Source organism: Symsagittifera roscoffensis, chromosome 10 (genome assembly GCF_963678635.1).
Source record: "Symsagittifera roscoffensis chromosome 10, txSymRosc1.1, whole genome shotgun sequence".
Taxonomy (NCBI): Eukaryota; Metazoa; Xenacoelomorpha; order Acoela; family Convolutidae; genus Symsagittifera; species Symsagittifera roscoffensis.
The window spans coordinates 34,759,673-34,903,851 of record NC_087071.1 but is presented as its reverse complement, the minus strand read 5'-3'; the positions used below and the strand labels follow the sequence as shown (position 1 = coordinate 34,903,851).

General features: G+C 36.3%; 5 protein-coding genes across 5 annotated transcripts; all 5 read right to left on the bottom strand.

Annotated features, from left to right (window-relative positions):
• Positions 1 to 34,710: 34,710 nt before the first annotated feature.
• LOC134855390 (AB hydrolase superfamily protein YfhM-like) lies at positions 34,711 to 35,861 on the bottom strand. The gene has a single exon (XM_063871894.1). The coding sequence runs from the start codon at positions 35,858 to 35,860 to the stop codon at positions 34,778 to 34,780; it is 1,083 nt and encodes a 360-aa protein (XP_063727964.1). The 5' UTR covers position 35,861; the 3' UTR covers positions 34,711 to 34,777.
• Positions 35,862 to 37,519: 1,658 nt separating this feature from the next.
• LOC134855641 (WD repeat-containing protein 35-like) lies at positions 37,520 to 86,951 on the bottom strand. Its single transcript, XM_063872202.1, has 29 exons — positions 86,794 to 86,951; positions 86,097 to 86,165; positions 85,567 to 85,659; positions 84,350 to 84,528; positions 83,737 to 83,817; positions 83,165 to 83,321; positions 79,975 to 80,153; positions 77,467 to 77,592; positions 76,674 to 76,818; positions 72,645 to 72,797; positions 72,063 to 72,204; positions 71,008 to 71,146; positions 69,781 to 69,905; positions 68,204 to 68,252; positions 58,394 to 58,555; positions 57,959 to 58,086; positions 56,056 to 56,145; positions 55,590 to 55,793; positions 54,713 to 54,859; positions 51,486 to 51,681; positions 50,941 to 51,053; positions 49,348 to 49,447; positions 47,826 to 47,957; positions 47,380 to 47,503; positions 45,297 to 45,399; positions 44,791 to 44,901; positions 44,436 to 44,510; positions 39,303 to 39,414; positions 37,520 to 38,243 (listed from the first exon to the last, which is right to left on the bottom strand). Exons 1-29 carry the CDS (start codon positions 86,933 to 86,935, stop codon positions 38,130 to 38,132), a joined length of 3,690 nt encoding a protein of 1,229 aa, XP_063728272.1. The 5' UTR covers positions 86,936 to 86,951; the 3' UTR covers positions 37,520 to 38,129.
• On the bottom strand, positions 64,743 to 68,020 carry LOC134855642 (uncharacterized). The gene is made up of 2 exons (XM_063872204.1): positions 67,539 to 68,020; positions 64,743 to 67,385 (listed from the first exon to the last, which is right to left on the bottom strand). Exons 1-2 carry the CDS (start codon positions 67,896 to 67,898, stop codon positions 64,821 to 64,823), a joined length of 2,925 nt encoding a protein of 974 aa, XP_063728274.1. The 5' UTR covers positions 67,899 to 68,020; the 3' UTR covers positions 64,743 to 64,820.
• Positions 86,952 to 110,685: 23,734 nt separating the features above from the next.
• Positions 110,686 to 113,413, bottom strand: LOC134855439 (PR domain zinc finger protein 5-like). Its single transcript, XM_063871967.1, has 3 exons — positions 113,204 to 113,413; positions 111,678 to 112,535; positions 110,686 to 111,301 (listed from the first exon to the last, which is right to left on the bottom strand). The coding sequence occupies exons 1-3, from the start codon at positions 113,406 to 113,408 to the stop codon at positions 110,775 to 110,777; spliced, it is 1,590 nt and encodes a 529-aa protein (XP_063728037.1). The 5' UTR covers positions 113,409 to 113,413; the 3' UTR covers positions 110,686 to 110,774.
• Positions 113,414 to 116,551: 3,138 nt separating this feature from the next.
• LOC134855239 (lambda-crystallin-like) lies at positions 116,552 to 118,377 on the bottom strand. The gene has a single exon (XM_063871700.1). The coding sequence runs from the start codon at positions 117,854 to 117,856 to the stop codon at positions 116,927 to 116,929; it is 930 nt and encodes a 309-aa protein (XP_063727770.1). The 5' UTR covers positions 117,857 to 118,377; the 3' UTR covers positions 116,552 to 116,926.
• Positions 118,378 to 144,179: the final 25,802 nt, after the last annotated feature.

The window sequence follows — 144,179 nt, the reverse complement described above, 5'->3', positions numbered from 1 at the left end:
TAAGCTAGATCATTCACCACTCAGACTTCGCAGTAAATAAAATAATTTATAAAAATCGTCATTTTAATTCTTCGAAGATACAAAAAAAGGAGGAAATATAAAAAAAACGAGGAAGGTAAACAAAAAAATGGAATTGGGATTTTAGTGGAGTCGGAAGCCGCATGATCTAAGAAGTCTCGAGATAAAATGAAATTAATTGAAAACAGACTCACAGGAGAAGAATGACAACAGCTGAAAAGGAGAAAATTAGAAACGGAAAGGCTATAGAGAGGCAAAAAACATTATAAAAAAAATTCCCAAAAATTTGATGGTTACACCAGAAAAGACCTTTTGCGTTAAGAAAATCTGAATCTGGCCAGAGAATTTGTTGACTGCAGTTAAATTAATCAAAAATTAAGGTTTCGACATTGTTTGAAAAAAAGAGAGTAAATTTTTTCGACAGAAAAGAGTAAATAATGAAACCCTTGCAACCAGAACGGACATAGCAATGGCGAGACTGTTCGTCAAAATTGAAGGAATCGAATTCATTTATGTGACAACACAGATAATGGTGGCGGACTGCCTGACAAAATCGGTGAGCGGCAAAGACGTGTTTACAGTTCTGGCGATGGACTTTTGAGAAAAGTGACCTGACAAGGTAAAAAGCGATACGAGCAGTCAGCATTTAAGATCCAATTGTATAGAGGGAAAGAGATCACCGGACCAATCACCGAACAAACAGGAACGTTGGTCGTTTGCCCTGTCGGACCCCAAAGAGAAAAGAGAGGAAAGACAGAATTGGTGAGAAGGAAAAAATCAAACCAACGAATTTTTGAAAAGATTATTCGAATTTGAAATAGATACGAAAAAAATAGTTATTTGATTTCAAGTTGTGAAGGTTGCCCTAAGTTATTTGGCGCTAAAGTCATGGGCAAGTGAAATCAAAATCCCTGAAAAATATGGCGCTCAATGGGTTTAAAAAGAAAATGATGCATTGTTAAAGTCGAATGTTTGGAATATGAAAAGATTGTAAATAAGTTGTATTTTTAGTCCAACTGTTAGGCATCAAATCGAAATCTTACTGCACTGTTTTATTTCAGATCGGAACAGACGTTAGAGATTACAAGGTCAAAGGAGCAGGTCTCTAGACAGAAAGAAAACAATTGATGGCATTTACATAAACTTAAAACTGGTCCCTATCTCATGCGGGCAACCACAAATAAGTTTTAACTTGTATAAAATTTATCAACTTGTAATGTTATCCTTGCAAATTCAAGTTACAGATCATTGTCAGTTTTACTTGAGTTTTCGGCAAACAGTTTAATTTGAGTTTTCAGCAAACTAGCCAAACCTCTCGTTTAGGTTTTTTCTTTTTCTCTTTTTGATCTGCGTTATCTACTTGTTTTGTATGCGATGGATCATGACACCCCCCATCTTATCAACACCACGTCGCTGCCGCGTTGATTTTCTTGTCCCCTCTGCGTTTTTCTTCCGACCTCCTTCAATGGGCTTTGGCGTTCGCGTGACCACTGTATCCGACGGTTCAATTACGTCCTTACTCGCCGCAGTTTTTTCCGCCTCGTTCTCCTCGACTGTCCAATCGCTCATGTCATTCTCCTCACTTTCGTCCTCGCTATATTCTACAATCCTCGGTTTTGCTGCCTTTTTCGCCTGTCCCATTGCGAATTTTTCCTTTTCCGCTTTCCGTTTGAATTTCGTCGGTACACTTGGACCCGGGATGCTTATTGTGGGCTCACTTGGACCCGGGGTGCTCTTTCCGATTTCACTTGGACCCGGGGTGTTCTTCCGGTACTTGCTCGGACCCGGGGTGCACGCTTCGTAGAAATCCTTGATTTGGCTTTCCTCAGCCGCTGTTCTAAAAGAAACACCACTTCGTCTTAATAACGCCCCTTTTTCCATTTTCACAGTATGCTCAGTTAATTTATCGATTTTCAAAGGTAAACGTTTATACCTCCGTGGATCCTTGGGGTCTGTTTTCCCCGTTTTCTGGTAGACTGTCGTTGGGCTAGCCTTGGGCCGTTTTAGCCCCCCTGGTTGTTTTGCAACTTTATCTGCCATCTCAGTGGCCTTGGGATCCCTGTCAGTTATCTCACTATTGTCCAAAATCCTTGGGTTTTTTCGTTGCTCAGGAGCGTATACTAGGTCGCTTCTCTTTTCCCAATCCAGGGTCAGCTCCACCTCAGGGAGATTACTTGCCTTGTCTAAACAAGATAGCTTCTGATTAACAACATTATTCCAATTTAGATTTTTCAATGATGGTATCTTTGTTAAATTTCGAAACGCCGTATTTGCTTCTCTTCCATGATATGCTTCAAAGGGTGTTAGTTTAGTCTTAGAATGTGGCACAAAACGTAAAGCGCTGAGCGCTCGAGATATCATTTCCCCAAATTTGTAATTCTTATTTTCCTGATGATAAGTGAGCACGTAATTTTTTATCGACCCAATTGTTCTTTCGACCATCCCCGTGGCGCGATGATCCTTAACTGGAGATTTTATTAGTTCGATACCTTCATAGTTACAGAAACTTTGAATGTCATTCGAGAAAAACCCCGTTGCCTGATCCATATGCAGCTTCCTTGGGTGTCCGTGAGTATTTATGTACTTCCTTAGGAACTTTAAGACATTTTTAGATTTATTACTTGAGCATATATATGCTGACGGCCAGTGCGAAAACGTATCTACTGCTACGAGTACATATTTCTTTCTACCCCTTACATAATTGACTGGGCCCCAGAAATCTAACTGGACCAAATCGTTTGGTTCTTTAGGTACATAAGTTTCCCCAAGATCACGTTTTGGGATATCTGGTTTGAGGTTTTTACCTGCTTCTACGCAGCTTTTGCAGTACTTTGCAGTACAGGCGGTTGAGGACAGCTGAAGACATGTCCTTAGGTATAGCTAATCGGCCGTCCATCCACAAACAGTTGTCCCGTACTGCGAAGTCATTATAGTGTTGGGCGTAATATGGTCCTAGTTTAGTGATGATTTCTCGGGCTCTTGGGTTTCTATCTCTGATCGCGTCACGTATGGTCTTCATGATGGGGTCCTTCTCCAGATTAGCCTCGACTAACTTTAGACTTAGAATTTCCGGGTGTTCCAATTTTTTGACAACTTTACTGTCCGACGGTATTATAGAGTACACCCATTTATCGCTCTGTACTAATGGGTAGGATAACCCTGGGAACTGATGAGGGAATGAGATGATAGTGTTGGATTTCTTCGAATTTGTTTGTTTTCGATCGATAATTTCGGGCGGTATTAACTCAATATCCGAGTCCGAACTAACGGAACTGAGGCTGGGGGGTTGATTTAAACGATTAAGTACAAGGTTAAGGTTAACGTCTCCAGAATTTGTTGATGTATTTACAATAGCAGAGGTAATTTGATCGTGTTTTTCAGGTGAATTTACTGAGTTTTTACTATTCATGTTATTCATTTCTTGTATTTTGCGACTTGAAATTGCGTAGCGAGAACGATGTCTGAATTTTCTTCTTTGATATTTGCATATTTCCGCCGGTATGCAAATCTCTTGAATTTGATTGGTCAACCGTCGGTTGCATGCAAACACGCCCTCTAGTGAGCGTTTGCTCTCACTGTGAGTATTTGCATATTCAATTATTCTTGTATTCTCATTGGATGCTACAAAAGTCGTTATGTCAAGGCATGACTGATCGCCCTCTACCGCCGGTATTGGCTTTAGATATTTCACATTTTGACCCCTAGGCTTCATTTTGGCCTTAGGATTTAGAGCTTCATTTATCATTTTTATTTTCGCTACTATAAAACTTTCATCGTAACGACTGGTCTCGGGTGCCGCTGCAGATGGGAACCGGGACAAATAATCTGCCATTCCCATTTTAGACCCCTGTCTGTGCTCAACTTTAAAATCGTACGGCACTAAACGATCGTACCAACGCGTTAGTCGGCTGAAAAACGTTTTATTTCCTTTCGGAGATGAATTTAATAACGTTAGCAGTGCCTTATGGTCCGAAATGACTGTGAAGTAACGGCCATATATGTAATTTCGAAAATGTTCTGTAGCCCACACTACCGCAAGTAATTCTAATTCGTTCGTGGAGTATTTTTTCTCAGTCGGGTTAAGATAACGCGATGCAAACGAAATTGGATGCCACCCTGATGCCCCATACTGTTCTAACACGGCCCCCAAACCATCGTGGCTAGCATCACAGATAATTCTAGTCTCCCGGTGGATGTCGAAATGTCGTAACTCGACAATATTTTTCACTAGCGATTTCAAATGTTGGAACGCATTTTCGCAAGCATTAGTCCAAACAAAATCGTTGTTTTGACTTAGTAATGGCCTTAGCGGTGCGCTTAATTCTGCGAGTTTGGGTAAAAATTTGTGTAAGCTGTGGAGTGAACCCATCAGTGATTTCAATTGCTTCCGCGATTTAGGGGTTTTCAGATGAGGTACACCGTCTGTTCGTCACGCTATCTTATTTTCGGCCGGATAGATTCGTGCAACTTCTTGTAGTTTCAGCACCAGAACAATTTGAATAAAACTTAGAATGAAGTTGTTCTCCTTCTGGATAAACTCCAAGAACTAACTCGTAAAAACCAGTATACACTAGATCTATTGAGACTAAGAGATATAAGAGTAGGATTAGGACTGATATTAGACTAAGAAGTTGCACGAATCTATCCGGCCGAAAATAAGATAGCGTGACGAACAGACGGTGTACCTCATCTGAAATTACTCTATGAGAAAGCTACCTGCTTTGGCTTAAACTCAATTTTTACGGTAAATCCTCATTTTAATTAGTATATACATGTGGCCTCATCTGAAATTACTCTATGAGAAAGCTACCTGCTTTGGCTTAAACTCAATTTTTACGGTAAATCCTCATTTTTAATTAGTATATACATGTGGCAACTGTTATACCGATAGATATGATGTAAAATCTAGACCAGAATAGAGAGACCTTGAGTTAACATCATATCTGAAAGAACGAATAGAATCATTCCATGAAGCAAACTTTAAGTGAAGACTTCTTTTTAGCTCAAGCATAGTAGCAGGGGGTTAACAACAACTAAATATGAGTTTAAATTAAAAATTGCTCACTGGAATTAAGTGGAGGAGAGGAATTGAATAAAATATAAGAACGGGAAGTAAGATTAATAAGGGATTGATGATAGCTAAAAGAACAATGGGAACCTCAGAGCGAGAATGGTGAGAAACTAAGAACGAAAGAAAAATACAAGGAAGAAACAAAATCTGAAGTATAGTCAGATATCAAAAATTGAAATAAAAAGGCGGCGAACTTAAAGCAAGAGAAAGAAAGTCAAGGATGAGAAAATAAACTACAAAAAAGATGAAAAATGTGCATTTTCCTATTTTAAAATGGGGGGCAATGATGAGTGTAGAAGATGGAAAAAGAACCAAAATTGGAGAAAGTGAACACAAATTTCAACAAGTTGCAAGCTGCACACATGATCATGATCATGACTGGGATCAACAATCCGGAATTGAACGATTTTATAATACGGATTGACAGAACTCAGGCACATTCGCAAAATGGGTTTAAAAAATTCTAGAAATTCTAGGAGAGTGTACATACCAAACTTTCAAGTAACATTAGGGATCAAGTTAACATCCTCCCCCCTCCCCCAAATAGACCAAGTTAAGATCCTCCACCCCAGCGTTTAATTTAAACTAAATTTGCTAAGCGCTGCATGTAAAATGCTCGATTCTGATTGGCTGAAAATTCGAATTTCAGAACCAAGTTAATATCCTCCACCCTAAACGGATATGGGGGGGGGGGGGGGGGGGGGAGGGGGGGGAATATGTTAACTTGGTCCAACATTAGTTTAAATTTACTGTTAATAGAGAAGATTAAGGACAGGACGAGGACATCATAAGACAGAAGATATTTAGAAGAAAATAGAAGAAGGGAGAGATGACCTTGAATTGAGTATTATGTATAGCTTCACTAGAGGGCCCAGAGCTTGATGAGTCAACAAAAAGTAACAAAAAAATGTCGCGACTCATAAGAAAAACCAGGAAGGAAGGCAATACCATCCGTGTCAGAGCAGAAGTTGAGACGATTTACAGTGCACAAAAATAAAAACACCAGCATGCTGTTCACTAACGAAAGTAATAGGTAATAATGAAAAGTAATAATGAAAAGTAATAGCAAATAAATTATTGAGTCAATGTGGTAGATGCAGTATCATTTATGGCAAAAGATCATCGCGTAGAAGAGGGGGATATCAAAACCAAGCTACAGGCGGGGGATATTTCTGATGAACATCATTAGACCATTGCTTAAAAGAATGCAGAATGGCAATTCATGGTAAAAGGGAAGGAGAAAGGAGGGGATAATACAACAATCAGGGACTATCAAGATATGTGTAAAAGTTTAATCTAAATAAGCAAACTCTACCTGGACAGAAAAAGAAGCCCAAGAGACCGTTGTAAGCTAGATCATTCACCACTCAAACTTCGCAGTAAATAAAGAAAATTAGAAAAATCGACATTTAGTTCTTCGAAGATACAAAAAAGAAGGAATTATAGAAAAACGAGGAAGGTGAACAAAAAAATGGAATTGGGATTTTAGTGGAGTCGGAAGCCGCATGATCTAAGAAGTCTCGAGATAAAATGAAATTAATTGAAAACAGACTCACAGGATAAGAATGACAACAGCTGAGCAGGAGAAAATTAGAAACGGAAAGGCTATAGAGAGGCAAAAAACATTATAAAAAAAATTCCCAAAAATTTGATGGTTACACCAGAAAAGACCTTTTGCGTTAAGAAAATCTGAATCTGGCCAGAGAATTTGTTGACTGCAGTTAAATTAATCAAAAATTAAGGTTTCGACATTGTTTGAAAAAAAGAGAGTAAATTTTTTCGACAGAAAAGAGTAAATAATGAAACCCTTGCAACCAGAACGGACATAGCAATGGCGAGACTGTTCGTCAAAATTGAAGGAATCGAATTCATTTATGTGACAACACAGATAATGGTGGCGGACTGCCTGACAAAATCGGTGAGCGGCAAAGACGTGTTTACAGTTCTGGCGATGGACTTTTGAGAAAAGTGACCTGACAAGGTAAAAAGCGATACGAGCAGTCAGCATTTAAGATCCAATTGTATAGAGGGAAAGAGATCACCGGACCAATCACCGAACAAACAGGAACGTTGGTCGTTTGCCCTGTCGGACCCCAAAGAGAAAAGAGAGGAAAGACAGAATTGGTGAGAAGGAAAAAATCAAACCAACGAATTTTTGAAAAGATTATTCGAATTTGAAATAGATACGAAAAAAATAGTTATTTGATTTCAAGTTGTGAAGGTTGCCCTAAGTTATTTGGCGCTAAAGTCATGGGCAAGTGAAATCAAAATCCCTGAAAAATATGGCGCTCAATGGGTTTAAAAAGAAAATGATGCATTGTTAAAGTCGAATGTTTGGAATATGAAAAGATTGTAAATAAGTTGTATTTTTAGTCCAACTGTTAGGCATCAAATCGAAATCTTACTGCACTGTTTTATTTCAGATCGGAACAGACGTTAGAGATTACAAGGTCAAAGGAGCAGGTCTCTAGACAGAAAGAAAACAATTGATGGCATTTACATAAACTTAAAACTGGTCCCTATCTCATGCGGGCAACCACAAATAAGTTTTAACTTGTATAAAATTTATCAACTTGTAATGTTATCCTTGCAAATTCAAGTTACAGATCATTGTCAGTTTTACTTGAGTTTTCGGCAAACAGTTTAATTTGAGTTTTCAGCAAACTAGCCAAACCTCTCGTTTAGGTTTTTTCTTTTTCTCTTTTTGATCTGCGTTATCTACTTGTTTTGTATGCGATGGATCATGACACCCCCCATCTTATCAACACCACGTCGCTGCCGCGTTGATTTTCTTGTCCCCTCTGCGTTTTTCTTCCGACCTCCTTCAATGGGCTTTGGCGTTCGCGTGACCACTGTATCCGACGGTTCAATTACGTCCTTACTCGCCGCAGTTTTTTCCGCCTCGTTCTCCTCGACTGTCCAATCGCTCATGTCATTCTCCTCACTTTCGTCCTCGCTATATTCTACAATCCTCGGTTTTGCTGCCTTTTTCGCCTGTCCCATTGCGAATTTTTCCTTTTCCGCTTTCCGTTTGATTTTCGTCGGTACACTTGGACCCGGGATGCTTATTGTGGGCTCACTTGGACCCGGGGTGCTCTTTCCGATTTCACTTGGACCCGGGGTGTTCTTCCGGTACTTGCTCGGACCCGGGGTGCACGCTTCGTAGAAATCCTTGATTTGGCTTTCCTCAGCCGCTGTTCTAAAAGAAACACCACTTCGTCTTAATAACGCCCCTTTTTCCATTTTCACAGTATGCTCAGTTAATTTATCGATTTTCAAAGGTAAACGTTTATACCTCCGTGGATCCTTGGGGTCTGTTTTCCCCGTTTTCTGGTAGACTGTCGTTGGGCTAGCCTTGGGCCGTTTTAGCCCCCCTGGTTGTTTTGCAACTTTATCTGCCATCTCAGTGGCCTTGGGATCCCTGTCAGTTATCTCACTATTGTCCAAAATCCTTGGGTTTTTTCGTTGCTCAGGAGCGTATACTAGGTCGCTTCTCTTTTCCCAATCCAGGGTCAGCTCCACCTCAGGGAGATTACTTGCCTTGTCTAAACAAGATAGCTTCTGATTAACAACATTATTCCAATTTAGATTTTTCAATGATGGTATCTTTGTTAAATTTCGAAACGCCGTATTTGCTTCTCTTCCATGATATGCTTCAAAGGGTGTTAGTTTAGTCTTAGAATGTGGCACAAAACGTAAAGCGCTGAGCGCTCGAGATATCATTTCCCCAAATTTGTAATTCTTATTTTCCTGATGATAAGTGAGCACGTAATTTTTTATCGACCCAATTGTTCTTTCGACCATCCCCGTGGCGCGATGATCCTTAACTGGAGATTTTATTAGTTCGATACCTTCATAGTTACAGAAACTTTGAATGTCATTCGAGAAAAACCCCGTTGCCTGATCCATATGCAGCTTCCTTGGGTGTCCGTGAGTATTTATGTACTTCCTTAGGAACTTTAAGACATTTTTAGATTTATTACTTGAGCATATATATGCTGACGGCCAGTGCGAAAACGTATCTACTGCTACGAGTACATATTTCTTTCTACCCCTTACATAATTGACTGGGCCCCAGAAATCTAACTGGACCAAATCGTTTGGTTCTTTAGGTACATAAGTTTCCCCAAGATCACGTTTTGGGATATCTGGTTTGAGGTTTTTACCTGCTTCTACGCAGCTTTTGCAGTACTTTGCAGTACAGGCGGTTGAGGACAGCTGAAGACATGTCCTTAGGTATAGCTAATCGGCCGTCCATCCACAAACAGTTGTCCCGTACTGCGAAGTCATTATAGTGTTGGGCGTAATATGGTCCTAGTTTAGTGATGATTTCTCGGGCTCTTGGGTTTCTATCTCTGATCGCGTCACGTATGGTCTTCATGATGGGGTCCTTCTCCAGATTAGCCTCGACTAACTTTAGACTTAGAATTTCCGGGTGTTCCAATTTTTTGACAACTTTACTGTCCGACGGTATTATAGAGTACACCCATTTATCGCTCTGTACTAATGGGTAGGATAACCCTGGGAACTGATGAGGGAATGAGATGATAGTGTTGGATTTCTTCGAATTTGTTTGTTTTCGATCGATAATTTCGGGCGGTATTAACTCAATATCCGAGTCCGAACTAACGGAACTGAGGCTGGGGGGTTGATTTAAACGATTAAGTACAAGGTTAAGGTTAACGTCTCCAGAATTTGTTGATGTATTTACAATAGCAGAGGTAATTTGATCGTGTTTTTCAGGTGAATTTACTGAGTTTTTACTATTCATGTTATTCATTTCTTGTATTTTGCGACTTGAAATTGCGTAGCGAGAACGATGTCTGAATTTTCTTCTTTGATATTTGCATATTTCCGCCGGTATGCAAATCTCTTGAATTTGATTGGTCAACCGTCGGTTGCATGCAAACACGCCCTCTAGTGAGCGTTTGCTCTCACTGTGAGTATTTGCATATTCAATTATTCTTGTATTCTCATTGGATGCTACAAAAGTCGTTATGTCAAGGCATGACTGATCGCCCTCTACCGCCGGTATTGGCTTTAGATATTTCACATTTTGACCCCTAGGCTTCATTTTGGCCTTAGGATTTAGAGCTTCATTTGTCATTTTTATTTTCGCTACTATAAAACTTTCATCGTAACGACTGGTCTCGGGTGCCGCTGCAGATGGGAACCGGGACAAATAATCTGCCATTCCCATTTTAGACCCCTGTCTGTGCTCAACTTTAAAATCGTACGGCACTAAACGATCGTACCAACGCGTTAGTCGGCTGAAAAACGTTTTATTTCCTTTCGGAGATGAATTTAATAACGTTAGCAGTGCCTTATGGTCCGAAATGACTGTGAAGTAACGGCCATATATGTAATTTCGAAAATGTTCTGTAGCCCACACTACCGCAAGTAATTCTAATTCGTTCGTGGAGTATTTTTTCTCAGCCGGGTTAAGATAACGCGATGCAAACGAAATTGGATGCCACCCTGATGCCCCATACTGTTCTAACACGGCCCCCAAACCATCGTGGCTAGCATCACAGATAATTCTAGTCTCCCGGTGGATGTCGAAATGTCGTAACTCGACAATATTTTTCACTAGCGATTTCAAATGTTGGAACGCATTTTCGCAAGCATTAGTCCAAACAAAATCGTTGTTTTGACTTAGTAATGGCCTTAGCGGTGCGCTTAATTCTGCGAGTTTGGGTAAAAATTTGTGTAAGCTGTGGAGTGAACCCATCAGTGATTTCAATTGCTTCCGCGATTTAGGGGTTTTCAGATGAGGTACACCGTCTGTTCGTCACGCTATCTTATTTTCGGCCGGATAGATTCGTGCAACTTCTTGTAGTTTCAGCACCAGAACAATTTGAATAAAACTTAGAATGAAGTTGTTCTCCTTCTGGATAAACTCCAAGAACTAACTCGTAAAAACCAGTATACACTAGATCTATTGAGACTAAGAGATATAAGAGTAGGATTAGGACTGATATTAGACTAAGAAGTTGCACGAATCTATCCGGCCGAAAATAAGATAGCGTGACGAACAGACGGTGTACCTCATCTGAAATTACTCTATGAGAAAGCTACCTGCTTTGGCTTAAACTCAATTTTTACGGTAAATCCTCATTTTAATTAGTATATACATGTGGCCTCATCTGAAATTACTCTATGAGAAAGCTACCTGCTTTGGCTTAAACTCAATTTTTACGGTAAATCCTCATTTTTAATTAGTATATACATGTGGCAACTGTTATACCGATAGATATGATGTAAAATCTAGACCAGAATAGAGAGACCTTGAGTTAACATCATATCTGAAAGAACGAATAGAATCATTCCATGAAGCAAACTTTAAGTGAAGACTTCTTTTTAGCTCAAGCATAGTAGCAGGGGGTTAACAACAACTAAATATGAGTTTAAATTAAAAATTGCTCACTGGAATTAAGTGGAGGAGAGGAATTGAATAAAATATAAGAACGGGAAGTAAGATTAATAAGGGATTGATGATAGCTAAAAGAACAATGGGAACCTCAGAGCGAGAATGGTGAGAAACTAAGAACGAAAGAAAAATACAAGGAAGAAACAAAATCTGAAGTATAGTCAGATATCAAAAATTGAAATAAAAAGGCGGCGAACTTAAAGCAAGAGAAAGAAAGTCAAGGATGAGAAAATAAACTACAAAAAAGATGAAAAATGTGCATTTTCCTATTTTAAAATGGGGGGCAATGATGAGTGTAGAAGATGGAAAAAGAACCAAAATTGGAGAAAGTGAACACAAATTTCAACAAGTTGCAAGCTGCACACATGATCATGATCATGACTGGGATCAACAATCCGGAATTGAACGATTTTATAATACGGATTGACAGAACTCAGGCACATTCGCAAAATGGGTTTAAAAAATTCTAGAAATTCTAGGAGAGTGTACATACCAAACTTTCAAGTAACATTAGGGATCAAGTTAACATCCTCCCCCCTCCCCCAAATAGACCAAGTTAAGATCCTCCACCCCAGCGTTTAATTTAAACTAAATTTGCTAAAACACAAATTGGAATTCCGCCGGCATTGACGTCAACCCGTAAAATCCGTTTTTAAAACGATAAGTTCCTGTGGATTTCCCACCAATAAGCGAGAAATTGCATTGCTCACTCGTTTTTTGTTCTAACGCGACTTGTCCGTACGCATATGTGAAATCCAACGTTGTAAAATACACATTCCCCGCTTTTTTCTCCGCAATGATCTGGCTTACTCCGTCTATTAATTCGTCAATATTTGGCATTTGGTGCTTATTTTTATGTACCTGCTTGTTTAACTCTCTCGATTCCAGTGCTATTTTTATACTTCCATCTTTTTTGACTGTAATTACGATGGGAGAGACGAAATACTTATCTGAGCATTCTTGTAGTTTTACGATATGCCCTTCATTTATTAGCCGATGGATTTCTTTATCCACCTTATCTTGCAGACTAATCGGCACCCTGCGTCCTTTTTGCTGTATGGGCCTCAAATTGTCAAAAAATTCGGCTCTTACTTTTGCATTCCGGATTTTCCCTATCCTAGTAAACAAATTTAGGTACAACTTACAGAAGTATGTTTGCAATTCGTCATATTTCTCCTCCTCTTGGCTGATTCCTTCCCCTGTGATTCCCATCACTTTCTTCCGTTGGACCAACTCGAGGCCCAGGGTGCCCATAAGATCCCGCCCCAGGATGGACTGATGATTCCCGGATATAACCGACACTTGTGCTGGTGCTGCCCAGCCGTTTAATGACATCATCACTGTTATCTTCCCCAGTATGTTTATACGATTGTTGTTATAATCCAGAAATTCGTCTTTCGAAGGTTTTAGTTGAATATTGGCCTTTCCTAACGTTGCTTTTAGGTCGTTAATGCTAAAAATGGTGACTGGGGATCCACTATCGATCCACAACCACATTTTCTTCCCTGCTACTTCAACTTGCACGCGGGCCCCAGGGAGCTTTAGTTCGGATTCATTCCTCTTCCTGTGTATTGACATTACCATGTAATCGTCCGATCCCGACGTCATGGATTCGTTTTCCCCGCACCCCTGCTGATTGACCCACGACACTGGATCTTCGTTCAAGTCAGTTACGTTTTGTGTACTTTGATGATGCTCACTTTCTTCCCTAACCAGTCCGACTCGTCCTCGTCCCCTCCACTGGTTAGTACCCCTTCTAACTCCTCGACATGTTCGTTCAAAATGACCCAATTTTCGGCATGAGTTACATGTTACTCCTCTTGCAGGACAGCTCGCAATGTGGTCCAGGGAAAAATTCGATGCGTCGCAATTGTAACATCTACGATTGTTTCCGCTTCCTCCGCTACTACTTGGTCCTTGGGTGTATCCTCCACGTCCCCCACGTCCGCGACTTCGAAAAAATCCTTGTCCCCTCCTTATGTTACTCACTGGTTCTTGTTTTATCGAAATAGCCGGAGCTGTCGAAGCTGGTTTTCCCGTATATGATTTGTATGCGCGCTCCCCGCGTTCGTATGACAATGCGATTCTGTAGACTTCTTCCGGTAATTTTGTTGATCGTGATAACTCTCGCTGGCAATCCGACTCCCGCATATTCATAATGAAAATGTCACGAACATTTTCGGCCGGATTTGCAAAATCACATCTGCCTGCTAGGGCGCTTAGTTCCGCATGGAACTTTTCGAACGTTTCGTTCTCACGCTGCTTTCTCCCGTAGAAAAGACCCCGTTCATGTGTTACATTCCTCTCTCTTTGGAACACGTTTTGCATCTCATCTAGAACCCGTGGGTATCGTTCAGTTTTTATGTTAACCGTCGGCTTCCGTGCTTTGAATATCCGCTGCGCCTCGTCTCCGATACATAGATATAGATTAGACTTTAACTTCTTTTCCGAATCAAAACGGTTTTTCCCATTTACTTCTTCAGGCAGCGCCCCGACAGCCGCCGCATTTAGAGTATTCGCAAAATAGAAATCATCGGGATCAATATCGTACTTTGCGATCATCCCCCAGTGAAACTTGATTATCCACTCTTCCCAATAGACTGGAGGTTCCGGTGTTCGTACTTCCCAAAATGCTACAATGTTTAATGGATTTTTCCCCCCTCCTTTTTTCTCTGCTGGCTGCGCCATGTTAAAGTCGAATGTTTGGAATATGAAAAGATTGTAAATAAGTTGTATTTTTATTCCAACTGTTAGGCATCAAATCGAAATCTTACTGCACTGTTTTATTTCAGATCGGAACAGACGTTAGAGATTACAAGGTCAAAGGAGCAGGTCTCTAGACAGAAAGAAAACAATTGATGGCATTTACATAAACTTAAAACTGGTCCCTATCTCAGCATACAGCCAGGACTACGAAATATGCAACTAAGTTGTTAAATCATTATTGCACGAAATTTTAACAGAAAAAGGTGCAATAGTTTAATTCATATATATATGTCGTAAAGTCTAGATCTGAAAAAAATGATTTTGGAAACTACATCATCATATCTGAAAAATTAGTGTGTTACAATCATTCTGTGAAATAAACTCTTAGTGAAGACCCAAACTGCTCACTTTTTAACAGGTCGATAGTTGGGTGACCCATGAAAGCAGATGAAGCAAATTTGCAACTCCGCCTGTTAACTCTCTTGAGAAGGCAGCCGGTCCCAAGCCCGGATAAAGGAGGAGGGTTGGGGCGTGGCGAGCCCTGTTAAACCAGCCAAGAACCCACATTATGAAAGTCCCAAAATGTATTCCGAATACTGCTACGCCCCCCGCGGGAACTGGGGCCACCATGAGTGCCGTCATGGTGGAAAATGCTAATCCGGCACAAAAACCGCTCCAACATACCAAACACCATATCAACATCTGCACCTGGAATGTTCTGACGCTCCTACAGCCAGGATCTCTCGAGCTCCTGGATAAATCCCTTGAAAACCATGGAGTTCACATTGCCTGCCTTCAGGAAACTAGAATTTCCGGAGACAACACGCATAACACCAAAAACTACAAAGTATACACCAGTGGGTATGACGACAACCGAGGCATCCACGGAGTTGGTATCGCAATCGACAAGAAACTCAGCAGCTCCGTGCAATCATGGAAAGCAACCAGCCCCAGAGTTTGCTCCGCCCGCATCTTTGCTAAACCCTACCCATTATCCATTATATGTGGATATGCGCCGACTGAGGACGCAGAAGCTCTCGACAAAGATGAGTTTTACCGAACACTACAAAAGACTCTTGAAGAATGCCCCAACGGTGATGTAATTATCTTAGCGGGAGATCTAAATGCCAGCCTAGGACAGGCATACCCCGCGGAACAACAACACATAGGTCGTTTCATAAAAACATCGAAACGAAACGACAATGGAGAACGCCTCGCTATGTTTGCAGCTACGAACGACCTGGCAATTGCAAACACGATGTACCAGAAGAAGAACCACCAGCTATATACCTGGATATCACGCGACAGACGAACCCGGAACCAGATAGACTTCATCCTGATCAAGAGGAGATGGCGCACAGCGATCAACGATATCAGAGCAAGAAGTGACAAGATTTGGATCGACAGCGACCATAGAATGGTGAAATGCAATCTGAAGACGAAACTTCGTACATATGTCAAAACCCATAGAACAGTTAGACTCAACCTCGATGCGCTCCAACATACAGGTACTTCCAGGAAATACTGTACGGCCCTTTGTTCAGTAACCGAATCTACCAGCAACGTGAACCAGAAATGGGAAATCCTAAGAGACAGTATGATATCATCGGCGAAAAAGAATCTGGGAATCTCGTGCACCGTAAGGAAACCTTGGATATCTGATGAAACCCTCAAAGCCATCAGAACACGTGAAAACCTCAAGGCTAAGGGCGCTGAACTCTCGAAAATAGCTGCGCAACGAAAGCTGGTGAAAAAACTCATCCGAAAAGACAAGAACTGCTACCTCGACATGAAATCGGATCAAATTGAGGACGCCAATGAAAGAGGACACACTAGAGAGATGTACCGCCTCATTCGGACTTTGAGTGGTGCCAAATCGAGTAGTTCACAAACAGTCAAAGGTCTCGATGGCCAACAAATCAGCGATAGCAAGGAAGTCATGCAACGATGGGCAACTCACTTCTGCCAACTTCTGAATGCTGACAACAGCCCGGCCCAACTGCCCAAGGTCGTCTCGAGTACTGGAGTCTTTACGGATATAGATCAGAGAGAGCCGCTAAGAAGTGAGATTGAGGTTGCACTAGCAAGCCTCCATAACCACAGAGCTGGCGGGTGCGACCACATCCCACCAGAACTGTTCAAAAAAGGAGGTGAGAGAATAGTACTTCTTCTGAAAGACCTCTTCAAAAATATATGGAGAGAAGAGGCAGTCCCAGATGAATGGCGAACGTCAATACTCCTGCCGTTTCATAAAAAAGGTGACAAACTAGTGTGCAGCAACTATAGAGGAATATCTCTGCTCTGCATTGGTTTAAAAATCCTGGAAGCTATACTACTCGCACGTTTTGACGACCTCTACGACTCATACGCGAGAGATAATCAAGCCGGCTTTAAGAAGGGAAGAGGTTGTAGAGATCAAGTTTTCGCCCTACGACAGATAATCGAGCAGCGAAGTGAGTACAATAGACCCACAGTGATGGTCTTCATAGATTTCAAAGCTGCCTTTGACAGCGTCAAGAGAGATGCCATATGGAAGATCCTGGAAGATCACGGAATGCCAGACAAGCTGCTTAGGATTCTCAGGAACATGTATTCACAGTCCAACAGCATCGTGCGAAGAAACGACAACCTATCAGAGGCGTTCCACGTGGAAACAGGAGTCCGCCAGGGTGGCGTCCTGTCACCCTTCCTGTTCAACATCCTCATTGATCGGATCCTGAACGTCGCCACAGATAACACGAATCTAGGTATCCGGCTAGAAACCAGTATTACTGACCTGGACTATGCAGATGACATTTGCCTGCTAGAGGACAATCCAGATGACGCCCAGAACCTACTGAATCGAGTAGTTGACGCCGCAAAATTGGTAGGACTCCAACTGAACGAGTCCAAGACTAAGTGCATGTTCTCCTGTTGCGAGCCAACGGTGCTATTTTGTAATGGTGTTAAGCTAGAAAACATCACTGAGTTCGACTACCTAGGAAGCCGCATCACCTGTAACGGAGACATTACCCCAGAAGTTCAGCACAGAATAGCCAGCGCGACTAGAAATGCTGCGCAGCTGAAGAAATTCTGGAGTAACAGAAACATAACCACCAGGACCAAAAGCAAAGTGTACAAAGCATGCGTAAGAAGTGCTCTCCTATACGGCGCAGAAACATGGCCGGTTAAGAAAGGGGACCTGGCCAGGTTGTCCTCATTCGAAACTAGGTGTGCACGGCGATTTGTCTACAATGGATTCGAAATAGCTACCCAGGAACTGCTTCGCAAAGCACAACTTGACTCACCTATGGACTATGTGCTGAGGCGTATGCGACTGAAGTGGTGTGGACATGTGTTCAGAATGCCGGATGAGAGAGTGACGAAGGAGGCACTGTTCTTCGAGAAGGCGCCCACTTGAAAAAGACCAAGAGGTGGGGTCAGAAGAACATGGAGATCAACAGTCGCTGCTGACCTCGAACGTGTTCTGAAACCACCGAACATGAGGGCTGACAAGTGGAGATTGTGCTGGAAAGATGCCTGCATGGAGGCAGCCCTGGACAGAAAGCGATGGCGTGCGATAGTTCGGGACTCAATATGTGGCTGACAATGGGCAGTAGTGCCTTAGTCATGATGATGATGATGATGATGATGAAGCAAATTTGCAGTTACATACAAAATATGATTTAAACTATCGCAAACCTTACCTTAAATATTTCTGCAAGAGGAACTTCTGATGAACGCAACTAGACTTCCGCTGGCAATAACTAAAAATAAATAAACCAGCTAAAGTGGTAAAATTGAAGCTGATGAAAAGTTACTTATAATATAAAACTCAATAGTCTGAAAAATCAAAGATTTGTTTTTTGATCAAGCAAAAAGCATAGCAAAGGTATGTCTCACAGATCTGAACTTTTCTCACATGGCTAACTTTATGAAATGGTAAATTAGTTAATTATATAAATAGCAATGTCATAAAAAACAATCTACCAGAGAAAAAAAACAACAGCTACTTTTGGTGTTTATATGCGCCAGTTTCATTTGCATGCATCTGAATGTTATAAAACAATCAACAAACATACACAAACGCTCAAAAAATACCAAAAAAACTAAAATCCGTGAAGTTAACGCGAAGGAAAGTTTAACTTCTCTGACCAAAATATGGCAGCAGCAAACTAATCAACATGCTTCCAGTTTCAAGCATTTTATAATCGATTAATTTGTGTTTTAAGTGCCATTTTGGATAAATACCTATGATCAACAATTTTAAGTGCCATTTTGGATAAATACCTATGATCAACAATTAAAAAATCCATTAACAAATAGTTACCATTTTTCTTTTTCACATTAAGTTATAATCATTTATAAAACATTTCGTTGAATTTAATTGATAACTAAATCATCTAATTTTCAAAATCACGATCAGTGAAAAAATATATCGGACAAATGCATTATCACACTGAAGCTTTTTTTATGAGACAAAAAGGTGAAAAAGAATTTAAAAAACTCTGATAAAAAACCAGGAAAAAAAGCTCTATATTTGAATTGATCTAAAAACTGCCGAATGGCTCTCCATTTGTTCACATTGGCGAACGTCTTTGAAAAATCATTTAAGAGCACTGAAGTTTCATGGATAATAACCGATTATATTGGATTTTCATTGGCTCTATAATATAACAAAAAAATCTATTATATTCGATTGAAAATGGATTGTAATGATGATATTTTTTTATGCAATAAAATCCCCATAAAATTGATTATAATCGATTATAATCGATTATTTTCAAAAATTTTAATGAAAAAGAAAAATAACCCATTTTAATCGATTATAATGGATTATAATCTTTTTATTTAAATCTTTTTGTGTGTTGTTTTCTTTTTTCATAATTTTGTTAAACTTAAGTTAGTTATTTTGTTCTCTCGCTTAGTTTCTTTTTTTTTCCTTTTTTCAATCGAATTTATGAAAAATTACAAAAAGTTACCTATAGATCCCACACCAACTCTCCACCCTCTGCTTACCGGTTCTACTGTTAGATGTCCCCAAACTAAAGAGGGGGTACGTCGTGGGGGGAGTAAGTGGGGGGATGGGGTTACGTCGTGGGTTGTTGGTACATTGGGGGGGTATGTTGAGGGGACGTGAGGAACTGGTCAAAAATGATTTTTTGGGCATTTTTTGGAAAATTAATACATATTTACCGCCCCTGGATGAACGTGTTCGTTCGAGTTTTGCAGAAAGTTGCAAAAATAAGAGTCAATTTTCTCAAAAAGTAATCAGTTTTCAAAGATTTTATGTACAAAAAAAATCCATTATATTGAAAAGAAAAATGGATTACAATTGATTATAATGGATTATAATGGATTTAAATTTTTTTTAAAATTATCGATTATAATGGATTAAAAATTGATTACGTGGTCTAAATATGCCATGATAATTGATTATATAGAGAAGATTTTAGTCAATAAAAATCCATTACAATCGATTATTACCCATAAAACTTCAGTGCGGGTAGAAGATGCAAGCTCAAACGACAACTTTGATGCAACTTCGACATTGCATCTAAGTTGATTATAAATAATGCTGCTCAAAATGTTTCGGCTTCTTTGACAATTTGGAAAACCATTGCAGCAGTTTTCAATTCATTTTGAATATATAAATTTAATTCCAATTTTTTTGAATAAAAATTTTATGATATTTACGAAGCCAAACTATGCATTTTGTGAATTGTAAGCGTAATAATTTTCTACATGTATTTCAAGTGAACTCAGGAGTACCCGCAAGTTTCAATTCTGCTACAGAAAAAACTTGTTAACTTTTTACAAACTTTGTCGGAAGAAGACTTAAAAATTTTTTTGTACCCCAAAAATTTTCAAAAAAAAAACGCCAGCTTATCTGTACCATATTGACAAGCTTGGGAAAAAAGGGAAAAAAAGTTAGGGTTTGAATTACAAGATAGGGACTCAATTGAAACTTAAAATGCTTAGGGAGGGAGCACAATGAGATTTAACACTGTGTTTTTTAAAAAGTTTTCAGGTCGAATGTAGTTTTTCTATGTTAACTAGGTCAAAATTTTCCAAAAAGTGCCCAAAAACGGGGTCAAAACAGGGTCTTTTTACTGTTTTGGGAGAGCTCGGAATCAATCTGATCGACCCCTAAAAAAAGCTCGTCAAAATTTTCGAAAATTTTTTGAAAATCCGCCCCCCCTCGAGAAAATCCTAGATCCGCCCCTGCAGATAAACTGAATTGATAAACTGAATTGATTGAGGAGTTACCAATAAAATAATACTTTCAACTTTGATAAGTTGCAGCACAAAATATTTTTAAAAGATGGTACGGCCGACCAACTTGAGAGAAGTAATTTATATCAGTAACAATTTTTTTGCACTTATTTTGGCCTCCTTAGGAAACAACAAAAATTCAAACAACTACTGGCGAAACTCAAACAACTAAAATGTCAATACTCAGGAAAAAAAGCTCACGGTATAAAAGCTCCAGGACAACATCTCTCGGAGGAAGGCTTTGGATGAAATCTTCATTCATTTAATTCATTTAACACATTTCCAAGTATTTTCATGGTGCAGCAAAGCAACTTGATAATTGATAATTGCCAAAGAATCAACCTTAAAAAGAATTTGGGCTGAAGATTGAACATTAAAAAACAAGTTGGCACAGCTGGCCGCTGAGCAGACAGTCGTTCAAAATTACAAAAATCCATCTTTTTTGAGTGCATTGCTTTTAGAAAAACAGAAATTGCAATGGTTCCTGCTTTAATAAATTTAAATACCTAATTTTGAAGCCTGCATTGTGCGATGAAGATTAAATTGTGCGATGAAATTTTTAAGATCATTGTTGGTCCTTAGTAATTCATCATGCATTAGGTGTTCTATATTTCGACGATGAAATCTATGTTTGTCTTTGGGTAAATCCGTTATTTTTTTGAGCAACAAATGTTTTCAAACTGTTAGACATAACAAGATATAAACAGAGTCCAGATTTAGCTTTCATGAGTTTTCTTCACCCTGCGATGGCCGAGAAACCAGAGAAACCAACTGATTTCCTTGTCCAATCGATTCAGTGCAGCCTTTCCTACCTCAAGCGTAGATAAAGTAGAAATTAATAGTAATTGTGGGATCTGCGATTCGCAGAGGATATTTGAAAGGCTATCAGGCCTGCTAAACATTTTTCGTTCCATTTTGGTCATCAAATTCAAGACTGAGTTATTTTGTTGCGAGAAGTTTTTTCCAGGTTGTTTTGCACGTCGATTCTAATCACGTGGTATAACTATTTCAGCCGAAATTGGTCAGGCTGTAAAATTAAAAAGCACATTCTATTCCTGTCTTCAGAAAAAAAATTTTGGCAAAAAAAAATTAATGAAGCGGACCGTTTAGCAATAGATCATTATTGAATTAGGGGCAAGTTTTAATTTTTTGATATTTGACTACATTTTATCACATATTTCTTTTTTTGTCGGCTGGAAAATTGCAGATCCAAGAGAAAATTATGTTTTCCACTTATAAACATTTGGTTACTTTTGGGTTTCATTGCTCGAACAGCCCAACATCAGTTCAAGTTATGGACTGTATGATAGTTGCGTAACTTTATAATTAATGTCTACCACTTCCTGGAAATACCGCAAAATCCAAGCAAACAAATGTTTAAAAATTTGACATTGGTTTAACTGGCAGTTCAAAATGACATTCAAGCCATTGAAATGAACAAATGTCAAGTTCTTTGAATATAATCTATGTTTCAGGATGAATTATCAAATGAACCATTGAGTACGAAATGAATCAGTGATTGTTACCAGAATATTGTGAGTGGAGCAGTCTATGATGACAATGCCTACCATTGAAGACATATTATTCTTTCTAAAAAAAAAATTCGTCGTATGTGCGCAGATTTCTTGATGAACCTGCCCTTCGAAAACATTAAGGAGCTTTTACACTGTTGAATTGATCGCTGCAGTTTGCATTCCTGTTCGATCTTATTAACGAATTCTTGTTTCCTTAATAAGCTCAGTTATTGTTGAATACTTTCTGTGCTCTTTGTTGCTAAACAAGAAACAATATGTTACATGAATTTTGAGCCCTGATTAAAACTTTGCATCGAGAAGAAAACGTGGGGTCAAGTGATGATTGAACCAAGTAAATGAGGATTAACAAAAAACTTTTTTGAGAACTTAGCATATCCCTGTTACAAAGATTCTGTGACTCTAAAACTCTAAAGTTTTGACGATCAGAATAGAATTGTTTTGAAGGGATCGCAAGACAACCGACTACTGTTTATGGCAAAAAAAGTTCTTCTTTTTGGAGTTCTGACTAATACCGAATGGTTGTTTTTTTCCTTCGTTTCATATGCGACTGCGCAATATTTCGGGTTAATTTGGCTGAGCAAGGTAATATTAACGTTGAGAAAATCTTGGGAACACAAATTTTGAAAAAGAAAACAATATTTTGCAAAAAAAACTTAACAAATCAAGTAGTGAAACAAGTAGACTAAAAACAACTGGTATGGATCACAAATAAGTTTTATGTTAATCATCTGGAATTTTAGAGATCTTCTCCGCGAAAAGCTTAGTTGATGGGTACTGTAATCGGAAGGATTACATGCGATCCTATTATGTTGTGATATATAGATATCCTGAGCGGATGTAGTTATGAACCTGATTCAAAAAGAAAACTTTTTTGTCGAAAAACAATTCACTAATTCAAAGATTATTCAAAACTATACAATGTCAAGGAATGTGATATTAGTAAGCACGGGTGTGCAATAATTCCCCACGCGTGCCTCTTTTGAAAAACTAGTTCAATAAATGAAACAGTATAGCAAAATTTGCAACAAAAGTGCTGTATCTTTCCTAGAACAAACAAAAACAAGTTGAAAATAAAAAATCCAGTGCTAGTGTACTTTTTTTCAAGTATGTGTTTTTTTGAATTTTTAGATGCGTTCCATACCAGATAAACAACAGCTTAAAATGCATTTCAAAATTTGTTTGCATCTCGACACTGCGTGTTTGATTTTTTTCTTAAAATTACTCGATGCAAATAATTAACAGCTGTTGCATATCTGCTAATTAAAAAATCTTCGTGTAATTTTTTTGTTGAGACATTGAATTCACCCCAAAAAAAATGAAACATTTCTAATTTTATGGTGTTTTAGAATGAAAAACTTAGTTTCATTGTCAGGTGGCTTAATACTCAACTTTACAATTTTTTTTTGATTCATGAGAATGATTTTCAATTTTCAATTTAATTTTAATTTTTAATTTCTTATTTTCTAATGATTTACAACTAAAGTTTTTCAAGTAAACTTTTATAGATTTTTTGACCAAGAGGTTCTTTTATTCATAGATATTACCATCGGGTAATACAGGCAGAGGGATTATATTCAATGATATTTTATACAAAAATATGAGACCAAAAATTACTCTTCGCACAAATTTTTGATGTTAAATTTGTTTCACATGTGACTGAAAAGTATCACTTTATATATGTGCTTTAGACAATAAAAATAAAGTTATTGTCAGGTGACTGATATCTCAAACTTGCAAACTCATTTTTGACTCAAGGGAAAGATGAATACTTTGTCACACGGTTATGGGGAGATGATACTCTCTTGAAACAAAATGAGCTTTGAAGTACGATCGTAATGAAGGTCCGAGTTGATTAACTTGGCTCAGGGTTAAGAAGAAATGGAAGCGGAGGCTGCTGATGAGCACTTCAATTTTGATCGAGCCGTCTTCCGAAACGAACCCATTTGAAGGATCCTGTACAAACTTCCAGAGGACAAACTTACCAGTTCCCATCCCACTGGCTTTTGACTTATGAAAACTGAGTTCACGTTTCACATTTTTTTTCGGGATCGGAACTCAGAAGAACCACTTCGAATTTGCTTTCAGATACCCAGTCAGCAGGTAAATTTTCAATGCTCCACCAAACCGTAACATCCAACCATTCTGGCTCTCTTAATTGGACTGACACATGCAATGTGTACCCATTGTGGTAATAATTCATTGATTGCAAACTTCCTTTTTCGACATCTTTGACATTGGCGATAGTTGCTATAAATGTAAATGATTTTATCGTGTCCAGAAGGTCACAATTTTCAATCCATTCTGAATCGAGGAATTCCTTTGTATCAGACGTCAACGATTTTTGTCCATTCGCAATTTCTACAATAGTGTTTTTGCGTTTTTTTGTGAGTTGTTCGATTTTTCGCCTTTTCAGAGTCAACGTTTCAATTTCGCGATCGATGTTAGATGACATAGAATCAAGATTTTCCAGAACTGGAATTAGCTTTTTTGCGGTTTCCTTATAAGTGGTATCATCTCTTGCTTCACTTGTGGTTTGCGCTTCAATTGATGTCTGCAAAAATTATTGACTCTGAAAAAAGATTATTTTATTATATTTGAGCTCTAATTTCAAAGACTTTTTAGAAAAAAAAACCTAGCAAATTTAACCTATCTTTCTTCACATCCATTGAAAATATGCTTAAACAGTTTCGATCATTAATTTTAGGCCTCCCTTTGGTTTCTGGCTCTTTCTCATATTAATACACCAAAACTGGTTAAGCAATTTTTAACTTTTTAATTTAATTTTTCCTGCTAGCAAAATATATTTTCAACCTACGCGCAGAATTAGAAAAAAAACATGAATATGTTCCGCTTTTTCTTTGAAAAGGGGACAGAAAAAAAAGCATTTTGCGAAAACACTAGGAGGGTTTTTTGGGAGGAATAACAAAAGCGCTGTTTTTGGGTATCATTTAAAAAAAACTCAATGACACATTTTTTTAAAAACTAATTTTCATCAATAGTTAACATTCTTTTGAACAAAAGATCTTCACTGTAAAACACATTTGAGAACAGAAAACAACACATTTTAATTAAATGTTACAAGCTTTAAAATTTACATTAAGTTCAGAATTACCACTAACAATTTTCTAAGCTCACAACTACCAAATTTAAGTAAAAAATCCGTCCTTTTGGGTGTATTGACAAAACTGGGTGTTTTGTCACTACAAAACTTGGTGTCTTGTCACTACAAAACTGGGTGTTTTTGCACTACAAAACTGGGACAAAAAACTGGGTGTTTTGACAAAACTGGGTGTTTTTGGGTGCCTTTTTGGGTGTTTTTGACACCCAAAAATTGCCCTTTTGGGTGTCTTAACAAAACTCAATTAGTCTTTATGCACAGTTTTTAGTTCACCGATGAAACGGCTTCAGGATTCTCTTCCTGGCCATTTTCAGTGTTTTTTTTCTTGATTAAGTTTGAAAGGTTATATAGTCCAAACTTCAGTTGGCAAAAATTACCAGTTGATATTGCACTTTAACTACGCTGCTGCAGGTCATGTGTTGTCAGTTGGTTTGAATTTAACTTCCTCCAATTTTAACCAGCTGGAGTTTGCGCGTTCATTTTTGGGCAGCCTTTCACTTATTCTGCAGCCTTTCAATCCTAAAAAAAACTGGCGGAGAAGTTTTCTTGGATACCACAATTCTTTCAAATTGTAGATATTTCATCTCTGTTTTTACCTAAAAAAGTTTCATTCTCATGAACTTGGCGACAATTCATAGCTCCAAAAACTCCAACAAGCAAGATTTTTTTGAAGCAAAACCAAGTATGATGTCCCAAATAGGCATGCAAACGGGTAACAAGTTGGTTCCTTTTCATGCTGCGTAAAATTATCTGCATGCAAACTCCGTCATGGAACTTTTAAACTAAAGGGTCACCAAAGCTTTCAAAGAAGTTAGTCTTAAGTCATCGGCAAGCACTCGATTGCAATCGATAGCACGCAATCTTCCACGCTGCTGCATTTGGTTATCATTGCAATTCAATCGTGTTCAATTCAGCTATGGAGCATATCTGAATGGAACATAGCTGAATGGAGAATTTGTATCAAGTAAAATCAAGACTTTCCATATTATGGCTTTATGTTCTTTCAACGTTCCCCTAACAGCTATTAAAATGTCACACATATAGGAGCTGGTAAAAAAGATCTCTTTTAAAAATGAATCCTTCACTCATTGATATTCATTGGGCATGTCACCTATTCCGTGGAAACAGCTAAAAAACGGTTTTACCATCACAAAAATGAAATTGCCTTTTTTGCTTTTATTCTTGCAAAAATTTAAATGGTTATACGCTTTTTTCACATCAACACTGCTACACTAGACGTCACCGGACTTTTTGTTTGACAATTTTAGGGGAAAGTTATCAATTGAAATCTACTTTTGATTTTTCTTTTTGAATATCTGGTCGATCAGCTGTTTTGAGTCTGAGGCTACTTTCATCGAATCAACTTTTTTTCGTAATCATTTTTGGGTTTATAAAACAATAATTGTCAAATTTGTCTAATTTTATAATATCACCTTCATTTTCCATCCTTTTCAATTCAGTGTCTACCTTGTCCAGCAAGTGCTATGTAACTCTTCTACCTTTGGTTTGAATTGGTTTGAACGAGGTGCTGAATTGCAATCTGAAGGTTTTGATTTCAGTTCTGTTAAAAAGTCTTCAGTCTTAAAAAGTACATGCTGAATTAGAAGGGCGTATGTATGTACAATTGAAACACAGGATGATAAAAATATCACTTTATTGATTGTTTGAAGGCTGCGACTCTGTGAGAATTCATTTCCCAATTTCTGTAAATTTTTCTGTGTTCAAGCTCTATTCTTATTTCACGTGGTTAAAAATTTTGGACTTTTTCGCATTGTTTTTTGATTGTGGCATATTAGTGAGTTTCAGATGGTTCTATAACCTTTTTTGTCGTTGATTGCCTGATTTAAAGCGTCCATTCGAGTAAGATTTTGAGATGAAAGTCTCCGTAGGAGGTCGCATCATAATAAAAACGAAACTGTGTCAATTTTGCCAAACCTGAAAGTGATCTCTAAACTATTCGTACGGATCTGAATCTTTTTGTATTCGGCTTAGTAATTTATACAGCTCGAAGGTAATGTTTGACAGTTACAAATGTAACAAAATACTTATTATATATATAATATTGCATTTTTGGTATGCAAACCACAAAAGAAAAACGATAATCTTGACTTTTGTGCTGAGCTTATTTTTGTAAATCAATCTGATGTAGATCAAAGAAAACACCAGCTTCTGGGATATCGAAAAAAAAACGTTTTTTTTTAAAATTTCACATAAGACTGTTGTTTGCGCGTTACAATTTTCGAAGAGTTTTTTTTTGAAGAATTGAACAGGTCTGCAGTTATTCAACTGCCAACGAACGCACTCCTCTGCACGCTGCAAATATACACGCACACATACACACACAAAAAAATTAAACACGACACTGTGGAATACTTTTTCAACTTCAGTCACTTAGTTAAACTATCTTTTCTAATTTTTCGTCAACGTTTTTCATTCGGCTTAAGTGGTTTCGAGCATATGTCCAGCTCTTAAGTGTTGAATTTTTTCCATTTTATAGTTGCTATTTCGCTTGCCCTGAGGTACAATCGATGATTTATCGACTGAAACTGGTTTTTTTCCAACCATTAGTAAAGGATGAGTGACCAATCAAACTCGAGCTGACAATTATTGATTAATCCATACAATCAACGCATTTTCTCAAATTAAATTAATTAATGCTTTCGTGCCAAGATTTGAACAAAAATTGTATCAAGAAGAAACTGTCCGTCGGTGAGTTGCAATCATTACAATGATATTGATTTACTCAATTTCTAGGAGCAGGTTACTTAAGATTTTGATTTTTTTGGAAAAGAGCAGTGAAACGTTGTTAGCCTCTGAACAATTTTAAAAAATAGTTTGTTAACCCATAGTTTTGAAGCTTTTTTAATCCATGCAGTATTTGGAAATTTTTTAGGGAAAGCAAGTTTCATTGATTTCTAAGGTTTCATTCAAAGGGAAAAAGGAAGAAAATATTAAAATTCAGCTGATTCATCTCTGAACAAATCATTGTTGATTTATTGATGTCATTGATGAGCTATCGATGATTCATTTCTGAGACGTTTTCGACGAATCATCAATAACTTGTCAATGAATCCTTGCTAGTTTTTGTTCGCTTAGCTGAACTAACGAGGGCCATTTATAAATCAGAATTTCTGTAAAAAATGACCCTGAATCAGCAATGGTTATCTATATGGAAGTTCCACTAATGTAATCCGCGCAGCCATTAAGTCTGGATTTCGTCTAGGTTGAGGGTTATAAAAATGAGACTTGGTCTCAAGGAAAACTTTCAAGTTGCTACTTTCACGTGGTAATGAACAAAACTTCAAATAGCAGAAACAAAATATTGAATATGATTTGACGTAATACATTAGCACATATGTTGATTTGTTCATTTTTTTTGTTATTAAAATCAAGCTGTTACATTCACGCGGTAACAACAAAGCTTAACAAAAGAGAAACAAAAAAATACATTATTTATGTTTTTGTTGTAATTTTTTCTAAAAAACCGCATCTTGTGAGAAAAATTGTTTAAAAAATGTAGGTTTTCTTTCATTTAACAGTAATGAAGATTTGATAAGCAATTTTTCTTTAGGAAATGATACGCGCAGATTTTCTCCTGAACTTTGGATAAATTATTCGTTTTACTTCGTTAACCAAGCATCGATATTTTGTTATAGCAGTCATTAGTCCTCAATTGAAATCAATTCTTTTCCACAAGTCACCCTTGCTTTACTGCTCAAAATGAGAAAAATGTGTGCTTTATTGACATTGTACGGTAATCTTCCACGCTTCTGCAATTGGTTATCATTGCAATTCGATCGTGTTCAATTCAGCTATGGAGCATATCTGAAAGGAACATAGTTGAATGGAGCATTTGTATCAAGTAAAATCAAGACTTTCCATATTATGGCTTTATGTTCTTTCAACGTTCCCCTAACAGCTATTAAAATGTCACACATATAGCAGCTGGTAAAAAGGATCTCTTTTAAAAGTGAATCCTTCACCCATTGATATTCATTGGGCATGTCACCTATTCCGTGGAAACAGCTAAAAAACTGTTTTACCATCACAAAACTGAAATGGCCTTTTTTGCTTTTATTCTTGCAAAAATTAAGTTGGTTATACGCTTTTTTCACATCAACACTGCTACACTAGACGTCACCGGACTTTTTGTTTGACAGTTTTAAGGGAAAGTTATCAGTTGAAATCTACTTTTGATTTTTGTTTTCGAATATCTGGTCGATCAGCTGTTTTGAGTCTGAGGCTATTTTCATCGAATCAACTTTTTTTCGTAATCATTTTTGGGTTTATAAAACAAAAATTGTCAAATTTGTCTAATTTTATAATATAACCTTCATTTTCCATCCTTTTCAATTCAGTGTCTACCTTGTCCAGCAAGTGCTATTTAACTCTTCTACCTTTGGTTTGAATTGGTTTGAACGAGGTGCTGAATTGCAATCTGAAGGTTTTGATTTCAGTTCTGTTAAAAAGTCTTCAGTCTTAAAAAGTACATGCAGAACTAACAAGGGCCATTTATAAATCAGAATTTCTGTAAAAAATGACCCTGAATCAGCAATGGTTATCTATATAGAAGTTCCACTAATGTAATCCGCGCAGCCATTAAGACTGGATTTCGTCTAGATTGAAGGTTATAAAAATGAGACTTGGTCTCAAGGAAAACTTTCAAGCTGCTACTTTCACGTGGTATTGAACAAAACTTCAAATAGCAGAAACAAAATATTGAATATGATTTGACGTAATACATTAGCACATATGTTGATTTGTTCATTTTTTTGTTATTAAAATCAAGCTGTTACATTCACGCGGTAACAACAAAGCTTAACAAAAGAGAAACAAAAAAATACATTATTTATGTTTTTGTTGATTTTTTTCTAAAAAACCGCATCTTGTGAGAAAAATTGATTAAAAAATGGAGGTTTTCTTTCATTTAATCAGTAATGAAGATTTGATAAGCAAGTTTTCTAACATTTGTTAACATTATATACATTATTTTAATGTAAATTTGTTAACATTAAAATAATTTTGAAATGCGCGGAATAATCATGTTTTTAAATAAGTACTCAAAAAAGGAAAAACATGATTTTTATTTGATGCCTCAGAAACCAAAAATTGAGACAACTAGAAAAACTTAAGGTTTTTGACCACGCTCAAATAAGAGAAAGAAACTGAAAACTGGTTTATAAGCTTATGTCAAACTATTTTAGGTAATTCAAAAAAAAGGTACGTGATCATGAAGTATCTATCTTGTAGAAACAAATCAGTCATGACTCGAAATATCAAAAGATATTACTCCATGATTGGATTTATCTCATATTATTTTAAATTGAAATTCTCAATTTACAGCTCGATCCTTAAAAGTTAAAAAAAGATAACGGTCAGATATTTTCAGGATGTATACAAGAGTCTGTAAGACAATTACCTTTCGCATCCTTTTTTAATCCAAATTGCGAATTAGGTCATGAAAAAAAAAACATTTTTGTTATGTTTGTAATTGTAATTCCATCCACATCCAGAAGTCACCGCAAAGTTAAAGGTTCATTGACAAGATATAACTTGAAGTTATTCAATAAAAATGGGAAAGTTTCAACCATTTATTAGCAAGAACTATAATGCGCACCAATTGTTTTTTTTGTTAATAATGTTAATTTTTTTACATACCCAGAGATTGAAGAGTCCAAGCTATATGATAAATTTCTTAAATTCAACGAGTAAGTTCAACTCAATCCAGACTTGCTTCTTAACATTTTTAGTATAGGTGATTATAAGGTAAATGTGAGCATTTTATATACGTATATGATTTAAAACGCCCAAACCTTTGTTTAAAGGTACTTGCTCATTCAAATTTAATAAAAGTTTTTTTTGAAGTTTAAGTTTGAGTATTTATTTTTTTTCTTTTTGATCATTCGCATTTTTTAAAGAAAAACCATTCCAATTTTTGGTACATATTTTATCAATTGAAAACTCTGATGATTAGTTTCCATAAACGTGTCCAGTACTTACTTTTTTGATCTATTGTTCACCGTCAATCTGGTATTGCTTAATTTTTTTCTTGTTTTCAATAAACAGATGAAAATTTTCCAGATAAAAATTTTTGCTTTGAATATTTCTGTAGAAAATATTTCAATTTTTTCTAAATTACGATATCTGTGAACATTTTTTCTAACTAAGCAAAATTTTAATTCCGAACAAAAAAAAGGTATCATACGCAATTTGAACAAGTTGAACGTGATTCTCAATGTACTCTCGAAAAATTTAAAAAGAACTAAAAAACGTCACATCTGCGAAACTGAAAGCAATTGAGCAGGCGCGTTTGGACGCAAGATTTGCAACTCCTCAGAGTTACTTCAAACTTTGTAAAGTTTTTCAATCGTTTTTTAATTCAAATTTTTAAAAACCATTAAAATTTGTTACATTTATTAAATCTAACTTTATAATGAATTCAGAAACGTCACATCTGGGAAGCTGAAAGCAATTGAGGAGTCGCATTTGGACGCAAGATTTGCAACTCCTGAGAGTACTCTTTTAGTACCCAACTACAACGTTCGGAAAGTCAAATTTTGAGAAATTTCACCTTAAGTTTTCTAAAAAAGATATTCATGTCTCGAAAACAATTAAAATTTGAGCAGTCTTTTTTTGATGGCAATATTTGCAATCTCTAAAAGTACACAACTACAAGTTGAGAATTTCACTTTAACGAATTATTTTGTAATTTGAGCTTTCTGAAAGTTTCAAAAAATCGGCGTATCTCTTAAAAAATGATTTAGGCATTCTTAATTGGAGGCGGAATTTGCAAACCCAAAAATTACTCTGACGAACCCAATATGTCATATCTGGAAAACTACAAGGTTTTGAGCAGTCCTATTTGGAGGCAAAATTTGAAACCGAGAGTACCCTGACAGAGCCTCACTACTGAGTTGATAATTTCAAGTTTTTTGAAATTTTTTATACCTAAGTTTTCTGAAAAGTTTTGAAAAAATCCCCAAAAAAACGTCTTATCTCGAAAACTACAAAAATTGAGCAGCCATATTTAGAAACAAGATTTGCAACCCCCTGAGAATACTCTCAATTCCAATAACAGGATTGATATCTTCAAACTTTTGGAACTTTTTAACATTAAAGCTTTTTTTGAAACTTTCGGAGATAACCATAAAAAACGTCATATCTCGATAACTGCAAAAATTTGAGCAGCCATGTTCAGAGACACGATTTGCAACCCCCTGTGAGTACCCTTACAGATTCCAATAACAGGATTGATCTCTTCAAATTTTGGAACTTTTTAACATTTAGGCTTTTTTTGAAAATTTCGGAGAAAACCATAAAAAACGCCATATCTCGGAAACTACAAGAATTGAGCGAGCATATTTGGCGGCGAAATTGGCAAATTCTGAGAGTACCCTGACGAGCCTCACTACAGAGATGGTAAATTCAAATTTGTGAAATTTTTTATATCGAATTTTTTTTTTAAAAATTTGAAAAATCCAACAAAATGACATATCTCAACAAAAACAAGGATTTGAGCAGCCATAATCAGAGGCAGTACTTGCAACCCCTGACAGTATCATCACAATATCCAGCAACAGGTTTGAGATCTTCAACGTTTTGGAATTTGTAAAAATCGAAGTTTTTGAAAATTTTTTGAAAAAATCAAAAAAAACGTCATATCTCGAAAATTACAAGGATTTGAGAAATGAGAATTGGAGGCAAGATTGGTCACCCCTGACAGCACTCAACTACAGGGTGAGAATTTCAAAAAAAAAAATGAGAAAATTTTTAAAATTTAGTTTTCCAGAAATTTTTTTTTTAAATCTTGAAAACTGCCTATCTCGACCTAATTTGTTGAGAAAACTTTGATGTGGAACAGAAATCACTGCTTTAACAACGTCAACAAAAACAACTTGGGTATAATTGTTTTCTTGAAGATTTGATACAGTTTCCGTAAATGGTATGCGGTTAGCTGCCTCTATTGGATCTCCCTTTTTGTATATTGAAGTTATGTAAGCAAGCTTCTTTGAGAAAATCGTGAAACAAATTTTCCTTAATGCAATGGTTTATCAAAACAATTGCATTAGGGAAAGTTTGTTTCCCGGTTTTCTCAAGGAGGCCTACATAACTTCAAAATACAAAAAAGGAGATCCAACAGAGGCAACTAACCTCATACCATTTACGGAACCTGTATCGAGTCTTCAAGCAAACAATTATACTCAAGTTGTTTTTGTTGACGTTAGTAAAACAGTGATTTCTGTTCCACATCAAAGTTTTCTTAACAAATTAGTTTCATGCGGATTTTCCACTCAAGCTCGAGAACAATTGCCGAATTTCTGTAGGTTCGAAATAGATAACGTTTTGTTTGAATTTGCCCAATTGTCCCGATTTGAATCGTATTTACCAAAATAGTCGCTAAATCCCCAAAAACTTTAAAACAAATCACCGTATTTGGAATGTCTTTTTGATTTTTAGCACTGAGCATCAATACCTTTTAGACTGTGTAAGAAGGACGAGGCACTTAGCATAGTGGTAAGACCTCCACCTTCAACCTAAGCAGAATAGCCGACTACTGGGGAAAATTGCAGGCGTTAGTGACCAAGGCACAGATCGAAATCCTGGCCCAGGAATTCTATCAGGCTCTCCAGAGGCTGTCCACTGATAAGTCTAATGGAGGACATAATAGTGGGGCCTCGGGGACCTGACTAGTTCCGGAGGAGGCATCCAGGTCTCGAATGAGACGTAACGGAGAGAGAGAGAGAGAGAGGGAGGGAGAGAGAGAGAGAGAGAGAGAGAGAGAGAGAGAGACGTTCACTTCGAGAATGTCAGGTCATTTAATCGATACCCTGTCATGGCAATGATAGTGTATGAGGGCGAGCTCGCATTTGACCCCTCGCTTCAGGTTTACCCCAGCCTGACAAAGTACGGATGCACTAGCGTTACCACGCGAAAGTTCTTCAAGCAAGAAACTGCCATGAGTCGCAACCAAGAGCAATGCTCAACAAAATAACTGACTAGAATGTGGGGAGAAATGTAAACGGACTATCCTTAGACAGGCTGGATTCCATTTCATAGATCCTCTGCGAGTCGCAGAAACAATTATTAGTACTATTTTTATTTAAAAATCCGTCCAAAACTGCTAATTAAAAAGGTCGAAACTTATTTAGAGACAAAAACTACCCAGAGCGGAAATATTCGGTTAATTTCTTCTAATTCGGAACGATTAGTTCTACTTTTTAGCCGCGTATGTCGAAAATTTTCTGAAATAAAACACATCGAAAAGATTTGTTTTCGAGTGAAAACGAACAAAACAAACTAGTTTTCACGCAAGATTCAAATTAAGAGTTCATATTTTCATATCATCCCTGCTCGCATTACTGTTTGCGGAAATATTGCAACCTTTCAACTTCATAATCAGTTGGGCTGATTGCAATTTTTTTTTCGGACCATAACGGAATCGTAATATATCGTTTTCCGGTCCTGGATCCAATTCAGCTCTATTAAATTGACCGACTGCGATCTTTAAATTTGGCCTTTTAACCTTCCGAGTTCAAGGACCTGAATTATTTATCCATATAATTAGTTTCATTATATTTATACCCTAGGAAAGTGGAAAGATTTTGAAGTTTATGATTTTATCAGGGTGTTCAAGTTCAAGTTTGTTATGATATGAAGCCGATTATCTCTTGATTGACAGTTTCTGGGTCCTCCTGTTGAACCCAATGACTCACCCCAGGTAGTCTAGACACCTGAAGGTCATCTACAAAGGTGTTCATACCTTTCAAGTTCTCAACAACCAACGCCGCGTCTTTTTCGCCCCAAATCACTAAAGTTGGAACCGTAATTTTAGGAAGTTTTTTCAGCAATTGTAGATTTCCTTTTGAAACCATTGCTCGGTAATAATTAATCATAGCAGTCAAAGCATTGTCCTGAGCGGCATAATATTTCACCAAATCAACTGCATTTCGGGTGATTTTTCCCTTTTGCAATAGTTCGAAACAACACATTTCGAGAAACGCATAATCGCCCAACTTCAAAGCTAATTCTGGTAAATAAGGCACACGGAAGAAGTATATATAAAAAGATCCTAGAAACTGTTTGATATTTTCTTTCTGTAACTTCAGGTAAATTTTCGAAATCGGCGCATTTAGAATGATCAGTTTTGTTATAAATTCAGAATGCATAGCAGAAAATGTCCACGATATAACACCACCCCAATCATGGCCGACAAGAATCACTTTCCCGCATCTCAAATACTCGATTAGCTCTTTGACATCGTTTGCTAGTTTGGTTTGCTCGTAACTTTCGACTCCTTTTGGTTTTCCGCTCTCAGCGTATCCACGAAGACTCATAGCAACAACTCGGTAACCTTTATCGGAGAAGAAATCGATTTGGTGTTTCCAGGAATACCAGCATTCTGGGAACCCGTGAAGGAACAAAATGACTTCGCCGTTCGGGTTTCCCTTTGAAACAAAGTGTATATCAACTCCGTCCGAAGTCACGAATCCCGACTCCTCAATTCCCGAGTTCGAATCCAAGTCGTACTTCGTCTTCGGTCGAGACCTTTTTGGGTTCAGTCCAAAGAACGTCTGCTTAAATCCCGAAATGAAAACTGAAATTGGAACAATAAGCAAAGCGGCCATAACTAATCCATATACCAATCGGGTGAAATAAAATAATGGAGGACATGAAAGCAAAATGTTATTTATGAATTTGAACAAATTGTTGAAGCTCTTTTCTATCATTTCGACTTGAAATAAATCAAATTATTTGCAATACAACTCTAACCCTCGGGAAGATTTGAAGCGATTAAATTTGAGGTGGTGAAACATAGCCAACTGACAGTTGGAAAATAATAATGAACGCAAAGAAACGGAAAAAAAAAACTGACTTATTTTTTGAAAAAATCTCAGCCTTCGACTTTCGAAGAAAAAAAATATATGGCCTTGAACCGCTTTGAATTTCTAGAAAAATTTGTTTTTGACCCTTTTCTCAAGAAAATAAACCAATTTGAGACAACTGAATTAAAGCGTAGAAATTTTATATCGCTGGGAAATCTAATAATTAAATTCCTCTTTCGAAACTAGAAGTCAATCACGTTTTTCAAGATCTTTACACGTTTGCTGTTCGATAGCGGAGTTTGCCTTCCTTTTAAGAATGGAAATGCATTGAACTTTAAAAGAAACCAAAAAAACGAGCCGCGAAACCTCAAATTTTAGCGTGAACAAACTTAGAAACTTTTTCCTGAAAAAAAAACAAAAAAATCACAAAACCCTAAATATTAGCATTCACTGCGTTCATTTCTCTTAAAAACACCAATTGAAACTATCTGAAGCTTGAAAGTGTAATAAAAAAATGATAACGAATCGCTTCACTCACTCCAATCGCTTTACTCGCTCGAATTTGACTAAAACTCAAAAATTTCCAATCGGTTTTTCTAGACACTGAGACAACCTTATAGCCGCAATATGATTTTAAATGGATCTAGCAGTAGTGCTGATCTAAATTCTACGGGCAAAAGAAACAAAATTTGAAACTTCAACTGCGTTTTTCTCAAGTAGGGTTAACATTAGACCAAAAGTGAGAACAAAAATTGCTTAGAATTTCATCAGAATTATCAGGAAGTAATTTCTTTCGCGAGATTCAGAACTAAAATTTTACATCAAAAATGAGTCATTTTGACTTTTTTTAGTTAACCAAGAATTATGCAGGGAACTTCCACATTAGGAGCACGAGTAAGGAGCTTCTTACTCAGCCCAACAATGTTGTAGTGGTTAAATCCCCAAAAACTTGTCCAAAACATCTAAAATTTCGGCCATCAAGCAGAAATATATTCTCTTATACAGATTCCTGGAAATTTTTTTTTCTATTTGTTGGTTTGTTTGAGATGCTTCTTTCATATACCTTTCTCATCAATTAACTTAGAAGTTTCAGCGCAATTTCTAATTCAAAAAATCAGAAGTTTCAGCGCAATTTCTAATTCAAAAAATCAGAAGTTTCAGCGCAATTTCTAATTCAAAAAACAGCCAAAGTCACCCATCTTTGGGATCAAATTTTTGATCGAAAATTTCTGCATAAAAATTGCACCATATTAATTTTGGTGAAATTCTAAGCAACTTTTTGTGTTTTCCCTTGTTGTTCTAGCTTAACCCAATTTGAGAAAAAAGCGTTTGAAATTTCAATTTTTGTTCGTTTTGCCCGGATAATTTCAATCAGCACTGTACCACCGAAAGGCATTAGAAATCAATCGGTCATATTTTCCCTTTTGATTACAATATTCCGCTTTTTCACCTCTTTCGATAGTTCGAAATAAAAGAGCTACATTTGAACATAACTTGAACGAATGCTAAATTCAGAATATGCATCAATTGCTATTTTCCAAAACAAAAGGGATCTTTAACTTGAAATTAAGCATCAAAACTCGCACTTCACGAAAAGTATTGACAAAAATCACATTAAAATACATTTTCGGACTTTTTATTGACATATTTACAATTTTTACACATCAAAACAAATTTAGTTAAATGATGTTTTCACAAACTTCGACATTTATAACATGATTTTCCAATTTTGACATTTATCTCATTAAAATGACACCCCTCGAGCTTTAAATTACGGAACTATTTCTGCCAAAAAGAAAGTAAATTTCAATTACGATTCCAAGATGTGGAAAATAATAAACGGGAAAATGGTTAAACGGGAAAAAGTTAAATTCCATAGTTTTCTTTCTATTTACTTCTCTTTTTTTCAAATTCCTGGAGATAGATATGAATAGTAGGCCTCTACAAAAGCAATTAACCTATTTCTACCAATTCAAGATGTATTAGGGACACTTGGACTGAGCACTCAAAAACGAAAACGACTCGGAGTTTAAGGTCTAATGTCTGTTGTGACAAAGGGGTCGACTCAATTAGAAATCATCGTCCAAACTCACGTCATATTAGAGTCACATTTGACAACAAGTTAACATTTTTCCTTTCTTCTTTCTATTCATGTTTCTGATCTTTTTGACTTTTATCTGGCCGTGGTCTGTTGCGCATTGGTCATAGGTTCCATGTGACACAAGGGACACCAATGGACCCCTCCTCCCTCCAGGTTGGATGTGGTTGGAATCAACCTAGAGTCAGCCTGGAAACAAAACAAAACATCAAGGATATCAATAACGATAGACGCCAAATAAGACTTCGATCACAGGTTTCTGCACTCATATAAAGATCCAAATTTATACAATCCAAATCTTTTATACAAACCAAATTTGATTCAACTGGTATCACAAATTTAGATCATAAAGCTCCAATCCGATAGGTTGAAATTAATCAAAACAGAAAAAAAATTACTCATAACGACCGTTTATTAAAACATTTTGATAACTTCATATAAATGCGAGTGGTGTGATGGAAAACTGACCAATCGTCGCTCTTGAAACTGCTCAAAACTGACTGATTTCATCGCTTACTTATTTCGATTTTTTTAATACTGTATTCTGATTGGCTGACAACATTTTCGTGCATTGAGTCCTTCGCGCATTTGGAATTCTACCGATGAAAACAATATTTTTGTGTTTAAGTAGTGTAATGTAGTGTGATGTAGTGTAGTGTAATGTAGTATAAAGTAGTGTAGTATAATGTAGTGTAGTATAATGTAGTGTAGTATAATGTAGTGTAGTATAATGTAGTGTAGTATAATGTAGTGTAGTATAATGTAGTGTAGTATAATGTAGTGTGATGTAGTGTAGTGTAATGTAGTATAATTTAGTGTAATAGTGTAATGTAGTATAATGTAGTGTAGTATAATGTAGTGTAGTATAATGTAGTGTGATGTAGTGTAGTGTAATGTAGTATAATGTAGTGTAATAGTGTAATGTAGTATAATGTAGTGTAGTATAATGTAGAGTAGTATAATGTAGTGTGATGTAGTGTAGTGTAATGTAGTATAATGTAGTGTAATAGTGTAATGTAGTATAATGTAGTGTAGTATAATGTAGTGTAGTATAATGTAGTGTGATGTAGTGTAGTGTAATGTAGTATAATGTAGTGTAATAATGTAGTGTAGTACAATGTAGTGTAGTATAATGTAGTGTAGTATAATGTAGTGTAGTATAATGTAGTGTGATGTAGTGTAGTATAATGTAGTGTAGTATAATGTAGTATAGTGTAATGTAGTGTAGGGTAGCGTGTATGTATGTACCTTGTGTTTGCAGGAGGGACACACCCAGAAGGACCAGTTGAGGATGGGTCTGCCAGACAGGACACAGATGGGGTACTTGCTATTGCACTGCTCATTCTCACACTGCTTCGACCTAACACATCAACACACACAATCACCACACATACCGAACAGTACAAATCAATATTCAATGTATAGAAAAACTATGTGAGTTATTAAAGGACAACAGAACACGGAATATTCCACTCTTTTCCAGTTACGCTTTCGTTTTCGCTGAAATACATTTTCCTATTTCAAATTTGTTATTATGAAACAATTTAAAACTGAAACAGTTCAAACATAGCCAAGTGGAAGTTGGAAAAAAGTAATGAACGCAAGGAAACTGAAAAACAAAATCGATTTTTTTTTAAATCTTCAACTTTTGAATTTCAAAAAGAAAAATAGATGGTCTTAAAGCTTTTTGAATTTGTGGAACCATTTATAAAATTAACCCAATTTGAGAAAACTGGATCAATAGGTAAAACTTTCATTTCGCTGAGAAATCTGATAATTAATTTCCATTTTCAAAATTAGAAGTCGATCACGTTTTTCGTGACCTTTACAATTTTGCTGTTCGATAGTGGAGTTTGCCTTCCTTCTAACAAAAGAAAAGCAATGAATTTTTGTTTTAATGAAGAAACCACAAGTCAAACCGCAAAAAAAAATCAAAATGAAAAAAAAAAATCAGCAAGACCTATATAAGAGTACTCACTAACACGTTAATTACTCTTAAACAGTTAGCTAGCTCAAGTGAATAGATTTGATCCTTTTCTTGCATGCAAATAGCCGTCGTAACAACTTTTAGGCAACTTATAAGGTTAATTTAAGAGGGGGTACGAAACTGGAAAAGAGTCAAAGGGTCGCATCAAGGTGGAAGCCCGAATGTTTCAACTGTCCTTTAGATTGTTAGATTCCCTGTAAAGCATTGACAGTTTAAAGGTTTCGATCCTCGCAAAATGGTCTTTGATCCAGCGGAGAAATTCATCCGGAATATTAACCAACGGAAACTTCACGGAGCATTTAGGCGAACCTAAAGTTGACCAAATTGCATTGAAATCTGCATCACAGAAAGCAGCTTTTAATAAGGTTTCAAGGTAACTTCTCCTTGTTTTTGGTTGGTTTATGTGGTATCTATTTTATGATTCGATTGGTTCATATACGTAAGCTATCAATCAAAAAGATACACAGGGACGAAACTTAGTTTCGCAAACACTAGCGAAAACACAACAAAAAATTCAATACGAAAAGTAGAAATAAGCCTCAAATTTCAACCGGCGAACTTGAGATTTAGAGTCACAGACACTTACCACTCAGCCACGGAAGCTTATTAGCAAATAGCCACAAATAAAGCAGAGAACAGATGCTATGCAATTTACAATGCTACAGTGAAATTTCCAAATACGTGAACACTTTTAATGAACATTTTTATTTGCGAATTAGCTTAGAAAAAAAGAAGGCTCGTACTAATACACTGATCTGATCGCTAGTTTAAATACATAATTGTGTGAGGTTCGAACATTCAATACAGTAAAAAAAAACTATTTTGTAAAACTATTTTCGTAATTTCTTCAAATTCAGACAAATTAGGAGCATTGGAAAAACTTGTTCCACAGAAATGTTTCATATACATTTTGAAGATTTCGAAACCTCAGCTCAAAATCGAAAATAGCCAACCGACAGTCGGGAACCTGTCAATAAACGAAAGGAAACAAATCCGGTTCTTTTTTAAAGAGAAAAATAATTTTTCGAAAAATCATCAAATTTCGAAATTCAAAGAAAAAATATGACCTCAAAAGCGCTTCAAATTTCAAAGAAATTTGATGACTGACATACTTTTGATAAAATGTAATCATTTTGAGAAAAGTGAATTAATAGGTAATCTTTTTGATTCTGCTGGGAACTGTGAAAAGTAAAATCCATTTTCAAAGCTCTCGAAAATGCCTGTTTCAATTTCCATTTTTAACAAATTTCAACCAAACTTCAGGAAAACTGAATTACATAGACCAAAGCTACCCTCTATGAAACGATCAGTATTTGGTTTCGAAGACTTACCAATATAATTCGGGTCTGAAATTTCCATATTTCCTCATCTGCACAAAATTTTTCATTTCGCGAGAAACAGCCCAGCTTAGTAAAGTTTTCACACTGATTAGTTCAACATTCTCGCTGAGAATGTATCGATTCGTATGAACAACGTTTTAATCCGCTTATTCAAGAAAGAATTCACTACGATACAAAAGGAAGTGAAGATGAAGAAAACTGGCATTTTCAGACCCGGATTACCTTGGTAAGTCATTGAAATCAAGTACTGATAGTTTCATAGAGGGTAGTTCTGATAATTTGTTCTTAGTCTACGTAGAAAATTTGCTGAACATGGAAAAATTTTTTTCAAAAATGACGTTGAAAACGGGCATTTTAGAGAAAAAAATTCTGAAATTGCACTTAAATTTGTCCACTGGTGTAATAGTCGATCAAATTGTTCGTGACTATTACATTCAATAGCAAAATTTGCATTCATTTAAAAAAGAAAACGAATGAAAACCACAACGAAACAAATTTGAGCGTGAACAAATATTACTTTTTTGCTGAAAAAGAAACAGAAAATAAATCATCACGAGCAATATAAGCGTCACATAAAAGCTTCATTGTTCCACTACGCGTCACTAGGTTAAAAACATCCAGCATGCTGGAGATATGCATACGTGCCTTTCAGAACTTATCGATGATGCTTGACGCGTATTCCGCGCTAGTGAAAACAATTAAAACATTGAAACTGGAATCGATACCAAAGAGAAAAGTTTCTCGTAGTTTAAATTATCAAAGACAAAATGAAAGAGAAATCAGAGCTTTCGGATCTTGAAGTATATAATTAATTCTTTATTGTGGGTTCGTTTCAATTTAACTCATATTTCTTCTTAGTATTTCTCTAACCGGAAGCTGTTAAATTTTTCTTTGTTTTCCATTCTGGTCTTTGCTATCTTGGTGGACATTTTTTTTCCGAAAAGCACGACAAGCTAGTACAACATGGGATACAGAGCAAAACAAAGACCAGTAGGTTAAACATTACAAATGAGGCAGAACAAAGAAAACCGCCAGTACCTGATACAGTAAGTAGTGCGAAAAAAATTTTGAATAGCGGTGCGTGGTAAGAGCTTCATTTTGAGAGAAAAAGATAGACAGCAGACATTTGGACAAGTATCAATGATCGCAAGGAAACGGAAAAAACGTTCAAATTTCAAATTATATGGTCAAGGAGCTTAGTCAAGGAACGCAAGGAAACAGAAGAAATATTTCGTTTTTTTTAAACAAAAAATCAACAGTCAATTTTCAAAACAAATAGATGGCCTTCAAGTTCTTTGAATTTCAAAAACAATTGATAAAAATTAAGATTCACTCTTTTTTTGATCAAATTAATTCAATGTGGGGAAAAAGAATCAATGGGTAAAGTTTTTATTCCGCAGCGAAAGCTGAAAAATGAGTTTCACTTTCAAAATTCGGATCCAACCATGTTTATTGTGATCTTCATACGATTGCTGTTCGATACTGAAATTTGCCTCCCTTTTAACAAAGGAAATCAACTGAGCCTGAAAAGATATAAAAAAAACTGAAAATCAAATTTGAGCCTGAAAAAAAATGAAGACTTGACAAAATAATCACGACCTATAATGAGTCTTCACCACGGTCATTGGCTCTTAAACAGCGACTGAGTATTGCCATCGTTTAAGCATTGTTACCCTTTGACTCTCTTTATGAAAAAATTTCGAATTACTTTCAAATTACAAAAGAAAAAACAGATGGACTTTAAGCTCTTTGAAATTCTTTTAATTAACAAATATCATTTTTGGATAAAAATAAGCCCAATTTAGAATTCTCGATCAATATGTAAACTAATTATTCCGCTAGGAAGTCTGAAAACTAAGACCCACTTTCGAAACTAGAAGTCTATCACCTTTTTCGTGGCCTTTACACTTTTGCTCTTCAATAGGGGAGTTTGCTTTCCTTTAAATTCAGCAAACAAACTGAACGTAAAAGGAATTCAAAAATGAAACCGCGAAATTTGAGCCTGAGCAAATTGCCTTGAACAAAAAAATCATCACGACCTATATAAGTCTGCACTCATCTACTCTTAAAAATATGCCAAGAATGATAAATGAATGTTAAATTAGCGTCCAAACAAAAGTTACAAAGTGGTAACCAAGCCGACAATTCTTGAGCCTACACACGCTGAGTCGAAAAAACTAATTAGAAAAACATGAAAAGTCAAAAAGGGTTTAGTACCCCCTTAAAACAATTAAATATAATTATTTTTGCTCATCAAACCGTCAAAAAGAGGCCCCTAAGCCAACTTTAAAAAATCCCACAAACTTTCAGGACGATTATGGAGAACAAATGATAAAAATTTGATATATTGAATCGGGTTTGATAAATTTACAACCAAAACAAAATTCAAAAGAACGGGCGTTTAAAATGCAGACATCTCAAAATTTGTCACTTAGTTGAAGAAAGTAATGCGGGAGATGACCCCCACTTTTGATCATCCTGTGAACAAAGTAATTCACTTGGAAATGCCAATGAGCGCAAGGAAATAGAAAAAATAAAAGCCCTTAAAGCTCCTTTAATTTTAGAAACAAGTTATGAGGGGCTCTTTTAAAATAAAATTCAACCAACTTGAGAACTCTATATCAATAGGTAATCTTTTTCTCCCGCTGGCCTTAAAATTAAACTTCACTTTCGAAGTCGATCGCGTTTTTCGTGACCTTCACACTTTTGCTGTTCGATAGTGGAGTTTGACTTCCTTTTTAAAAAAATGAATTGAACTTGAAAAAAAAATCAAGTCAAACCGTGAAAAGTAATTTTGAGCCTGAACAAATTTTAAGACTTTTCCTGAAGAAAAAAATGGCGACTTACATAAGAGTCTGAACTACGTCCATCGACTCTTGAAAAAACATCACGAACTTTACAAGAGTCTTCACTTCGTTCATCGACTCTTAAAAAGCGCATATACGACTTCTTGAAAAACAACTGAAAAAAAAACACCAAGACTTATATAAGAATATTCACTAGGTTCACGAGTCTTCAAAAGTAAAACCACAAGAGTGTATGAATGTTACTCACCATTTATAGAGACTGGCCTCTCCGCAGTTCAAACATGTGTCCCTGTCTAGACTAGCCTTGCTTTTCGGAGGGTGTCTTAAATAAATCTCCAAACTTAATCAACAAAAACCCAAGTTTTTTCTACCCCTCTCTGCTTTCGTAATTGAAGAGCGTAATTTGAATTCCTTTGAGAATTTGAACATGAATATAAGTGAAAAACTCAAAAATTCAAACCTCGAAAAATCAAGTTTGGAGAGAACACAAATTTTAAAACTTTTTCCTGTCAAAGCCACATGACCCAAATAAATGATAAATCACTTTATTAATCACAGTTTTTTAAAACTTACAAACTTCTATATGATTTAAATCAACTCACCGAACAAAAATAGTCTCTGCCAGTTGTGCTATTTCTTCTTTCTCCTCACCCTCACTTGCAACTTCCTCCAATCTTCCAAATGCTTTGGAAGCCATGTCGAAACTCCTGCATCTAAAAAGCGAGACCAAAAATCTATTAAGGAGAAACAACTGCAAATCATGCAATCGATTTTTGAGAGATAAAAAAAGTTGTTTTTGTTTCTGACTTCTATCATTGCTCATGATATTTTAACCAAAACTGAAATAGAAATGGTTTTCCTGAGAGAAAATTATGAAACAATTTATTGCATTATGACACAATTTATTGATTTAATATCATTCATAAAGAGCCTTATCACTTATAACTTACTTATAACTTGCTTTCTACCAGCATGCAAGTTACAGAACACAACTAAGCAACCAACCAATCGGCGTTCACGAGCACGCTGCCCGTTGAATGCAGTAACTGAGCTAACAAATAAAAAATCAATTCGTTTTTCGGTTAAATGTATGATGAGCTTTGGATACCTGATTGCACTGAGGGCGAGGAGGGAGTAGATGGACATGGGGTCAATGTAGTCCTCATAGTCCACCAGCTGCATACACGTCCTCATTGCCATCTCCGTCTTCTCTACAACAAAAAAAAATCTAATTATTGAAGGTCACCTCAGGTCAAAGATGTATGTATCTTGCTACAATCACGAGACGAAAAGTTGCAACTTTTGAATTTCGACAAACAAATGAATGAAATTTTGACATATGCAAGATAAAAACTATTTGGGTAGGCTTAGCCGCGCCAAAAATTGCAAATCATCTTTTTAAGGCGTCAATTTGCCAGTATATCACAACTATTTTTAGAGGTGTTCTTGCTGTGAAAACATCTTCGCAAACAATATAGTGAACTTGAATTTATGGGCTGAAATTGGTTCTTTGGGAAGTGTTGAGCTTGACTTACATTTTACGGCGGCGAAATAAGAAAGAAATGAAAGAGAACTTGGCCCAGCGTCGAGAAACGATCATAAATGTTTGAACGACATATGCAATAAACGTTCTTGGGAGCTTAACCAAAAAAACTGGACAACATTTACATACAAAAAAACTGCTCATGAGAATCTTGTGCCTAGATTACATCTTTACAACTTTTTCAAAATATTTGCTGGAACAGCTTTTTATTGACTGATTTCGATCATCAGAGCAAACTTATTCATGAAATATAAGCCGATTATGAACACCTGACCAATCAACTCTTTCAATTCTGTTAACTGTCATATTTCGCCGCCGTAAAAAGTCATTCAAGCTCAAGAGCTTCCCGAAGAACCAATTTCAGCCCATAAATTCAAATTGTTTATTTTGTTCGCCTTTCAAATATTAAGTCCTTTCAAATAGTTCCATCTATTATATGTCAAAATTTCATTCATTTGCTAGGTGAAATCAAAAAGTTGCAACATCTAATAGCTGCAGACAAAACGGAAAAAACGAGACTTTAAAAATTTGTTCATTTGCTCGTTGAAGTCAAAAAGTTGCACTTTCAATGACCCATGACTGTATCCAAAATGTCACTTATACTTGTATTTTCATTTTTTAAAATTAGTTTTAGAACTTTTGAGATTAAAAAATGTCACCTCTTTTTATGGGATTCTAGAACCTTCAATAGAAAATAAATTAAATAACTGTGAATCTAGTATCGACAGATCAACAGTGCAATCCCTCTTAAGTGACCAACCGTAGAATATTTCACCTACCTAAGTATTAATTAGTGTTTAAAGTATGCAACTCGAACAAACTCACAAACATTTTTCGCAACTTTTATGTGAGTTAACATTTGAATGCTGTTTATTACCTAAATTAATGTAATTTCAAGAACCAATTTTGTCAAATAAAACATTAAATTTTTGTTGACATGTCTCCAAGTCTTCTTTCCTGGAAAATCTATATTCTCTCCCGCTAAATCGATTCGGGGGTATATTGTATCGTTAATCCGTCTCGACTTTTTTCGTATTAATGATCCACATAATTCGTTAATGCGCAGATAACATCTCGTGAAGTCGAAAAAATTTCAGTATTTAAAGGCAAAAACTGCGTGACTGTCAAAAACTACAGATGGAAAAGGAAAATGTGCCAAAAATTGGCCACTAAAAAAATTAAAACCTAGCCACTAGCCAATCGAAGATTGGAAAAGAGTAATGAACGCAAGTAAACAAGAAAGAACTGACATGGTTCAAAAAAATCTCAACTTTAGAATTACAAATAATAGATGCCCTTTAAGCTCTTTGAATTTCAAGAAAAATTTATGATTGAAGCTTTTTTGACAACACTTAACCAAATTGAGAAAACTGGATCAACAGGTAAAGCTTTTATTCCATTGGAAATCTAAAAATTAAATTCACTGTCAGCCGATGAAGTTCATTTGAACTCCCATAACTCCCAAAAAATGGATATATCCATAAGTGCATCAATATGTATGAATGCACATTAGAGCATTTGAGGACTTCACCTGAAAAAAAAACAAGAATCAGAAAGACCTATATAAGAATCTTCACTACGTTCATTACTCTTAAACAATATTTTTCCCCGCTCCCTGTTGACGATTTGTCTAGTTTTAAATACTTGCCTGCGTAGAACTGTCTTTGAGCGAGTACGTAGAAATGGAATGCCTCTGCACCCCTCCATGCATTGTCCAGTATCCTAGAGTCATTGGCGGAAAAGGAATCGCCATCGAGCAGACCAGTTAACGCCTACAAATAACACCAACAACGTGAACTAATCTTAGCTGCATACTTTTCTCATAAACTATGTCTCTTCAACAAATTTTGGGCCAGTTTGTATTGGAAGTTAGTAGCTTGCATTCCCATGGATCTGAGCTGGAACCCACGGACCTTTTGACTCAGGTCAACTTTGACTCCGGCCATCTTTGATTCCGCGACATATTAATGGTCAGACGAAAGTGTGCTACTAAGCACATAATTTCCGACCACCGTTACCGTGAAAACTATTTACAAAACTATTGGCCGGGCAACAATTCTGTTTGGTGCATGCAAAAAAACCAACTACACTCACATCGCTGTTCTTTGACTTGTATCTGGTGCCGAGTGACTTTTCCCTGTGCATCTCGACCAGCTTGCCTGCTAACACGTAGATCTTCTTGATGCGAAGGGGACTGCTTTTCTTCCCAATTTCCTCTTTCGCTATCTAGAAAGAACATCTAAATATTATTTGGATGTTCAAATATCAGTTGGTCAGAACAGTGTCAAGGAAAAAACAGAAAAAAAAAATTTTTTTTTGGAAATACATTCAACTTCCTAGTTTTAGAAAAAAACATCATGTTAAAGCTCACTGAATTCCAAGAACCTGCTTTGATTGACATTTTTTGAAAAAAAAAATCTAATTTGAGCAACTGGATCAAATGAAAATACTTTATTCCGCAGTGAAATATAAAAAACGAATTTCACTTTCCAAACTAAAAGTCAATCACAGTTTTTGCGCGTTTTGAAATTTGGATATCGGAAAGCGGAAATTGCGTTCTGTTTAGCAAATAAATTTGGCTCCCACAACTCACATGAGTATTTATGGTGTAAAAGGAAAAGGAGCCATAAATTTGAAATAAAATTTTTTAATAAAATCAAAAGTCAAACCGGAACAAGACTGCTCGTGCGCGTATCAGAGCGAAGCCCCGAAGGTTTCGAGTGTGCTTAAAGGTTATGGAGCAGTGTTCGTTTAAGAGAAAATTGATGAATCTTCCTAAGAAAACTTAAAAATTTTGCGAAAATCTTCCGCCACACGCTATGTTAACTATAAAGTAATACATTTTTTCATTTAGCTAAGTATTAAAAAGATCAAATAGCATGCCTCAATTCAATTTGGAACGATTTCTAAGATAGAGTAAATCGGCAATCGAAATGACTCTTTGGCTCTTAACGAATTTCCCTGCTCAAAAGATCTATGAAGCAAGAAATCTCAAAAACTGGTATTATTAAACATGGTGGATCTATTTGGTTTGGCTTTACTTTTCGAAAATATTTCCCAGGTGTTCCCTTAAGGGGACAAATGACATTTACCGTCCTATCTTGGCCAAATTAGGATTATCAAGAGGCAACCAATTTAGTTAGAAACCAAAAGAGAACTCTAGCCTCGCAATTGTTGTGATGGCATTGACATTTGAATGTTCGGTATTATCATTCGCTTTTGTCTTATTAACGATTGTGGAAAACCTCTGAAACATTCCGGATTATTTTTCATGCTCATAATTTTTTAGGCTCTTAACTATCAACCACACAAACAAACAGAACAAATCAAATCTCGAATTTCCCCGCTCAAAAGATCTACGCAGCACAAAAATTACAAACTGGCGCAACCAAACATGGTGGATCTAGATGGCTTTGCTTTACTTTTCGAAAATATTCCCCATGTTTCCCATTTAGAGGCTAAGTGACATTTTCCGTCCTATCTTCAATAAATTAGGATTATCATGACGCAACCAATTTAGTGTATCTACTAGCATAAAAATTTCAAAATTGAAAACTGTATCGACTTTTATGCTAGTCGAGCTTTAAGCTAGTCGAGCGGTCACCATAAATCATACCTCGAATAGTTTCTTCGCCGCTTGAATGTAATCTCCCGCTTTCTTGTACAGCTCCACAGCCGCCACGATTCTTCCCTTCTCAATCAATTGAGTTGCATACCTGAAAAATTATGTCAATTATGTTTTTATTATGATTATTTTTATTAGAGGCTTGTTTTTATTATTTATTATTTTTTATTATCTTTTTATTATATATATATTTCACTATCCAAACTTTAGTCTGTATCTCACAAAAAGATAAAACTTGAACACCTTAGTTTGAGATGGGCTACATTAAATCAAAATTGGTTTTTATTTCACAGAGATAAATGAAGTTGGAGATTCTCTATTTCAGTGGTTAGAATCAGATCGAGAAAAACGGATTTAAACTTAGCGTCAAGTGAGTGACTAAGAACTATTTTGAATTATCTTTTTGATTTTCGGAGCGTAGCATAAAAAACTTTAGTCTTTTAGGACACCGATATACTACAACTGACGCATAATTGATTGGCAGGTTTTTAAAAGGCTTAGTTTTGGGTCGATATTTACTAATTGAGAAAATTATCTCTCCGTTTGTCAACTAAACTCTATCAACTTCAAAAACAGAAAAAAAACGGAGTTAGCGGCAAACACTTCTTCACGCGCACAATCCTACTGGTACTGAATGTAAGCTCAGCAGAGCAAGGCGGAGCCAGCGGTCACCCCTGCTTGCCATTGGCGCGTCTGCTAAGAAACCTAGCACCAGCGTATGCTTTAGTTTCTGTACGTTAATTACACACTTCGACTTCAATTCTGCAACTATTATTATTCTACATTCGCTTTTTATTAATTCACTCTTTTCCCTGATTGATTTAGAGGGGGATGGAGATATCGTTGTGAATTCAAACCAATTAGATTGGAAAATAACTTTTTTTACAGATTTTTATTCCACTGAATTTTGTTGCAGATTTTCCAAAGTAATATGACAACTGAAACAGAACACAACTCGCAATAATAGACAATTTGCATTAAAAGACAACTCGCAATATACACACCACCAACATGTTGCGAGCTGGCGGACTAAGTGTAGGACTTTATACAAAAGTTAGAATCGGTTATCGCTGCTAAGAGGCGACGCGCAACCACCGGCGAACTTGAACCGAAATTCAAGTAACAAAATTTTACGATTGACAGTTTTTCGATAAAGTTAGGAAAACTGGATCTTAATTTTATTTTTGTATTCAGATGGGAAATCAAAAAATTAAAACCAAATATCGAAACCAAAAATCTAATATCGTTTTCTTCAGCGTTGTTTACAAATTCTTTATTTGAGCGCGCAATTTGCCGTTCATCTGTTGCGTGACCATAAAACAATCAAAAACAAAACAGCAAAAAACGATAGTCAAAAGTAGCACTTTTATTTGCAAATTCAGTTGGCAAAAAAGTTGCATCGTAATATCACACTACACTGCGCTTGTGATGAAAATTTGAGCGATCAAATCAAAAAATTTGAACATGCAAATCGAGCATGCAAATTGGTCCGACCCAATATATCAAGGCACCGAAGGCTTAACATAACTCTAACCTATAAAAACCAGATGTGAAAAGTGCCAAACAATCCGCGAAAAAAGGTACCTGGCCAGCATGTTGTCGATGTCTCGAGAGTTGGACTGTTTGGCCAGTTCTATCGTCGCATCCCACTGGTTCAGCATGATACAACAGTCCATTGCTTCACTCACCTTTCCACACTACAAAACCAGATATCATTATATTATCTGGAGCGAACCAAATATACAACTTAATACATGAAAAATTGCGTAAAGCCTGGACAGGCAATCCAAAAAACATACTTACACAATTATAATTCTTTTAATTTATTCGTCGATTATTCGTTTTTCTAAAAAAAAAATCATTTGTCGATATGCCTAAGTCACTAACATTCTACGCGTTTGTAAAGTTCTCTTTCACAACAACGCACAGAAAAAACATTAAAACTACAAAAAATATATTTTTGTGGCTTTTCTACGAAGGTGGTTGGAACATTCTGATCTACTTGCACAGCAACCGGCTATCCTTGTTTCATTTTTGGATTTCTATAGACAATTTCGCGTCTTCAAACTCTCAAAATTTTGAACATTTCACTTTTTAATTCACTTCCGATTATTCAGCTTCAATTTTACCTTTTTGTATGCATCGACTGCTTCCTGTGACATGCCGACAGATACAAACATCTCTGCTATTTGTGGCAACAGGGGGTGGTTCTCAGACAGGTGGGAGGCCATCTTGCTCAGTGCCTCGAAGTCCTCCAGACTGTAGTAGCAATGGGCTAGCTTCTCCTGGCTGCGTCCTTGGCTGTAGTACACTACTGCTTTGGACCTAAACATGGGAAGGAAGGGCTGTTCTAATCAGGGGCGGATCTAGGATTTTCTCGAGGGGGGGGGGGGCGGATTTTTTTAGGTCGACCAAATTTATTTTTTGAGCTCTCCCAAAGCACTGTTTTGCCCCTATTTTGGCAAAATTTTCTGCGCCGCAAGCAAATTTTTGAAAAAACAGTCAAAAAAAGGCGTTTTTAGGCACTTTTTGGAAAATTTTGACCAAAAAAATTGCGTTTTTTCGGCGCGCGCTCCCCCCTCAAAATTAGTAAATATTGGCGCCGAAGGCGCCTTTAGAAAAATTTTAGGGTCGGTCGGCCAAAAATGGATTTCTTAAAAAGGGCCAAAGGGGGGGACCCTTTGGGTCGGCAGGGTTTCGAATCCCTGAAGGGGGGGGGGGGGGGGGCGTCCGCCCCCCCCCCCTAAATCCGCCCCTGGTTCTTATGACAGAAGCACCTAGTCCGCTACAATTGATAATCAGTTCATGTTCCTTAAACTGTCTAAATTAAACGCAATAATTTTCAAGCTTATTTCCGTCGCAATTTCAGAATACTAAACTCTGATTGGCTGACACAGACACATTTTGGGACATTCGATTCTTCTGATTTGAAGATTAATCGGGTACTGATAAATCACATGAGTTTTTTGAGTACTTATAGAATTAGGTTTGAACTACTAACTCGAAATCTGTAAAAACTTTCTTTGATGATATTAAAAGAGTAAATAACTGGCTAAATCTCGATAAACTCCACTGAATAACTTTAAGTCCGTTATAGTAAATTTCGAATCGAGAAACATTGGACCGGGGCTCTAATTATGTCAAGATGATTATAATTTTCAGTTTACACCACTTTGCAAATATTTTGGTAAAATAGTTCATAACAACAAGGCAATCTGCTTTTTCATAGCGAAATACATAAAACCAAATCAAAATTAGGACGGCATTGTGATGCATGGACACTGATCTTTTCAAATACTCCTTCTATAATATCAAGTACGGTGTTCTTATTTACGACTACAACCAACTCTCAACTTTGAACCCCATTTTAATTTTACGAGCGTTAAGTACGAGAGCACTGAGGAGGAACGTATATCGAAAAAAATGCTGATGGGACATAATTTCAACTGTTCATAGGCTTCAGTTTTTCTGCCTTTCAAAAACTTCTTGTGTAAGACCTCTGCACAAGAAGTTTTCGTATAGGGCCCACTTCTTGCACAATTTTTGTTTAAGAAAAGAAAATTCCCATAAGAAAACCAGAAAAGCAACTTTCTGGATATTGTTGGTATTTAAATCTCCAAAATCGTCTCATTCTGTTTTCAACTAGGCTGCTAATTCTCGTAAACACAAAGAATACTGCCTGCAAGTCTGGAGAACATGAATAAACGTGCAGTTTCAAAATTTGCGCATTCCTTGAAAGATAACTAGATATTATCGAAGCTGAAGCACACAGCGATTTGGCTTGCAGTATGAATCGATAGCGTTCAGTTTTCGCAACATTTCGAGAGTAAACTAAGTTTTAACACAAAGGCGAAGCTGCGCTTCGCAAAACTAGCGAGAAAACCAGAAAATCAGCTTCATTAAGTGAAATAAAACATAGATAAGCCTCGAATTAGTAAAACTTTGCTATATATGTGCTTCGATCCTGCGATCTCGAGAATCGGAGCCTCACACCCTGCCCTCTCGGGCAAAAACGCTTAAACAACCGGGAAACACTAATTAAAGCAGCTACATATCCGATCAAATTTCCGAATGCGATGCAGCAAAAGTTGCACCAAATACAAATAGACACAATTTTGCAAGTAATAGTATGGAATATATCAAACTGAGGTCATCTACACAAATTTTGCATGTAATAAATAGAAACTCATAAGGCCACTTAATGTATGTATACATTAAGCATTTCAAGAAATTGCAAGAAACACTAACGCTCAATTTAGTTTGCCAGAAAAAAAATGCATGTAACACTTTTGCTTGCTTCGATCCAGGGTAGACTTTGTCGGCTCAAACTGATAGATTATTTTATATGACGAGAAGATTATACATGATAAGTGTACTTGTCAGGATAATCGAATTATTCTTCATCATTTTCTTCCCATTTATGTCATACGTCAAAAAGAAAGGGAGCTGGAAAAAATTGAATATAATCAAAAACTCGGACAAAAAAAGGTTGTTTTTCTCGAATTCAAAAAATCAACTAAAGGCCCTGCAATTTTGAGACGAACTCACAAGTTCTTGCTCAATTGAAACTCACATGAAACAAGAGTGCTCATATCAGAAAGAACTGACTTTCTTGAAAAAATCTCAACTTTCGAACTTCAAAGAAAAAATAAATGCCCTTTAAGCTCTTTGAATTTCTAGAAGAATTTATGATTTGCGCTTTTTTGATAACATGAACCCAACTAGAGAAAACTGAATCAATAGGTAAAAAATTATTCGGCCAATCAACTTCAATTGAACTTAAAAAGAACACATTTACCTAAGTGCATTTATAAATGCATCAAAATGTATGAATGCACATCTGTAGTTATTAGAGACTTTTCCTGAAAAAAAAAACAAAAAAAATCAGCAAGACCTATAGAAGAGTCTTCACTACGTTCATTACTCCTTAAAAACTTATGACAAATAGCCTGCTTCAACCAATTTGGGACGATTTCTAAGACGGATTGAATCTCAATTTACGCGTTAATAGCGCAAAATAAATCACGCGTTAGTTGTCCCAATTTGTCCATATTATCAATCTTTGAAGCTCTATCCCTTGGAAAAACAAATTGACACGTGAAGTATCTGTTTTAATTTCAGCTCAGGACAACAATACCTTTCCTATGATAAAAAAAAATTCCGCCGAAAACGCTAGTAAAAAAGTTGAAATTTGCCAGGAGAAAACAGAACAACACTGAGCAGAAATATTCTGTCACTTCTTTCGGAAATCGGACCAATAACTACTATGTTAAGAAAATCACTTCAATCATTCATACATCAATTGAGTTAGAAAATGGGAAGACGCATGAAAAGCGAATATATTTCTCTTTCTAACCAGTGTTGTCTGTCGGCGTAGTAGTCCCCAATGGCATTATAGGCGTACTCCAGTCTCGTGTCGTCTCCCCCGTCACTTCCGGCCTTGAGCAGCTGCACCACTCTCACCCAGTCACCCAACTTCTGCCGCAACTCAACTGCTAAATCCCTATAACAAAACTGCATGAAGCTTGCTTTTCAACTTAATGCTACCAACTTTAAAAGAAACATTTTAAGCATTGCGTCATTGGAACTGAACACGGTACCAAGGGGGCTGTTCTCGTAATGGTTGGATCGAATGAAGGAAAACATTCAAAAATCAGAGTGGAAAACTTTCAACCAATGAGCCAACGTTTTATTGATTTTGACAAATCAGATGCTTGAAATTTTGAGCACTTTCAGATCTCTTTTCACGTTCCGATATTTTACAACCATTTCGACAGAATACTTAAAAAGACCAGCTTAATATTTTTGATATATGCTTTAGACCTTTCATGATGGCAATTACAAAATACATTGAACATTGCTCAGAAAAATCATCGTAAAATCGAATTGCATCATTTATAATTAAAATCTGCTGTGGTACGTTCTCATGAATATGACCTGGCTTACATGTAATAAATATTGCCAAAAATTTCAAAAGAAACAGTGGTCACAAGCTCCTCGATAGGTCAAACGGGAGGTTAAATTATAGGGAAGGTTGAAAGATTTGTTCAGCCCCCGGCCCTACTTCCACCGTTCTACTTTTGGCCTTTTTTCCGTGGGGGGGGGGGGGGGGGGGGATTCCATCTATTTTGCTGTATCCGGTACCACCTTGAGGAGGCGCATAACACTGAAACCCCTCCAACCGTGACCGAAGTTTAAAAATTGGGCAAAAAGGACTGTAGTTGTCTACTAACTTTCTGTCCATCTCGTAGTACAATTTATCAGCCTGGTCGAATCTGTTCAAATAGGCCTCCACCTCCGCCTTCCTCAGAGTGTCATTCTGAAGCAGCTTGATTCTCTTCACAAACTGGATGCCTGGGTAGTCTTTACACTGCACCATCGCTGTCTCCGCCACGTCTAGTTCCAGCTGTTCCAGGGCTTTCTCGCCCAGCAGGTTCCTAGAAATTATTTAACTGTTTCCAATAATGAAAAACTAGTTAGAAAAATTTAGCAAAAGATGATGATGATGATGATGTATGCTTTACCACCCATTCTCATCGCACAGGTAGACCGTAGGATCAAAATTATTGGCAAAAGAAAAATAATTTCAGTAATTATTATCAAAAACGTTTTTGGAAACTGAATTAAACTTAAAAAAAATGAAATGAACTAAGAGAAAAGAATATTTCTTTTCTGACAGATGTTGTGTTGATAACTCACCACAGCCTGGGGTGTGGGTTGTCCTGTATGTACTGCTTTGTGTCTTCCAGAGATATCTTGCCCACCATCTCCCTCAGGTCACGCAGAGACCTAACCAGTTCAATTCATATCACACGCATTTGTAAAGACTCACCCTTTAGCAATACACTTCTCCTTTTCCTATACTCTTTTTTCATGAAAAAACCACTGTTTATTTAGGGAGGAAACTTTTTAGTTTTCTACCCTTTTCGTAAAAACGTCATCTTCAAGTATTTACCCGTTTGTGTGTGAAAAGTAGGTATGAATATTTAGCCATCATGTCAAATTTCACTCAGGTAAAACGCATGAGCCTATTAAGTTCTCATATGTGGTAAGAAAAGGCAAAGAATCAAATTTGGTTTGTTGGAATCATCAGGAGGCACATATTTGCCCACTTGTAGATTAAACTGAGGACAATGAAACAATCATAAACCCTGTTTTTAACGAAAAAAAAAATCAATTATTTACTAAAATTAAACGTACTTTGATTAAAGTAAAAAAACTGGTGACTGATTTCTCGACTCATTGCCTAGTTTGATTGCTTCATCATGATGCTCTATATTGCGAAAGTCTTATTGTAGAGAACGCAAGTACAAATAATGTACAATTGATAGAAAGGATAAAAAATGAGCTGATGATCTCTCGAACAGAAAGAGACTCCAATGGGCTCATTCACAGCGCTCGACAGAATCCAGAAGTTTGTAGAAAGTGGATATGGAACAAAGCCAACCAGAGACAAAAATCGAAAATGAGATCTTTATACTATCGAGTTCGGATGAGGAGGATAACATAGAAAGGGTGCAGCGGAACATGTGTTCATCTCCGAGGAAGACTGTATCGGGCAGACTAACAACATATCCGCTGAGTTTGTAAAAGAAAAAGGAAGAAACCAGCCATGTTTATGTACACCAATCAAGAAACCAGTCTTTAAGATGTCTACGTCATCGACAGAGCCGAGTGGCTTACCATCGACAGAGCCGAGTGGCTTACCATCGACAGAGCCGAGTGGCTTACCATCGACAGATCCGAGGGAGTGAGTACCTCCGCTGAAGATAGTGAAAATCTAGCAGTCCAGAGATAGAAGCAGCCACAACTGGCTGATCTGTCGCCCGCACCGCCGATTTCAAACCGTAGTCACCAGTACCAATTAGAGCAGGCCCATCAAAGGCAACCCCGGGAAAACAAGTTAACAGTCAAAACAAAGGGCAAGAGGCCGAAAGCGAGGTGGTTCACAATCATCAAGGATGTCAAACAGGTCATCTGGAAGAGCCAAGAAATCAACAGACTTCTACAGAGAACCAATATGGATATTCTGTTAAAAATATTGAAGAGAATGAAATGATAACTATCGAAGACTGCTCTAAAAAGAAGTCGCCAGCTATAAAAATGAGGAGAACCCCATTCAAAAAGAAACTTGAACTTAAACACTTGAAAGCTGGTAAAACTTTGAAAATTTCCATGATGTGCCCAATTTATATAAACTTAATTTATATAAACTTATTTCCAATCAAGAATAATTTTTTTCACCTCGCGCAGTTTGATACGTGACCTATTGATTAAGGTCAATAGTTAAAGTTGAAATTAACAAAATGTTTGAGCGTTGTACTAGCCTTGACAGCACCTGCCTAATTTTATTATAAAATCTGTGAGTTAAAGTTTTTTTACTGTTTGTAACTAACCAATCTCATCTTACTTAATTTTACTACCTCTTCTACATCTTACTAGGTTTACTTCGAGTTGATTTTGTCGTATATTCAAACTTAAATTCACATAAATATACAATATTATTATTAACATATATATATATATATATATATATATATATATATATACAATATTTACAATTTTCGTCTGTACATAAAACTAGGATTTGTCTCATTTGTACCTGGCTTCTCTGTCTATGATGTTGTCTCGTCTGCACTGTTCGGGAGCCATCAACACCTCATCTAGTAACACACTTCGCACCTGAAGGTTGTCGAAACTACACAAGTAGCCAGAAGACTGGACTGGTTCCTTAAACATAGGAAAAAGATTACGAATGAAGTATATCAGAAAAAAAAACTTTTAACATCATTTATTAAAAAAACACTTAGAAAAGGTAGGTAATGAGATCAGCTGATCTGCTCAGGTTCAAATACCATTAAAATTGAAAAGATTTAAATAATGAAGAAAAATCAAGCAAAGAAATTTTTTCTCCGATGAATTGCTAATCCCCTCGTCTAAACACTTTCGTGTATCTCAGAAATCCTCACGAAACCCATAGTCCTCACAACACATCAGTAGAGAATTTTCAATTTGCTTAATCTATATGAATGATTACTTCTGGCTCGCTGTCCCTAATAATGTACATCCTCGTCTTCTCCATAAGAGCCAGCAATTGTGGATCGTCTCGGCTCCAACACACATCCCACACATCCTTTCTCTCTAGCTCCAGCTGCTTGCCAATAACCTCGTTTCCAGCTTTGTCCACGTTTGTAGCTTCCTAAAAACCCAAAGTGGAGTTTGAGCTAAAAAAAAAAAGAAACATGAAAAACATATGGTTCTAAAATCGTTAATGGCCCTAGGTGAATTCAAAAAAATAGCTATTTGTTTAGAGATATTAGGATATCGAAAAAACTGTTTCCATTACCCGCATCAAGTTATTATGTTGTGTTTAGCCTAATTGTTGTGATTAACTTATTAAATAGATTAACTTTATGATGGCAACCTGTATCAATTACAACAGCTTTTTCGAAAATCTATGGGAAAACTTTACATGAACGAATAACTGTGCATCTAAATCAATACAAATGATTTAATCCTCCTCAATTCGGTTTCAGAGAAGCTTTCTCGACAAGAGATGCAGTTCTCTACTTTACTGAATCAATCAAGAAGGAAATTGCAGATAATAAAATAGTTCGTTGCTGTTCTACTTGATCTTTTGAAGGCCTTCAATTCAATAACCCACGATATCTTATTGAGTAAATTAAAAACCCTAAACTTTTCATTATTTTCACTGAAGCTAATTAGAAGTTTTATAGAAAAAAGGTTACAATGTGTAAAAGTTGAAGAAACATTTTCTGACTGGATTGAACTCAAACAAGAAGTACAGCAAGGTACTGTTCTCGGACCTCTACTATTCAATTTGTATCTTAATGATATTTCAAATGCGCTAATTAGACAAACTAAAATAGTTCAATATGCAGAAGATTGCCTCGTTTTTTCTTGTGACATATATTCTGTACAGCTCTATGTAGTTTGTAGAAAAGCGTGACTTCCCTCGAAGAATTCTTAATTCCCACCATTTGGATCTAAATGCACTGAAAACCGAAATTTAAACTGAAAACCGAAATTGTAATCAAAAGAGCTTGTGAGACCGAATATATTAGCATCGGAAACACATTGGTCATTAAAGTAAACGAATGTATGTATCTATCTATCTATCTATCTATCTATCTATCTATCTATCTATCTATCTATCTATCTATCTATCTATATATATATATATATATATATATATATATCTCTCTCTCTCTCTCTCTCTCTTTCTCTCTCTCTCTCTCTCTCTCTCTTATTATTATTATTAAATCTTGATGCTTGACGTTTCCAACTAACATTGAAATGAAACTTTAAAACTCCGGATTTGCGTAATCTTTACAACAGTTGGAAAAGTGTCAATGAACTCAACGAGAACAAAAGGTACCGACATTAAAAAAAAATTCAGGGATTCAAGAAAAGATATATCACCCCAGAGCTCTTTTAACTTCTCTTAAAATTCTCTTTAAAGATCTCTTTTGAAATTATCTTCAAAATTTTTTTAACGCTTCACACGTTTTTTTGATAAAACTAACCTAATTTGAGAATCAATGGATCAATAGCAGGGGCATCTCTCTAGGATTTTTTTTTGAACGGGGGGGTTGGTGGATGTTCAAAAAATTTTGAAAATTTTGTCGACTTTTTTTTTTACCTTTTATTTAAAAAAGGGTAAAAAATTATTAAAGGTAAAAAAAGTCGACAAAATTTTCGAATTTTTTTTGAAAAACCACCAACCCAACCGTTCGAAAAAATCCTAGAGATTCGCCCCTGCTATTGATCCATTGATTCTCAAATTAGGTTAGTTTTATCAACTAGTTTTATTTTAAAAAAGGGTAAAAAATTATTAGTTCCGCCAAACTGATTTTAGGGAGCTGCTCCAAAGCACTAACAAGATTCAGCATATAATTTTCAAAATCCGGTTCCGCTAGAAATTCGTATGACTCCCCTTTTGAAACTAAGAGAAATTTCCCACAGTGCACAGTTCTTTTAATGGATGCTTTCCATTTAGATTGATTGAATTGAAATGAACCTACTAACTTACTTTGAATTAAAATTGAAAAGAAATCAAAATTCAACCCGTGAAGAGCAAAATACAGCGTAAACATTCTTAAAGACCAGTTTCCCGAAGAAAAAACCACGAAAGAAAAACACAATTTAAATAATTTTTCGCTTCATTCATTGACTCTTGGAAAAATAGTTTTTCAAATTCAGTTCATACTTGCAATTGGATAACACGACTAATCTCCAAATGAAAGTGAACTTGAGAATCAATCAGCAAAAAGGAGCACCTATTCTCAACCAAACACGAATGCAGTAATCAAAATGATTATTTAAATACAGCTGAACATAGCTAACAAAACAAGAAAAAAATCGAAAATATCGAAGAAAAACTAGATCTATCGAAATGAGTAAGGCTTAAAACGAAAACATGCCAAGACAAAAGGATGTGAAATACCCATCGGAAGTTAATGTACCCAGTGGTAACCAAGCCGAAAAACCTTGTCATAACTCCTTTAAGTCGAAAAAAATCAATAAGACTTAAGATTAGGAAAAGTTAATGAGTCCCCCGCACCCCTCAAAAACAGAAACACTCAACAAACTTCATTTGCACGTCAAATGAAACAATATGAGGCCACTATGCCGATATATTATAGGCCAAAACCTATTGAGTCCAAGAAAAGGAAATTAAAAAAAGCCGAAAAAAATCAAAAAAATTTACGAACAGTTTTTTTCTCAGCGAAAAACAACAACAAAAAAAATATACGAATTCAAAGTTTAAAAAAATTACAAACAGCAGATACGAATGAAAACACTTAAAGCAATTATGATGGAGAAAAAACTAGAAAAAAAACAATTCTACAATATGGCAACTAAACCGACAAAACATAATCAGAGCTGGTCCAGTCAGATTCGAAACCAGGACCTTGGCTGTCCCAGGCGCATTCGTAACCTACAGACCAAGTGTGAGGAAGACGCTGAAAAAAATTGAATTCAATATCAACTGAACCTAAATTTACCATTTCTAAACTAAACCGTTCTGTGAATAAAGTTATTTACGGGGATAATTCAAGTACACGATTGCAATACCCTTTATTATCCTTCTATAATAAGTCTGCTCACTTGATTTATTTGCTCGAAGTTAGGCTAAAACTCATAAATTTCAAACAGGTTTTTCTCGACACTGGGAAAACTTTTGGAAAAACTTCAACGTCGTTCGAATCAAGGCTGAAAGGGCTTTAACATGACATATCACTCCACCCATTACGATTATTTTTTGCTGTAAATCCTTTTTGAGGAAAAACAAAATAAGCCTGCCCGCTCACCTTATTGACTCAAAATAAACCAAAAATTTCAAATGAGTTCTCAACACTGGAAAACTTTTTGCAATTTTTTAATGTCGTTCGAATCACGACAGAAAAGGTTTTATGATATATCACTCAACTCATTCTACTGGGAAACCTATAAGAAAATGTTATGTTCTTTCTAAAATTAAAAACTATCTGCAATTGGAAAGCGTAACTTGTCTTCCATTGGGCAATTGAATTTGACGTGAATCATTTAAAAAACGAACTTCAAACCTCATAAAAGAAATTAGCGTGAATTTCGAGGGACACCTCTATGAAGATTTCAAGGTACAAAAAAATGAGGGAATCGTGGACTGCGGAATAGAAACCAGGTAGATGCAGATTGAAAGTTAGATCCTTAACCGATCCAGCAACAATCACTCAGTCACAACACCTCAATATACCTCAAACACAAGCAGCATTGAATGTCTTTCAATTAAACGGATATAACTCATAGACTCAAAATAGACAAATGATTTAACATGCATACTGAAGCCAAAACTCAACAAGGATAGCCGGTCACTGCAAGTAGCACAATGTTCCAACCAAACAACGGTTAAGAAATTTTTTTTTTCAAATTAGTTTACTTTTTTTCGCTCTTTATTCGCTGGAATTAAGGCAAAAAAGCAAAAATCAAACCGATTTTTCTCGATGCTGGGAAAACTTTTTGAAACCTTTTTTTAATGTGGTTCGAATCACGACTGAAAGGGCATTAATATGATATATCACTCAGCCCTGTCCGATTATTTTTTGTGGTAGCTGATTTTACGTGGAAAACAAAAAAACCTAAAACACACCCGAATCGAAAGTTCCTCCTCACTTTCAATGGTCGGAACAAAAATGAGTTGAACACAGAAACACGCGAATGACATCGGGAAAGAAGACAAAAACAATAACACAAGCGTTGCTTGAGTAATGACAAAACAATTCAATTCTACCAAAAGGATAGGGTATACATAATCTGTATTAATTCAAAACAAGAAGATGACTCGCACCTACGAAGCTTCCATAGATTATTGAATTTAACTGTTTTTTTTTTGTTAAAAAAAGTTCAAAAATGAATAGTTTTTCCTAATATCATGATTTTCCTAAAAGAGATTCTGGTTATTTCGTCCATATCATAATCATAAGCAAACTTAGAGGCTATGTTTGCAAACCATGAGGATACCCTGACATCAACCCACCAATGTGAAGAGAAAAAAATATGAAAAATCACAAAAACCGCCATATCTATTATGCTAGCAGGATTTCAGCTGTCATAATTGGGTACCAGAGTAGCATCACCAGAGAGTACGCGGAGGGCAATTCACCACAACTTTAAAAATTTCTGATTTTGTGAAGTATTTTTATTGTTTGGAAAAAAAAACTTGAAAATTCATTGAAAAAGTCACATCTCAGAAACCATAACAATTTCAAAAGTCATATTTGAAGGTCAAATCAGCAACTTCTGAGATTATCCTGAAATCACTCCCACCACAGAGGGTTGATAATTTCCATTAATATATTTTTTTTCGCAAAATTTGAAGACAAAAAATCACACAAAAGAGCATCAAAATTTAGTAAGCTATAAAGATAAGAGCAGTCAAATTATGATAATAGATTTGTAGCCCCTGGTAACACCCTGGCATCACTTAACTATAGGTTTGCTAATTACAAGTATGCTCCAATAGGTGTATGGTTGAAAACTTGCAAACAAAAACGACACATTGGTTGGCAATGGGTCGAGTTCCAGGGTGGGGGAGGGTGGTCGAGTCACAGCCGGATCTATTTAACAATTGTTAAGTAGATTAAAACAACGCATTTTCGACCAAGCAGATTGCAGCAAAATTCGAGCTTTAAATAGGTCTAGTGCTAATTACTGCTTTTATTAGTAGGGGTGGAAATTCGCAAGTAGATACCATAGTGAGGGCGATTGCTAAGTTGATCACCACAGCGATCTGAATCCGTCCTGATGCCATATCAATTAAAAATAAGTTCCTTTATTGAAATCAATTAAAAGTTAGTTAATTGAAAATTTTGTAGCATTTAGCCGATGTTCACGGGAATCCAAGCTCCGCTCTGATAAGAGCTGTTTTGTGTAACAGCGATTTTAAGTCTTAGTTTCAGTTATCAAAATTCAAATTATCAAAAAAGACGAACATGAGATTATCGGGTCATCTATACAAATTGATTTTGCTTGTTCCAAATAAACAAGACTGCTCGTATCAGGGCAAATCCCAGAATATTCCGGCTGCCCTGCTGAAGGTATATGGAGCATTATTAGCATGAAAACAATAAATGTGTAAGATACTTAAAAAAGCATCCACCCACACGCCATATAAAATACAAAGTGATAAATTTCGCTCGTAGCAACATATCAATTGGGCAAATAATCTTCCTTCAACTTATTTGGAACAATGACAATTTCGGATTAGACGGACAAGACGGATTAAATCCCCGCTTACGCGTTACGAGCGTGAAACATTCGCGCGTTAATTGTCTCAAATTGGCAAAAATGTCAATATTTTAACCCCCATAACTTTACCAAAAAGATGATCACAGGTGGAATAACTTTAAGCTCAGGACAACAATACATTTCGAATCAAAAATGGCTAGTTAGGTCGGAAATTTGTCTGAAGAAAACAAAACGAGCACCCCGGGCAGAAATATTCCGTTACGGAGGTCGGAACAGAAGTCTTTAAAAAGGGCTGCTGTGGTTACAAATTCTCTCTGCGTCAATTATATTGCAGTAAACTGAATTTTGAATTCAGGCATCGACATTGAAGCAATTGCAACTTGGAATCTCCGCTGTTTTGTTTCTTTTCTAGCTGGTTTCGTGAAAAAATCTATTTTACTTTGATCTCTAAAAGTAGGCTACCGTTTTGCTATTTATTTCAAATTTCCGCATTTAGGAAAAAACCAGTGACACAGCACTAGTTGCGTTTAATACCATCATTTTAATGAAAACAGTGAAAAACAGTGAATAGAAAAGTAGTTCTAGATCACTTATTATAAATTATCAGTAGCCTTCTATTCAAAATTTGATTCGCGCAGTAATTAGTTAATTCATATCTTTGTTAATTAATTCGTTACAGAATCTAACTGAAGTAGCGTCACAAGTTTACAATTTCAATACAAGCAAATTTTGATCACAACTAAAACGCAAATAAAAAACATTGAGGGTTCCAACTGGAACTCAGTCCCCATGGCCTGCATGAGATTTTGCGCTCGAGGTGCGACCTTGTACGTTTTAGGCTCACTGGCGTTTCGGTCTTCAGTGCCATTCAAAGTAGGCTCACTTGCATTTCGGTCTTCGGTGGCATTCAACGAGGTAGAATCTGTGCGGTTCCTCTCTACAGTAACATTCGAATTCACCACTGCCATGTTGTTTTCAGACCCATATCTATCCGTTAAATTATGCTCGGTAAACTTTCCTATAAATCCACCAGCATGATTGTAAATCGGTGACCTTCTTGCTCTTCTAGATTCGCAGTCGGGGTCAAACTGCAACTTCTCCATGTCAAAACATGGTTCACTGGAGGCATGATTTGACTCGGACTGTTTATTATCATCAACTATTGCATTTAACGTTTGATATTCATCTTTCGAGCGAGGTTCAACATCTCGAATATGTCGACTAGTTGACTCCGAAAGTTCATCTGCAGACTTGTCCTGTTTCGTCTTCAGTAATAATTGGGTTAAATTGACTGTTCGTTTGGTCGAAATTGTTCCGCTGTACCTTACGCAGCATTCCAGATTGCATTTTGTGTCGTAAAAACCGGAACCATCATTCTCTTTTTGTTCACAACCTTCGTTTAATCGATGTTCAAGGCATTCGCTGCTTGAGTCTTCATTAGATAATGTACTACACTCATTATCCTCATTGGGGTCCCACCTGTCGGGTCCCTTACAAGTGTAGCAGAATCTTCTTTCACAGAAGATAGAACACATGGATAAGAAGTCAAGGATATCTACAAAGCAACCGGGGCATTGAAGCGCGCATGTTTCAGCACTTAGTAAATTTTCGAACATCATACACTCTGAACCCTTGAAACTATCCCTCCATAAACAACAAGTAGTATCGCAACCAAAAGAGTCGTCACTATCGCATAACCCGCGTGTGTACATTTCCAGGCACTCGGGGTATGATTTCGTATCCGGATTAACATCTTCGTCACACTTTTCATTTTCCGGGTCATTGCCCTCCCCCGATTCTTTATCGCGCACGTAATCATTGGCACAACACGTGAACTCGCAGCACTTCCTTTTCTCGAATTTGTCGCACCCACCTTCATCAATCACCGCGGCACAGAAACTGACACTGTTACCACCTGAAGGTGATCCAATGTCCGACAAGTGTTGACATTCTGACAATCCTCCGTCATCCGGAGCAGTGGTTGGAGCCTCCGAGGAGCTGGAGGCCGACGTTGAGGAAGTCTTGAACAGTTCCATACAACATGAGTACTGACATTTATTCTCATCTTCCAGCGACTCCTCGCAGTTTCCTCTATTCACACGTCGAGTACATCTTTCCGCTGTGTTTTCATCAGAAAACTCTCCACACAGCTCGAAATCTGGCTCCTCGGTTGATGTCCCAGTTGTAGTCTCTTCTGATTCTTCCGTAACCTCAGTAGTCGTTGCTGCTGACTCTTCAGTCGTACTTGATTGGACTCCGTGGTACTCGCAACAAGAAAATTGGCACTTACTATAGATCCCGGGTTTCTGGCATTCGTCGCTCAGTACCTTCTTGTGACAGAAATGATACCCTGCCTCGTCTTCAAGTTCCAAGCATGGCGACGGATCCACGATACAACATGTATAAGCACAATTTTCACTAAACTCTTCGTCATCGCATTTAGAGGTGTCTTTCAGATATTGTCGCACACATTTATTGGAATCCTTATCTTCAAATTCTAAGCACGCATTTTCTGTAGTTGAAGTTGATTTATCAGAACTTTTTTCTTTTAATGCTCTAACCTCGCCAATAAAATTCAAATCGTCCTCTTCATTGTCATCGTCGACCTCCGCAACACAACACGAAAACGCACAAGCGTCAGTCCAGAAATCTGACCTGCAATTCCGGCGTTTAAAGGCCCGGTGAAAACATTCAATTGAAGGTTCCAAGTCTTCAAGATCCTCACAAATGCCCATATCATCATTGGTATCATCGCCATAATCATCGTCTTCAATTTCGTAATCATCGTCTTCAATTTCGTTCAACTCTTCGATCTGTAATTTTGCAGGAACATCACTAATTCCACAACAAGTGAACGCACATTCGTCTTGCACGACATTGCACAACCCCATGATTTTCTTTTTTTCACACTTTTCAACAGATGTCAAATCGATTGAAGTCCTACAGTTCAAACCCAGCTTTTCGCAACACGTTCTTTCACATCCAATCGTTGCTTCAGAGCAATCTTCGTCCGTTAGAGTGTTGCATTCTTGCAATTCATCTTCTAGATCCGTACAAGTCTTCTGACTTCGCTTGAAACTCACTTCACGATGCCTCAAAACATCAATTGGTCCGATGATGTCATTCCTATCTTCATCACTAATTACGTCTTCGGAACTGTACAGAGCACAGATGAAGGGACGTTGATATTTTCCACAATCACTCGGGTAGAGTTTGAACTCTTGATTATTGTCCTCGACGAAGTGATTGAGGATTAAACAATTGCCTTGCCCTGGTTCCTGAAATTAAACACTCTGCTCAAAACTCAGCTCTAATCCCCTTTATAGGAATTTAATCCTTCTTCAAATAAGTAATGTTCCGATCATTCAACTTATGTCCTAAGGTAATCTCCTTTGTGGAACTTTTCATATAGCTTAAAACCTCGCACTTACTATTTTGGATTCGTCGACCAGACTTCCTGACTTCAGATTGTGGTATTTCTTCTGAAACTTTCTCGCACTGAGCCAGTAATTTGAATCATCCAATGGCAGTTCCAGATCATTGAAGTTCAAATCAACGTCCACATCCAGTAAACTCCCAACGAGAACGGATGTCGAATACGACTGGCAATATCCTAGCGATGTATCGTAACTTTCGGGCCATGATGATGATAACACGATATAGCAAACATTCTTGTTTGGTAATTGAGCCCAGAAAGAGGGGCATTCAAAAGCACTAACAATTGGTAAGAATAAGACAGTATAACTTGATAATAAAAAGGTTAAGATTCGATAATAAGTGACTAAAAACATGACCGAAAGCAAAAAATTTTCTTATCACTTCATCAACAAACTGTCAATTTAACAAAAGGATGAAAAATCACGTTACGAACACAAGGCTGCAAATGAACAAATAGAAACCGATGACCTCTTAGACTTGAAAACTAATTAAATTAATTAGTTATTGTCTGAATCGACATCGTTGACCTTGAAAAGAGCACAGTTTGAGACAGGTACCGGACAAAAATGTCTCCAAAAAAGGTGACAGCACTGCCTTCTACGAGGTCGTGCAAATAAAAGTTTGTCATGAATGAGTTATTCTCAAGGTTAGAACTTACGATATCCCACATTGTCAAGACGCCAGAAATGTCCAGCACACAGCAACGCCTGAAACAGTGCAATTAACGGTTTTTTTACAAGTCAAACAACACAAAAACAAAAATTCAGATTCGTTTCAAAATGAAATTATCGTTAACTTAGATGCTCGGCAGTGAATTATTTTAAGACAATTATTGAAATCCTGGTAACTATTGGTTATATGAGCCACGGAATTTCCTTGATTTTTATTATCGCTTCAAAAACCTTGAGACATCAAAAAGAATGCCTTTTTTCAAGGTCACGAGTACAATGTTGAAATTTACCGTAATCAAGCGGAGATCTAGGATTTTCTTGAGCAAACGAAATAGCAAAAATTTAAACCGACTACTTTCTTTCACGTCGACTAAATTGTTCTCTCATTTTCCCTAAAACACGAAGTTGAAAAAACACAAATTTTTCGCGCCATCACAGGCAAGTTTTTGAAAGAAACATTAAAAATAATCCATCCATGCTTTTTAGAATAGTTTTAGCCAAAAAATACTCGTTCTTTAATGGCTTGACACCTAAAATTTAGTGTACACAAAATCTGAAACCTTCAGGACAAAATTCAGGTTGATTGCCTGGCTAGATTTCGAAAAATAATACCAAGGGGTACTTTGTCAGGTGATCGAATCCTCGAGAGGCCTATCTCCATCCCGAACTCTAATCAAACAACTCGAGAATTCAGAAATGGCTTTGCTCAATTAATATTGGAAAAGATACTGACATAGGAACAATCAACAGTCAGCAAAAATTTCTATTCAAGGAAACTAAAAAAGATGGACTTACTTCTCAAATTTCAAATTACCGAGAACAAACTTATCACGTCAAAGCTTTCAAGAATCTTTCAACTTTCAACGATCAGTTTTCAATAAATTTAAAGTAATTTGAGCTAATTGGGATCAATAGGATGTTTTTGTTCCGTTGGGAAATATAAAAATCAAAATCAACTTTCGGAACTTTTCATGGCCTTAAAGCTTTTGCTGCTGGATAGTGGAGTGGAGTTTGTCTTCCTTTTAGAAAAGGAATTGAACTGAAGTTGCCAAAAATCATAATTCAAACCGCAAAAATTATTTTTTTTTGTCTTAAAATTAGTTGACGCTCAAGACCTATATTAGCGTCTTCACTACGTACATTGATGATTAATTTAAACAATAAACCAAAATTTACAATATTCAAGAAAACTTTTGGGCAATTTAAACCGGGAACAATTTACAGAAGGGCCCAATCTTACCAAGGGTAAGAGATTTTGGCCCGAATTTTTCGAAAATATTGCATCATATTAATTCTGACAAAACAAAGTACCTTATGCTTTCATAACTTGATATCGAAAGTCAATGCAATTGGAGAAAGACTGTACAAGTTCTCTTTTAAAATAATTTTGTCCGGGTTATTGAAACCAATACTGTATAAAGAACTGAAGATATATCAAAAAATGTATGCGAGCGCCCGTTTTCTTTATCAAATCTGTTAACTTACAAAAATTATATTTCAACTATTATCTGTAATTCCTTTACTCTTCAACTGCAACATAACTTTGCTTCGTATTAATACTTACGAAGAATTGCAGTTGATATAGAGGTTGTATGCTCTGATATCCGTCTGTATTTTGTTGTTGAACACCATCTTCGGCAGAGCGTAACAGTTGATCGTCCCGGATGTTCTTGCAACCAACAGCACAGTCTAAAGTAGCCAATTAAAAGAATCTCTTCGACTATGCACCTATAGTACCTAGTACAGAATTACCACCGCTATAAAGAAATAATTCACGTTTAGCATATGTGATTTTTGTATCTAGTTACGAATCTCCCACTGTTACAATAGGCGGGACAATTAAAGAGATCCAACACAGAGGGGAAGCTGCACTTCGCAAACAAAACTGAGAAATGGCCAAAAAGTAGCTCTAAACTGGTCACAAAGAGGAAAAAACGGATGCTATCGGATCATTCCTGACTTTTTGTTAGTTTTATCAGTTTTTTTCGGGAAAAATTCAGGAATGATCTGATATCTCCTTCCGCTCTCGAGCTTAAAATTAAGGGCCCAGCTAAAGCTGGAGGCATATGTTGGATAAAATTTCAAAAAATGTTCTGATGCTAAAAGTAATATGTAATTTTCAAAATGTATCGAAATATGTTCCAACTCCATTGCAGATTCCTAACCTAAAATGGGAACAATAAGCGCACTCCTCGATGCAGAAAAAACTTCCTGGCGCATCTTCTGATCAAATCCTAAATCTTTCGACCAAGCGCTCATTCTTTCGATTGGACACTTTATATCCGATTTGGCGGGGTAGTTTGTCAGGGTACATCAGCCAAACGACGCTGCAGAAAAAAGTATATAAATGGCTACCGCTAAAACTCAATCTAAAGATTGTGACCAAGATTTTGTCTCTATGAGAAACTCTAGGCATCTGATTTCGATTCAGTTTTACGTCAAACACAAAATTACATCAAGAACAAGTACTTCAAATTATAACGTTTCAAAAGGCAACCATTTCTCTTTTGTAGAGGAAGCGAGGGAAGCAGGAACAATTAATTCAGATTCATTTACAACAAAATTCACCAACATATGTGAGATGTTCAACGTTTGACGGAGAACCGATCCTTGTTCCATTGATTAAGAAAACATGTTTTTTCGCCGATTTTTTCTATGTTATGTTATGTTGTGTCACCCTAGCAAGCAATCAGCGACAATCATGGCGGGTCTCGAACCACAAACCATTCGACTTGGAGGCGGATACTTTAGCTACTCATCAAAACTAACGCTATGTGTTTCAAAACCACACCTGTGAGGCAGTAATAGCACAGATTGGGTCAATTGATTCTCTGTCTGCTTTGGCCCACGAGTCAAAGGTGACCATCACATTTTGAATTGAGGAGGTCGATTGTTTAGTATCACTCATCGTGTTGTCAATGTGGATCAACCTAAAAAAATTAAATCCCTTTCAAATTTCAAGCATGAGATCTGATTTGTGATTAAACTCAGAGTTAAAAACAACAGAGCAAAACTACAAATCGTCAAATAAACTTCCAAGAAAAGACAAAATATCCACAGTTATTCATCTCGACTACTGTCATGATGATGTCCTTCTGACAGGGTGACCACTTATTGGTTGAAAAACACAGACCGTCTTCAAAAATATCGGGAAAACAAGGATCTTTAACAGGATCTTTTTTATCCTAGTTGTATAAAAAATTGCAGGAACTGACTGCACTGATACTCGCACTGATGAAAATAAGCGGTGGTGAAGTGCTTACGACTCCCCCTCTCAATCGAAAGGTCGGAAGTTCGAGGCCCACCATGATCCGTGCTCGTTGCTTGAGGGTGAAGCAACATTACCCAGTCCAGAAAAATAACCAAAAAAAAAATTGCATGTAGTTCTTAAACAGGGACACAACAGCGGTTCGCCGTGATGAGCTGTACAGCTCTTGTGTTGGTCCTTTCCCCTGTGGATAAATGGTTTTAATCTTAATCTTAGTCTTCGTGGCCTGTATATGAAACTCGGATACAACAAAAAAAATTGTGAAATACCAGGCACTGAGAGTTTTTTTTGAAAAATTAGCCTTTTTTTCATTGTCCAACTCATTGGCCCAACTTTTTTTTTCTCTGAGCTGCTCATACTACCTGAAAAAAAAACATACTGTGTAAGCATGTTTAGATTTTTGATTTTGAACAATTTAGTAAAGCACTGTGAAAAAAACTGGCACTAAATTCATTTGCTGGCACTGCCAGATCACGATTCGCACTGATTTGGCTCTTGCAGCACTGATACCATGGCCTTCTCTTTAAAAAAAATTGTTTTCTGTCATAAAAAATTACTGAACTTTATACACGACTTACCACTCCTTGAGGTTGTGTTTGCTGGCTTGTAGGGACACATCGGCAGACATGAGTTTAATCGGGTCAGTGAACTGCCACGCGTAAAACACGTCCTTGTTAGCCGCGATCACCAGACTACCAGTCATACACAGGAGGGTGGGTTCTAAAGAAACAATGAAAACAAAACCTCAAAGAAAATTTGATCAACTTAAGTCAAAAGAAAGAAACCAAGAAAAAACATTAGCCCTACCAATTTAAAGAAAAGGGTTTCGAGACCAGTTGGTGGACTGTAAGCTAAATCTATCTATTAAAATGAGATAAAAACAAACCAAAAAGTCAATACAAAAAAGAAGTCTGAATTTTTATTGCTCTTTTTTTGCTCTTCAATTTTTGTTGCTCTAAAAACCTTGCTACTGTATTATCCCGCTTTCTATTTATTCCAGATCACGCAATCCAACCCTATCAAATTAAACGAGATAAAATCAAATTTAAAAACAATCCACAAAAATCCTTTTAGTTGCTTTAAATAAAATAGCTTTTTTGAAGAAAAAAAGCCTTTTTTTAGATTTCAGATTGCGCATGCGGTCAACAGTTTTTTCTTACCAAAGTAGATAGTCTTCTGTTCGAGTGGAGTGCCAATTGAGTTATAGAGCACCAGTTGGTACTCGTCTCTTCTGGCTGAGTCATGGTGGATGGTGGCGCTACTGCTGCCTCCTGTTCCTGTCTCCACTTTCAACGCCATGCAACAGTACTCGCCTACAAACAAATTAGATGTTAGACTTGAAAAAAAAATCATCGGGACCTATATAATAGTCTGAACAACGTTCATCGACTCTTCATAAACTGAAAGACACCAAAAACGGCTTGATTTTTACTTCGCGGTTTCATAGAACAAATTACATCACTATAAGGATCTTTCCTTTCAACGTATATAATTGACAATTTTCTACAGAGGTGAAGTTGCACTTCGCATACACCAGTAAAAATATGACCAAACGCTACTGGGAAAAATTGAATGAGTAAAACTTTGGAGTACACAAAATTTCTTAATTGACGCACGCCAATAATGAGTCTACAAAATTGCTAAGTGACGCAAGCCAATTATGACGCATTAGCAGTACTAGTCAATTTGAAAAAAAAATTACCAACTAACGTGCCTCAATTTATGGATCGGACGCATTTTAACTAGAATACGAAAAAGTTCATTAAAAACATCCGAACCTGCCCAGGTTCGATCCCTCTTATTTTGTAGCGGGTCTCCTTCCCTACCTCTAAGCTACAGATCTATGATACCTTAAAGCTAAAGTGCTATTTGTAATATAATAGTCTGTGTTAATAACCTTAGCATTGGCGGAACTTTATAGAGCTGGTTATTGATCAAAATGAACACATTTTGTCGCAACAATATTTGCGACTTAGGTTGGAAAAAAATAGAGTTCATACTATCACACAAGCTTTGCTTGTGTAATAAAACAGATCCAATGAAAACACAGATAGCCGCTTGCTATGCAATTAGCCGAAAAAATTCCGACAACATTCATAAAATATATAAATACATTTTTTCAAGTTTGTCCTTTATTGTGAGTGGCGCGTTTCTAATTTTTGACGGATTAATTAACAAAAATTTTATTGATAAGGAACCGCTAATTGAAGCTACAAAAACTTGTTTTCACTTGTATGTCTAAGTTTAAGCGGTTTTAAAAACACTTTCCTTTTAAAACGTAACTCACTCGGATTACTCGCTCGAAAATAGACTAAAAGAGCAAATTTTGCCTTCATTTTAGCAAACGAATTTGAATTATATCTCAAAGTCAAACTGCGAAAAATCAAAAATGAGCGTGAGCAAAGTTCAAAACATCCCGAAAGAAGAACGAAAAAACACGTGACCTAATTAAGTGTCGTTCATTGACACTTAATTTTTCAGAGGTCATGCTTACAAAAATAGCATGCATAACGGAACAGGTATTACGCCGACATTAATTATGTTGTTAAAAGTTCCGCAAAAAAAACTGGATCAATAGGTATAACTTTTATTTCGCTGGGAAATCTGATTATTAATTTCCATTTTCAAAATTAGAAGTCAACCACGTTTTTCGTGACATTTACAAACTTGCTGTTCGATAGTTGAGTTTGCCTTCCTTTTATGAATAGAAATGAACTGAACTTAAAAAGAAATCAGAATTCAAACCGCGAAAAATCAAAAAATCAGGAAGAACTATATAAGAGTCTTCACTACGTTCAATACTCTTTAAAAAAAATTCGAATTGATTCTTTTCTATCTCCTGAATTTTATCTGGATTAAAATTATCGAATCTAAGCAGCTCAACAAACCTTGCGCAGCTATGAGCCACAGTACAATGAAGAAAACAGTAGCTTGTTAATAGCATTAATATGGCTAAGCTAAGTATAAAAGATAGTATAATATAATACAACTTTTTGAAAGAATTTGTTCTAAAATTGGATTTTTTTGTCACCCTGAAATTCAGCTCCAAAGACATTTAGAAAAACTTTACCCAATCAACTGATTTAATAATAAATATAGCCAACCGAAGATTGCAAAAGAGTAATGAACGAAAGTAAACATTAAAAAAAAACACTGACTTTCTTGAAAAAATCTCAACTTTCGAATTTCAAAGAAAAAAATAGATGCCCTTTAAGCTATTTGAATTTCTAGAAAAAATTTGTGATGAGCGCTTTCTTCATAACATGAACCCAACTTGAAAAAATTGAATCAATAGGTGAAGTTTTTTTTCCGCTGGGAAATCTTAGAAAAAAATTCCACTTTCGAAACTAGAAATTGTTCAGGTTTTTTCGAGCCAATTCCACGTTCGTGTTTGGAGAGTGCTATTTACGTCATTTTCAGCAGATTAACTTCAAATGAACTCAAAAAGTGCATTATACCTCAGTGCATCAATAATTTTAAATTTTTTCCTGAAAAGAACAAAAAAAAAATCAGCAAGACCTATATAAGTCTTCACTACGTTTATTACTCTTACTATTCTCACGTTTCGCTTTACATCTTTTATTTCTGAAACATGAAACGAGCAAGCAAGAATATCGGAAACAAGATCATCTGAAAATCCACACGCTTCAGTTCAAGAAAAAATTGACACACAGGCGAAGCTGAGCTGTGTTTCGCACCACTTGAGATACAAAACATGAAAGCCGAAAAAAAATCGAAAATACCAAAGAAACTAGATCTATCAAAATGAATCAGGCCAGTTTTGAAACAAAAAACATGCCGAGATAATAAAATGTAAAATTAGCATCTAAAGAAAGATAACCAAGCGGACCCTAAAAAACTGAAAAAAAAAAATTATTAAAATTTTTTAAGGCTCTCCACCCTCAACGCACAAGCACGCAAAAACTTTTTTCTCACGTCAAAAAAAAACACTATGGGGCCACTAAGCCGATAAAAAAGCAGACGAAACCTATTGGACCAAAAAAGGGTAAAAAAAGCAAAAAAAATTTTTAAAAAAACGCAAAACAATTACGACTACTTTAAATGTATTAAGTGCCCTTCACCCTCAAAACACACACAAATAACAATTTCGCTCGTCGAGCGACACAATATGAGGCCACTAAGCCGATATATATTAGTCCAAAACTTCTCAAGCCAAAAAAAAGAAACAATTAAAAAAAAAGAAATGAAGTTTTAACAAATCGAGTTGATTAACTTTACCAAGGACATGAAAAGAAAATTTTGAGCAGAACAGATATCTTAAATGCCAACAAGCACAAAATATGTAAAACATATAAGTAGCGGTAATATTTTTGCTAAGAGGCTTCTAGGAAATGAGTCCAGATGAAAAAAAAGTCCAGTGAACAAAGTTATTTACGGGAAAAAAATGTCCAGTACCCGATTGCAATACAGTACCCTTGCTTATAACAAGAGCAAAAAAAGCTGAATCTAGAAAAAGATAGTCTGTAATACGGGATCTAAGCTGAAAAAACTAAACAGACGGACGATAGTCCGAAAAAAAACAGACAAACTTTTGTTTAAAAAAGAGGCCCCGCCCGGGTTAAAACCCAAGGCCTTTGTCGTCTCAAGCTTGTGTTACTTCTACACCAGATGCGTTACGGTAGATTTAATTTGAAATTATTAAAAACCACTGAACCATTGCATAGGAAAGGTATTAAAAAATTTAATACAGGCGGCAATAAGTAAACCGACAAAAATTGGAACGACATCCAGAATGTCGACATAAAATAAATATCATTCTGAAAAAGTTCCCAGTAACAAACATTGCACCCAGTAGTTAAATTTGAATTCGTAAAATTGAGCATGTCAGCAGCATATCAGCATAGACAGCAGCATAGCGGCAAGTGATTTAACTGATTTTGTAAAACTAGTTGTAAACCCAAAAAATCCTATATTCCGATTTGATAACGCCTGCTAACCTCATGCGTAATAAATTACATTAAATGTCGACTAGAAAAAAGTTCTCACTATCTCAGTGAAGCTTTACTAAACAGTCTCTTCTTGTAATACGATTTGTGACCGTTGTCTATATGTATTCCTCTTACTCAATTATAAGTTGAAGCGCGTTCTCACTTTTAAACTTTTAATGGCATTTTAGATTTACATTTTAAGTCTTTTTTATTTTTTCAAATAGGGAATGAAACCTTTACCTTGTGCAGCTATGAGTAGGAGGGGTGTGGATGAGGGCAGTTTCTTCTTGTGTAACTCCATGTTCTTCACATCCCAGAAGGCCACTTGGGTGCAGCCTGACTCATCCGCAAACTCATACACTACTGTGCTGCTGCAGTATCCCCACTTAATACACAAAACAGACATTTCAGTCACCTTTTTTTTCAGAGAATTTGGATCGTATTTGAATCAGAGCGGAGTTGTTTATTCTTTCTGATCTTGACTGAATTTAAAGTACGGGATATAAAGTTTCACACATTCGTTTAAAAAGATTAAACAAAAATTCTTAAGCGAAGGAAACCACCTGCTGAGTTGCTAAAGGTTGGAACAGAACAAGCACGGTAAAGTTAAAAAATTAATTTTAAGAATCCGATTTTCGTCAAAATTTGACTGTAATAAGAGTTATAAATTCCTGGTTAATGTTGAAAAGATAGCATTTGCATAAAAACTTTCTGAAAATGGACAACTGCTTTATAAAATTATTTCAGTATCCGAATTTTTGCTGATCCTTTTCATTATTTCTGTGTTCCGATTATTTACCACTCGTTATATGAAACATTAAATCTCTTCAAAGCCACATCAAGATTAATGACTAGGGGTTATCTGATGGCTCTGGCTTGCAAACGTTATATCCGCGGTAGGTAAAATGATTTTAACCGCTTAAAATTTCCATTTTATAAACCATTACCTCATCAAAAAGGTCATTTATTTCAAGGTCGCATTTCCATTACACCAGCAGAAACTCTCTACTCAATATAAGAATGTAACCCATACCTTGTATTTGGGTCTGATGTTTGCAAAGTATATGTGTGAGTCGACTGCCAGTGCAATTCTGAGTCCCCCACCCTCCCAGGAGCAGGACTCGATACTGTTTCCAGGCACTCGCAGGCTCCTCAGATGCTGAAATGACATGAGAAAACCAAAATATATATCCATTATATAACCAAATTATATATCCAATCTTCTATACATCCAAAAAAAAATGAAAAAATAGTATTGGAGAAAGAGACTTTTTCAAACCATTTCCACTTGCATGTTTCAAAGCCTTTTGAACTTCTAGAATCTGTTGTGATGGACTTATTTGATAGAACTAACCCAATTTGAGAAAATTGGATTAATTGGGTAAGCTTTTTATTTTACTGTGAAAGCAGCTGAAATCGATCACGTTTTTCGTGGCCTTTACACTTTAGCTATTCAATCGTGGAGTTTGCCTTCCTTTCAACAAAGAACATGAAGTGAAATTAAAATTTTAAAAAATCACTTTTGAAACTTGCCTTCCTTTTAGACCATATACTCGAACTTTCAACCCCAGAAATTCACTACGCTGAGTGACATTATAATGTTGACTTTAAATCAATTTATTCTTTCATTAATGAGCTCCCAATACCAACATTTGCTTGCAAACTGTAAACGAAAAACTTGATAGTTTTTTACTTACAGACCTATTCCTAACGAACTGCATCCATCAACGAATTAACAAATTTTAATGTACTACACGAAGAACAAAATTTGTTTATCAGTTGGCAAATGAATTTGACGTAAGCTTAGAAAGTAATCATTCGCAGAACAATAATTTGGTTGTGAACAACTTTCAAAAAAAGACATGACCTAATCAAGTTTCTTCACTTCAATCATTGACACTCGATGAAATCCACCATACTCTGTAACAAAAATTGAACACCCTGCCACAGGTTAAAGCCATCACTCCAAACTATTTACTTGGAATATTAGCTAAGCGAAACTTCAAATCACTTTCGATGCAACGCAAAAACAGCATCGCAGCTAGCCAAAAAACCACTGAGGCAATCAAAAAATCATCAACCTTCGTATTGGCCGAAATTCATTTGGAGGAAAAAAAGAACATCATTGCCACTGTTAAATGAGTACTGGAACAAAATTTATAAAACGGTATCTAAGCAGACAAAACAAGACGACCGTTGAGCCAATAAAAAAGCACACAAAATTTTCAGCTATGAAAAACTTCAAATTTCAAGCTTTTACGCACCCTCCAACTAAAGCCAAAACGCACTCAAATTTCAAACAAACCACGTAATTATCAAACTGATACACAAAGGCCAAGCTGAGCTTCGCAACACTTTCGATACAATACAAGAAAGCCGCTAAGTCGAAAAAAAAACATACATCGAAAAAAATCGGATATGTCAAAAAATTTAAATCTATTAAAATGAACAAGTCTAGTTTTGAAACAAAAACATGTCAAGATAAAAGAATGTGAATTTAGCATCGGAAAAAAATAAGTAACAAAGCCGAAATGCTTTAGCAGAAACCCTTTGAGCCCAAAAGACTCCACGAGACTGAAGACTTATAAAAAGTTGTTAAGTCACCCTCGCCCTCGAAACAAACACAAAAACTTGATTCGCCTGTCAAAAGACAAAATGTGAGGCCGATACCAATAAAATAAGCCGAAGCCTATTAGGCTGGGAAAACAACGAAAATTAAAGAAAGCAAGAAAGTCAAAAAAACTCAAAAAATTTACAGACAAACAAAATGTTAGCCTCACCCTCAAAAGTCCCAACATCCTCAAAACAAACCCACACAAAACTTTTTTCGCTCGTCGAACAACGCAAAATGAGGCCACCACTAAGCTGATATAATAAAGGTTGAAACTTATCAAGCCGTAAAAAAAGTAAAAGAAACAAATGCAAAAAAATGAAATTTTAACAAATAGAGTTTGTAAAATTAGAAGCAACATAAAAAGCAAATTTCAGAGAGGACAGATATTTAAAATGCTAACATGCACAAAAAAATATTTGCAGCGGTGAATTTTTTCCTAACAGTCCAGCTGAGTCCTGTGAACTAAGTTACTTACGGGAAAAACGTCTAGTACCCGATTGCTATACCCATGCTTCTCGCAAGGGTAATAACAAAAGCTGAAAGCAGTTAAACCCAAGAAACCGTATAAAACACCGGAACAACAACAAAAAAGAAATTACTCAAAAAATTGGATGATAAATTTAAAAATTACACGAGAAAATAACTGATTAATCCAGTAGAAAATTCGGAATTCTGGAAAAAATACAAGAAAAATAAGCCGACACGCAATAGTCCGGCAAATGAAATTCTCCAAGATTTTTTCTCCAAAAAATTACCTCCGGGCCAAATCAAACCCAGCATTCTTGCTAGTGGAATGGGTAAATACTGAACTCGTATACCTGATATTTCACAGCGATAATGATTCAACTAAAACGTACAAAATTCGAACCCCTGTATTTCTATATTACCCCCAGTATTTATAAATTAAAAACTCAAAAATAGTCTTGCCTCTCCAGTGTGTGAGAAGAACTGAATGGCATTGGTGTTCGAGCTACTCTTCTTGCCTCCTTGATCTCCGCCATCAGCAACAGCAGAAAGAGGCTGTTTGCCAGCTATGGCTAGACAACTTCCATTGTGGTTCCAATCAGCACACACAATGGTCATGTTAGTGTCCACTAAGAAAGGCTCTAAAGCATAAAAACAACAAATTAGCTTTATTTTACATAGAGGCGAAGCGCAGCTTCTCATCACTTGCGATACAATGCAAGCAGAGTATTGCAAGCTAGTGATTAGCAAATGAGACGGATATAACCAAATCGAAAAAAAAAACTGGAAAATGAAAAAGTCAGAAAACAGTCGAAAAACAAAACGACCAGTTTTAAATAGAGTTTTAGTATTCACCGTGCGGCACCTAAGCCGAAAACAGGTGACGCCCATCGAGCCCAAAACAAAAATCTTACAAGAAATTAATTTCATTAAAAAATCTAGAGCAATTAAGAAACTACCTCAACACTACCTTGCAACAGAAACTACCCGATTTTTTCAAAAACAAATCGATCATTTTTTTCAACCTCTGAAGCGAATCAAAACAAAGTAAAAAAAAGCCGATAAAAAATAAGCTGAATATATTTAGGCTCTATAAAGCTTTTATGATAAAAAAAAGAAAAGAAAAACCAAAAAATATATACAACGAAGGGTTATTAACTTAACAAAATACTTGGATATGCAAAAACACTTGCAAATACGATGAAAACAGCACCAGTAAAATCCCGATATGGCAACTATGCCGACAAAACCTAAGCAGACAAACGAAAGTCCGACAATTCAATTTTTCCCCGTAAAAAAAAATCAATTTCATACATACTGAAAAAAGAGATCTGACCGGGACTCGAACACCAGACTCTAAGTTAAAAAGCATTCGCGTTACCTCTAGGCTAAATGGGAATAGGTCTAGAAATTGCTAAGGTTCACTAATGAAGCAACTTCTCAATTTCTTACGGATGTGCAAGAAAAATTGTTTACGGGAAAAAGTCTAGTTCCCGATTACAAGACACTTGCTCTCGCAAAAAGAACTTTTCAAGCAACCAGCAGTGATGTATTCGGTTGTTCAAAACACAGGATTATTAATGTTACCGCAAAAGAATGACCATGTTGATAACCGCAAAAAACTGCACAAAAATATATTGCCCTTATTTCTTTTTTAAATCTCAACTTTCGAATTACAAAAAAAATAGACAGCCTTAAAGCAAATTGAATCGTAATTTATAGCCTTAAAAACAAATTTCAACTTTGCAATTTAAGCCCTAGAATAATTTATGCCTGACACTTTTGTGATCAACTGAACCTAATTTGCAAAAAACTGGATCAAAAGGTAATATTTATGTTTTGCTGGCAAATCTGATAATTAATTTCCATTTTCGAAATTAGAAGTCGATCACAATTTTCTTGAACTTTACACTTTCGTTGCTCGATAGTGGGGTATGCCTACCTTTCAAGAAAGGAAATTAACTGAACTTAAAAAAAAATCAAAAGTCAAACTGTGAAAAAGTAAAATTTGAGCCTCAACAAATTATAAGACATTTCCTGAAAAAAAAAAGAACGAAAAAAAAAATCAAAATCATCGCGACCTATACAAGTCTGAACCACGTTCATCGACTTTTAAATTGCCTATTTATCAAAGGAAACGTTTATACGACAAAAATTGTATAGGTGAAGTTGCACTTGGAATACACAAGCAAAAATATGACCGAAAACGCTACTGGGAAAAACTGAATGAGTAAAAGTTTGAAGTCTACAAACTTTCTTAATTGAGGCACGCCAATTATGAGTCTACAAAATTGCTAAGTGACGCAAGCCAATTATGACGCATTAGCAGTACTAGTCAAATGGAGAAAGAAGAAATTTACCAACTAACATGCCTCAATTCATAGAGCGGACGCATTTTAACTAGTATACGAAAAAGTTCATAAAAACATCCGACCCTGCCCAGGTTCGAACCCTATTATTTTGTTGCGGGTCTCCTTCCCTACCTCTATGCTACAGATCCATGGTACCTTGAAGCTAAAGTGTTATTTGTAATATAATAGTCTGTATTAATATCCTTAGCATTGGCTGTACTTAATAGCTGGTTATTGATCAAATGTACACTTTCAAAATAAACATTAATATTTGCGACTTAGGTTGGAAAAAAGAGAGCCTTACCTTGAAGCTAAAGTGCTATTTGTAATATAATAGTCTGTGTTAATATCCTTAGCATTGACTGTACTTAATAGCTGGTTATTGATCAAATGTACACTTTCAAAATAAACATTAATATTTGCGACTTAGGTTGGAAAAAAGATAGCCTTACCTTGAAGCTAAAGTGCTATTTGTAATATAATAGTCTGCGTTAATATCCTTAGCATTGGCTGTACTTAATAGTTGGTTATTGATCAAAATGTACACCTTCATAATGAACACTAATATTTGCGGCTTAGGTTGGGAAAAAAAATAGTTCATACTATCACACAATTACTGTTAACAAATCCTCTGAAAAGGATGTTCTCTCGGTGCAATGGTGAGTTTCTTAGTATCCATAGTTCGGTATTTCATTATAAGTATTTACCCATTTCCCCTTGGTTTGTTAAACTGATTTAAACAATAACCAATTGGTTAAACCGATTTAGTTAAATACATGTCTTTTTGACCAATTACAACTGGACCATTTACTCCAATCCAAACCTTCGCCGAACTTCACACCAAAATAAATGTAGGAGGGAGAAAATATACATTTTTCATGAATATTTTTAAAGCTTGCATCGTTTACTATGAAATAGAAAGTGTTTATAATTTGTTTTATCAATGTTCAAACGCAAAATTGGTTAAACCGATTTGGTTAAAAAATACTTTAATTGGTTAAAGGTTAAAAAATTGGTTTTAATTTTTTAACTGGACATCATTGATGGCCAGTAGTTGAAAACCCATGATGAAACGGCTCTCGCCTCCATCTTAAAACCCAGAAGGATATTTTATAGATACTCAGCCTTTCTCAACCCGAAGAAAACCAAAAAACAATTCACGTGTAGTTTTTGGAACATAACTCACCATCATCCATATGATTTCATGATATAAAAGAAAGTGTACTGTCGTTTTTTTTGGATTGGGAAATATTATGTTGATATACCATTAACTAACCATCTTGTTTGTTTGCTTATCTTACCATCATCCATATGGTGTTTCATGATCTGACACTTTCCACTTTCGTAACATATAGCCAGACTGTTCGCATTCTCAGCTGGAGATCCCCCTCCCCCATTGTACCAGGTGAGGGCTGCCACTTTGCCCAGGGGAGAGAAGAAGTCAGTCTGCACTTTGGACTAGAACAGTATAATGAATCAGAAAAAAGTTGCCCCCTCCCCCTGTAAAAGTATCTTGTAACTACACCCACTCCCCAGTGTACTAACAATTTGGCAATGAAAATTGCTATTAAGTTTCTAGCCGATTCGGAATAAAAATGATTCTCCAACTCTTCAACGAGAGCTCCAAAATAAAATAGTCTATTTCAATTTTTGGTTGTCGTGGTGTTGATATTTCTCTTGAAACAGTAAAATTCTCTATGAAAATTTTTGAAACTAGAAAAAATTACTTCACTTATTCAAACATCTAAAATTTTATGCTAGTAATATGAGAGAAACAATGTAAGAAATACAGAAAGTCCCAATACTTCCGCAATTATACCGGGATAAACCATCAAGACATACTATCAATTGATTCGATTATTCTCTGACTTACCATGAAGTTTCCCTGTGAGTCATAGATGTGCACTTCTCCATTGGCCATGGCGAACAGGAGGTTCTTACTATCTGGCGACCACTGAAACATCGGCACAAAGAAATCACAATGAGGCAGACCCAAAAAATCTGATCTAAAAATACACACACGTACTAAAAGATTTTTGAAATATCCGTCTTGACTTTTCCACCTCATTCATATCTCGAATCAGACCAAATTTTATCAATTTCCAAAGTAAATCTTCCAAAAACAAAACAATTTTGCAGCTCGCACAAGACACTCATTTGGATTGAAAAAAAATTGGGAGCACCAAAATAGCAATTCGGATCCAAACCATAACCAAAACTATGACGGTGTCTTCTCATGTAAGTTTCTCTGTAATTTTAATTATCATTGGAATTAAAATGAAGTTCAGTGTTAAAGGTTTCTACTGTCTTAGATTAAAGGACGCGGGTTGTAAAATGGGGGAACCATGGTTTCAATATCTGGCTTCAGAGAGAAGTAGACCTGCCGTGCAAATTGTTTCAGTAAGAGTTATAGGTGCAGTTACTCAAATGAATACTGTTTCCTCTTTTCAAACAAGGCAAAAATTGTTCCTGATAGTACTCCCCACCTCGACATGGGTGAGACTCTGTTTGAGTTCCTTGCCCCACACTCTGTTCCCATCCACAGTGCCCACTATCACTCCCCCATCCTCGTACACTATACAGATCAACTCCCCCGCCCTGTTCCAACACATACTCCTCACTACACTCTTCTGTCTGTTGTTGATCATCTCCTCAAACCACGAACCTGAAGTGAAACAGAGAAAAGGTCAACATTACATTCTTCCTTATATGATAAACGGTGGTAGGCCAACAAGCCGAAGGGCCAAGAAACCGAAAATAGGATTACCATTCCAAGAAGCCGAAATTTAATATTGTTATGCAACATAACAACAGATAGTCAGTGTTGTTGTGCAATGCAATTGTTAGGTAATTCTGATGTAATTAAAGTGAGTCTGATGCAATTTCGGCTTCAAGATTTGTTGTCGGTTTGTTGATTATCCGCCATGAATATCAGTAAAACTCTATTAAAAACTTGATATTCTTTTCAAACCGATTTCTAAAAATTACAAAATGAACTCTGAGTTGATTTTAAGAGCCAGGAGAAAAGTGCATAATTTTCACTAGCCGCAAACTTTGCGCTCATTTTCAAGGATTAATGAGATTAGTTCCAGATTCTTTTACGAAGCACAAAATAAGCAGATTTTTTATCTAGAAAAACTGACGATGCTGAAGGACAGGGCGATATGACGAACTACTAACTTAAGCTCATTAATGAAGCTAGGGATAAATTTCCAAAAAAGCGAAGAGAATAAACTCAATCAAAAAAAATAAACAGTGACGGCAATTGTCTTTTGTATTAAACATTAACTTTTATTATTCATTTATTATTTACTCCTTTATTATTTATTATTATTATGATATTGAAGAAGAGGAAGAAGAATTTACTTCTCCGCAAGTCACAACAAACAACATCAGCAAAAATCAAATTCAAGTTTACTAGAAATTTGAAATTTATGCCAACATTTTAAGCACCAGACTTTGGAGTGGATAGACAGAGAGCACAGAGATTGCCCACTTAGAGTTTAAGCATTAAGCATATCAATGAAAAACATTAGGATAATTTTTCATTTAGTTATTATTATGATTTTCTCGAAAACTACACGGGTTTGAGACTTCACATTTTCAGCCGAGATTCTCAAGCGTAGTGCAATTATCTAACAGCATAGATACATTTAAGGACGTCACTGAATAAACTCTATGTAGAAATATAAGAAGATGTTACCCTTATGAAGCATCCACACAATGATGAGTCCATTGACATCGCTCGTAGTCAGTTTTGCATGCTGTTCATTCCACATAACCACCTGCACGGCATCTACACAAACATACAGAATAAATCAACAATTTCAAAAAACTTCCTTTAGCAATTCTTGAAGTAAGAATGATGTAGAAGTTTAAGCTATACAATATTCGAGTTCAGAAAAAAACTAGCTAAAAAGAACCTGCTTTAATGTTTTTTTTTATTTAAACCACATCTAAAAACTTGATCTTCGCGTACAAAACTTTCTACCTGAAAAACTGCTTCGATAAAATTAATTCTAGAATTTACACATTCTTCGAGATTGGTCAGAACAAAACTATAAAAAATCAAGGATAAGAATTGTAGAAGACAGATTAAAGATAAAATCTTTTCCATACTTGTAGCACTGAGTAAGTGATAACCAGGTTTTTACATTCCCTAGTGTCCTAATGTGGATGAAAGTATCGAAAACTGTAAAGACACGTAACAATCATTGCTGTTGTCCCCCTTACCTGAATGACCTTCCAGAGTCTGGTTCATGGAGAGACTGCTAGGAGCTGCCAGACCACGCACCTCCCCGTCTAAAACAAAACAGAAGTAAAGAAGCAGACAATCCATGCTGAAAATATAAGCGATCCTATTTTGTTCGGGATATAGTTCTATTCTAAACAGATTATAGTTGCTGTTTTATGTTCTATATTTTGATAAAAATTTCTTGTGGTCTAACTTTTTTGAGTGATGATGATGGTTGTAAAACCATAAGTATGTCACTATACCTTCTAGAAAACATTTTGAGAAAACTAACACCTGCCATGCGGGTTTTTGAAAGCGAGAGATTTTTGCATGAATTGCAGTGATCTTGCTTTTTCAGCCGATGCAGAATTTAAGCAATTAGAATTCGAAAACTTTTGAGCTATTTTGATATAATTGCAACCAACGACTGCCTATTGCTTTTTAATACGGAACCTTATTGATCACGCTCCATGGCACTTTTACTTAAGTAGGTCTTGATCAAAAAACCGCGTTTATTCAGCGCGCGTTCCCACTCCAAGGCACCTTTAGGAACTTTTAAAAGTGGGCTGGCCAAAATTGGACGCCGCAAGATAATAGAAAATGGGGGGACCCTTTGTGCGGTGAGGGGTCGATTCCCTGAGGGGGAGACTCCCCCCCCCCCCCCCCCTTAATCCGTCCCTGCATTTTTTCTCATACCTGTCTGGGACTCTAATTTGAGCACCTTGAGCAACCCATCTTTTCCTCCACATGCAATATACCCTTTGTTCTTGTTCCAGCTGATACACTTGAGTGATATGTTGCTCGGGATGGCAATCTTCTTCGAGAGGTAGATGAACATATTCACATAAACTGAAAAAAAAAAACAATTGAATGGATATGGAGACATTTGACAAAAATGAACCGAAAGACGACTACCCAAAGAGTCCCCCTTTTTGGTGGGCTTGGGGGGTTATTTTAATGAGTGAAAGACCGAATGCGCGAAAATTCTCAATCAATCAACGCCATGTAAACTGTTCAAAAAAATGACTGATTTTACAGCTTATTTCCTTCGAATTTAGGAACACTAAATTCTGATTGGCTGACGTAATTTTTGCGCATTCGGTCCTTCGTTCATGAGAGATTCTTCTCTTTTTACGGCATCTGTTTGTCGTCGACCAGCTTTGAAACTTCTACAACAGGCGCATTGCGCGCAAATATTCACATAATTTGGAGTGATTTTTTTTTTCAGAACTGTTCTATCAAAAATCGCAGAAAAATTTGGAAAATTGTTTCTTCAAATTCTTCTGAGAGGGCTCAAAAAATCAATTTTGTCAACATAAAGAAATTTTTTTTAAAGGTTGGCCCACAATCCCCTTAAGATCCATGCCTGAGTTGTTTCTTATACTTTTGACTAAAGTAGATACGCTTTCGCTTTCTGAATGTTTTGATTGATTTATGCGCTCATTGATTCTTTTTCAAATTGCCGTCTGATCTATGAATTATACTTAAAATTGATTTCGATCACGCCAAGCGCACAAAAAAAAACTCGTTTTCTCAAATTACAATAAAAAACGGCAATTAATAACATTTAATTATAACAAAAAGCCAGAGATCAATTTATAACTGCAAGCGAATTAGAAATCATTAATGTCTGGTTCTAAAAATAACACATCTGCAGTCTAATATTGATATCACAAATAATTCAAGCTGCAATGAGAAAGTCAAAATTATCTTAAGTGGAAAAAGTAACACTATGTTCCGACAATAGCTGACTATGATCAGTACATCGTGAACTTGATCTTGCGCCAAATCTGCTAAATATTCGCTCCAATTACTTTCCATCAGATTTCCGCAGAAGCCTGGCGAATTACCAGGGGTGGACATAGGAGCTTACGACGGAGCGATCACTCTATCTTTTCGGCCTATTAGTATCCTCTGGATCCTTTGTACTTTTTAAGTGTAACCGTTTGCTACCAAATGACTGAGACTGTCGCGCCAATATACACTGATTTTGAAGATAATTTGTTTTAAATATTCAAAAAACACCCAATAGTCCGAAAATAAGCCGGGTTCGTCATTTGTCTCATGACCCTCGCTCACCAGCATCCATTATCATTTCAAGGTGTCACCCTTTGTCAATCTAAATTTAGTCCTCAAATCTTTCATCACGACGCCAAGCTCGGTTTTATAACTAGGCAAATATTTGTGCTTTCGAGCTTCTGAACTCCACGGACACAACTTTTGCGGGTTCGAGAGACTTTTGGCAGTAAATTCAACAATCAAATAATCCCTACACAAAAAGCCGCAGGTAATTTTCGCCAGATGATTCCGGAGACAAAAGCATTCTGGCAGCTGAAGTGGATTCCATTGCGGGAAAGGCCAAAATTTTACTTTAAAAACATTAAACTCCACAGTTTTACTAATTGTGTAGTTAGATAAGTCATATCTATGACTAAAAAAATGTACATATCTAGAACAGCTACAACTACCAAGTATTGTAAATCGACCACCATTGCTTGCGAGAAGTTGATGAGCCTCACGAATCAGATAAGGGACGCGGAGAGGTATTTGGATAAAAGAAAAGCTCGGGGCGACGAGCCTACAACTCAGAGAGCAACTGAGAATCTCACAAACTGAGGTAAATAACAGGCTAGAGAAACTCAGCAAATGGAGGGAGCCGTTCAAGGCTACAAACTCAAAATCAAGGCTCTCGAAATAAAGAGGGACTCAATGGAGACCAAGTATTAGAAAAAATCTCCGAAGATTGAAGGGAGCTGAATCAGCTTCAAGATAACTTGACAGCAGAAAAAATTGCGAAAGAACTTCCTTGGAAGAGACTGTGTCGGCATGACGCAGATACCTTTATCCGCGCCTCCTTTTATTGTTGACGTAACTGACGCCACCTGAAATAGTGGCTCCGCACTTAAATATCGATCTTTTCGATCTCTTTTCAAATTTCTTTTTCGATCTGATTTTTCTAGGAGCTGTGATTTTTATGGACCTGGTTAAATTATCACAGCTCACAAACAACTTTCAATCGACAGGAGCCATGTCCAGGTTTCGACTAAAAAGAACTTGATTCCATTACAGAATTGAAAAAAAACCTAGCCTGATGGCACACTACAATGATGGAATTTGTCACGCTCAACTCTAATCCCGGCCAGCCTCAAACCATCTATTTAACTTCAGTAGTTCAGGAGTTATGAATTTTTGATTGTGGCCAAAAAATCGTCTTTGCAAAACAAACTCCAAATTTAGTCAATTTTTTTGTTGTTTTGAACTCAAAGGGTGCCTAAACTGTAAAAACTGGTCAAGTTGGACCATTCAGCTTTCATTGTACCTAATGTTGATACTTCTATGTGTTTTCGTTTCAGCGTTATTCTTCAACATGTCTGCTTGGTGCTTGGTCAGCATATCTGCTTTAGTTATTGTAGCCCATCACAATAGGTCGTGTTTTCAAAAGTTTTATTTCAGAATTGATAGAGAAGACACATTTTAAAAAGTTTCAACATATTTCTAAATATTTCAAGGGCAGATGCATTTCAAATACTTTAGTTCAATTAAAGACTGCAGACGTGAAGGTGTTGACTCGATAAACCTACAGATGCTATGGTTTCTAATATCCCTTGTTTCAATGATGACTGACGAGAAACTTGGACACAAACACTGAAACATTTTTTTGCATACAACAGAATAAACTAATCTTTGATTGTTTTAAGTTGGAAATTTTTTTACCAAATCATGTAAAAAGACAATTCCAGTTTCATGGTCGAATAAATTTTACATTTTTAATTCATTATACTGTAGGTGCAACTTAAATTTTGCATATAGACATATAGAAAAATAGACATTAGTCGTGAATTTCGTTTTCGAAAAAAATTACAGATGTTACGACTTCTAATATCCTTTTGATTTACATTGGTGTTGAGCTTTTTGGAGAAACAATTTCATTCCGTCATTGATACATTAATTGTCATTTTGCCTAGCATAAGGTATTGTAATTAACCACGTAGTAATTCTGTTGTTATTGATGATGAAATGTTTCATTTAACACGAATTTATTTGTTCTGTTGCACAGTTACAAAGTGACAAAAACTGGTTTTAACTTTTTATGAAAAATTCATGCTTTTTAGAAATTTACTTGTTAAAAGTAAAATAGTTAGGAAATTTGAAAACGAGAGCTTTGAAATATAGAAAAGAGTTTAACCAGTTAAACATTTTATATTATTTTAAATGTGTACAACTTGTATAGCGTATGTTCGTGTAAAGGTCTATAATGTAAAAACATGTACAGCTTAGTTTTTTTCAGAGGTTTACACATTTTATTTCATCAAGATTAACATGAACACTTTTAATCGAATTGGCCTCACCTCGCTAGTTTTATTGATTTCATTTGATTGGCGTATCTGGGTATTTTTTAATCGAATAATTTCTTCAGGGTTCTCACTTTGGTGATAGCCATATAAAGCACATGGAGAGAGCAGTAAAAACATAGGAATATATGTATCCTGATTATCAAGACTGTTATCGATTCTTTGGAATCTCAGAAATGAATCTGTGGCAGCAGGGGAATTACGTTGAGGAAATTGAGAGGCTAAATCCTCTGATCAGTGATGGGCCTTCGATAACTACAAACTAACCAATTTAAGGTTTAAGTTTTTTAGTTTAATCATTTTAAAATCTTGGCTCTTAAATTTCTGTAAATAATTTTGACAAGGTTTATATTGAGTTAGACAAATCTTAAAATGATTTTCTGAAGAAAAAAATGTTGTTTCATTATCTGTAAAACAAAACTGTATTTCAATTTTTTTAAAGAGATCAAAGCTATACCTAAAATAGGAAAACAATCGAATCCGTTCATAATGGCAATTTAAAAATTTTAATATATATTTTCTTTCTTAAATTATATTTCCCAGAAAAAAATCCCAATCTGATATATCTTCCTTCAATGAACAAATTATGAAGCAGTATGGTTAACGTTTCAATGCATTTTCGAGGGACATTAAATTAACTGCTTGCTCGCTGAGGGCAGGTGATATTGTCCATTACACTGAGGAAATCTATTCCGAATATTTTCGGTTTATTGTAAAAAAAAAATGGCTAAAAAAGTGTAAATAGTCGTAACTCAATGTAAACATTCTCATGATACGTGAATCTGCAAAGCTCGTTAATTATATTCGTGTTCAAGTATAAAAAAAATCTGTTCGTCATTCAACAATTGTAAAGCAAATACTTTGAAAGTATTAGATTGTTGAAAATAACGCATTTCGGCTGAAACTTTTACGAAACTCTGCGTTCACCGCTTAGTTTTCGTTGGATAAAAAAGCAACTCGCCGAAAATGCAAATCAACACGAATTTGAAATGGAGCCGAAAAGGAAACGGCGAAAGACATATGTTTGTGAAAATGTATTCTTTTCATTCCTCAGTCATCTCAATTATGCGACAAACAATTGAAAACGAAGTGGAAGTACGTTTGAAAAAAATATGGTTGTTATACTTCAAATAAATCGTTTTTCAACAGCTTTTCAGAGAAACCATAAGTTTTTTTTGGTGAGTTCCTGTTTATAGTATTTCCAAGGGGTTTTGGTTTCTTTCTTAAATAAGTACACAAAGGTGAGATTGGCAAAAGAAATCAGAGACTTGCACGGCAAATGATTTTACATGTTTTCGATTTTAAAAAAAAATATTTTAAAAAAAAATATCATTATTTATGCATAACAAATCGTACCACTATACTTTTCTCGGATAGCTCCTGTTTAGAGCAGCGAACTTATTTAGAGTGGAAAAGGTTCAATGTAGACAAATGTAGACAAAAGTGAGGTGGGAAGAATCAATTTAGGAAGTTTAGAGGTAAATGAATTTACTTATTAGTGTGATATTTGAAAAATATAACAAATGTACTTCTCAAATGATCAGCAAGTAATAAAACACTAATTATGTATAACATTTAATTAGAGCTGCAGAAACATTTCTGTTGGAAACTGTTCAGGAACACGGGCCAAGTTGAGATGGAAGATACCAATTCAAACATTTAAGCGGTAAATAAAAACGCAAAATGAAGTTTTTTCATGGTCTTTTTATTAGTTAAGTAAAATCTGTTATATGCTCTCAAAGTATTTTACTTGCATTTTGCGACTCAGTTGATTTTACTATTGATTTTTGATCTGTTTCTAATAGAATGCCGATAATTTTGGCTCAAGAGGATACTGAAAAATAACCGATCCATACAGACTTTCCATCTATTTCGTATCTCTTGTCATTATCGACTTTGTTACAGATATCCTGGTTCGTGAACCGTAACATTCAATCACTCTCCTGTTCCATTGGTAATTAGGTGCCTGCGTAAACGGCTTCCATTTTCCGTGATGGCAATTGTCTGTTGTAACAGTCTCAAAATTTTGCTGAAGTTCTCAGATCTAAAACTTGTGATTATTTTGAACAAAGTCCTTTGACATCAATTCACTATGGCGCATACTGTGCAGCAATGAGCATTGATGGGATTTAAGAAATTCAAAGACGAGGAAAAATGGTTCATGCGGAGGGGATCTTGAAACTGCAACGTTTACATCTTTGGTTCAGGCCTAAGTAGCGGTTTACGCATTGCAGTATAAGCTTTGAGTTATTCACGATAATTTTGCTGTTTCTGACACTCCTGTGTTTTTATGCAATGCGATGGCACTGACTGGGCACCTGTTCTTGAACTGCGCTGTTTTATATGTGGTATCGAATGAAACAGAAGTTTTCGAGTCAGCGATTCAAAATATTACAAATTAAAAATAATCCATCAGAAAAGGAAAAAATATCGATAGTGGCATTGCTCACTTTCTTAGCGCGTTTGAAATAACGTCAAACGATAGATTTTATCTTTTCTGGAAAAAAGTTTCAAGTTTTTTTGACGATTGAATGGTGGTAATAACGGGTGGCAAAAAAGATCAGTATAAACTAAATGCAAATATCATTTTGGTTGTTTACGCTGGACACTTTTAATCCGCTAATGTTGGCTCAAAAGACAACACACATTTCCAACTATATTCCAGGATTGCAGGCCCGCCTAAGGGAACAATCAATTTCTTCAGCGGTCAAAGGCAAATAAAATGTTTGCTGCATACTGTGCTCAGATTTTCCATCTACAAAAAACTCCTGCTGTATTAAGAGCTGCAATTAGAAAGCGAGATGGTGATGTCCTATTTTGCAGTGTTATTTCTCGTTTTGTAAAAAGCATTTTGGGCAACTAGGTATCGATGATTCGCTCAAAAACCAAGTAATTGAAAAATTTCCACTTTCAGAAAATTGTCCCGATGAAGGTGAAACCGCTATAGCTGCAAATTTTCTTGATTATGACATCGAGAAGTCCTTAATTTTGGTCCCACATCTGAATTTGTTTCTGATGAATCTCATATTAATGCCGATGCAGGTGTGCCATTTCTTGGCGTAGAGCATGAGAAAAAAAATTGATGATCTCAAAAATGCTCCAATAGAACTGCTTTATAACACTTACCTGACCAATTTCTTATTTTCTCTATGAAAGTGATAAAAATTGTAAAAAGTACGGTTTCGCATGTCTTTTTGAGAATTTCCGAGTTCATTTAACTGATATTTCTCTGTCAACGTCATCGCATCAAAGATACATTCAAAACATGGCTGATTGCATAATAAATAGTGATCTGATGGGCAAACACACTAACGATTTATTTGAGAGAGCACTTTCTTCTTTGAAAATCAAGAACACATCAACAAAGTTATTCAAAAAACTTTCATTCGAATTAAATAATACAAACTGTCGAGTAAGAGAAATTGCATCGGCAATTTCAACAGAAATGGTTTCATTGTTTTTAACAATCACATAATATCAGAAAAACAGTTATCGGGGCTATCGAAAAATTTTACTCAGGTTGTGATCAAGAAATAAAAGATTGGGCTAAAAAAATATGTATGTTTACGATTGTGAGATGTTGGAGCAGAAGTGTCAATTATTTGATAGATTTGCTGTTGAGCTCGAGAGAATATTTGATGGGAAAAGTTAAGAAAACTTGGGGAAGGGCAGAGTTTCAAACAACAGCTGGAAACTTACCATATTACCACATTTTGATATGAATTGAACCAAACACATTCATTTCTGAAAACATTCAATGCTATGACGAAAAAAAACATCTTCAATGCTTTTTTGACTTGTTGCAATCTTCTTCAGACCTAGTCAACAGCTTAAAGTTTCCGAACACACACACATTGTTATCAAAAATGAGGTTTCAGATGTATGAGTTGAAAAGATGTTGAAAGAAATAAAGTTTGTCGTACTCCACCGCTTCTCACTGTCATTGGATGATGGAAATTAAACAGCAACATCCGGAAGGTACACAAAAATTACTTGTTAAGTTAGGATTAGGAAAAAAACGAAGTGAACGGTATCCAAATCAAAAAGCAATTAAACTGAGAAACACATGTATGCGGCATCCACAGGCGAACATGATTCCCACAAATGCTATTTTTTTGCTATTACGTAATCAAGTTTAATGTAACTAAAAACGACAAGCCATTTTTCTAGTTTTTACTTGAGTTATGATAGTGCAAAACCCGAAGAACACCCATATGCTAGAATAACAAGTGTGAAGGATGGAACGCATTTTAGACTGCGTGATGATGGCATTCAAAATAAACAATTAGTGTCAGTTAAGTTTCTTATTGAACATGAGAGAAAAATACAACGTCAAACAGAAAATATTAGATGTGAAATGTTCACCTCGAAGTGAACATTTCCATCTTGATAACGTTCGAAAAATGGAAATGTTACATATCTTGCCGTCGTCAGAAATCATTTTCGAATCCTTTCACCAAGGAACACAACTAATTTCCTTGTTTCATTCCTGCTTCGATTTCGGTGATTTCATACTGAGCTAGATTTTTTTTCTTCTTCTCGTCACATCGATAGCTTCGTATATTCAGATTTTTTCGGCGAAAAGGATACTTATTTTGAAGATGACATGCTTAAATTTTTGAAAAAATTATAATGAAAGACCTCCGTTTCCAAGCAGGAGGCGTTGACTTTTTCGAGTAAAATCCTTCCAGCAAAAGAAGCTTTCTGTGCGCTGCAAAACATCACATCGAGTAATGATTATGTTGAACCACCTTTAGTTCTTACTCAGTCCATGCAGTAGAAGTATGCTATCTGTTGAGGATTTTTGTGCTCCAAGCCAACTGAGATTGTTCCAAAGAGTTCGTCAATTGAACTTCCCAAATTTGCCGCAAGACTTAAAGTCAGTTTCTAACTACTGGTTCCCTGATTTCCAATCTGGTCCTGGCCAAATGATGTGTTCTTTCCGTGAGCAAAAGATTGTTCTGCGACGTGTCTTCAAGTTCTTGCGACAGAAGTTCAGTCAACAGACAGTGGCATACAACAAACATCGAATTATTTTAAGTACAACTTTTTGTTAACTCTGTTATTTGTATGTCCTTTTCTATTCATACTTATGTTAAAGAAGTGTTAAAATTGATACTGTATCTCGAAATTGCGAAAGAACACAAGCAATTTGTAAAGAGTTTGCAAAGATACTTAGTTATACAATATTAGATTTAAGCATCCATATTTTTTCTTTGGGACGACCCGGAACAGGTAAAACATTCGTGAGTGGTTTGATCCTAGCGTACACCCTTTGCATCGGATTCATTTTTTTAAACATCTCTTGCGTTTAAATATTGATGATGAAATGTTTCATTTAACACGAATTTTTTTGTTCTGTGTCACAGTAACAAAGTGACAAAAATTGGTTTAAACTTTTTATGAAAAATTCATGCTTTTTAGAAATTTACTTGTTAAAAGTAAAATAGTTAGGAAATTTGAAAATGGGAGCTTCGAAATATAGAAAAGAGTTTAACCAGTTAAACATTTTATAATATTCTAAAAGTGTACAACTTGTATAGCTTAAGTTCGTGTAAATGTCTATAATGTAAAAGCATGTACAGCTTAGTTTTTTTCAGAGGTTTACACATTTTATTTCATCAAAATTAACATGAACACGTTTTAATCGAATTGGCCTCACCCCGTTAGTTTTATTGATTTCATTTGATTGGCGTTACTGGGTATTTTTTAATCGAATAACTTCTGAAGGGTTCTCACCATTCAAGGCCATATAAAGCACATGGAGAGAGCTGTAAAAACATAGGAATACATGTTTGGAATCTCAGAAATGATTCTGTGGCAGTAGGGGAATTACGTTGAGGAAATTGAGAGGCTAAATGATCTGATCAGTGATGGGCCTTCGATAACTACAAACTAACCAATTTAAGGTTTAAGTTTTTTTGTTTATTCATTTTAAAACCTTGGCTCTTAAATTTCTATAAATAATTTTGACAAGGTTTATATTGAGTTAGACAAATCTTAAATTGATTTTCTGAAGAAAAAGATGTTGTTTACACTATCTGTAAAACAAAACTGTATTTAAAATTTTTTATTAAAGAGATCAAAGCTATACCTAGAATAGGAAAACAATCGAATCCGTTCATAATGTCAATTTAAAAATTTGAATATATGTTTTCTTTCTTAAATTATATTTCCCAGAAAAAAACCCCAATCTGATATATCTTCCTTCAATAAACAAATTATGAAACAGTATGGTTAACGTTTCAACGCATTTTCGAGAGACATTAAATTAACTGCTTCCTCGCTGCGGGCAGGTGATAATGTTCATTACACTGAGGAAATCTATACAGAAATTTATACAGAATAACATAATCAAAAAGCATGAAATTTCTACTTAAACTATTGAAAAAGCCCATCATTGACATTTAAGTACTACTTTGTGTCAATGGAAACGATCTTAGGTTGCACACAAAGTATAAAGGACCACTGTATCGTTCGACGAGGTCATGAATTGTTTGAGAAATGTCGTGAATGTTTTGGAAAGAAAACCAACTGAAAATGGGTTCATAAAAATATTTCCCGGAAAAAATCCAAATCTGATATATCTTCCTTTAATGAACAAATTATCAAACAGTATGGTTGACGTTTCAATGCTTTTTCGAGGGACATTAAATAAACTGCTTCCTCGCTGAGGGCAGGTGATAATGTTCATTACACTGGGAAAATCTATTCCAAATATTTTCGGTTTATTGTAAAAAAAAATGGTTAATAAAGTGTAAATAGTCGTAACTCAATTTAAATATTATCATGATACGTGAATCTGCAAAGCTCGTTAATTATATTCGTGTTCAAGTATAAAAAAAATCTGTTCGTCATTCAACAATTGTAAGCCAATTATTTTGAAAGTATTAGATTACGTTGAAATAAACGCATTTCGGCTGAAACTTTTACAAAAATCTGCGTTCACCGCTTAGTTTTCGTTAGATAAAAAAGCAACTCGCAGAAAATGCAAAATATTTTGAAGATTCTCAGAGTTTTCGCGAACAACACGAATTTGAAATGGAGCCGAAAAGGAAACGGCGAAAGACAAATGTTTGTGAAAATGTATTCTTTTCATTCCTCAGTCATCTCAATTCTGCGGCAAACAATTGAAAACGAAGTTGAAGTACGTTTGAAATAAACATGGTTGTCATACTTCAAATAAATCGTTTTTCAACAGCTTTTCAGAGAAACCATAAGTTTTTTTTGGTGAGTTCCTGTTTATAGTATTTCCAATGGGGTTTTGGTTTCTTTCTTAAATAAGTACACAAAGGTGAGATTGGCAAAAGAAATCAGAGACTTGCACGGCAAATGATTTTACATGTTTTCGATTTTTTAAAGAATATTTTTAAAAAAAATTATCATTATTTATGCATAACAAATCGTACCACTATAATTTTCTCGGATAATTCCTGTTTAGAGCAGCGAACTTATTTAGAGTGGAAAAGGTTCAAAGTAGACAAATGTAGACGAAAGTGAGGTGGGAAGAATCAATTTAGGAAGTTTAGAGGTAAATGAATTTACAAATTAGTGTGATATTTGAAAAATATAACAAATATACTTCTAAAATATTTTAAATAATTGTACTAAAATTGTACTAAATAATACAAAGTGTCGAGTAAACTAAATTGCATCGGCAATTTCAACAGAAACTGTTTCATTATTTTTGACAGTCACATAATATCAGAAAAACAGTTAAAGGGGCTATCGAAAAATTTTACTCAGGTTGTGATCAAGAAATAAAAGATTGGGCTAAAAAAATATGTATGTCTACGATTGTGAGATGATGGAGCAGAAGTGTCAAATATTTCAGAGATTTGCTGTTGAGCTCGAGAGAATATTTGATGGGAAAAAATAAGAAACTTGGGGAAGGGCAGAGTTTCAAACAACAGCTGGAAACTTACCATATTACCACATTTTGATATGAGTTGAGACAAACACATTCATTTCTGAAAACATTCAATGCTATGACGAAAAAAAACATCTTCAATGCTTTTTTGACTTGTTGCAATCTTCTTCAGACCTAGTCAACAGCTTAAAGTTTCCGATCTAGTTGAGAACTGCATGAAAACACACACATTGATATCAAAAATGAGGTTTCAGATGTATGAACTGAAAAGATGTTGAAGGAAATAAAGTTTGTCGTACTCCACCGCTTCTCACTGTCATTGGATGATGGAAATTAAACAGCAACATCCGGAAGGTACACAAAAATTACTTGTTAAGTTAGGATTAGGAAAAAAGCGAAGTGAACGGTTTCCAAATCAAAAAGCAATTAAACTGTGAGAAACACATGTATGCGGCATCCACAGGCGAACATGATTCCCACAAATGCTATTTTTTTGCTATTACGTAATCAAGTTTAATGTAACTAAAAACGACAAGCCATTTTTCTAGTTTTTACTTGAGTTATGATAATGCAAAACCCGAAGAACACCCATATGCTAGAATAACAAGTGTGAAGGATGGAACGCATTTTAGACTGCGTGATGATGGCATTCAAAATAAACATTTAGTATCAGTTAAGTTTCTTATTGAACATGAGAGAAAAATATAACGTCAAACATAAAATATTAGATATGAAAGGCTCTCAACAACAGAATCAGTTTTTTGGTTGCTAGGGCTGACATGTTTTCACAAACAAGGTTTTCATCCATATACAGAACCTATCAGTGTAACTTAGATTGGTGAAATTGAAAATCGTTTACGAACATCTGTTGACTTTGTAACAAATGTCGATTATAAAATTAGCTCCATGAAATTCCGCAATCATATTCTTAACTATCCGGTTCATAAGCAAATCACTTATAATCAAAAACAATTCAAGACTGACCTTTGAAATACAAATGAGAGCATCGACAATAGGACAGGTTTTAGATTGCGTCCGCCAGAATTACTTGTAATATCTAATATTGAAATTTATTTTAAATGTTTTGAACGGGAGAAACCAAAACCGGAAAATGTTTGCTACGGCGGAAAAGAAAAAAATTTATCCGTGGGTAGATTGCATTGGCCATTTTGTTTATATTCGGCCTTTAGGAATCAACATTATCCGAGAATTTTTACTCGCACCTCGAAGTGAACATTTCCATCTTGATAAAGTTCGAAAACTGGAAATGTTACATATCTTGCCGTCGTCAGATTTCATTTTCGAATCCTTTCACCAAGGAACACAATTAATTTCCTTGTTTCATTTCTGCTTCGATTTCGGTGATTTCAAACTGAGCTAGATCTTTTTTCTTCTTCTCGTCACATCGATAGCTTCGTATATTCAGATTTTCTAGGCGAAAAGGATATTTATTTTGAAGATGACATGCTTAAATTTTTGAAAAATTATAATGAAAGACCTCCGTTTCCAAGCAGGAGGCGTTGACTTTTTCGAGTAAAATCCTTCCAGCAAAAAAAGCTTTCTGTGCGCTGCAAAACATCACATCGAGTTATGATTATGTTGAACCACCTTTAGTTCTTATTCAGTCCATGCAGTAGAAGTATGCTATCTGTTGAGGATTTTTGTGCTCCAAGCCAACTGAGATTGTTCCAAAGAGTTCGTCAATTGAACTTCCCAAATTTGCCGCAAGACTTAAATTCAGTTTCTAACTACTGGTTCCCTGATTTCCAATGTTCAGTCAACAGACAGTGGCATACAACAAACATCGAATTATTTTGGGTACAACTTTTTGTTAACTCTGTTATTTGTAAGTCCTTCTATTCATACTTATGTTAAAGAAGTGTTAAAATTGATACTGTATCTCGAAATTGCGAAAGAACACAAGCAATTTGTAAAGAGTTTGCAAAGATACTTAGTTATACAATATTAGATTTAAGCATCCATATTTTTTCTTTGGGACGACCTGGAACAGGTAAAACATTCGTGAGTGGTTTGATCCTGGCGTACACCCTTTGCATCTGATTCATTTTTTTAAACATCTCTTGCGTCACGACGTGCAGATAAACTGAATGGTGAACATTTGCATAATATTGATGATGAAATGTTTCATTTAACACGAATTTTTTTGTTCTGTGTCACAGTAACAAAGTGACAAAAATTGGTTTAAACTTTTTATGAAAAATTCATGCTTTTTTAGAAATTTACTTGGTAAAAGTAAAATAGTTAGGAAATTTGAAAAGGAGAGCTTTGAAATATAGAAAAGAGTTTAACCAGTTAAACATTTTATAATATTTTAAATGTGTACAACTTGTATAGCGTAAGTTCGTGTAAATGTCTATAATGTAAAAACATGTACAGCTTAGTTTTTTTCAGAGGTTTACACATTTTATTTCATCAAGATTAACATGAACACGTTTTAACCGAATTGGCCTCACCCCGTTAGTTTTATTGATTTCATTTGATTGGCGTTACTGGGTATTTTTTAATCGAATAATTTCTGAAGGGTTCTCACCATTCAAGGCCATATAAAGCACATGGAGAGAGCTGTAAAAACATAGGAATACATGTTTCGAATCTCAGAAATGAATCTGTGGCAGTAGGGGAATTACGTTGAGGAAATTGAGAGGCTAAATGATCTGATCAGTGATGGGCCTTCGATAACTACAAACTAACCAATTTAAGGTTTAAGTTTTTTTGTTTATTCATTTTAAAACCTTGGCTCTTAAATTTCTATAAATAATTTTGACAAGGTTTATATTGAGTTAGACAAATCTTAAATTGATTTTCTGAAGAAAAAGATGTTGTTTACACTATCTGTAAAACAAAACTGTATTTAAAATTTTTTATTAAAGAGATCAAAGCTATACCTAGAATAGGAAAACAATCGAATCCGTTCATAATGTCAATTTAAAAATTTGAATATATGTTTTCTTTCTTAAATTATATTTCCCAGAAAAAAACCCCAATCTGATATATCTTCCTTCAATAAACAAATTATGAAACAGTATGGTTAACGTTTCAACGCATTTTCGAGAGACATTAAATTAACTGCTTCCTCGCTGCGGGCAGGTGATAATGTTCATTACACTGAGGAAATCTATACAGAAATTTATACAGAATAACATAATCAAAAAGCATGAAATCTCTACTTAAACTATTGAAAAAGCCCATCATTGACATTTAAGTACTACTTTGTGTCAATGGAAACGATCTTAGGTTGCACACAAAGTATAAAGGACCACTGTATCGTTCGACGAGGTCATGAATTGTTTGAGAAATGTCGTGAATGTTTTGGAAAGAAAACCAACTGAAAATGGGTTCATAAAAATATTTCCCGGAAAAAATCCAAATCTGATATATCTTCCTTTAATGAACAAATTATCAAACAGTATGGTTGACGTTTCAATGCTTTTTCGAGGGACATTAAATAAACTGCTTCCTCGCTGAGGGCAGGTGATAATGTTCATTACACTGGGAAAATCTATTCCAAATATTTTCGGTTTATTGTAAAAAAAATGGTTAATAAAGTGTAAATAGTCGTAACTCAATTTAAATATTATCATGATACGTGAATCTGCAAAGCTCGTTAATTATATTCGTGTTCAAGTATAAAAAAAATCTGTTCGTCATTCAACAATTGTAAGCCAATTATTTTGAAAGTATTAGATTACGTTGAAATAAACGCATTTCGGCTGAAACTTTTACAAAAATCTGCGTTCACCGCTTAGTTTTCGTTAGATAAAAAAGCAACTCGCAGAAAATGCAAAATATTTTGAAGATTCTCAGAGTTTTCGCGAACAACACGAATTTGAAATGGAGCCGAAAAGGAAACGGCGAAAGACAAATGTTTGTGAAAATGTATTCTTTTCATTCCTCAGTCATCTCAATTCTGCGGCAAACAATTGAAAACGAAGTTGAAGTACGTTTGAAATAAACATGGTTGTTATACTTCAAATAAATCGTTTTTCAACAGCTTTTCAGAGAAACCATAAGTTTTTTTTGGTGAGTTCCTGTTTATAGTATTTCCAATGGGGTTTTGGTTTCTTTCTTAAATAAGTACACAAAGGTGAGATTGGCAAAAGAAATCAGAGACTTGCACGGCAAATGATTTTACATGTTTTCGATTTTTTAAAGAATATTTTTTAAAAAAATTATCATTATTTATGCATAACAAATCGTACCACTATAATTTTCTCGGATAATTCCTGTTTAGAGCAGCGAACTTATTTAGAGTGGAAAAGGTTCAAAGTAGACAAATGTAGACGAAAGTGAGGTGGGAAGAATCAATTTAGGAAGTTTAGAGGTAAATGAATTTACAAATTAGTGTGGTATTTGAAAAATATAACAAATATACTTCTAAAATGATCAGCAAGTCATAAAACACTAATTATGTATAATATTTAATTAGAGCTGCACAAACATTTTATTGGAAACTGTTCAGGAAACACGGTCCAAGTTGAGATGAAAGATACCAATTCAAACACTTAAGCGGTAAATAAAATCGCAAAATGAAGTTTTTTCATGGTCTTTTTATTAGTTAAGTAAAATCTGTTACGTGCTCTCAAAATATTTTACTTGCATTTGTCGACTCAAATGATTTTACTATTAATTTTTGATCTGTTTCTAAGAGAATGCCGATAATTTTGGGTCAAGAGGTTACTGAAAAATAACCGATCCATACAGACTTTCCATCTATTTCGTATCTCTAGTCAGTATCGACTTTGTTACAGATATCCTGGTTCATGAACCGTAACATCCAATCACTCTCCTGTTCCAATGGTAATTAGGTGCCTGGCAAAACGGTTTCCATTTTCCGTGATGGCAATTGTCTGTTGTAACAGAGTTTCAAAATTTTGCTGAAGTTCTCAGATCTACCCTTGTGATTATTTTGAACAAAGTCCTTTGACATTAATTCACTATGACGCATACTGTGCAGCAATGAGCATTGATGGGATTTAAGAAATTCAAAGATGAGGAAAAATGCTTCATGCGCAGGGGATCTTGAAACTGCATTGAGTTATTCACGATAATTTTGTTGTTTCTGATGCTCCTGTGTTTTTTTGCAATGTGATGGAAATGACTGGGATTCAAAATATTACAAATTAAAAATAGTCCATTACCCATTTCATCAATTCCATCAGAAAAAGAAAAAATATCGATAGTGGCATTGCTCACTTTCTTAGCGCGTTTGAAATAACGTCAAACGATAGCTTTTATCTTTTCTGGAAAAAAGTTTCAAGTTTTTTTGACGATTGAATGGTGGTAATAACGGGTGACAAAAAAGATCAGTATAAACTAAATGCAAATATCATTTTGGTTGTTTACGCTGGACACTTTTAATCCGCTAATGTTGGCTCAAAAGGCAAAACACGTTTCCAACTAAATTCCAGGATTGCAGGCCCGGCTAAGGGAACAATAAATTTCTTCAGCGGTCAAAGGCAAATAAAATGTTTGCTGCATACTGTGCTCAGATTTTCCATCTACAAAAAACTCCTGCTGTATTAAGAGCTGCAATTAGAAAGCGAGATGGTGATGTCCTATTTTGCAGTGTTATTTCTCGTTTTGTAAAAAACATTTTGGGCAACTAGGTATCGATGATTCGCTCAAAAACCAAGTAATTGAAAAAGTTCCACTTTCAGAAAATTGTCCCGATGAAGCTGAAACCGCTATAGCTGCAAATTTTCTTGATTATGACATCGAGAAGTCCTTAATTTTGGTCCCACATCTGAAACTGTTTCTGATGAATCTCATATTAATGCCGACGCAGGTGTACCATTTCTTGGCGTAGAGCATGAGAAAAAAATTGATGACCTCAAAAATGCTCCAATAGAACTGCTTTATAATACTTACCTGGCCAATTTCTTATAATCTCTATGAAAGTGATAAACTTTGTAACAAGTACGGTTTCGCATGTCTTTTTGAGAATTTCCGAAATCATTTAACTGATATTTCTCTGTCAACGTCGTCGCATCAAAGATATATTCAAAACATGGCTGATTGCATAAAAAGTCGTGATCTGATGGGCAAACACACTAACGATTTATTTGAGAGAGGACTTTCTTCTTTGAAAATCAAGAACACATCAACAAAGTTATTCAAAAAACTTCCGTTCGAATTTGATAATACAAACTGTCGAGTAAAAGAAATTGCATCGGCAATTTCAACAAACGGTTTCATTGTTTTTAACAATCACATAATATCAGAAAAACAGTTAACGGGGCTATCGAAAAATTTTACTCAGGTTGTGATCAAGAAATAAAAGATTGGGCTAAAAAAATGTATGTCTACGATTGTGAGATGATGGAGCAGAAGTCTCAAATATTTGATAGATTTGCTGTTGAGCTCGAGAGAATATTTGATGGGAAAAGTTAAGAAACTTGGGGAAGGGCAGAGTTTCAAACAACAGCTGGAAACTTACCATATTACCACATTTTGATATGAGTTGAGCCAAACACATTCAATTCTGAAAACATTCAATGCTATGAAGAAAAAAAACATCTTCAATGCTTTTTTGACTTGTTGCAATCTTCTTCAGACCTAGTCAACAGCTTAAAGTTTCCGATCTAGTTGAGAACTGCATGAAAAAACACACACACACACACACACACACATTGTTATCAAAAATGAGGTTTCAGATGTATGAACTGAAAAGATGTTGAAGGAAATAAAGTTTGTTGTACTCCACCGCTTCTCACTGTCATTGGATGATGGAAATTAAACAGCAACATCCGGAAGGTACACAAAAATTACTTGTTAAGTTAGGATTAGGAAAAAACGAAGTGAACGGTTTCCAAATCAAAAAGCAATTAAACTGTGAGAAACACATGTATGCGGCATCCACAGGCGAACATGATTCCCACAAATGCTATTTTTTTGCTATTACGTAATCAAGTTTAATGTAACTAAAAACGACAAGCCATTTTTCTAGTTTTTACTTGAGTTATGATAATGCAAAACCCGAAGAACACCCATATGCTAGAATAACAAGTGTGAAGGATGGAACGCATTTTAGACTGCGTGATGATGGCATTCAAAATAAACATTTAGTATCAGTTAAGTTTCTTATTGAACATGAGAGAAAAATATAACGTCAAACATAAAATATTAGATATGAAAGGCTCTCAACAACAGAATCAGTTTTTTGGTTGCTAGGGCTGACATGTTTTCACAAACAAGGTTTTCATCCATATACAGAACCTATCAGTGTAACTTAGATTGGTGAAATTGAAAATCGTTTACGAACATCTGTTGACTTTGTAACAAATGTCGATTATAAAATTAGCTCCATGAAATTCCGCAATCATATTCTTAACTATCCGGTTCATAAGCAAATCACTTATAATCAAAAACAATTCAAGACTGACCTTTGAAATACAAATGAGAGCATCGACAATAGGACAGGTTTTAGATTGCGTCCGCCAGAATTACTTGTAATATCTAATATTGAAATTTATTTTAAATGTTTTGAACGGGAGAAACCAAAACCGGAAAATGTTTGCTACGGCGGAAAAGAAAAATTATATCCGTGGGTAGATTGCATTAGCCATTTTGTTTATATTCGGCCTTTAGGAATCAACATCATCCGAGAATTTTTACTCGCACCTCGAAGTGAACATTTCCATCTTGATAACGTTCGAAATCTTGCCGTCTCATATTTCGGTGATTTCATACTGAGCTAGATTTTTTTTCTTCTTCTCGTCACATCGATAGCTTCGTATATTCAGATTTTTTCGGCGAAAAGGATACTTATTGTGAAGATGACATGCTTAAATTTTTGAAAAAATTATAATGAAAGACCTCCGTTTCCAAGCAGGAGGCGTTGACTTTTTCGAGTAAAATCCTTCCAGCAAAAGAAGCTTTCTGTGCGCTGCAAAACATCACATCGAGTAATGATTATGTTGAACCACCTTTAGTTCTTATTCAGTCCATGCAGTACAAGTATGCTATCTGTTGAGGATTTTTGTGCTCCAAGCCAACTGAGATTGTTCCAAAGAGTTCGTCAATTGAACTTCCCAAATTTGCCGCAAGACTTAAAGTCAGTTTCTAACTACTGGTTCCCTGATTTCCAATCTGGTCCTGGCCAAATGATGTGTTCTTTCCGTGAGCAAAAGATTGTTCTGCGACGTGTCTTCAAGTTCTTGCGACAGAAGTTCAGTCAACAGACAGTGGCATACAACAAACATCGAATTATTTTAAGTACAACTTTTTGTTAACTCTGTTAATTGTAAGTCCTTTTCTATTCATACTTATGTTAAAGAAGTGTTAAAATTGATACTGTATCTCGAAATTGCGAAAGAACGCAAGCAATTTGTAAAGAGTTTGCAAAGATACTTAGTTATACAATATTAGATTTAAGCATCCATATTTTTTCTTTGGGACGACCCGGAACAGGTAAAACATTAGTGAGTGGTTTGATCCTAGCGTACACCCTTTGCATCGGATTCATTTTTTTAAACATCTCTTGCGTCACGACGTGCAGATGAACTGAATGGTGAACATTTGCATAAATTGTTCAAATTAGGCGTAAACAAACTTGATTCAACGTCATCAGCTAATCGAGCATTATTGAAACTTAACAGAGACAATCAGAGAAAGACTTTGCTAGAGCGCTTGCAGGTTTCATTTATCGGAAAAAACTCTGATAAGTGCAGAAAAGTGGAACACGATGGACATTTTTCATCGGAGATTGAAAGGCCGCGATGAGAAGTTCGGTGGTGTTGCTGTAATTGCGAACGGTGATTCCTGTCAATTACCCAACCTTACTGGGTATTACATATTGTAGGCTTCTTCGTTTTTGTTCACATAAAAACTCCACTTGAAAAACTGTGTTGGAACGGTAGACCCCGCTGGCCAGGAACTTTTGCGTTTGATAGAATGACGACCGATGCAAGAGTCTGAAATAGAACGATGTGTTGAAATAATTGGAGAAAATTGTTGCTTCTTATCATCTTGGAACATTGAGCAGCGAATGATAATGAAAGTTTTTGGAAAAAGTATTGCAGAAAAAGATTGAATCGAAAGTCATTGTCAGAACATATACAATTAAAGGGTGCCAAACAAAAGGATTGTCAGTGTTGACGAAGTTTTCCCCGAAAATTGTCATCTATGGAAGCGGTCATCGCTTCAAGTAAGAAGCACTGAGTATTTAGCTAATCAAAATGTGTAATAATGAATAACCTTATGATCTTTTTGAAACTTCTTGTTGAAAGATCTCGTTCCAAATCACTGCTAATGGAAACCTTTAGACACTAGAATGTTAATTTTTGAAACGGTGAGCGTGTTTTTCAAAATTTTAAAAACTTCTATTCTATTAACAGCGCACATCTCATTTAAACTAAATTGTGACGGACTATGAAAATATTTTCGTTTTCAACTGATGGCGCTCAGAAACATATTAAGGCACAGATTTTACCTTGTAAATCTGCGCAGTATTGTGTTCCTGTGCTCCATACCTTGGTTGAGTTTTGCCAGTATTGTCTAATATATGACTCCTATCGCGGTCTCAAATGATGATTTTTGTGATGTGGGAAGAAGTTACAATATATGAGTTGTTTTTAAGGATAGATGTTCTGAAATAGTTCTTTATAGAATGCAGAGGCTGAATACGACTGGATATTGGTCTCGACAGCTGATTCAGTGTTGATCTCATCTGGCAGTGACTTTCATCTCAAGTTTTGTTGTATTTCTTTCAGCTGTCTGAAACTTGCGGAGAATTGGTGGAAAAGGCAGTCGAGGTTCCAAGCCCCTAATTTTTTCTCGGTGTCTCCATTGTTCAGAAATAGCATGCTTTATGGGTGGCTCTTAGATTCAGTTGCCTCAATTTAGTTTTGGAAAATTGACATAGTAGTAAATCATTTTTCAATTATGCAAGAAAAGCTTTCCATCCTGTTTCATAAATTTACAAACAGATCCTATTCATACAATGTCATAGAGTGGAAAGGAATGCCTATCATACAATTTCATAGTAAGGAAAAAATGCTTATTATACAATTTCATAGTATGAAAAAATGCTTGTCATACAATTTCATAGTGTGAAAAATTGATTATCATACAGTTTCATAGTATGAAAAAAAGGCTCGTCATACAATTTCATAGTATGAAAAAAAAATGATTATCATTCAGCTTCTTAGTATGAAAAAATGCTTATCATACAATTTCATATTATGAAAAAAATGCTTTTCATACAATTCCATAGTATGAAAAATATGCTTATCATACAATTTCATAGCATGAAAAAATGCTTATCATACAATTTTATTGATTAAAAAATGGTATTGATGCTAATTTCTTCTGACACATTGAGTATGGATATTATTGGCTAGTACCTGTTATAACTATTGCCTTACCAACATTTGACGAGTTACGAATATCAGTTTGATCGACAAAAGCTTTTCGCTCAAAAACTACTGATCCACCAGTCTAATTATTTTTTAATTCCAGACCATGTACGAAATGCCTATCATAATACTTCCTAGTAAGGAAAAAAGGCTTATCATGCTATTCTCATAGAGTTTTTTTGGTCTATGAAATAGTATGATAAGCATTTTTTCATACTATGAAATAGCTTGATAAGCATTTTTGTCAGCCCGGGCCGTTTTCAGCTATGAGAACTAATTCCTGCAGATTAAACATGTGAAAAAATTGCTTAAGATTTGAAAACTTGATAAATTACTAAAAGCGGTTAGTGATGAAGGCCAAAGAGTAAGTGCACAAATCATGGGTTGTAGTTTTCTTTTTCTCAAACACGGAAAGTTCTCATTTTATTTCGCCGATTTAATTTCGCCCTGTCATCAATTTACAATCTGTATAATCAAAAGTTGAAAGCAGTTAGCAGCAGATACACATTCGACGCTACTGGGTAGATGAGGCTTAAATTTTGTTTTATTGCTAATCTTTTTTTCGATTTTTTAACATTTTTTCAAGAAAAGATCAAATATAACATTTATCAACAATCGAATTAAATTCAGAATGAGCGCTAAACTCAATTGTTTATAACCACTTGAACCATACTCAATGAGTTATATTGCCTCGGGCAATCTAGAAGTTGGTGATCTTTCGAGCGCTCTGCAACCAGCAACACAAGAAACTGGAATCAGAGAGCCGACAAGAAATGAGATTGGAACAAGGAAACATTGAATATTTCATAACTTTGACCTTAGTTATAAAAAACGAGTTTGTCAAGTTTCCGTTTTAACTTTTCGTATGTTGACCAGTATTGTTAAAGAAAAGCCTACTCTGCTCTTATTAATGGATGATATAGTATATTTTGATTCAATTGGATGACTGCTTAAATCCTACAAAAAACGTATATGCTGCAGTAGCCAAAAAATTCAAATACCTCAAAAAATTGTCCGTCAGTGGAGATGTCCGACTCATATGAAAACGAGTTGAAGACTGAAGATTGTGATAAGCTATCTGATGATAATATGCTTTGGCGAGCAGTGTTCAGTAAATCACTGATAATGACCGAAAACCAAGATCAGCAAAAATTGTGAAGTTATTGAAAGGCGGTCTAAAAGAAGAAAAGTTAAGGCTGTGCTCAAAGTTTGTATCCTCAAATACCGAAAAAATGTTTCAAGAAAACGTTCGAAAGGTCTTATTAGTACAAGTACTTGCACCTTAGATAACATATTCTTTATAATTTTTGAATTGCGCTCTCGAGCATTTCGACTTTAGTCATAACTCAGTTGTGCACTTTGAGCGCACTGCGAAACGATTCGAAATCGGACTTCGAAATTATCAGTAATCAGCTAAAATTATAAGCTAATCAAAACTTAATCAGACGTAAGGCTAAGCAAAAAAACCAAGCTTAAAATGGGCTCAAAACTGTTGCCTAGTCTATATGGGACTCTGTGGTCCGAATCTTATCTATTTTTGTTTATTTATACGAATTTAGGCGAGCGAAGCAAGCCAAAGGCTTCTGCTAGTTCCAAAAAAGTATACCACTCAATACTCTGAATCATTTTTGAGCCTATGAGCTTATTAAAGTTAGTAGCAAACTTTGTCAATAAACTCCATTACATCAAAGTCACTAAAAGAATGTGGAATTCGTTATTACTAATCAAAAAATCACTTTGATAGAAGCCAGCAGATGTGTCATATTTAACGTAAATTATAAATTATTCATGCAATTTACGGAACAATTTGCGCGACCAAGTGTGCTCAGATGTGTAAACGAAAGTAGGCAAAATTACAATTTTTTTCGCCGAAATTTCGCATCACAAGTTACAAAGTGAAAATAGGATCCCATATGCAAAACGCTTAATTATAATGTTCGTTAAAATCCATAAAAAATTTCTTTCAATTTTTTTTATTACTTAAGCCTTATCTGAACAATTTATACTATCTGAGCACTGCATCATGATATTATTTTCAGTTTTAGGATGAACAAAACTTCGTAACATTTTATAAACACTTCAGAAATTAGTCGGCACATCATCTGTAAACGACTGATCATGATACTGTTGATGCTGGTATAGCTCTTCTGGTTGCTGTTGTTGTTGTTGTTGACCCTTTTCATGTGGGCTAAATTGTTCATCAACTGATTCTTTTACGCACCTTTCACAGACTCCCAAAACATCCGTCGAATTCGCGGTGTAATCATTGAAACACTTACTGCAAACTTTCTCTATAAACGCACCGGCGCTACTGTGATATTGCCTCGTATGATTCTCAGCATGCGAAACTTTCTCGAACTTTTGATCGCAGAAATTACATAACAGTGTGAATTTTTCATTATCGCCTGGCTTATGCGCTTCCATGTGTTGCTTATAGGAGGCGTGCTCCAAAAACGGCTTGCGGCATATATCGCAATTGAATAAATTATGCTTGTTGTGGGTAAAATGCCAGTGTTTTTCGTACTTTTCTTGAGATGTCAATTTCACACTGCAGTCTGGGCATTGGTATATTTCAGTGTCATCTGGATACACGCAATGATGTCGATCTAAATTCAGTTACATGTATGATCATCAAGTCCCAAAAACTACTGTTTATCTGACTCGCCAACAGCTATGTTTATAACTAATGAAATTGTGTTCGACATTAAGCCGACTGTCAGCCTAAATGATCAAATGACAAATTCAGCTTGATAAAAACTGAAAAAAAAACTTTCTTTCCAAAACTATCAATTGTTAATTGAATGATAACTATTTATGTTAAGTACTTATGATAACTATTTTTAATTATTCAGATCGCAGAAAAACATTTTTTTCTTTCGTTAGATAAGAAACCTTTCAAATAATATCCTGTAAACAAATTTAGTTGTTTTGTCACTACTGAACCTAGCGTACTTTCTAGGGATACAATAATTATACTTGTACCTAGGTCCAATTTAGCCCAGAATGGCGTGTCGCAATCTTTACACACGTGCACGTTCTTCAACTCGTTGTGTTTTGTCCTCGCATGGGCGACATAGCTTAGATATTTTTGGAACATCTTGTTACATCTTTGACACAAATACCCCATATCTGAATCAGGGTGACCTTTTTTAGGGTGCACAAATTTCCCTTCCTTGTTACCCGAGTTATTAGTCGGGTTTAGAATTCCATTCGCAACGCCGTTAAACTCATGCGCATTGATTCTATGCTGGTAATACTGCACGTAAGTTTTGAAGACCTTCGCGCATACTTCGCATCTGGTTGGAAGCGTATCTTCAACTGTAGGGTGGTTAACCATTCTATGCTGCTCAACCCCCCCAGCAGATGTGAATCTCTTTCCACATTCTGTACAGTCATAATTCTTTTCCTTTTTTGGCTTCGGATTGTTCTTATCAGTTCCGTCAACGAAAGAGGTAAACTGCTGCATTGGATTTCGACTAACATCGTGAATTATTGCGTTAGACGCGGTATTATTGGCTCTCGGCACAAAACTATTTTTAGTCACAGGACTTCGACGTTTTGGATCCCGTTGATCGAATTCTCTAGGTGGCAGAGGCAATACATTAGGGTTGGGCTGGGAAGCTGAATTTGGGATATAATGGGCGGATGTTGGGTATTGTACATTCCTAGTGATTCGATGGATATCTTGAAGATGAATTGTTAGCATTTCTGGACTGATAAAATGAGCATCGCAGTACTCGCACGGTATGACCGATTTCGCCACAGCCTGGAAGGGAGCACGTGGCATCGGAGGAGCAGGTCCAGCGGGAGGACCTTGATATCCGTGACCTGCTCCAAACCCTAGAACAGAAAATCGATTATAATTCAGGGATCTCTTCAACTATTCCCCCTCCCCCTGTTACGAAAGGGGGGAGTTCTCTACTAGATAGAAAACTTGTCCGATATCACTCGTTTTTCCGATATCACTAGTTATTGGGCATTTAATTGGATTTGAATTAAGCTTCAAATTTAGTTCGCAGACCCTGTTAAAAAAAAGAGGAAAAAAGGAGCGCAATGAATTACTCGACTACTTTTGAGATCATAAACCAAAAATGAATGTCGTAAACAATACCAAAGTATTGACCTTTTTGGCATAAAGGTAGCCAAATTCATGACATAGGATCAAATTCCTTACTGTCTATAGGGCATAGAAAAGATGGCACGAAAAACATGTGCAAATAAATTAAACCCAAGGTCACAGCTCTTTTCAAATAGTTGAGGTTCAAAACTCATAATTGCAATGAAATGTTTGAGCCTTAAATTAAAAATCAACAGAACCTAAGAAAATTCCAGTAAAATGTTTTCAGTTTTTTAGCCCCCTGTCCCAATCAAAGCAACACCAACCGTGGGGGGAGGGGACATATCATCCATTTTGCCGTATCCGGTCTAAGCTTAATAGGCGGATGACACTGGGACCCTTCCCATCTTGAGACCGGAGTTTTTAAGTCGACTTTGGTAAATAAACAAACCTGGATAATCAGCAGGAGGATTCGAATTGGCCGAGTGCCTTCCGGGGCCTAAAGGGACGTCATTGGAAAAGACATCAACTTGAGGATAATTATGATTGTGGTTGTTGTAGGCAGGACGAAACTGTTTAGGACCACCTCTTCCGCCGTAGCCTCCATTTGGGGCACCAAAATTTGAAGGTCGTTTTCCATAGTTTCTCTCAGACATTGCTACCCTATAATTTCAAAAAATGAAAATCAAAGTTATACATTTTTTTTACAAAGTAGACAACTGGATATCGTGTGTTTTCACGGATCACTTTAAAGTAATTGGATAAAAAATCCACGAAAAAATTGAACAATTTCCAGATTTTGCTGAAGATTAACAGGCTATATTGAGTAAAAAACGATTTGTTTCTCGTATAGTATTAATCAGACCAAATAGCTTGCCTTCATTCATTTGGAATGCTTTTAACTGGATTAAATCGCCGCTTCAGCGTTATTAGAACTGAAAATATTGCGCTTCACCTTTTCCAAATTAGGCTAACTTTAAATCCCATATTTTCAGGAAAAAATCACAGCATATGCAATATCTTTCTAAATTCGAGTTGGGCGTATTGATTTCATTCGGAGCTATAAAACTTCCGTTAAAAATATCTAGTTGAAAAATTTGAAATATAAATGAAGAAAAAACATCAAAATGACCAAAAGTTAAATAGTAATTGGATTTTTGTATATGCAACTTAACTTGGGGAAAAAAAACACCCTGAACAACTTCAAAAGTACAAAGAACGAGTTAATTTTTCATATTGGGAATCAGAAATAAAGGCTTGTATGATTGAAAACGCTGCTCGCTTCGGTATAAGCGCATAATTTCAAGAAAATGGCCAGCTGAGTATTTTAGCTGCGCGAAGAAACAACAAAAAGGCTACATGTCAAATTTTAAACGAGTGGCTCCATAAATTCCTGGATAAGGCCAAAAAAAGTCATTGAATATGAAAATGAGCACAGAAATGAGCCTGCACATGATATATAAGTACAGGTGCAAAATACCGTTACGTTCCTTAACCAGGCCGCTTAACTGAATCACACTCTCAAAATCTTACAATACCATTTTGACTTCGATTTGGTCAACTTCGAAGAGGAGAAGGGTTTCAAATCCAAAGAAAAAAGATGTGTCAACAGGAGGAATTTTGAAAGAGATTTCAGCTATTAAATAAAAAAAAACAACGACTTTTCTGTAAAATATAGGCAGCCTTCAAAAACTTTAAAAAGAGAAGATCTTAACCGAGGGGTATGCAACCTCGGGAAATTTTAATGCCAATATTACCAAAAAACCAGGCAAGGGAAGATCTTACTTGTGTTCAGCTCCTTTGGTTATCGATCCTTGTACCAGCCCACGTAAAGCAGCATTGAAAAGTTTTTGGGTAAAAAAACTTACGTGACAAAGAAGTCAAAATTGAAATACTTATCTCTGCCAAGTTCAATTGTTGATACAAATAAAAAGCCGAAGTTCAAAAGATAGGTCTCAAACAAAAAAAAATAAACAGAAGCATTAACCTCCGTATATGACATTCATATAAGTGATGTAGTTGGCTTGAAAAGCAAAGCGGAAACTAAGACGACATAAAAACCGAAAAGGACGAAGTCGAAAAATCGAAAAATACCAAGAAAAATCATTAGAAATTTTTAAACTGCGAATTTACAGGAAAAACACTAATAACGATGCACAGTGTGAGTGACAAACTCATGGGCTCAAACAGCAAGTAGATACTGCATTCATGTCGTGTCTTGCATGTATGTTGAAATCTGTGAACAAAGTTAGTTACGGGAAAAAGTCTAGTACCCAATTGCAATACCATTGTTTATTGCAAGGGTAAATAATGAACTAGACAATTAGATTCAATCTACCGAGGTCTCAATGTTCTTAGTTTAGACATAAGAAACTTCATTCTCTCATTATAAGTAACATACTATCCTTTTGTATCAATTTTTATATTACGACAGGCATGTGGTTGCGTAACCGCTCCCACTCACTAGATTAAATTGAGAAAAAATGCTAAAAAGCAATTACCTAATTTTTATAACGTGATCTTTCTTGTTCTTGAGAAAAGTCAATTAGAAAGTGTTTTCTTTCTTCGTTACTTTTTTTTCAGGAGCCACAAACACTTATCAGGGTGGGTCAAGTAGTATATCGCATTCACGCCATTTCAGCCGTGATTGACTAATATTTAGAGAACTTCAATGAAAAACTGTGCCGTCGATTTGACTTTTCTTTTTAACCTAATTTTGAGCGAGTGAAGCAAGCGATTAGGTTTTATAATAGAAAAAATTGTACTCAAACAGTGACATTTGGTTTTACTCCAACACTCGAATCTAGCGCTTCGTTGGCAAAAAAAAACATGACCTTTTTTAGACTTTGTCGTTATTGATGTTTCGGAAACAACTGTGGTCAATTATGTTTAATAACAAGCGATAAAACACACGCCTTTAGTAAGTTCCGGTGCCATATTTGAAAAACTAGTGCTTTAGTTGAAACACTTAGTTGAATATTATCTTCCGATATCTTTCCTGGAGCAATCAACCAAAACAAATTAGAAAGATAACATCACGTGGTAACGTGAAATTTTTTTCAAAATAGTGTGTTTTGTTTGATTTTTTTCACATGTGCTTGATACCGGATAATCAACAACTCATATTGCATCTCAAAATTTTTTCATATTTCGATACTGCAGGTGTCGATTTTTTCACAAAGTTTCTTGATGCAATATGTAGCTGTTGCTTATCATCTTCTTCTACACTTTCGTCTTTCCTCTCATCACATTACGCCCAAAAAATAACGGCACAAATCTAAAAAAACCGCTTTTTAGTTTATTTTATGAATGTGGTCAGAACTTTTTTGTTATACTTGCACAGCCTCCAGCTACTCTTGTTTAACTAATCAATTTAAGCTGGCTATCATAATGGTCAGTCTTCAAAAAGCCTTTGTTGGTTTTCTGACTTACCTTTCATGAGCTACTATTGCAAATTGTACCTTTCGTTATGAAGATTTTTATTACTATGATTAATGAACAATTAGGTTCATATTTAATAATTAAAAACCTAAAAAATGACCCAGATCCGAAAGAAAACTGCAACCAAATTGAAAATTGCACAATTTTTTGACAATTTATATGAGGCAAAAAGTTAATCATAAGCAAGCGTTAAGGATTATTTTTTCAAAGCTTTAGATAAACCTTGCGCGTTGATGATCCGTGGGCTAGACGTAACGCCCAAACCTATATGCTAAACCTAGCTATCCTGAATCAGACTGTTAACTTGACGCCTACAGATAGTTAATCATGCTGTTACATAGCTCAAACTGAATACGCATGAAGATAAACGGTTGTTAATTCATAATTTACGTTTCCGTTTCGCAATGTCCAAACCTTATGCCAAATGCCTAAACTGAAAAGGATGCTCGCGGTTTTATTTCGTTATTCACTCCAAATTTCAACACGAGGGCAAATCAGAGCGATGTCATCTCAGATATAAAAATGTGTACAAAATAATCACAGCAATTAATCTAAGTTTTACAAATAATAAAGAATCCAGATATTAAAATAATGAAAACAATTTTCCATTTCAAGAAGAATTTAAAAAAAAATGTTTATTGCAAATATGTAGCTGATTTTTTAAATTTATTTACAAACAGAAATTGATCCTCTGCAAATTGGATGCGGATATTTCGGAGGCTAGCGTAGTTTATTATTCTTGCTTCATTTTCTTAATCTGTTTCAGCACCGAATCCCTCTTCTGAATGCTTTCTGCCATGTTTGCTACAGGCATTTTGTGTTCCAGGTACGAACTTATTTCTTCGAAAGATTTTTTGTCATACTCAATTTCAAAGCCAGCGTCTTTTGACACCCGGAGCATTCCTGCTTCGTATCTTTGCATATAGTCCTTAAAACCTCCAGGAGCATTAGTTTGCGCTGTTTGAAAAGGTCCAATGGCAGCATAGCGCGGTCCTAAACCGTACACCATAACACTGTCCACATCTTCAGGGTCCAGGATACCATCTTTGACAAGATTCCACGATGAGTTTATAACCGCATACTGAACTCTATTCAAGGCAAATCCATCGGCCTCTTTTTTGAGACAAATTGGCTTCTGACCAACAAAAAGCATTAGTTCTTTGACTTTTTGAACGGCATAGTCTTTGGTCCATGGTGCCGGCACAATTTCCACTAACTGCAAATAAAATGGCGGATTAACTGGGTGAGCGACAATGAAATTCTCTTGATGTTTCAGGCCAGCGGAGAGAACACTAGGCATAATGCAAGAGGTTGATGATGCCATAATCGTATCAGTGGAAATATATTTGTCGATATCCTGCATCACTTTTTGCTTAATTTCAGGATTTTCGAAAACACACTCGTAAACAAGGTCTGCATTCTTCACGCATTCACTCAAGGATTGAGCAAAACTAATTTTTTCAAAAAGCTTATCAGCGTTTTTGGGAAACTCAGATGCATTTAGCCTGTCAACTATAGCATTTTTAACTTTTGAAATATTAGAGGAGTCTGCCTCGAATAAAGCGTCAAAGAAAGTTACTTTTATTCCATGAACTGCAAAAATGATACCCAGAGATTGACCGATTGCCCCCGATCCTACAATCGAGATTTCTTGGACAGCCATGACTAGAACGAACTGAAAATTTGGATGTAATATTTTAGGGCAGATGCGAGAGAGATTAGATAAAATGCAATTGAAACCTTCAGAGAGAGGACTGAAATTTCAAAATATACTCAGCAGTAATTGTGATAAGAACATTCTGTGCTACTAGTTCAGCAACTGACTATTTTGCTTAGATTATAAGGTAAACATTGGATCAAATTAACATCCTGAACAGAACAAGTTAAAATCATGTGCCATAATGTTCAATCAAATTTGATACTGCTCAGCAATGCGTTTTACTAATTCGATTTGAATAGCTGATAATACCCACTTAGAATCAAGTAAACGTCCTCACCCTATAAAATTTAAGGGGGAGGGCGTTCATTAGCTCCTAAATATTACTTAATATTTTAAGTCTAGTTCCCGATTACAAGCCAGACGCTCTCGCACTAGGAGTGTAATAACTATGATGAAGGGCAACTGAATAGACCAATCTAATTGTTTAAATACCTTCAAAAAATTAAACTAAACAATCCTAATACTCAATCACAAGCACTAATTGAAACTTAACAAGAATATTCGGAATGTTAGAACAAGCCGAATCTTCAAAATATATACAGACAAAAATGTGAAGGAACGCGGAGAAACAGAAATAAGACCGAATTATTTTAAAGAAAAAATTACTTCAATTCTCGAACTTGAGAAAAAATTTATAGAGCTCTTTGAATTTCAAGAATGTTTCATGATTGACATTTTTTTATAGCACTAAAGCAATTTGAGAAACTGGATCATCAGATAAAACTATTATTGCACTGGGAAAACTGAAAAATAAAATACACCTTCGGAACTGGAAGTCGATGTCATTTTTTGTGAACTTAACTCTTTTGCATTTCGATGGAAGAGTTTGCCTTGCTTTCAAAAACATGAAAGGTATAATTTGTTTGCGCTGTATCTGGGAGCAGGTGAGTGATGAATTCCCGATAAAACTATGTATGTATTGCTGGTTTAAGCTTTCTTGTACTGCTAATTACTGTTGTTTCATGATCCGCTCGACTAGGAAGTTGGCTACCAAGTAAGAACTGTTTTGAGAGCATTTCGCTGCGTGCAGGTATAATTGTTTCAATGTGCAGGTATAATTGTCATTCGTACACAACAGAGGACAGTTCTCAGCGCGTCAATTTGTTTCACTAGCTGCTTATTCCAGTTAGTAGCACTGAGGTTGGATGACAATAATGGTGTCGCGTAGTTCAAAAAACTACATCTGCTTGCCGAGCAAGATATCGATATGTAATCCTTTTTGCAACCCCATTCAAAGCGGGGCTAGTTTTTTCAACACGTTGTTCCTTGATTGTACTGGAGAACAGATACATTAGGAGAGCACTCCAAAACTAAGCAAGTTCGGTAGAAATCACTTACCCCTGATTATCGAAACTCAAGTACCAAAAACTGTTCAAAGCATTATTTTGTTTTTTTTTTTCTTTTTAGGGTGAGGCTTATAAAGATTAATTTAAAATGATATGCTCAGCACTGCACATTATACTGTCGATTCGGTTGTCTAAAACAAACCAACAAAAACTAGTGAACTTCCTCCACCTATAAAATCTTAGGGCATAAGTATTGACTTTCATAAATTAAGTAAAATTTCTCAACGTTGAAAGATAGCCCCATATCTAGGGTCCTGAACGCTCTTGATCAGATAGGTGTTCCTTTCGTTTTTTTTGAACTATCAGATTTCAAACTGTTAATCTGTTAACTGTCTACAGTTAAAAAGAAATACTCGATATTAAAATCATGCATACAGCTTAAGACGGTATATAGTTGGTGCTTTTTACATCAGTCAGAAGCAGTTGCAGTAACTTCCTGCAGACAGATACTTGGTTTTTTTTTCTAATTATCAATATTTTAACTCTCACACTTTCATACAACCCGCACACAAATTCCGTATCAATTCCGTATCAATTCTTGAAAACTGTCAAGACATCACCACATTATTAACTCTAGAGGCTCTTCACATTTCTCAGAAGAAGCCAGTCCTGAATACACGTGAGGACTACAGGTAGCGCCCCCCATACAGTGCTGCAGAGGACATATTTTTAAACTGTTAATTGTGGTTTTCCACTACCTCAGTTTTACTCTTTTCGCATTTTGTTGACTTTTAGGTCTACATTTTTCATTTCGATGTTTTGTAGATTTTTTGGTCAAGATCCTTCAAAACCTCCGTTAAATTTTAATCGGTTCAAATATTTCCGAGAGATAAAAATGGTACTTAAAAAACATTTTTTATTCCGCAATATCTCCTTTGATGAAAACAACTGAAATATAATGACTTAGTTTTCCGAGCATTGAGCTTTTTCGAGCGAAAAAAGCGATCGAGTGGGTACAGCGATCCGGTTTTGTTCTTAATTACAAAAAGCCAGATTTAGCATGTTTGATTATTATTCCTGATTTTTTTATTAGCCCCCGGTCCTGCTCAGTGCATGACCAACCGTGTGGGAGAGAGATGTCTCTACCCCACGGATTATCATTGAATCGTAAAGGACTTTTTGTTCCGAGCATTGGAAACGTGGATAAATTTTATTTTTGTGTAAGCTAATTTTCTTAACTTTTTTATTTTTCCACGCAAATTCAACATAAATAACCCTCGGAATTGAGGCTACGTCTATTTTTAAGCAGGAGAAAGATCGAGTCAATTTTAATGCATCAAGAGAATTGTCAATTAAAATCTACCCTCCTCGATTATAGCACAGATAGAACTGCAATTTATGCTAAAGAAAAAATTTGCTTTTCAAAGCTTCATTTAGCGTTTACATGGGATGAAAATTTTCTTATAACTTTTTTTAAAAAATCTTTTATAACAATGTTTTTTTATTCAACAAAATTTTATTCATTTTAGAAGACAACTGTTCTCGAATATGCCTAAATCATTTACATTCTACGCCTTTGTAAAACTCTCATCCATCACGCCACTTTATGTTGTCGGAACAATCTGGTTCACAGCAACCGGATATCCTTGTTGTAAGACAAAATTGCTGAAACATTTATGTTTCCACATTCAGATGGTGAAGGGGAGTTTTCGCGATTGTTGATTTTTGAAGAAACGGGAACAGCAGATTGGGGTATGTTCTTGAATGGTTTGACATGTCTTTAAAATTTGACAGTTTGCGAGATCGACGTTATTTCGGGGAGGGACCTGCTATTTTACGGACCCTTCTATCGTAGTAATACCCAGCACGCACTAAAAACTTAAGCCTCAATTTCAGCCGGTACAATGTCCTTTCCATTTAAAACCATACTCCATGTAACATTCGCCCGGAAGTACATATCGACGGAAAATGAAGCTAGGTTCTAAAACGACTGGCTAGCGTCTAAACACAGCTCTACATGCTTTTCACCGTCTCTGCCAAAGCCAGTTCTTTTGGTGGTCTTTGTTGTTGTTGTTGTTGTGGCTTTCCAGTAGAATACTGGTGGGAATTTCTTCCACAGAGTTTATAATATTGTCCAGTTATTTTTGCACGTTGTGCAGTCGCAGCATATCTGCCAAGTGCAGAGGTTAAGGGTACTATAATTTTCACTGTAGAATTTCCACATAAGAGTTGTGATGCGCTGTTTGAGTCCCTGTTCTATCCTGAAATTGACTAAATGGTCATTTCTATTTGCAACTCTGGTTGTACAAAAAACAATTCTCCCCTGCGTTTTTCTGTTCGAGTTTTGGGTAATTTGAAGGGCTCTAATCGTCGGTCTAGGGTATTGTTAGCAGTGGGAAGTGGGATGCTGTGGTGTTCGTAGTCAGTGCAGAGTTTTGAAAGCAAAAAGAAGTCATTGGTCTGTAGGAACATTGGCAGAGGTAAAATGTTGAGCATTCTAAGTTGATCAGTGTATTTTTGGCAGTGTTTTCTACATATCCACTTTACTACTTTCTTTTGAAAAAATTCAAGTTTTTGTAGGTCTTTTCTCAGAAAGTTCGCACAGTGACAGCCGTAGGTTAGGACTGGTAATAATATTGATTTGTAGAGACCTAATTTTACAAAGGTGTTGACGTTATATGCTACATTTCGTTTAGAATGTATAGTAATTTAATTGCTTTCTTTAATCGTTCGGTTGGATGAGTGCTCCAACTAAGATCTCCTAACATGTGAATACCCAGATCTTTTACAGATTTTGGCTGAGGTACACGATTTCCGTTCGAAAATAGATTTATATCAACACCTCTGAAGTTTATTTGAGTGCATTTTTCGAATGCCAGTTCCATGTTGTTTTGTCTTACCCAATCTTCGATTTTGTTTAAGTCAACTTGTATTTCATCTTGCTTGCGTCCAACAGATAGAATTTTTAGATCGTCAGCAATTATTGAGGGGTCACTGAATCGTAGGACTTCAGCGAGATCATTTATAAAAACACAGAAAAGGAGTGGGCCCAGGAGTGAACCTTGGGGTATCCCGCTGGTTATTTCGAGGACGGTGGATGTGTAGAAATCAACCCGAACAATTTGCCCTCGGTTTCTGAGATAGTCGTAGATGATTTCGAGTAGGCATCCACATACACCAATATCACTCAATTTTCGTAGTAATAATTTGTGGGGGACTTTATCGAAGGCCTTGAAGAAATCAGCATAAAAAGCAATGATCTCATCATGGGGATTTTTATCCAGGGCTTTGTAGACTCGATTTAGGAATTGGAGCATGTTGCTCATAACGGAGCGTTTCTTCACAAAACCGTGTTGGTTTATGGAAAAATGGTCTTTAAAGTGCTCGTAGAGTGGAGAGTACATGCATTTTTCAAAGATTTTGCTGTCAATGTTTAGAAGGGAGATTGGGCGATAGTTTTCAACATCTTTTGGGTCGTTCTTTTTGTGAATGGGTGTTACAGCCGCTGTTTTCCAACTCGTTGGCATTTTGCGTATGCGTTTAAAATTCTTGAAAAGCTTATTGAGTATATTACTCATTTGTTTGGCGCATCGTTGGTAAAACCCGGGAGGTAGACCATTTGGTCCACGAGTTTTTGTAGTGTCAATATTTGCCAGAATGTTACTTATTGTTTTGTTTGAAACGCTGAAGTTTGTTAGGGTTGGTGATTCGCACTTTATGTCAGGGAAGTTGTAGTTCTCTTTAGCTGAAAACACTGAGTGAAAAAATGTGTTAAACATTTCTACCTTTTCTTCTGGAATTGATGTCATTTTGTCTTTGAACTTGATTGTTTTCGGGATGTTTGAAGCTCTATTGATATGCTTAAGGTGCTTGTAATTTTGACCACAATTTCTTGAACCAAAAACTTTTTTTTTGGTATGAGATGTGATCATGTTCACATAATTCAGTGATTTGGTTTCTAGTTTGAGGACCTTATTTTTTCGGTAGCTAGTTGGTCGTTTTTCGAGTAACCTCTTTTGCGTGTTGAGCATTTTCATCTGATGTGATGTACTCGGTGTAATCCAAGGTGGTAGCGATTGACGATATTTGGTTCTTTTTGGGATGTGAGTGTCTATCAAGTCGGTTAAATAGTCTTGGTACATATTGTCAACATTGGTGTAGCATTGGGGGTTGAAGGGCCGATCTTTCATGGCACCAACAATCCAGTCATAATCTCCTGACCCAAAACTGTAGAAGTTTGTTATTGCTGGGGGAGGATCGAAATGTTCAAGTTATATTGCTGTTCTGATTGCAATATGGTCAGAGCAGTCATAGATCTTATCAAAATTTTCATCGTGTTCAGAGTATACTTGACAATTTTGATACAAAAAAACGTCCAACGTGTTTGTGCCGCAGGTCGGAAATTTAATGCTCTGTTGAAGAAGCTTATCTTCTAACATTTCTAGGATTTCTTGTTCATCGTTTTCTTGACTGCTGAAGATGTCCCAGTTTGTAGACGGAAAGTTAATGTCTCTATGCTTGTTCCCATCGGAAGTTTAGTTATTATTGGCCCTGAATATTCAAATTAAGGAACTCGGTGGGTAGAAGGAACAACGAAATAATCTCCTTCTTCAAGAGGTTACCCAAGCCTTTCATGTCACCACAAAGTGATCAGTTGTCCTAGTTGATTAAAAACAATCATGCAGGCTGGAATATTTTAATATATTCTCCACTCGAGCCACTCTAAATAAATATTAAGGTTCTGTAAAGCCACTAACTAAAATCATAAAACAAATTTATATATGCAACAAAGTCTTTAATCTTCAAAACTCAACCAAATGTTTTCTTTTCAAATTCAATTGCAAACTTAGTTGCTTTGTTTCTCATTTGAGTTTTTTGTCATATGGAAACAATTTTAAGTTTTAACAACCTCTCTTTCGTCGCTTCTTTGTTTTCTCGTTTTATCGTCGTTTAGAAATTCTAAAACTTCTAAAATATTCCAATTTTCTTTCTTTTTGGGTCTTGTTTTTCGGCCATTTGTCAATGCTCCATCTCCTCCTCCTGCGACATTGACTCCGCCTTTTCAGTCTCTGTGTCTTGCAACACGTCGGTAGCTATTCTGACGCTGTTGGAAGCAACCCTCCAAAACTTCTGCTCTTTTTTTTCTTTGTTTACAACAAGGTAGAGGATCAACGTTAGATTCTCTATTTCGACAGAAGCGGTTGTGGAGGCAAAACGTCAAGTTTCTCTCCAAGTCTTCCTTCAACATCTCTTCTTTTTCCCTTCCGTCACCTTGACTTGTCCTAGAAGTTCTCCTTACTGCGGTGGTTACTGTATTCCGATGAGTTACAAAAGCTCGCTTAAAAGCTCCTGCTCCAATGTCCAGCTGACACGCACTGTACACTCTGCTGTGCTTCGACATATGCTTCTTGGCATACTGGTACAACCATGCAGTCATGTTGGCTCTAAACCATGGCATCAGTCGTCTTCTGGCTCATATCTTTTTCATTTCCATCGGAATGTTCAAGATTTTGCACATTGTCTCAAAAGGATCTAAATCTTTTAGACAATCCAATTCCTGTAACTGTTCTTTCGTCGGTGCCTCCTGTCTATTGTTCTCTTTTACATGAGCTTCCAGCCATCGTATCGCCATCATAACTCCTACGATCACTATCGTTACGGGCTGTGATGAATCTGGTAAAACCATGGAGAGCAGCTCTCCGAAGTCCCAGATCAACAACAGATTACTATGCCCGAGGTACCACCATGTTTGTAGTAAACAATGACAGGGGAACTCATCATGCGTTGACATGATGCTCATCCAATTACGTTTTCCCGAAGCGTCCAGTAGTGGTTCCACTTCAATCATCACTCGGTGGACTTCATCATTCTCATCTACTGCATTGTAATCCGTGACTGTTGATCCTTTCTGCTTTTGTCTTTCAAAGTCGCTGAAGTTCCCACTGGCGTATCCCATGAACTTTTTTCCCAGTATCGATTCTAATTCCTCTTTGGTTCTCTCCGGAACTGCTGCGAACATTTTGCACAGTAACTCGTAAGACTTTTTTGACATTCTCGCTAGTCTTACGCAACTCGGCACTCAGAAGGCTTGATCCACGATCGTTCTCTTACTTTTCACATCCACCGCTACGAAATGCACTGGGTATCTGCTCTAGCACATTGGAGCTAGATTTGATCCCTCTTAAAATCTCGCTCGCGTCGGTTTTCGATAAGTTTCACTCTGCCAAATGTTAATTTCCGCCTCGATCGCTTTTCTCCACTTTCCAATATATTGTGGTCGGTTTGCAACACTCCCGAAACACTTCTACACTGATGGTCGTAACCATCTCATGCTTTTGTTCTAGATTCAATAGTGACTCTAAAGAACCAAACATGCTGTAGAATCCTAGTGCAGTCACTAGATTCACCTCGGTTCCTCCACGGCAATCTGCAATCAGTTCCGTTTCTGTTTTCGCCTTCATCACGATGTTCCCAAACAATATCGTCAATTGCTTGTGTTCTTTCTCCAGGGTCTTTACGCAATCCAGACCTCCACAGATGTGACCTTCCAGTCCACAGACTTCTGCCAGACAGCTACCAGGTTTGACCCACTCCTCTGGTCCCCAGCCAGGCAACTCTACTTTGTCTTCTCCGTTGCTCTTAGAGGCTGTCGTCATCAAATTATAGATGATGTTCAAATCACGCATGTTACAGTCTGAGTTCAGTTCCCTCTGCACGTAGTATCGAATCAGCCTTGGGACTTTGACACCATGATTGTTTCATCAGTTCCCATACCACCATTAAGCTCGTTCTCAGTAGTTCGTCCGAGAATCCCAATCCAAACTCCACTCGGTTTTTCGATTTTGGCAAAGAAGGTGCAGTCACTTTTTCCTCCAAGTCTAGTCCCAGCTTGGTCTGCTGATTAGCAGCGCTTCTTATCGTTGCAATTCTTGACGTCCAGAACCTAAGCAACACCGCTTGCTTGTAGTCAAAGAAGCAATCGCGTATGTCTTCATTTATGAAGGGGTTGTACACCATCCCTGTGATTCCGGATACGTAACTGTATGATTTCTTCCTGATCGGTCCACAGTATTCACTGGATGTGGCAGTGCTCCCATAGATTCTTTCGAGAGCCTCAGCTTCTTGTTTGAGAACCTCCTTATTACGTCTATTTTCTTCATCGGTTCTAGTTTCACGGGTTCTTTCATAATTACTCACATTGGTTTGCTCTGATATGTGTCCAAAAGTGCTAGCAAGAGCAAGGCTTTCGCTCGTTCATCGCCTTCTATCAGCATCTTGATGCAAGTGTTCAATGCTGACACTGAAATTTGTTCTATCATAAATCGAACGAAACAGAGAGCGTCTCTCCGCTTCGCGCACGCTACTGCTGCTCCTTCTTGGGTCATCAGATCTCTCAAACTCGTCATTAGGAACATCTTTTTTCCCTTCAATCTTTTCCTTTCTTCCGAATCATATTCCCCGCGAGTCAGTCCAATCATGCACCAAGCGAACCTTAGTTGTAACTCTTTCCTCACATGGGGTATTGCTATCAGAGCGTGTATCTTCGGCGTGGTTCTCATTTCTTCTTCAAAGTATCGTAACACTACCGCTCACATGGAAGGCTCACCAACTGCTTGATCGTTTCCGCGTGCATTTCAGATGATTCCAGAGTCCCGTATGCCTTCTGCTTCAGGGTGGTGCCTTGAATCCTCGTCTCCAAATAACCTTCAATGGCACTTTTGTCTTCCAGAGCCATTAAGTGTCCTCTGGCAGAATTTCTGTACTCTAACATCTCCATGTATCAACCGGCGGGTTCGACAATCGATACAATTTCCGACACTGTCAGTCGGTTATATTCCACTGGGACTAGCTGTCCTACGACGCTTCCCTTTCCGTGATTAATGGGAGACGGTTTGAAGTCTTTAAGGGTACTCTCTCCACATTGGTTGAGTATTTCCATTTCTAACGTCACTCCAGGCAGAGTGCGTTGACTCTTCTTGGTTTCGTAACTGGCTGATTTTTTTCCTGTCATGAGAATGGGTGGCACCATCGCTACGTCAGTCAACATCCTGTCTGTGCCAGGCAATCGATCATCACCCTGTCCCAAGTCCATAGCTTCTTCGACGCGTTTCCTTTCATCGAGATTTTGGAATCCACTTTTGTCTTCCCCGTTTTCCTCAATGTCACCTTGCAGCCCAGTTTCATCTTCATTTCATTAATTCTGTCAATCACCATTTTCGATCGCATCTTTCCCTTCCGGGTTCTTGACAGACATACCACTTCTCCTTTGTATTCTTGCGGCGTCATCTTGATAGGAGAGTTTGCCTCGTCAGTGGCCGAGTCGATCAACAACTCGCTCAATCTCCCTTCACACTCGTCGAGTTTGTCAAGGACTTCCCGCATTAGTGGTTGGTTGAGACCTAGTCTCAAAATAGACTGTGTTCCGTAGCTCTGAACTACTGTCCAGACCTCTTCCATGAAGGCTACTCTGTCCATTCTGCATCCCGTCCTAATTTCATGGTCTCTATGATGCACCTCCCACTCTTCTTCGGAAGGTACTCTGGCAGTGTCTTCTATTCTTCTTCTCCTTGGTGATTCCATCAAGAGTTTCTGTTCGGCATTTTTAGATATGCTCGGAGAGCTGCTCTCCGGCAAGTCCAGGCTCGTTCCCATGAAGGCCGACGGATGTTCCAGCGTGGAACTTCCCTCGTCTGCCGGCTCACTCGTTGCTTCCAACGTGTCCGTGCCGTTTTCAAAATCGCTGAGGAATTTGTAGTCCAGGCTGGACATCCCTCCTGTCGAAGCCCTATCGTCCTCTTTCTCGGACTGATCGGGATCCTGTTGCATAGGTTTTTCCGATCGACGGCTTCCTCCCTGCCCATCGTCTCGTCTTGGAATCTTTCCTGAACTTAAGGGCCCTTGCTCTTCATCTCTTACTCCATCTGGAAGTTCGTTACAACTAGTCTGCCAGCTGACTGATCTTCCTCCTCTCAGTGAACTAACTTGACTTCTTCACAGCCGAAGTGTGCCAGCATGGTTCTAGTCTGTAGTGTTCCGCCCACCCTTAACTCTGGTTTTACACTCGTTAAGATTAGTGAGGCTTCCTGTAAGTCCGCCTTAACTCTCATGACCATTGGCGCCAGATCTAATCTCTTATCTTAGTCCAGGAGTCCGTGGGTCGCTTCACGTCGAATCTCCTCACGTTCTCCCTCATCAGCTCCAGGTAGCGTATCAGATTCATCAATCCTCCTAAGTTTCTTTGTGTTATCATAATTAACGTTAGAAGTCCATCAAGTCGCAAATTAGGCACTCCTTCGGTGAGCAGTATCACTGGTCCTCTCACGAATTTCTCTGCTCCAAACGTCACGAATAGGGCTAGTAATTCAACGATCGATACTTCTACGACTGCTTGGAGGAATTCTTTTATCAGGTATCGAGAAAGCGATGGGTAAACTTTCGCCAAGAAGAACGCGGTCCATCCCGCTCCTTACACTTCCAGCATGCTGTCATCCAGTCAAAGCCTTCTTCTCCCTTCACATTCTGTGTCCAGAAAGCTTCCAGCGTCATTTGGCACACTCTGTTCACGAACTCGGCTGATTTCTCTTCAGCATTTTCGGACAGGTTTACCACTTTCACTAAGTAGGCATGGATCTTCCTGATCATCACTGGGCCTCGCTCGAAAGCATCCGCGCCCAATGCTGCTATCCGAGGGGTCAAGTGCAGCCACTTGTTAGCCTCTGGTTTCGTTCTCAAAACCATCGCTTCCAAGTGAGCTCTGGTCTCCTCGGAGTTCTTCCTTCTCTTTCCTTCCTCTTTTATTTCCACTCCTCGGAACCATAAATCGTTTGACATCGCCACGGTCACTCTATGGTCATCGTCAATTGGTGGCTTCAATTTCAGCTGTCGGCTGAAGTTGGACAGTTCCAACCCCAGTACCTCGTTTAACACTAGCATGTGTAGTGAATGGTCCTTAAATCCTCGCATCGCATTTGAGATGTCAGACCACACCGCAGGTAACTCAGCCCTGAGTGGCCTCAGATTCTCCATCTCTATTCCGCGATTTGGGGCAGATATGATCACATCATATTTCCCTTCCGAGAGCAATGCCACCATCGCATATACAAACTTCAGTCCATCCGGGAGCTGTGCATATCCAGGAGACAGTGCAAACACGGCTTTCGGTGTTATCTTGGTGAAGACACCTTCTTTCAGGGTGTCCACTACTTCACCCATTGACTTGAGGATATCCTTTATAAGCTGGCCATACAGCGTCTTCGGCTGTCGTAGGCTCTTTGAGTCTGCTCAGGAAACCCCTACTGGGTTGATGGTCGTTCATGCCAGCAAATCGGATTGTGATTGGGTTCATTTCTGTCTGTCGTTGTACCCCGATTGCCATCGACACAGGTTGTATTAGGTCCAGGTCGACCGCTGCCAACATTATAACATCAGGCCAAAACAGAGACTTGGCGGTATACACGAAGTCTGAGCTCGCGGCTACCATGATCTTTGCCTTCCTCATTTCTGCTTTGTCAAACGCAGCAAAGATGGTCTCATCTTTCTTGATCGCCTTCAACCCACCGTATCTCTGAACATCACCTTCTTGGTTTACTTGTTTTGGGACGCTCTTTCTTTTTCGTGACCTGGGGCTTTTATCTGCCTGAACATTTTTACGTATTTCCTATTGGTGCCCTCGTCATCAAGAATCTTCCGGGTCTTTCCTCTCGATTTCCTTTATCGTGATTCAGCTTCACATCTTGCAATGGTCTTGCAATCACTGGACCCATTGTATTGTTTGAGGGCAGTCCCTCTAAGTCGCAAATCTCAAGGCGGTTGTAGAGCTGAAGTTTTTGCCAACGGCTATCAACCAGTCCACGCCTGTTATTGAATACAGTCCGTTAACAGACAATCTCGCTCCATTTAACATCCTCATGGCATCTGCTGCAAAGCTCATCGTCTGAAGGTTCAATTTCATCAGATCCTGTTTGTATGTATGCCAGGGAGAAGGTATGGGCCTCGACCACATCAAAGAGCTCCTGTCTGGACGTCGTTCCTCTCGGCTGGTACTCGTCGTCTCTGATCTATGGGTGCTGGTCGTCTCTGCGGTCGGATTAACAGGTCCTAATCTTCGTCTTGGATGGACGGTTCTTCTCATTGGCGCTTCCCCCAATCGATCTTGTACATATGTCCTTTGCCCTGGCTGGCTAGAGCTTTGCGGCCTGTAGGTCACGTCTGGGACAATTCCCAAACGTGTTTATAAGTAAGAGGGCCCAAAGGTTGAAATTGCCGGCTCATTCGTGGTTTCTTCCTTCTTTAGCACTCCTGTGTCAAAGAGCTCGACTTCCATTTCATCCAGTCGCTCATGGAAGACTCTCTTCAACCAGGCTTGTCCTTCAATGCTATCAAAGTGGATTCCATCGGTGGTTAATCTGGCCTGATCCATAGCTCTCAGCTCATGTTCAATATCCATAAGGATCATCCGTCCAGTATTCCGACTCGCCAAGTTCCTTATTATATTGTTCCACCTGATGACTCCTTCATTATGTCTTCTTTCTGTCGCTGTGAACGTGGGTACGGTGCAGACGGTCAGTACTGCGCACTTGAATTTATGCCAGAGAGTAGTAAATAGGCACACCATCATCGACTCCCATTGTGCCTCTTTCTCACTTGAGCCTCTTGATACATTATTCGTCCCTATTAGGATCATTTTGTTAGGGATCCTCCCTGGGTTCATCAGCTCCATCATCCGAAATAGCTGGGCTATCGTTGCACCTCCAAAGGCCATCACCGTAGTGATCCAGGAGATCCTCAAATTCTGGAGCTTTCTGACTAAGCTGTCACCCAGTATCAGATTTGATGTCCCAAGTGGCGGTTGCTGCAGGTTTACTGCTGGGCTGCAATTGGATCGATTGAAGCAGGCTCGCGAATCAGTGTCCGGAACTCCTGTGAAGCTGTACTTCAACTGGTTGTTCTTCTGCACGTCAATCACTCGGGACACTTTCTTCATCGGCATTTCTCGTATCTTTCGGTCTGGAACCTTAGAGCCCTTTGTCCATAACGTTGTATCACTAACTCCCGTTCTCGTCATCATCTCTTGGGAGGGTTGTACTCTGCCCGTGTCATCTATTGTTCCATAGGATGCAGTCACCCCGGAACCTGGCGCATTCCTATTAGCGACCAAGCGTCCAGCTGTTTCTATCAATTTTCTCACCGTTTGCTCCACGACTGGGTCACCTAGGGTCTCACTCGGGTCCGGCATTGTCACTCGACCAGTCGCAGCTGGAAGTCGCGTCTCCGTCTTTTGACTCAACTCGCGAGGCGTCAGAAGTTCCATCGGGGACTGTCCACGAGGAATGTTCCTTGCAGGTATCATTTTCTCCAGCACCAGCCGCTCCGATCGCTCTTTGTACTCTCGCCTCAAGCGCTCTATTTCTTCACCTTGTTTCGTGATACAATCTTCAAACAGTTTCTTCCACATGTCTCTATCTTCTTCTGTACTGAGCATGGTCTTGGTTATTTCGTCCAGCTCCCTTCTGGTCTTCTCCAGTTCTTCCACCGTTCCGTTAAGATCTTGCATGGTTTCGTTCGTCTGAACCTCTTCCTCTACTCTCGTCCCCTTTGGTGGCACAGCTGCTCTCAGTTGTGAAATAGACGAGGCAGCCTCGCTGTTCATCTACTGATGCATCCTTCTCAGACCAGGCCTAGGCTTGGTTGGCTGAGGCATCTCGCCTGGTTGGTATGTCCGGGAACTTCTCAATCCAGGCTCGTTCGCCAAGTCACTTCCTGAGAAAACCCCGTTTCTCCACCTCATTACCCTCATGTTCGGGCGGTCTAGTACTCCTCTTTTTCTGTATGCTGCCATCAATAAGGCTTCCGTGGGAGTGTCCCCACGGTTATCATGCCCCAAGATGTTTATTAAGGCGTTCAGCAACATGACTACCTCGGGGTCCTCCAGAGCAAAATATCGATCCATCAGCCGACGATAGATCGCATCTACCATCGGTCCCACATATGCCTCTGCCAGGTCCATCAATTCGTTCAAGTTGAAGTTGTCCATGTTCCTTCAGATTCGATTCTATTATCAGTTTGATGAATTGAAATCAAGTGAGTAATTGAATGATCAATCAGGATCTAGAAAAGAGGTCACGAATATCAAATTTGTCAGCTTTACTCCAATTTTATATTAAAATTTATTTAAAACAGTTGGATAAAAAGATTTTGATCCTAAAATTTATTAAAATCAGTTTGTTGCTAAAATTTTGGATCTATTCCTAAGATCATCCTTTCGGTTGTTCATGGTCACTAATTCCTTCTTACCCAGGGTCTTAATAACATAACATATAAGATAACATAACACACACAACCCACATTTAGTATGACGCCTTCCTGTATGCAACCTAAATTCAGCCTATACTTATATAATATTTCTTATGTAAGTATACTTGTATATTAATATCAGAGAAAATTACGTATATCAGTGCATACAGCTCCGGTGGATGCAGTCGTCCTCTGTTCAGATCGTACACTTGAAGCGAGAGTTCCCTCACTTCCCTTTCCACAAGGAAGTCTCTCAATCTCGTCAAGGACAAGACTAGGTTTTCCGGGACCACATGCCGCTTCTCCGTCGCCCTCGTCACCAAGAAGCATAAGTACTTTCCCGGTATCTGTGACGCCGTCAGAGGCAAAGCTGCTACGCCTCCTATTCCTGGTCTTTGCTTCTAAAGGAATTCTGTGTTTTTATATTTTCTCTTAAAATCCGCTGCTAACGCTGTCTTAAAACTCATGTCTGCTGTGGTCGCTATCGCACATGTTCTATTTCTGACAATAAAATCGCTATCTGTCAATATTATGCTTCTTGAGTATTCATTTGGTATGCTAAAATTTGACTCAACTACTCTCCCTATGTCCGGTTTCTTAGGGTCCTCGCCTGTTTTTGCTTCTAGATCACCTGTCTCTCTTGCTATTCTTAATTTTTTATTAATAATTTTTCTGTGTGGGTAAGTCCTACCCCACTCCCCGGACAAAAATATCCATTGACCTCCCCGTCGATCGCATACCGGATATTAAATCAAGATTGGAAGCAGGAATGAGTAATTGCCCTTCCTAGGCAGCCCAGGAAGGATCATACCTTTATTATTTTTTTCTATATATATTTCATGCTTTCACGATCTACATCTTGAATCATGACGCTGGTCTCCTTTGGGTCCGACGTCATTTCGTTCAGCCACTCCAAGAACCGCAGATTCGTCAATTATTGTGCATAGGATTGCTGTTGCTCGTCTTCGAATTCTACTCGGGCTTGGACCGGTCATCGACCCACTCCTCGTCGTGATCGGAGACTATGTCGATGTCCTGTGACACAGTTATTTTTTCTAGACCCACTACTTCTTCCACCATCTTTCTCAGATCTATCCTGTCCACAACGAAGTCATCTCCGTAAGGATCCCAAGCTTTTGATTAAATCACGCAACCTTGAAAACGCAACCACTCGGGGTGAAGCTTTCCCAATGCGCGGATGGGACAAAACGTTTAGATGGGAAGAACACTTCACAAACTGTGACTGCTTCCTCTTTTCGTTTTCAAGTTTTATCCGTTTTTTATTGCGTAGTGTGATTGAAGATCAGAAAAAAAAACTAGAACTTAGGCATATCCGACATTCATAGTAAATCAGGCAAAATGGAAAACAATTTATGTAGAAAAATGACAAAAACAAAAAAATCAAATATTATTTTGTAATTTTTTGAATTTTTTCGTACTTGATTCCAAAAGGGCTCTAAAAACTCAAAAAAGTTATTTTTGGTAGAGTAAAAATAAGTTTTTACCGCTTATATTAAGCAACTGCAAGCTCTTAAGCTATTAACATAAACAATTGTACACCTGCTAGCTGACTCAATTGCGTGGAGCATCGATAGCAATAGTGTCCAGCAATCAAACATTTGTGGGTTGAAATTGCAAAGGAGCTGCAATTTAGAAGGTGAGGTCTTATAAGATACCCATAGTTTAGTTATCTTCAAATTATTAACCTTTGGGTCAAGCCTCTGGCTGGCTTAACCGGTTTTTCTCAACACTGGCAAAAGACTTTGAATTTTATTGTAGTGTCTTTCAAATCACAACTAAAAGAGCTTCAAATTGATGTATCTTTCAAATTTCTCCGAAAAATATTTGTGCTGGCTGATTTTTTGTGGAATCAAAAAAATTAAAAAAAAAAACAAACACACCCGAACACTAAGTTCCTCCTCATTTTTTAATGGAACAATAATCTGAGTAACTAACATTGCAAAGTATATCAACATAACTGTTATTCGTCAGGTAACCAAAACTTTAATCCACGCCATCTTTCTTTAGGATGCCACTGGTTTATCTTATAGGTGAAGCTTTTAAAATTTTTTGGAAGTCTACAAAAAATTGTATTATATTGTTCCATTCTGCCAGAAGTTACCGCCGCCATAAAAACTGCACTTTGAGAACTGAAGAAAGTTGACAACAAAATTTTGAAGAAAAGAAGGGTTCGTAATGATCTAGATTATTGAACTTTCATTCGAAAACTAAAATTTTAATACAAAATTGTCGCATTTTTTGTGCATCATCAGAATTAAAAAATTATTTTACAATTTTTACAGTAAGATCAAGGATCTGGAAAAAGTCGCAAACATTTTTCAAAAATGCTCTTAAAATTTCTGATCACTCAAATTTAAACAACTCTATTTACATAATAAATTACTTAATCATCAATAACATTTTCTTGGAAACTTTTAAAAACTTTTTGTTCCTCAATTGTTAAAACATTTAGTTTTGGAACAAAACTCGATTCTGACATGCCAATTTTTTGAATTTTTGGCCTGGTAAAAGGTCGGTCTGTTCAATGTCGTTCTGTTGAAAGACCAACTACCTTAGAGTTACATCCACTACATGTAGCTTATACACTTTTTGGATCTCAGTTAACGTGCAAAAGATGTAATGAGGATTGGTAAGCATGTTTTTAAGTTCTTGCTGTAAAAATTCTTTCTGCCCCATATATTTGCCGCATCTTTGCAGCTATCAATTGCGATGGTTTATCTCGAGTTTGCATTGTCAAAAGGGGATGAGTTTTTATCCATTTGTTTTTTCTTTGTTTTGATGGCCTAACTTCAAAATTTTTCTTTCCTGCAATATTCTTGTTAAGAGTTTGAAACACTACCCTGCTCGGCCCTTTTTCCGGCTATTGATTATCAATCCATTGTTTCCATTTTTTTTAATGCCCTGTCAATTTTTACCCATATTGAGGTACTTCTGAAAACCGGATGGACCGTCCCAGACGATTGGTTAGCTGAAACAATCTCCTCACGGCTATTTCAACTTGAAAGTGACATTGGTGTACAAATTTTTTACAATAAGGGAAACTATACTCTCATAAGAGTCCAATTGACTTTCCTCCAAGATCTCCTTAGCCATTTGAGTGTTCGTTTCTATGTTAACCCCTCTTTTTTATCAAATGATTTTTCCAATCAATTTTTAGATGGTCAATTTTGTTTTTGTGCACTTTTATTAATTCGTACAGCCTAGCTAGTTGCGCTCCCGTTGATCTTTACCTAGTAAACAGCGCCTCGCTGATCTCGTTTGTTTTCCTTGCAAGTATTTTTTTGCTTATGTATTTTTCAGTTTTAATAACAGCACTGTCTGTCAAAATCTTCTTCTCACTAATTTGCTCAGCCAGCAATAAATCTTTTATCTTTTCCATATGCCTCTTTTTTCATTACACAAAAAGAACTGCCAGAAGACCGTTGTCCTTCAAATATTTTCTGGTTTTTTCAACTCCTTTATCAGAGGGTGTCTGTTTCATGTTCTTAACATATTTTTGATGCTACTTGAATCTCGCATAGTTTTTCTCCGAGTAATATACTTAACTCCAGCTCAGACAAAAAAACTGTCAAAATCAGCAAAGAAAAGAATTTCATTAAACTTGTCTCGCACCGGATGTTTTAGTCCAAAACTTAAGACTTTTCGCACCCACTGCAGCAAAACCATTTCATCTAAAATACTGACAGACTTCTCACTCAAGTTTTCAATCCTGTCTTTCTGAAACTGAAAGTTTTTCAAGTTTGTTCATGTTTTGGCTTATAAGGTTTTTGACAATACACTTTGCTTGCAGGTTTAGACAGAATATTACGAAGGCCATGACTTCTCATCTATTCCATTTCTCACTATCTCCCTAGCTAGAATAATGGATGCCTTTATACTATCCGCGTTCGCCTGGCTTAACTCAGATCTCAGGATTCCTAATTTCAATTTGAAAAATAAGGTTTCTAGGAAAAACATACAAAAATTGTCAAACTTGTACAGAAAAATCACAAGGAAAACACAACAGCCGAATACTAGACAAGAAACAATTTATGCAAGAAAGCAGTATAGAAAAATAACAAGATTAGAAACGAAACGTACGGACGTTAACACTAGCAAGGCAACGTGATTTTTGCCGAATTAGTTGGAACCGGACTCGGCAGTTAGCAGTTATCTTCTGGGAATTGTCGAGTTTCTAGCTACTGTATCGACCAATACACCATTTGAATCCCAAATAGTTGTTTATTTCAGAGATCGAGTAGTTAGGGGTGCGAAAAATTTCAATCAATCACGCCTGGATCCGACATCGAATTGTCACCAGAAAATTTTATAATGATTTTAGCACTGTTTTTAGCCATAATCACCTGCTCTGAGGTTTCGAGAACCAGCTATGGGGTTTTTAGTTGCATGTAGTTGAAAACTAAGCAAGATTCGTTCGGCTGCTAGCCTAAAGTCGTAACACGTTCGTTGAAGTCGTGTTTTCATGGCGCTCCTGAGTGGGCCTGTTTGAGGCGTTTGACCAATATGATCGTCAAACGCTTTAGAAAAAGCGAAGACTCTTCTGAACGGGTGCGCAAGTTAAAGCGTTATTGGCCTATATTGAGCTAGACCGAGAGTATGTAAAACGGTTTTCAAATAAATCGCACCAACAATCAGAGAATCAGAGTAAAGTGTTAGAGGTTTTTAGTCATAAAACCAGATCTCTCAAGATTCTAGGACAAAAAACAAATGAGCGAAAACGTAAAAATTACCAAAAACTGTCTATTAACATAAAAATTTAAAAAAAACATCTTGGAGCAAAAAAAAGAACAAAAACCAGTAAAAACGCAAAAAAAGGACCAAAAAAAGTTTCAAAATAGGTTGTTTATATATTGTTTCCGGGCAAGATAAGGTTTGATTTTTTTTTCATTTTAGATTGACTTATATTTTTTCCGGTTGAAAGTTCAGATGTTTTGGTTGTTTTTTAGTACATAAATGATAAATACCCTAATGATAACTCGGCGGTGATAAAAGGGTAGTGCCACAACTGATTGGCGCATTCCGGACGCAATTTAAATCATTAGGAACAACATCCACATCGACTGTACGGTATGGTTAGATCAATTTTAATATCATTGGGTGCTTTTTGTATAAACTTACGTTGGATGGAGGTACATTGGGATCAGTCCTTTAGTTGCAAAGGTCTATTGGTTGCAGAGTCAAGAGCTTTGATTCAGATATTTAGGTGAGAGAGAAGTTATATTAAAAAAAAAGAAAATAATCCCAAGTGTAATCCCAATTGTAATCCCAATAATGAGAGAGAAGTTATATTTAAAAAAAAGAAAATAATCCCAAGTGTAATCCCAATAATCCCAATTTACTCCCCTTTAGGATACGAAAAACCCATTTTTTGTGTAAAACAGGCATTTTAAAACCCAATCAGTAACAACAAAGTTTTTGGAAATCCTGTCTTTCCAAGCGCGAAAAACATCTGCACAATAGGCTACCAGGTAATTCATTTCCCTTTGCTTGTAAAACCGGGCAGAGAAAACTGGTTGAAAAAAGGTAAAAGATTTTTTCATAAAAAGATTTTGTGATTTTTTGATAATAACAATCTTTCCTACTTTTTGTAACTTGTGACCGTTTACAGGTAGTTAAGCTTTGCATTCAAGTTTGAAATAAACGCCGGACCGAAGGGTATTTCTCGCACCGGAAAAAAAACTCTTTTTAATCCAATGTAAGGTTGAGTGGCTGAACTTATTTTGTTTGGGTGATTTAGACGCTAATCGGAGGCTTTTCCGCGCACAAAACTTCCTATTTTTTAGACTCGTGTTACCATCTGGGCACTCTTAAACCAAAATTAGCTCCTTAAAATCCGTCCAGAAGAACAATTTTTAAAAAAATCATTAGAAGCTAGTCAGAGACAAAAAAAACCTGTTCTTGAAAAGTGGGATACCCTCTTAACACCCCGCAAACACCTATCGGGTAACTTAAAATCTTTAATAAAAAACAAAGAGTTATGTAATTCCCGATCCGGACAATTATTTTTGACACATAGTTAGCATCCAAAATTCCCTAATTTCAAAAACGAAGGATTTAGTACCCCTGATCCGGAGAGATAGTTTTGACTCATAGGTGTCCTCCAAGATGAACCCTTCGTAGTAACTTTAATCCTTAAGTACCATCCGAAACAACTTAGATACCCCTGGAATCACCTTGAACTAAAACAGATGGTTGATTACACTCTGCATGGACATATTAAGGAAAGTTGGACAAGTTGACTCGAGGATTCGCGATTAAGTTCGGATCCTAAGTTGAGTGTCTTAGAAGTACCCGAAAACTTTTTTTTTGAATTGTTGTTTTGCTTTTGTGATCGCCTTGAGCCACTGAAAGAAACAAATCCGACAATCCGGGGACACTTGGAGGAAGACCTCGAAGAGTCGGTGAGTGTAAAAGGTGCAAAACACTCTCTTGAGAAGTAAAATTGGCTGTCCCAATGACTTTGTACGCTTAGATTGTCTGGGCGTGGAAGAGTTTTTGCGGGTGAGGAAGAGGTAACCTTAGTATAAATTTTCGATTAGAGTCTGCCTTGAGCTAATTAGTACAACAGCTCGGGCAATTGCAGTACAGACAAAAAAAGATCTCGCTTCGTTAGAAAAAATGAAATTTGTGTTAGAAAAAAACACAAAAAATTGAAGGAACCTAGAAATTGAATAATGAAAATAAAAAAAACAACATTGATATTTGTCAGTTAAAGATTGAAAATATTCCCGGCCATCTTGTTTTAGGCTGCCACTGTTTTATTTTCAAGGCAAAGAATTTGAAGAAAACAATTTTAAGTCTGAAGTAAAATGTTTTATTTTGTTCTATATATGAAAAGACTACCGAAATTTCCGAATAGAGAAAACGGCACTTTGAGAATTAAAGAACGTTGAATACAAAAATTAGAAGGGAAAAAGGGTTCGGAATGATGGAAAATTTTGCAATTCCAATTTGAGACCTAACATTTCTCCGATTTACAAAATCGCCATGCTTTATCGAAAAATATTAAAGAAAACACAGCAGCCAAATATTAGGCAAAAAACGGTCAATAAATGAATTTGATAGAAAATAACACTATTAGAAAAGAGGTTTCTATTTGTAAGACACTCTCACGATACGCATATTTTTCCCCAAAAAAACGGAAATTTCAGTGCCAGACTCGGGATCGACCTGAACCCGCGAAATGAAAAGCTGGAAACATTATCCCCCAGAATTGTGTAATCAGAGGCGCGGTGCCTACTATTTAATTTCTAACTTTCATAGCCCTTTTAGCCACTGTATTGCCCTGAGAGCTTGAATTTAATTCCAATCTAATTGTTTTTTATCACTTTTTGTGCGCTTACATATTGGTTTAAATTAAAAGTTCTGAGAATAAAATCAAATAAACAATCACTGGAAAAAAAAATTGGGAAAAAAAATTGGGAAAATGATATGTCAATTTTGATCTGAACAATCAAACGATCCAACTAAATGTAGATCAAACGATCTGAAATATATTTTTTTAATGTTCTGATAGGCTAAGGTCTAGTTTCAATATCTGATTTGCTCCACATGCAAAAAAAAATGGGTTTGGAGAGAGGTAGATCTCTATTTTCCCATTTTTCCAACCAATCATGAAGCGCTGGCTTTCTTCAGATATCTTCTACTCAAGTTCGTAGTTATTTTCTTGTCTAGAATATGAGATATCAATATGCTCCTTTTTCTACCCTTGTCCTAAAAGTTTTAAAAACTCATCCAAGTTCATCCAGAAACATCGTTAAATTAATTTTGAAGATTTTTTTTTCTATACCAAAATGCTTATCATACAATTTTCATATATGAAAATATTATGATAAGTATTTTTTTGACCAAAATTGAAATCGTGTGTTTATTGAGCAGAAAGATTCAAAAGATGGAAATAGAACATAAATTTTTCTCTAAAAACGTTTAATACAGTTTTTAAATTTTTATGAAAATTGTATGATAAGCATTTTTTCCATAGTTGCCATATATGAAATCGTATGATAAGCATTTTTCTTTTATGGACGTCAACCCAGGTAGGACGCTCCCTTTGTTCTTCTTTTGTTCTTTGACTTCCTTTGATCGCCCGACAAAATTTTTCATGTTTGGAGACTTGTCTGCGGAATCCAGGAACATACATAAACAAAATTGTGTGCCTATCTAGTGCACAGTTGGGCCTCGTAATGATTTTTTTTGTAATTGTACCATTTTTACTAAAAAATTGCAAATTATTTTTCGTTTTTGATTTTATTTTTTTTTAACAGACAAATCAGATCGCCGAAAAACAAATTGCCTAAGCTAAAAGTTCTCAAAAATGCTTTGCTAACATTTCTCATTCGGTACATTTTTTTTAGTTCTGATTTGTTATTTTTTTTTGCTTTATTTCTTTTCAACATGAGTTTTTGACAATAACTCAACAACAAACATCAATTTCTATGACTCAGTTAACCATTTGACAACTGAATTGTCAAGTTGTCAACGGAAAGCTCGACTAACCCTTCACTGACAATTAAAAACAATTATTTGATATTTGAAAGATTTTTTCCAACTAACTTTTTTACAAAATGCTCGCTAAACTATTTTTTTTCTCGAAGCATTAAGGATATATTCTTTTTTCAAGCCAACGCACTCTCCAAGCAAGTGTTCAGAATTATTACCACGCGCAAAACGGACCTCATGCTGCTGTTGTAGCTCCCCAGGAGTACCGTCGAATTACTATACTGTTTGCTTGATAGCGGAAACTTATACATTGGAATGGCACCCCAAGTTTTTTCTTAAAAAACTGTTTACTCAAAAAAAGTCCTACATTGAATTTCATAGAGCGTACTGAAGCTTTCAGACAGGTTTTTTTGCAGACAACAATTTGTTTTCTGAGCTTAGAATTGCGATGAAGTAGATAAAACCCAAATTGTTTCCGTGCGCTATTGGAAAAACAAATATCTAGCCAGCAATATAATTGTGTTCTTTGCTTGATCAATCAAACAAATAAAAAAGAAAGCAAATTTGCATATTAGTCAGAAAAATTTCTGGAAATTTCGGTTATCCAGAAAAATTTTACAATTTCTGAAAAATGCTCAACATTCAGTGTAGAAATTACAAAAATGGGAGAAAATTGTGAGAAAATTACGATAAGCGTTTTTTCATGCATGAAAAAAATTCTGATAAGCATTTATCTTTAGTCTTTTTGAACACAAGAAACCCAACTGAGTGAAGGGAAGTAATCTTACAGATACTCGGCATTAGAGCAAAAATTGTGTGAGGCAATTTTTTACAGTTCAGTCAGACCTATGAATAAAAACCCTACGCTTTTTTATACGGCTAAAACAGTCAAAATTGTTATATGACAAAATACGTGGCCTGATTTTTGTTACAAAAGTTAATAACACAAAGAAATCATCCACAAATGAGAAAAAAAGTCGCCACAGTCTTTTTTCTGTTTTTTTTTTGTTTGATTGATCAATTGAAACGCAGAAACATATTGCATGTCAGCTTTTTTTCAAATACAATAGGGTTACGTGTTGAACACATGTGGTTCACAAGTAGATTGTTTGAAAAATGAAATGAAAAAAAAATTACTAATATAAATTGTTCATAAGCAAACTGCTTTTTTATAATCATTTTCAAAATTAAGTTATCGTTCAAGTGTCAGAAGAATTTTTTTAATAATCTCCAATTCTTTCTCCAAGGTTTCATTCGATTTATCTTCTAAAAAGTTTTGTGATTTTTCTTATGTTTAGTAAATTGAAATTAGAGACAATTAGCTCAAAAAACAGTCAAAATAACATTTTTTTGTAAAACTGTAAAGTTTATTGGAATATGACTCAGAGAAAGCAAAGCCTTTTTGTTGGTTTTGTTCGTTACTTGGGAATCTTAATGACTTTTTCTGACTGTCATTTATGAGCAAAAAGTTAACCATTTCAACCTTGATTTTACAAAAAATCGTCAGTGGAAATTTGTTTACCGCCCCCAAATTTACCATTTTCTTTCTTCCCTTGATAAAAGAGAGATAGTTGAAGAAATCCAAACTATCTTCCAATTACTGTTTATTTCGAGCTCCAGTTATTCCAACCTAAAAAATGGAAAGTTCATGATTGATTTGTTTTTTAATTCAATCAATTTTCGCAGCTCGAAATATTAGTTTTTGAAAAAATTTTTTTGGCTCATTGAAGATATTGAATCCCTAAAATCAATTATTTAAAAAAATTACCTTCAATCAATTTTTTGCTAAGTTCTGATTTTTGAAAACGGCTATTTTTGCTATGCTTTGGACTGATTTAATTGCATTTTAAGATTTTATTCATAATGCTGAAGGCTAACTATTTATGGAAGACGAGTTATTCCACACTTCAAAGCTAAGCTAACCGGTCGTATTAAAATTGTTCGAATAAAATTTTAACGCTTAATCTTTGATATTGTCCAACATTTATAGTTTTTCAATGTGTTTTTCCCAAAACCATTTGACACCCCGCATCTAAATTTAGGCGTAAACAATCGATTTTGAAGGGTTATTATGATGATTTTTTGTGAATTATATTTGACTACAATTACCAAAATTAGGTGTTTAAATAATTTATAACAGATTATGATCGTGATATTTTCAATCAGGTTATATTCTATTATAATCGATTGTAATTGATTTTAGTTCGATCAAAAAATTTTTTCAATCATTTATAGTCGATTTTATTCTATTATACTCTCTCATTGTGCCAGAACTTTGTCACAATAAAAGTTCATTTTAATTATAATCCATGAATTAATATTTTTTGGTCAATAACAAAATCTCTAAAAGCGAGATATCTTGTCCTACTTTGGTTCATCTGAACAGAAAGTTTTACAACGAAACACATGAAACGAAGGCAATGTGCTGATATTTTGGTGGTTAAAAAACTTATAAGGTGTATCATGAAACAACTTCAATGGAGAAATGAAAAAATAAAAAAGTTTTAAATTTGAATTGAAAACCCTTAAAACATTTCTCTAAATTTTCATAGAAGCCAACGTCAACAAAAAGCATAAAATATAGGCAATTCAGCAACAAGTTATAATCGATTATTAAGGAGTTTCTGTACACCACATATAAATTAGGAATTCACATAAAATTAATCGGTTGCAATCGATTACAATCATTTATAACTGTATAGAAAAATAGATGGATAACTGACTATAATCACTTATAATTGTATCAAAAAAGAGATGGATAACTGATTATAATCGATTAAAATTTATTATAATTGATTAAAACTGAATTTCAAAAAGAGAGATTAAAATCGATTTTTGAATACATAAAGTCAATTTTTTCTCAGTTTTATTAAGACTGGTACTATAATCGAGTAATAACTTTTGAAACCGGTTGCGGGATGGGTTAAAGGCAGTCGGAACATTCAGGGCTTTGTCTTGATATACGAGCAGTCTGGTTTAAGGTTTGGAATTGTATAAAATTTAGTGAAATCGACAATCCGGCGGCTCGATTGATTCTTAAGTCGTTACCAGGGGCGGATTTAGGGGGGGGGGGGGCGGATTTGACCCCCTGCCTAACCAAAAGGGTCTCCCTTTGGTACTTATTAAGAAATCCATTTTTGACCGTTCGACATAAAATTTTTCTCAAGGCGCCTTTGGCGCCAATATATAATAAAATTGAAGGGGAGCGCGCGCCAAAAAAACAACCC

What these genes read in the sequence shown, in the direction of transcription:
- LOC134855390 (XM_063871894.1), bottom strand. Translation starts at nt 35,860, where the DNA reads ATGATAGAAAAGAGCTTCAACAATTTGTTCAAATTCATAAATAACATT.
- LOC134855642 (XM_063872204.1), bottom strand. Translation starts at nt 67,898, where the DNA reads ATGTTTTTAGTCACTTATTATCGAATCTTAACCTTTTTATTATCAAGT. An exon ending in TGGTCGACGAATCCAAAATA is followed by an intron (nt 67,386 to 67,538) that starts GTAAGTGCGAGG and finishes GTTTAATTTCAG; the next exon opens with GAACCAGGGCAAGGCAATTG.
- LOC134855641 (XM_063872202.1), bottom strand. Translation starts at nt 86,935, where the DNA reads ATGTTCATCTACCTCTCGAAGAAGATTGCCATCCCGAGCAACATATCA. An exon ending in TCTTCTCACACACTGGAGAG is followed by an intron (nt 77,593 to 79,974) that starts GCAAGACTATTT and finishes ATGTCATTTCAG; the next exon opens with CATCTGAGGAGCCTGCGAGT. An exon ending in ACATCAGACCCAAATACAAG is followed by an intron (nt 76,819 to 77,466) that starts GTATGGGTTACA and finishes TTGTGTATTAAG; the next exon opens with TGGGGATACTGCAGCAGCAC.
- LOC134855439 (XM_063871967.1), bottom strand. Translation starts at nt 113,408, where the DNA reads ATGTCTGAGAGAAACTATGGAAAACGACCTTCAAATTTTGGTGCCCCA. An exon ending in TCCTCCTGCTGATTATCCAG is followed by an intron (nt 112,536 to 113,203) that starts GTTTGTTTATTT and finishes TTTCTGTTCTAG; the next exon opens with GGTTTGGAGCAGGTCACGGA. An exon ending in CTGGGCTAAATTGGACCTAG is followed by an intron (nt 111,302 to 111,677) that starts GTACAAGTATAA and finishes AACTGAATTTAG; the next exon opens with ATCGACATCATTGCGTGTAT.
- LOC134855239 (XM_063871700.1), bottom strand. Translation starts at nt 117,856, where the DNA reads ATGGCTGTCCAAGAAATCTCGATTGTAGGATCGGGGGCAATCGGTCAA.